The following is a 143,073-nucleotide window of genomic DNA, read 5'->3' as shown; positions in this document are numbered from 1 at the left end:
TCAAGGTGCTTTTCGGGACTGGACCAGTCACTGGGATGTTCAGGGAATCGCCCCTCACAAGTTGTTGCTATGGCTCCACGACAGATTTTCCTGTATCCTAGCAATGATTGTCTTTGATGGAAACCTCGGCTGCCAGTTGGGCTCCTGATGGTGGAAATATTCAGTCCGTCAGCACTTCTGCTCAAATGGAGCCTGCTCTTCCAAATGATCCCTCGCTTCTCCCCACCCTGCGTAACCGATAGCTCGCCTCCGGGAATGCCATCTCACGCAACCCAGCAATTCACACCTTGCTGAAATGATTGGGAGATTAGAATAACATCATTTCTTCCTGGGGCCTGATTTGATTTTTAATAAACTGCAGCACTGGTACAGGATGTATTTCTGAGTCACGGGCTGTCACAGAGCTGAGTAGCTCCACGCTCACAAAGGAAAGGAAGAAAAAAGCTTTTTCAATGAAGGACGAACATTGGGAATTGCTCAGGTGGTATATTTACACATCGACACGTTGCTTCTCTTGCAGGAGTAAGATAGCAACTCTCAGGCCTGCCTTGAGCTGGCTGGTTTCATTAATGAAGTGGGGTTTCATTAAGCCTCATGCTGCTAGAGCAGGGGAGGAAGAATTACTCTTGCAACGAGGGGAAAAAACATGGTCATATTTTTTGTGGAAATCTGAACTGCTCGACCATCTGTAGTAAACAACATCTCTCTCACACCCCCTCCCAAAATGCAGCTGATCTCTTGGATTTCCAAACATTTTTACAGGCTCCTGATTGACAAGTACACCCTCATGAATAACAGCAGAGCAAACACAGGCTGTTTATTCATGAAGCTGTATTTATTTGCTCCGGACGACTGAAGGGCCGCATACGGCTTGTGAGTGAAAGCGATAAGCCCGGTGTTGCCAGCTCTCCCGATTTGTAATGCAGCTTTGCAATATGTGATGCTATTCTCAATGTCCCAGCTGCTGACGTCATACGAGTAGGTGAAAACCAAAGTTTTCTTGTCTTTTAAGTATGTAACCCTCGTGGATCCAGAAAAAAGCTGGGGGAAGGGAAGCAAGTGCACGCCCCTGACGGTTCAGAAACCAGAAGATGAATGAAAAGGGCCTATGAAAATATGAAACCTAAAATATGAAATTTTTGAAAATATGAAATGTGAAAATATGAAACCAAAAATATGAAATTTTTGAAAAACCTCAAGATTTCTCCGTTTCAGGGTCCATTGCATGATTTTTCCTGGCCCACACAGAGCAACGCTACACATGACACATCAGTGGTTGGGTTCGACCGACGTGAAGAAAGGCACGAATAAACCACAGAGCGTGACACGGGGATCTTCTCTGCAAGAAGCGGTAGAAACACCGAGAACAAAAAAGGCAGCTACCTCGGTGCAAACCGAATTCCTCAGTATTTAAAGCTGCGATTCACAGCGAAAGGCATCGCTGCTTCGTATCTAAATGATGCGCTGGGGATAGAAATGATAAAAAAGAAAAACGATTAGTGCCACATTTTGAGAAGGGGTAGGCTTGGCTCGTCTTCGCCTGGTAAAACAATGCAAATGTCAGACATCAGTTGGAAGAGCAGAAAATAAGTAATGTGCACTCGTAGCCCCTGGAGCTTCCAGCCCCATTTCAGGGCAGGGTGGACCCTGCATAAAAACCGCGATGCCTGCTCTTTGCTACGGTGACGCAGGCTGGGTTCCCTCCGTCTCCTGGTGGGCGAGCTTGCAGAAAGCGCTGCTCTGCAGAAGCTAGAGCACGGTCAACAGGGAAACTCCTATGAATTCCTGCAAGCACTGGCTGATGGGCTGCCTTAACCCTTTGCTCACTGCCACCCCCAGCAGCCCCGCACATGGCAATCGTTCAACAGACCAGGCCTGTTATTTCCGCCCCCCTGTTATGCAGACCCCTCCAAGACGAGCCGCCGTGGCTCCTTTCCTTTGCCACCGCTCCACGCTGCCTCAGGCCACTCATTTTCTGCGCCGCGCTAAATTAGCATTGCATTCATTTCTAAATATTGAATCATCTGAAAGGAAATGATCTGAGAGTGACAAAAAACCATCATCGAGGCCCTCAGGCCCCCAGCGTGGAATGTCTGAGGCAACATGTGGGGGCCAAAAAGTGCCAAACCAGCTTAGTTTTCCTCTCTCCCACATGCATGCACCAGGGCTCACTTTGCTACGGCGGAGGCTGAAGCTCTGCAGCGTGATCAGGTAGCTCTTTCTGTGCCTTCAGACTAGGGTGGCATAGCAGACTGCAGAGAGCAGCAGGCGGGCTGCGGGCTCGTGCAGTAGAGGTAGGATGGGGGGCTTAGATGCAGTGCCCTTTTGGGGCACCAGACCTAGAAGAGACCGATGCCGTGTTGTTTTACCCCGATGAAGAACCCCATTATTGTTGCTACTCTCTGCTCGTGTTTGCCAGCCACCATCATGCATGAGGCCGGTGGTCCTCAGCCAAGGGTTCCTGGTCTTCACGTTGCTTGTGTGACTCGCCGGCATGGCTCAGGGCTACGGACCATTTTGCTTTCTGCAAGTCAATAACACCAGAGATAGGTGTTGCCTGAGGTTACTTGTTCAGTGTTGTTACTCTTGGGCCAGGAAAGACTTGGGGCCACTCTGCTAGATATTATCCCTACAGGCTAGAACAGGGGTTCTTAACCTGGGGTCCAGATACCCCCAAGGGGTCTGTGGACAGATTTCAGGGGGTCCATGAACTTGGATGGGAAAAAAATTACATCTTTATTTTCACTAACCTCTATGCATTTTATTTAATGCATTTAAGAACATTATTCTGAGAAGGGGTCCATAGGCTTCACCAGACTGCCAAAGGGGTCCATGGCACAAAAAGGGTTAAGAACCCCTGGGCTAGAAGGACACGTTCTTGCTATAACCTCACACTCAAATTGGTCTGGGACAGACATTGCATATACTGATTTGACCCGAATCAGTTAAGTCTGACGCTACATTCAACCAGGTTTATCTCAAACTGGTTTCAGCCATTTTCAAACAGAATGTCTCTTCTGTTACAGGTCTAGACCAGTTTCTGATCACTTAAACTGGTTTATGTCCTGTGGATAGATGTGTAGCAGGTGGAAGTCAGAGGAATGAGGTCTGTTCCTTTGCATCTTTCCTCCTATCACTTTACTACCCCCATTTTGGCAGAAAACTATCCTACTGATCCACTCGGATGCTGAGCAGCATTGGAGCATCGATAGACGCCAGCCCCCGTCCACGTGATCTGTCCATTCCTGCAACCAGTGTGCTGACTTGGAGGGAGGAAGGCAGTCTCCTAAGGTCACTGCAGTTATACTGGGTCGGTTTTAGTCAGACTGACTGTCCTCCACCAGGATTAGCTCTGCTCCACTGGCTGAGACGGCACAAGCAAATCCAGGCCAGGGTTGTGATAATGGCTTTTTCCGTTCCTCTACCACATGTATAAGGGCTCTACCTTGATCAGTCTTCCCGTCCCCGTGGACTCCCTCGTACAAACAGGGACCTAATCTTGGCACACCGTGAGCTTCACTTTCCTGCTCCTTGCCTGGGTTTTTTCTCTCCTTCCTTCCTGTCGATCTGAGTGGAGGGAAGAGAATATGAAATATGCAGCCGAGCTGGCTGCGCAACTCTGAAGCACTGGCCAGCAAAGCACAGATGCTAGCGATTTGCTATTGTCACCAGGACTGAAAGCAGGAAATTCACTTTTCTTCCCCACCCCTTCTCCATGCAGGTAAAAAACACCCCCTTGGCATTTGTAAGGCTGTTGCCCATTTGAAACAAGAGGGTAGAGATGTATGAAGCAAGCGTCCCACCTGCATCTTGCCGAACCTCCATTGATGCAACTTCATAAACTGCTTGAATCGGTTTGCACATATACCCACCCTCAGCTGGAGAACTGGACATTGATACTGGACCACTGGATGGCCAATTCTCCAGTAGCAAGGGGTGTACATTCATTTGTATGTACAGAAACGTGGGTCTGTATGCATTTTAGTAATGCATTAAAGGTTTGCTTGAGAGCCTTAGGTATGTGCTTAAGTCTATCCCTAGACTCAGATCTTTCAAATGCCTGTGGGTCACATCCTGATCCATTGGATCAATGGAAGTTTGAATAGATCAAAAGTTCAATTGGAGTCAGCGATTTTGAGAGCCATTTCCAACAGACAGCAGGGGTTATTGATCCTGGCCTGTCTTGTCTTTTATTCTATAACCCGTACGTCTTCCTGCATCCCATAAATGAGCCGGTGAGTGTCCTTATGACTGTATTGAACTGCTTCCACTGGGCTTACATGAGTAATAATTAAAGTTAGCGTAAGCCCTGCTGCTTACAACAGGGGTTTTGTACAGTTTACTTGTCTGCATGGAAGAAGGCACCACGGGAGTCACATTTCCTCTCTCCTAACACACGACACCTGTACTTCCCAGGGGTTTTTGTGGAAACGCTACAGCTGAATCTCCCACTGAGGGGAGGGATTTCAGAAGCAGAGATAAAGCCGGGCTCGGGGTAAGTTATGTGGGGATTTTGGGGTTCCAGGATCTAAGGACGACACCAGCCCTGGAGGCTCAGACACAGGCTGGGGTGGCCACTGGGAGGGCTCTGGCATGCATCTCTGGTGCAATACCCCTTGCAAACCATGCTGGCAGTGTAGTATTACTGGAGGCCAGAACCGATCTAGCCATTCCCTTTTCTTCTGCAACACATGCATGCAGACCTGTACCTAACACACAAGAATGGGTATTCATACCCAACACACATGCAGACCTATACCCACACACATGAATCACCCCCTTCAGAGGGATGTCCTGTGCTATTGGTATTTCCAAGGGCCTTTATGACCCCTTTACAAAAGGGTTGGATCCTCCACCTAGAAGAACCTGGTTTTTCATGCTGTCCAGGCTTGCCTTTGCAAAGGGAGTTAGACATCCAATATCTGTGGTCATTACTATCTTGAGTGAAGACAGTACACATGCATGTGCAGCTAAGGAGCCCTTATGGTATCACACATGCCCTTTTGTTCCAGGCTTGCACAGACTCCTTCTATCACGTGTATTGCATCTGCAGCTGGGAATCTCACTCCTGGACCAAGGGTCTGCCACACGAATGCAGAGCTCCTGCCCCAAAGAGCTTACCTCTATGTGCAAGACCAGAGACAACACCTAGATACGGGCAGACAGAGGATGAGGAACTGAGAGGACAAAAGCAGTCAGCAGAATGGCTGGGGGGCTCTCCTCTGGAGTTGTGGCATCATCATCATCACTGATGGTGCCCATTGATGGAGTCATTGTCACTGATGGAGTCAACATGAGCCGTAGTGACAACCGTATGGTACACATTAAAGTCCAGGGCCCAAAGATATTTAAGAGTCTGAAATCAGTGGGCGTTAAGTGCCTAAATACCTTTGAGTATTGTCCTTATGTCCTGACAGGCCCAGCAAATAGTACCTTATTGAAAGCCACCTCACAAAACACAATACAAGTGCTTGCACCACAGTCCGACCCCAGGTGTAGGCCTATGGGTTACGAAGGGGAGATCGTGTCCTCTGAGCAGCCGAGGGAGATTGTGACGGCAGAGGGGAGTTTTGAGTTGCTGACCAGCAGCTCATGGGAAATGGGCACTTGCCTTGGAAAAGACCCAGAGATACAGAGGAGTGTGGGAGGAACAGATGGTAAATGGTTCCTGTCCTACAGGCCAGTCATACAAACGTGCATTTGAAATAACAGGAAGATGATTTGAGCCCCAAAATATCAATAACTATGGAGATGGATTCAGACAAACACACAGAGGGAAACCATCTGCCACCTTATCCTCGATCGATAGACTTTTCCCCCTCGCTTTTCTGAAATCCAGGGTGATCAGTCGACTCATTAGACTCAAAGAAGAACTTCCCCTGCAGATTTCCACCCTGGGATACACGAAGAAGAGATCTTAGCATCTCCTAACTCCAAGACAATGGCATTTGGCTACTGGTAGCAAAGGCAATACCAACCCAATTCCACAGGTGTCCTGAAAAGAAATTTCCCCCTCATAAATGGGCAGTATTTCTGCAGGTGCAAATGGCAGGGATGGCCACCTTTCATATGCAGACCTGTTAAATGCATGAGAAAATGAAGTGCTTTTTAATTATGATTCCTATTATCAGCATAGTACAAATCCATTGAGGCACGATGAGAGCTGAGCAGAGCCATCACTCCAAAATTTAGATTAAGCCAACATTTCTTTTCTGGCTTAGGAAAGTTCAAGTGCGTGGATGATATATTTGTTCCCCGTGTTCCTGCACGTCAGCCCTTCTAAAATGCAGACAGGAGCGGGGACCAAAATGCTACAATCCCATGAGAAAGGCAGGGAGGGTTTCAATATTTTTTTGCTCACTGGAAGGAGGAAGAATCAGTCATCGCAGCAAATAACTGTTCCTCTGTAACATTTCCAGTTCACCTTTGTGTCTTGAGAGCGGCAGAAAAGCTTGGAGAAAGTTAAGATGTCTGGGTGTCTGTTGAAACCGAAGCACCGAACCGCCTGAAGTTCAGCTGTCGCTAGATCTCAGCATTAGGGAATTACCTGCAACAGGCAAAAAGGCTGTGAGCACGTATCGCTGTTTCACTGGCAATAGAGGGACTCGGGACCGGTGCCTGCAACCCAGTTGTTCCCCTACAGTAATAAAGATTTAACATCAAACATATACTGCAGTTTAACCAGACAGAATATTCCTGGCCACATTCCAATAGTTTTAACGCTGATTTTAGGCCACAAGGCACCAATCACGCCTTGTACAGTGTGGTCCCCAAGGGCAAACCAAGGTCACTCGATGGGAGGAAAGCAGAAAACTCCTCTCTTTGGTTTCTTAGCCCTGTGTTGAATGCACCATCTTCTCTCTTCCTGTGAAATCGGCCTTTTCCAATGGGATGCAAAGGAGATAAGGCAGGGAAATGTAGGGTTGAGTCACCCCTGCAATACAGCTACAATCAGCTCACCTTTGCATGGGGGAGCTAACAGGCTTGTGCAGGGTATTTTAACATTGTGACCGGGCCCCATACCTCACGGGGTCATTCCTGCTCTCGGCCCTTTCTGACTGGGTTGGACAAGGCAATAAGCCCACTAAGGGGAAGGCGACTGTAGTGTCATTATCCCCATCATGGTTACAAGCACAAATTGACAGAACAAGGAGTAATGGTCCCAAATTGCAGCAAGGGAAGTGGAGGTTAGATATTAGGAAGAATCGTTTCATGAGGATGGTAGTGAAACTCTGGAGGTGGTGGACTCTCCATCCTTGGAGGTTTTCGAGACTGGGATAATCTAGTAGGGGCTGGTCTTTGAGCAGGGGGTTGGACTAGATGACCTCCAGCAGTCCTTTCCAAGCCTCATTTTCTATGATTCGGTGTGCAAGGCAGCATGGTTTAGTGGTTAGGGCCAACAGCCTGGAAGTCAGCATGCTTGGCTTCATAGATTCATAGATGTTAGGGGCTGGAAGGGACCTCATGGGGCCCAGCGCCCCTGCACTTGGGCAGGGAAGATTGCAAAGTGTGCATCAAGTCCTCTGCTCCTGCCCCGCTGCCCATCTGTCAGCAAGCTGCGATTGCCCTCTGTGTCTCCGTCCTGCTCACCAAGGGAGGGACTGTCCACCTCTGTCTGCGTATACCAGACCCTGCGATCCAGTTTTGCTCCGGGTTGTGACATCTGGGCAGTTGGCCTTGTTCCACATGGTCCACGAGCTCTCCACAGCGCAGAAGAGGAGTCCTGACTCTGTGGTTGTGAGCGTGGCCCCGGGCCCCTCATCAGATACCTGCCTGGTACGTGTCCCTGGAGTTGCACATCAGGGCTCCCACAATCTGGGTGCACTTTAGCCTGGTGGCTGCATTGCCAAAGAGTCAGGAGCCTAAAGGCCTGGACTCCAGCAGCCTGCTAAATTATGACAGCGACTGGAAGGGTGGGAACCTGACTGGTACGCGTCTTGCAGTTTACTTTGAGTTCAACATTTTTCTGAACAGCAGCGACAGGGCACCAGGGACGTCAAAAACAACATTGCTTTTCTGCAACAGCCCCAAAGCCTTGGGCAGACGTAAGGCTGTAACTTGCTCAGACAATCCTGTGGAAGTCCTATCTACCCAATAGTTTGCAACCAGGATCTCTGACAAGGTTATGCTCGGCTGAGCAGATGGGGCCAGTATGCAGCACTGACTGCCACGCAGCAGAGAAGACTGTTGTCCATCATTCAATCAATCACTCGACTCCAGATTTCTTCGGTGAATAAATTGGGCAGCACTTGCCCTTTGGCTGGGAAGGACGGAAGCCGAATTAAATCTTCGAAGCTGAGCCATGAAACCCAAGATCTCCTTGGAGAACCAACTTGCCTGGAGAGGCGAGCTTCTGTTCTCTCATTTAAATCCATCTGCTTGGCTTTTGAGGGAAGCCAAGCTGCCTCCTTGCTCTCTCCCCGCCCTTCATAATCATAGCTGGCATTTCCCAATAACACTGGGAGCTCTCTCATTTGAATGTAAAGCCTTTCGGAGGCTGGGAGATGGCTGCTGCAGCCACGCTGTGATTTGCCATTTTAGTCAATGGCCCATTTTTGGTTTTGATATGGTTAGGAGCACAGTTTCATATCATCATAAAGCACCTTGTGATGAGGAGAGCTTAAAAAGGAAAAGCCTTGCACAGAGCAGAGGGATGGATGGGGCCCAGAGCTGTAGGTAGAGACTGCAGCTAGAGGGAAGAAAAGGGCAGTCAAGTGATAGCAGATTGTGTGTCAGAGGGAAAGTTCGTCTCCACAGGCATCTGGTAGGGGCTACTTTGCCCCTAAAACAGCCTGAAAGCTTCTTATCCAGTTCCCCACGTGGACCACTGCAACTGCCTCTTGTCCTGGACTATCTAATGTGCCAGGACCTTCTGCAGAGGTGGCCCAGAGCAGACCCCTTCCCCACCCTCCAACCTTTCTTCTGGGCAAGGAGCCCTCTTGTGAATACGAGGCAATGCTGAAGTGGCACAAAAAGCCTCTAATAAATTCACCACCCCCATCCAGTGCAACTTCACTGCCTGCATAATGCACTTCCAAAGCTTTATAACATGCCTGCTCCTACAAGGCCCCTTATTCCCCAGCTCAGTAAATGGATAGAATTGCATAGCAGCCGCTGGGGCGAATGCACCGAGCTCCCACGCTTGGATTCGCACCCTGGTCCTGATCCTGATCCCACCGTGGTAAGAACCGTGGATTGACCCACACTTCACATCTAGCAAGTATTTCGCGGGGCTGAACAGTGAAGGTGACTGCAAGTCCCAAGTCAGAGGGGTTGGCAGACTCGGGAGAAGAAGTCTGCAACCTCGCCTGAATGCCTTAGGTCTGGCAGAGACCTTTGCGAGAGATCGTCAGTTAAAAGAGCACTTACATCACAATGCTAATTACAGGGGCCTGCAATGTGCGTGGTACTGGGAGGAAACGGTAGACAAAACGATGAGTTTGGGGAAGCACTCACACAGACAGCCCAGCCGCTCCTCTCCCTATAATGACTGCTCCAATTCTTCCTGAAACAGCCGCCCATTTGGCTTGTTGTCCAGCTACCTCAGTCTCCTCCTTCCTGCGTTGGTCCCTGAAGGAGACCACGATATAAAATTAGTTTATAAAACTTCAACGAGCAGAAACGGGCAGCAAAACCCTGGCCTTCCCCAGAAAGGTAAACGACAGGTATATCCTCTCTCTGCAGCCGGTGCTGCATCCACTGAAAACTTTCTCCGCACCTTGTTTTATTTGTCATGATGCCGGGATGCAGCTTTGGAAGAAATTCGGTTCACACAATTTGTAGGTTTGAAGGGCACTGGCTGCTGCTTTTGGAAGCTGAGAGCGAGATTGTCATGATTGCAGCAATTATTAAAGGAAAATAACATGATGGAGATATATGGGCGTGAGGGGAATAGGATGGGGCTGTATCAAAAATAGACTCTGTGTATGTACAGCAGTCCCCTATAAATTATGTCCCCGGGAATTGGTGTCAGGCAGTCAGATTGCTGGATAACTGACCATTATTCACCAGTGAAAAATTGGTTTCTAGGGGCAGATGCTGGCATCTATTGTTTTACCGCCCTGATACTGTCTTTGTCCTTAGAGTCTGGTCATTGTCATGAAAATGTTTTGACAAATAATAGGCTATGAAATAACAGAATGGATGAATGCTCAGGCCCGGAGAAACCAGGCTGCTCAAAGAAGTCCAGCCGCTTCCAAAACAGGGGGAGAAAAAATTACTGTTCGTTAGAAAGACAAAACCCCTGGAGTCTAGGGGGGGCATCTAGCTTACCTAGGTGTCGAAGGCTTTTTTACAGCAATCTAAATTCAACAGGTTTTTTCCAGGGCCATATCTTTAGGTCCTTACTCACACCCAGATCATCTCCTTGTTCTTATTACTCCGTGTTTAGGGTGAGGCCATACTCCCCATGCAGAGGGCGACTAGGGGACAGGTCTGCTAACAGCTCTCCTGCTTGTTGGGATCGGATATACCCGCTTCAGGACTGTAATCTCAATGGGAAGCAACAGGGCTTGTGTCCCCTTGAGTCAAGGGAGGCTGGGAAAGGAGGACCCCGGAGCACCTGTCCTCAGGGATCCTCCAGGTTTGGGGATGGCCCGCAGCCCGTTGTGGCTGGAGTGGGTGGTGTTTCATCCCAAGCTAGCTGGAGTGGCTGAAATCCTCATTCCTAAATGTCGCTTCCAGAGGCGGGTCCTTGCAGATGCCCTCCCGGGAGCTTTTCCCCACCACCGGTCCCTTCGCTTTGCAATGTGTCGCTCAGGACCTTCAGAAGTCAAAGGGACTTTCTTGGGTCAGGACCAAGGAGAAATTCATTAAGACAATTAGGTCTGGTTTTCCTTGGGAACTTCTCCCCCGTGTATCGCAGCTTCCCCTGGGAGGAAAAAAAAAAAAGCCCTGGATATTAAATCACTTGGAATAATAGGAATAAAGCCATTTTGCTGCCCCGGTTCCTCGTGACCGTGTTTGAAAGGAAATGTCACTCATTTCCAGTTTCACCTCAAGTGTTTTTGTTTGCACACACACAAAAGCAGGGGGCTGGGACCCTGGGACCACGCTCGATTCAGTCGAGACTGTCCTTCAAGTGCCACCGAAGCCTCAGGGGTAAACCCAGAGACACATCAGGCCTGATTCCCAGTTGCTGTAGACTGGGGAAGTCGGGGATCCATTCTGATCTCCACCAGGCCTGGATCTGGCCCCTCCTGGCTGGAAGCAGCTCTGCACACATGTTCCTCCATAGTCACTGCCTCTCCTCGGTTTGTCCCAAGCACATTTTGCAGGGGAAGACAAGCTCTGCCCCTCCAGCTCTGGTTTCCGAGTCCCCACCTGAAATCAGGATCCCAGCCATGGACAAAGCAGGGGTTGCTGTGGGAGAGCAATCAACTTTGCCATCCAAAAAAGCAGGCAGGGAAAAGAAAGCAAATGGGGTCTTTATAGGGAAAAGGGCTTTGAACTCCAGGAGAATGCTTCGCTGACTCCCTCCGGAGGGGTCGAGCACTCTTGTCCCCTTGCGAACAGATACACTTTGCCTGGGCATCCAAGGAGGGAAGAGCGCTGCGATTATTTTCCCCTTACATAAGGCCAGAGACGTGCGAGACATTTTGCATTGCAAATGCAGAAGAGAGGGCTGCCTTGGAGAACAGGCAATTCAGTCCAAGAGGAGATCGGGGAAAAGACAGCAAGGCATAGATTAGGCGAGGAAGGACAGAATAAGACAGTGTCGCTGTTTGAATAGGCAGTGCGGGTGTCTCAAGGATTGCACGGACCTTGTGTATGCGTGTGTATATTTTATTATTATGTAAAAAGTTGCAGGGGAGGGTGTTCAAAGATGCAAAGAAGAGCTATTCACTGTTATTATTCACATCAGCCCTGCCTCCTCCAAAGAAACACACACAAGCACCGCGACTTGTTTGGTTAAAAGTTTAGATTGTTGGTAAACGTCTTTCTTTTTTTTCGTTTTCCTTTTCACTCATTATAAAGAAACAAAACTACGGTTTTAGGTTATTAAAACCCATTTGTTTAACCAAAAGCTGTTTAAGGAAACCTTTTTTTTAATCTCTCTTTTTCCTGCTACTGTTGTATATGGAATTTGTGGGGAAATGCAATTCTCCCTTCCTTCCCCCCACCAAATTCCTCTTAAAAGTAATTGGTATTTTTCACCTAACTCTGCTTGGATGCATAAAAGAGTTTAAGATTATAAAGGACAGCACATCTTCAAGAAAGGTGGGGGGGATCAGGATCATAATGAAGGAAAGTTATTATTATTCACCTTCCAGAGGACAGACAGCTGAAGACTCTCCAGCTTCCTAGTCCCAATTATTTTATTTAGCTGCATTTGTTGGCTCCTTAACACAAATGCAATCAAGTGTGGATGGGATGGAGTGAAGAGCGGTGGATGAACAGGAGGCCAAGGAAAATGAGTTTGCTGTAGAGGTCACCGGAGCGATGGACTGGTATTGTGACAGTTGGATGCTGTAGGTAAGACACAGGGAAAACCTGGATGAGACTTGCAATGAGAAGGCAAGAGGAAGAGGGAGAAGTGGAAGATAAATGACCTGTTGGTTCCAGGAAGCAGTGCAGTTACTCTAAGCAACCATCCATAAGCTTTGGCTCCAGCATCAATATTACAAAGCCAAAAGTCAACGCTCCTCAGTCTCCCGAAGAAAGGTGGGTTGCCAGAATGCAGTCTCCTGTCATTTTTGGAGACAAAATAATATGAGAGTAAATCGGATCTTATGCTTACGGCCTGCGAGGCCCAGGAATTACACTGTTCTCCTTGCTCAGCATTGCACAATTAGCAAAACGCTAATACTGGACTGCTACAAAGGGAGGGCAGGGGAGGCGAGTAATTAGATCACAGCAACAGTCTAATCAAGTCGAGCAAATCCCGTGCTCTTGTAACTGCATTGGCTTCACCCCAAAACAGTGGATCCAGCGGACCCTGTTCACTGGAAACAGGTGCAGTTTTTTAAACACTTCAAGCACTTACTTTGAACGCCTTCAAGAGAAATTTGGATGTTTATCTTGCTGGGATCCTGTGACCCCAGCTGATTTCCTGCCCCTGGTGCGGGGGGCTGGACACGATGATCCTCCGGGGTCCCTTCCAGCCCTGATGTCTATGAAACGTCTATGAAATCCTAAGGTGTAAATGCGTACCTGAGAACTGCCCCGGTCCAACAAAAGCCCTTTTGATTGACAACATTTCCCACTTCTTTCATAGTTCCTGCTAGCAAACTCATAGCATGGGAGACTATTCAAAATCTAGGGAGGAGCTGCCCTAATGACATTTGCTGCTCGGCTCAGGTCCGACTTTAAGTGTTCAGGTCCAAACTGGCACTACTCAGATGCTTGGCATAGTGTTTGAAGACCTGTATTTCAAACAAATGCAATGGGAATACCTACAGAGCCTTGGGTAAGAATCCCATCCTAGCCCAGTTTCCTCAGCAAACATTAATTTTAACCCATTTATTTTAGATAAGTATAATCGATACTTATGCACGCTTTCCTCGCCATGCTGAATCCTTTGTGGATGTTCCAGCGGAAAACTCTGTCTCCCAAATACACATAGGAGCTGATGGCAATGTTGTTATGGCCCAGTGATGCAGAAAGAAAGGGGCAGTGAGATTTAACAAGGTCACTCCAAGGCACAGAAATCTTTGTAAAATATGCTCGCTCCTCCACGTCCTCCGAAAACAGGCCGAGGGGGAGGGGAGGTGGGGAGAAAACCCTGTAGGTCTGGGGAATGATGCTCTGTGATGAATTTCTGCACGAAGGAAACTCACTTTTAATCAACATTATTTATAGGGTTAATCTAAAGGCAGTGTTTGCCGGAGAGAGAGCTGGCACGGGATGTGACATGTGCGGGAGATGGATGGAGTATTGCCACACTACTTTGAATCAGTTTTGAGCAGGGAGGGTGGTAACCAAGGATACGGTATAATTGATGGCCAAGATCTTCGAAAGCAATCAGTGATTTGGGCACCCTTGGGTTGGATGTCCCCCATGAGATATCTGAAAGAGGCCTCCTGTTACCTTGAACATGCTGGGAATCCCAGTCTGAAAATCTGGTCCTTCTCGAAAATTGCAGTTGGCACATCTAGGATCCCATTTTAAACCAGGGGGGGAAATTGCACTGATCCTTAGCATTTGGTGTATGTCAGCTGAAATGAGAAATGTATGGAAACCCAAGACTTTCCTGTCTTTTGGCTGCCTGTATGAACTGTACACCCCAGATGCAAAAACAGAGGCAATCTGAAGCCACAAGTGGAAGGAAAACACCCTGTACCTTGATTCCCTGCCTGTCAAATGGGGGTAACATTTCCCTCTTTCACATGGCTGTTGTGAGGATACACTCTTAATCCCCCAAAAACACAGAACAGGAACCATACTGGTATTTCAGTGATAGCTAGAGAGAAAAAAGAAAACTTGCAAAACCTGGGTGGGGGCTGAGATCCACCAACACCTTTTCTAGCTGCTAGGAAAATTTCCCAGCGACGGATTTGGTAGCTGTGTTGGTCTGAGACAAAAAGAAATGCAAAAATCTAGACCTCTTGGTTCAGAGATGATACCTTTTATTAGACCACCAGAGAAACTGCAAATAAGATACATCTTTTTCTGGAAGCTTTTGGGCTCACGCACCCTTCATCAGGCTCAGGGAAAGTTACAAGACAGTAAAACATCCCCATAGGTAGGAAATACACTTCATTTTTGCCCAGAGGAAGCGGAAGCAGCATATCTGTCCCTCTGAGTCCATTCATTGACAGGAGCTTTGCTTCCCCAGAGGGACGCATTTCTGCGCACCATTATCCGCAGCGACTGCCAGACCCTGGTGGAGTAATCATAACCCTGAGACCCTACAGCTCTCGAGATTATAGGCCCGTTCTGATTTTTGTTTCTGAGGGCAGTGCAGCAAGAGTGGTGCCTTCAGACTACTGCTGACCTGAAACAGCCATTTCCTGACATAGGGATTCCTCTCGCAAGAAGGGCGTCGTGCAAGAAGGACTGCGTGGGGGTGACATTTAGTGGGCGCATGACAGGCAAACACTGTCCCTTCACTAGGATGCACGATCGGGAAGAGTGGACGAACACCCCTGGATTCCCCTGAGCTCTCGCAGCACCTCTGCGTTCACACGGGCTGCGTGTGCCCTTGCACTAGAGGCAGGCAGAGAGGTGGCTGCTGGTTCAGTGCATTTCCACAAGGAAGGCTGCTCCAGCGGTGCAGGCACAGGGGCTAAATACCTTGTCACAAGGACGCAAGAGAGGCTACCAGTTTGCCAAGAGAGCATTTGTTTCTACCATCCAAAACCACAGGGCCCTAGTCCATGAAACTAGAGCTGGGGACTCTGATCAGTACCACACCTCGATTCCTGGAGGCCCTGGGCAAATTGTAGCGTCAGCCGCCCTTTGCCAGAGATAATGATAATAATAATTGCACAACGGGGGAAAAAATTACCATTTTCAGGCCTCCTTTTCCGCCCAGTTTGCCTGTGCCTGTGTCCGGCTCTGTCTGTGATCTCCAGACAGGAATTTGCACAGAAGTGGCTGATCTCTTCTTTTGTTTAGAAGGGATTTCCACCCCCACCATTTCACTCCTCTCTCCAGCATGGCAGTGTGGCGCGCTAGGGGTGGCTTACTTAAGGAAAGCCATCTGCACAGGCAAAAAAAGCAGAGCCCACATAACCCAAATAGCCCACCCAGTTCCAGCATTTAGCAGGACCAGCGGTAACCCACGCACTGGCACCGAGACCAACCGGATGAGTTGGATGGGATAGAAAGAAAATCCTGCAGCTCTTTCAATCCTCTTTCCACGCGTCCTTTAGCATTTTACACGTAAACCGAGATCTCCTGCCTGTGCCCATGTTGTGTTGGGCAATGCGCTGCCTCTAAAACGAGCCCCTGCGCTGCTGTTTTTAGCCCAGCGCATACATGGAAGGATGCCTTTGTCTTTTATGAATTACAGCCTTTCTGCTGATTTAGGGCCTCGTCCTGTGTAAGGCTCCCACGCCTCACCCCCGTTGCTTGCACGGTGCTTTGTGCCTGGGGACCCGGCACACTGCACCGTTGTAACCTGCTAACTCGGTCTCCTGTCTTCCCAAGGAGTCGGTACCTAGAAAGAAGTACAGCGATGCTCAGAGCCAGGATGAATAGCACAGAAGAGAGCGTGGCGCTCCGCTTTGATTTCACCTCTGCTTTTATCACAGATGTGTGTGTGCGGCCGCTTTAATCCCATCTGTTTGCAGATCCCTCCGGCGTCTATTTTACTAGACAGCACCGGAGGTGTTTGGGGAGAGGGGAAATGCTCCACCTCAAACTACCCAGAAGTAACCCCTCCAGCCTCAAGCTTGCCCACACCATAGGGCTTCTCTGTGCGGAAGCAGCCCCGCTCACCGGGGCAGGGCCGGGAGGGGAAATGGAAAGAGTACGACCCTGTCACCTCCAAGGATGTCTCACAAAATCATGGGGCCTCTTTGCAACCCACCGATGTGTCCGTCCGGAGAAGCAAACCAGGGGTCATCTCCGTCGCACCGCTGTGCGCCCCGTGAGAGCGGGCAGCCGCAGGGGGACCGGCCTGTGTAGAAAGGCTGGACTGGAGACACGGTGAAAAAGGATCTGAGCGGTGCTGGGGTTAGGGTGGCTTTGCTTGCCCCCCCCCCCCCCGGGCTGCTGTTCCCGCCCTGCGAACTCGAGACAGAGACCAGGCGGGATCTGAACCGGGTTCACACGTGTACCGCAGCAGACTTGAACCGTTTTCAAAATGGCCCCAAACCAGTTTAAGATAGACCTGGATGGGTGCAGTACCAGGCTGGCTAGCCCCTGCGCGCCCGGCGCCGGGTGAACGTCTGTCTGCGCCGGGGGGGCCGCGAGGCTGGGCAGAAGGAAACCCGCCGCGACGGGCCCGGGCCCCCCCGCCCCGCTGTCCCGGCTCGCTCTCCGCCCCCGCCCCCGCCCGCGGCAGGAGGCGGGCGCAGCGCGGCGGAGCCGGAGCCGGAGCCGGAGCCGAGCCGGGAGAGCGGCGGGACCTGCCCGGGGGATGCGCCCCGCGCCCCGCACACCGCCATGGGCTGCCCGCGGGCGGGGGGGGGGGCGCCTGCCGCCGCCGCCGCCTGCTGCTGCTGCTGCTGCTGGGCGCCGCCGTGCTGCGCGGTGAGTGCGGGCTGTCCCGGCGGAGCCCCTGCCCGGGGCTTGCTCCCCGTGTCCCCTCCGAGCCCCCCCGCCCCGGGCCGAGCCCCTCCGTGCATGGGGGAGACCCCCCTGTCCCGGGCCGAGCCCTCCGTGCATGGGGGAGACCCCCCGGCCCCGGGGTTTGGTCCCTCTTTCCCCTCCGAGCCTCCCCCGCCCCGGGCCGAGCCCCTCCGTGCATGGGGGAGACCCCCCTGTCCCGGGCCGAGCCCCTCCGTGCATGGGGGAGACCCCCCTGCCCGGGGTTTGGTCCCTATGTCCCCTCTGAGCCTCCCTGCCCCGGGCCGAGCCCTCCGTGCATGGGGGAGACCCCCCGGCCCCGGGGTTTGGTCCCTCTTTCCCCTCCGAGCCTCCCCCGCCCCGGGCCGAGCCCTTCCGTGCATGGGGGAGACCCCCCTGTCCCGGGCCGAGCCCTTCCGTGCATGGGGGAGACCCCCCTGTGGGGGAGACCCCCCTGTCCCAGGCCGAGCCCCTCCGTGCATGGGGGAGACCCCCCTGTCCCGGGCCGAGCCCCTCCATGCATGGGGGAGACCCCCCTGCCCGGGGTTTGGTCCCTGTGTCCCCTCCGAGCCTCCCCTGCCCCGGGCTGAGCCCCTCCGTGCATGGGGGAGACCCCCTGCCCCAGGGTTTGGTCCCTGTGTCCCTCCATGCATAGGGGAGACCCCTCTGCTCCGGGTTGTGCCCCTTCTGAGCATGGGGGAGACCCCCCTGCCCCGGGATTTGCTCCCTGTGTCCCCTCCGAGCCTCCCCCGCCCTGGGCCGAGCCCCTCCATGCATGGGGGAGACCCCCCCTGCCCCGGGATTTGGTACCTGTGTCCCTCCATGCATAGGGGAGACCCCTCTGCTCCGGGTTGTGTCCCTTCTGAGCACGGGGGAGATCCCTCTGCTCCAGGATTTAGTCCCTATGTCCCTGCAAGCCTCCCTCTGCTCCAGGCTAAGCCCATCCATGCATGGGAGAGACCCGTCTGCTCTGGACTTCAGTCCTTGTGCCCCCCCCCCCCAGCATGGGAGAGCCCCCCTTTGCTCTGGGATTTAGTACCTATGCCCCTCCGAGCCTGGGAGAGCCTCCCTGGGACTCCAGGCTTCAGCGCCCATGCCCCTCTGAGCATGGCAGGACCCTCCTCAAACTCTGGGCTTCAGTCGCTGTGCCCCTGTGAGCACGGGAGAGCCCCCCTCTGCTATGGGCTGCAGTGCCTGTGCCCCTCCGAGCCTCCCTGCTCCAGGCTGCAGAGCCTGTGCCCCTCCTCTGCTCCGGGCTTCGGTGCTTGTGCCCTTCTGAGCATGGCAGAGCCTCCCTCAGACTCCAGACTTCGGTGCCTGTGCCCCTCCGAGCGTGGTAGGACCCCACTTAAACTCCACGCCAGGCTTCAGTGCTTGACGCTTGCCACAGACACAGCCCGGAAGATTGAAGGAGGAAACAGGCTCACCCTGAACCTTTCAAATGCTTGTTAACCAGCAGCTGCACCCATCCCAGACAGCCCTCCCCTGTTCTTCAGCACGAGCATCCGGAGTTAACCACAGCGCCTTGGCATTGGTGTGTCACTCTCCTGCAGTGCTCAGCTGAATTTGTTCCTCCTGTCCATGCCCATCACCCTGGCACGACGGGGCTGTGCATGTAAAGACAGGCTCAAAGGCCAGAAGGGACAGGGCGACATGCGGGACGATGACTCCCTTGGGTTTTTCTGGCTGAACTGAAGTGTCTCTGTCTCGCGCTTTCCCTGCAGTGTGCGGTCACGTGGAAACCCGAGCCCACGCTGAGGAAAGGCTCCTGAAGAAACTCTTCTCCGGCTATAACAAGTGGTCCCGCCCCGTAGCCAACATTTCGGACGTGGTGCTGGTCCGCTTTGGCTTGTCCATCGCACAGCTCATCGATGTTGTAAGTGAAAAGGACTGGAGCAAGGAGCACTGGAGGCTTTTCAGGCCAGGCCTAATTCCCTACCCAAATCCCTGCATGCGGAGATGCTCTTGAATGATCCCGGGTCAGATTGTGAGCGCCTTATTCACCTGGGAGAAGAGTTATCACAGGAATAGTCCTGTAGAAATGAATGGGACGACTTCCGTGAGTAGTTGCTCAAAGTGTTCGCAGCCTGCTCTTTTATTAGTTAGCTGTGTTAGTCCAAACTCTAAAGTTCATAGTGAAATGAGAAAAAGAAACCCAAGCGTGACTGTAGTAGTTGTGGTTAGTTTGTACGGTGCAAATCTAGCCAGGCTCCTGCCTGAGACAGACAGACCAATTCATCATCCCTCTGTCAAGTTCAAGAAGAATTTGGGCTGAGCAAGAAACAAGGCAGGAGCTTAGCATAGAAACTGTAATTATGAATTATGCATTATTATCCTAACTGGTTGTTACGCATGTAACTTATCTTGTCCGTTTGTCACTTTGGGTGATTGGAGGCACGGTGTCTGAGAGCAAATGTTCCCACATGTTTGCTCCAAGAGAAGCTCCCTGTAGGCAGAATTAGATATGGCCTCCGCAAAGTGGGTGACGGGATGTTAGGATGCACTGAACGGGTATCAAAAGCACCTCGTTTTGTAGCATTTTGAGCTCAGTTTGCAAAGAAAACGTGCGTGCCTGCTTGCTCACACACTGCAAGGGACAAATGCACATGAGCTTTTAAATGTGCAAAACGGGTTGGCATGATTGTGTGTACAAGTGCCCATTCACGCACACAAGTGCGGTTTCTGTGGGTGCAGGGTTCGTGTGCTTATTTTGAATAAGTGGCGTGCTGTATTATTGGAAGCTGCCTGAATTATTTCCTTCGTGTATGCACTGCCCCTCTATAAACTGCTTGTGCGTGAGACAGAGAAAAGAAAGGTAATCTTTGCAGCTGGAGTGTAGTACAAAGATTTATTGGCACACATTTGTGCTTACACACAAATGGTACAGCCAGAAGTGAGTTAAGCAGGTCATTCCAGATGGGTGCTTATTAACCTTGCAAACCACGCCGCGCTATCATGCATTTTGCATATACCCTCTACGTAACAGAAAACCCATTTAAAAAAATGGATTAAAGGAAAAGAATATGGAGGCTAATTTTCATACCCCTCCCTCTGAGAAGCCAAGATTTTCCAGGGCCATGTGGGACCCAGAAATATTAGAGCTAAGCCAGTTTACAAACCTCTGAAAGATCCGTAGTAGCTTTTCCATACAACATATTACTGAGGCTGAGCCAGAAGGGTTCGTGTGAACTCTCTTGGGAAGGTGACACGTGCTCTTTCCTAGTGGTGTGAAGCTCTGATTTCTAGCCGGGATGAGCCATGAGATTTAACTCAGACCTTCAACTCATCACCATTGCTCGAATATTGTCCACCTTGGGGTTTATAGTGTGATGTTGTGGGATGCTTTCTGAGTTTGGAGGGAAAGAAGAAAACAGGATGGTTGGTTCTAAAATGGTGGGGATTTGGAGCTGGGGTCACTCGAGAGCTACTCAAGAAGATTGTTGGTCAGGGTACAGGGGATGACGGTGGCAGATTACTGATGCATGCATTTTGCCATACGGTACTCCTGTGTCTTACCCATCCATAATCACGTTGCGTGTGGCATAAATACATCGGCACAGCGAACCGGTGTTTGCAAAAGGCAGGGCCTAGGCATCCGGGGGTTGTGCCCATCTCTGCCCAAAACCTTTAGCTCAACTTTGCAAGCTTGAATTTGTCTTCCGTTCTGTGCCCTTCCCTTGCATCAGACCGAGAAACACAAATCTGCCTGCAAGCTGCTCGTGTTTAGGCTGTATGCATTTCATGTGAATAATTGATAAGACTGAAGATGGTACATTACTGATTGCGATGGCACAAGATAGACTTTCCATTATGCACCAGCCAAATCATAGAAAGGCAAGATCAATACGTGTGCTTTGAAGTGCTTTTCCTCTCCTACCTAAGGAGACTCTGCCTTGTGCCAAATGTTTTGGTGCTTAAAAGTCTAACCAGCAGGCAGTTCTGCCAGGCACCTGATGAATACATTTAGGAATTTATGTGTCTCATTTCCTTGCAGAAGATTTTCTCAGTTACTGAGTGACCCTTTCCCTAATACTATTCCTGAATCACGGCCCCAGCCAAGCCTCGGTATAATGTTCCCTTGCATACAGTGGCACTGATTCTTTATGATACCTAGCCTGGCTGCTGGGCATGCTGATAGAAGTACTTTGTGCCATTTGCAGTAGAGTTTGTGTTTCCTACAGATACATCCCAATGTCAAGTGATTTTAAAAAAAAAAAAGAGAGAAAAAAAAAAAAAACAGATACAGGACTCAATTTCTGACTCAGGCTGGCAAAAGCCAGAGAAATCAATGTTAAATCCACTGTCCCTCTGTATTCCTATTTCACGCTGTTGTGCTTAGGTCAATTTGCTCCAAGATTATAATGATAAAGTATCAAAGGCATAGATGTGTTCAGGAGGAGACTGGGATGAAACACATCAGCCTCTTTGCTACAGTGCACCTTGAGAAAAATCAACTGTGCAGTTAAATCCCACCCTCCACTGTATAGATTGCATTTTCTCACATATAATACACTTCAGATTCGAACATGTGCCCTGTTTTTTGAAAGGCTAGGTGAAGAAAAAAAACCCCCAAGAGATGTCCTTGTGGCAAATAACAGAGTAGCATCAGCTAGGAAGTCAAGTTTGCTCCTGGCTCTGCTCTTTTGGAGCACTGCAGCTTTCTACTTTTGGTTTTAACAGAGCCCACTCTTACCATATTTCTCACATATAATGCACACTTACATTTCTAGCATCTGCTTTTCTGGGGGGGTGGGAAAGGTGTATGTTGCACGTGCTAAAATGTTGGACTGACATGACCCTTCTGAGCCAAACTGTAGGCATGCTATGAGGGTGTGGTTTAGCAGAGGAGAATGAGCCAGGGACTAGTTCGACACAGCTTGCTACTCTTTTGAATAGCAGCGAAACCCATGAGACCAGAATCACTTCTTGTATATCAGCTTAATTGGAGGAAGTGCATTACAGGGATGGATGGGATCCAGAGCAGCAAAGCAGCAGCTGTCAAGAGGGCCAGGGTATAACAGTAACGAGAGCACATCTTTTAGCCTTGCATCTCCAGGCTTGTGTTTGATATTCCACCACCCAGCCTCTTTCCATAGGAAGGATCATCAGTGGACCTGCTCCTATGCTGGGGGAAACAGCGGAGCTTGCAAGCAGGAAAAGCCCTGATGGTTTTCACTCTTCTTCTCCATCTCAGTTTGCTTTTGCAGTATAGGGAAACAGGCAGGCGCCTGTAAACTGGAAAAGACCCTAACTCACCCAGAGTTCCTGTATGCAATAGTGGCAGCTCATCCTTGACTCTAAATCCCTGCCTTTATGATTCAGGCATTTCAGAGCAGCTCTCCGATCAGCGTTAGGAGGTTTAACATTGCAGCTGCAATGACTAGGCACAGCAAGGGTGAGTTAAAGATGAGGCATGGTCTAAGCTGCAATTTTCTGGCTTTTAAGGATCAGCATAAAGTGTGAACTGGAAGGGGTATGCAGTTAATCATGGTGAACCCTCGGCTTTTAAAGGGCACTGACACCTGAGGATGGTTTGAAGCCAGGCCAAGGAGGAGGAGAGGAGAAAAAGCTCGTGGTTCTGCCATGGAAATTCAAACTGGCAAGAGCTGAACGGTATTCAAAGTGTTTTTCCTTGGTTATTTACCAGCAGTTGTAATTACTGTACAAGGATTAAACGATTCAGTGTAGTTTAGTGAATAATTCCTCAGATATTTGCAGGGCTTAGATGTCTGCCTTTATTTACATGCTTCTGGATTTTGCACCTCAGCAGTCCCTTCACGTTCAGAGCTGGAAAAAGAGCATGATCACTCGAGCTCCTGAGGAGGTTGTGGGTTTGCAGAGTCACTCCCAGCTCTTTGGCCAATTGAAGTGAATTGCTGCTCTTTCAGGTTATCATATTGCACAGCACGAGGCACACTGCTGGCACTCGCCTTTCCCCAGGCTGCACCTACACAAACAGGGACACAGATTTTCATCAAGATGGGACAAAATCTCCAGGCAAGTGCTTGTGCAGAGTGTGTGCCCCTTGGAGGGGTGGTACCCTGCCCTGGAGGGACATGCAGTGACCCCAAGCAGTTGCCCCATCTGACCCCCCTATATCCTGACCTCTTAGCTGCCGTTGAGCACTAGCCATTGTGGCCCCCCTGTTTTACCCGTGGCAGGCTACGAGGTCTTGTGGTTGACTGTGAGATTTTGCTAAGAGGTTAGACAGTGGGTTTGGAGAGCTTGGTTTGGATAAGGATATCCTGCCTGAGGCAGGGGGTTGGACTAGACGACCTCCGACAGTCCCTTCTATCCCAACTTCTTTATGACTCTATGAATGCACCCTAAGTCCTGCAGACAAAAGACTAAATAGCTCTGAATATACCCATATTCCCTTCCTTCTGCAAGCACGTGCACAGATGTGGTAAATGCACGCAGCAGCAGCCAAGAATGCCTCTAAGTAGCTGTTTGCCTAGATGCTTACTGCCACCGAACACGCTTGCTCGCTGAAGGGGAAGCATTTTGAAACTTGTCTCTGGTAAAGACTTTACGTGCAGTTTTGCTAAGAGGTGAGACAATGCATTTGTATAGGACGGTTTGGATCGGGATGATCCTGCCTTGGGCAGGGGGTTGGGCTAGATGGCCTCCGAAGGTCCCTTCCAGCCCTACTTTTCTATGATTCAAGGGCACAAATAACTTCCAGTGGGACTAAGTGCCTAAATCTCCTAGGCACTTTTAAATATCTTGCTGTACCTCCAGAGACTAGGCTCTTTACAATGGCATTCAGTTCTCATTTACCCCTTTGGGATGGTTTTTCCCCACAGTATCTTTTATCCCGGTATCAAGTACCAATCAGCCAAGGTGCCGGCGTGCCCAAGTAGATGCACAAACACGTGCCTTCTTGTTCATGTCGTTCCGAACTTTAATTTGCTCTGGGGGGGAAAAAGAGAATGCAAGACAGGTGCTGGAGAAAATATTTAAATGGCGTTGTGCTCTGGGATTAGTCTTGGAGGGAGCAAACATGTCAGAAAATAGATGGCTGACAAGTCTTCATTTGTAGATGACCAGTTCAAACACAGTTTGAGTGGGTTATGGTCAAGAAGTTGGTCTCTGCACAACGGCTTTTCAGTGACCTCTGTCAGAGTGATTGGATCTCCACTTGCTAACGCTGTTTCAGTAATGGGCCCAAACTATTAGTGCCTTTGTTAGCAGCTCCCTTAGAGGTGTGAACAGGTCCAGAGACTGGGCCACCCTCTTGTCTATAGAGGTGATCCTTAGGAAGAGCTGGCTGGTGGAGAAAGGGAAGATTTCACTGGGTTTGCCTGTCTTATGGATAGACCCTGACTCATCCGGAGCTGCAGGTTTGTCCTTTACCGATGCAATGCTTATTTTGAAAATCAAGAGCAAAAGAAAAATGGGTCTTGGGAAAATGAATATTGTTTTTCAAAGAAGATCATCGTAAATTAAATTACAATGAGTGTGTGAGCAATCGCCGCAGCAGACAGGCATTCCTTTCCCAAAGGAAGGCAAGCTTGCAGGCTTGGGAGTGTAAAAATAACTCTTAGAAATGCTTCACGCTTTCAAGTCAGAGTGTCAGGATGTGAATACTGATAAAACCAACGGCCAGCTTTCACTACCAGCCTAGCCGCGTGCTGTCGTCTGGGACCGGCTGCAGGAATTCCCTTGTGAACTGTGCAGGTACGTGTGGAAACGCGGTGCAGTCAGGAGGAATGAGAAAGGGCTTGGAAATGTAGCAGGGTCGAGCTCTTTGCCTAGTATTACTGTTTCCCTTCCTGTCTCAGCATCTCCAGTCTTCGAAAGGGGAATAATAATGGTTATTCCCCTAAACTGAAGAGCAGCTCTGAAAATTCCCCATCAATGTCCGTGCCATGCTCTGGACACGCTGCGTATTGGTATTATTGGGAGGTGACGGTACCTCGTTTTCTCAGAGTTACATCGCCAAACTTCATTAAAGCAGGAATCCCAAACCTGTCCCTAAGGCCGACGAGGTTCTTTGGGTCAATCTGATATCTTTGATTAGACCAACTCAAAGAGTTGGAAAAAATTCTCCTTTGCAAGCTTTCAGGTATAAATACCCTTCGTCAGGCTGAGGAAGCATCTGTAGTTCAGCCTGACGAAGGGTATTTCCACCCAAATGCTTCCAGAGAAGAATTTTTCCAACTCTTTGAGTTGGTCTAATAAAAGTTATCGGGTTTACCCAAAGAGCCTTGTCTGCCTATGTCTTTAGCCCAACACGGCTGTAACCTGTACTCCTGAAACCAGTGCCTAATGCACTTGAGGGATCAAATCCCTCCCCAGCCCCACTTCTGCACCTAGGTTGCTACTGTGCTATGGAGGGAGGTCTTTAAAGGAGAGCTGGGAGGTGGCCAGGGAGACAACTTCTAAGGAGGTGTCAATGCCTCAGTGCTCAGGGAGTGATATATTATGGGGGGGAGATAATATATTAATCTAGCAGTCTTACCTCTACCATAGTATGGGTAAAGGGGAGCTGTGAGCCCTTTGCTGCACTTCCCCATAACGCCATGCTCAATGCATAAATATCTAGGAAAATCCATATAAATCCAAGTTGGTCTGATCCCAAGACTGATTAGTCCTTGCCTCAGCTGTTGGCTGATAATCAGCGAAATGCATTCGGTCCCGTGCTAAACCCCAGAAACATCTGCTTTTCTTTCTTTTATTTATTTTTTTTTTATTTTAGCTGGCACTTCCGCATACATTTAGGGCTGAGATTATTTACGGCTACAGAAATAAACTCCAGTAACAAAATGTGGGCATGGCACGAGCTGATCGGGCCACGCGTTCTCTTCCACGAACAAAGATGTTGCTTTTGCTTTTCAGGATGAGAAGAATCAAATGATGACCACGAACGTGTGGGTGAAACAGGTGCGTGTCCCTGAAGCACAGTCTCTCAGGTTTGTTCCCCGTATCAGTTGCCGGCCTAACTGTGGGAGTTGATTTGTCTTTGCTAGGAGTGGCATGACTACAAGCTGCGCTGGGATCCCCTGGAATATGAAAACGTGACATCAATCCGGATCCCCTCTGAGCTCATCTGGAGGCCGGACATTGTCCTGTACAACAAGTGAGTCTCTGCCTGGTTATCAGAAGGCCACATTAACCCTCAAAACCCTGCATGTTGCTTTGATGGGTCTAAATTGTTATTCCCCCCTCATAACTGTGTGCACCTTCCAGTTGTGCAATGAAGAATGTGGCCAACATCTGTCGCATACCGTTCTCATTCTTCCGGGGTGACAACTGTGCGTGCAATGCAGCGTTTGGTTGTGTTGGGGGTTTTGCTTCCGTTTTTAAATGTACATCCCAGTGACACAAAGCTGCCAGACTTGAGCTTCCAGCCCCATTGAGCACTTCATCGTCTTTCACCATCAGCTATAACACCTGACTTCTGGGAATGGTGCTATAACAAAACTTAATGGCAAGTACTCTGAAAAGGACTCCTTGCACTAGCTGGTTCCCGCTGCTGCTGAACTGTGGTCTGAATTCCCCTTGGCAGCCTTTTCCTCCTAGACATTATGGCCTCCAGCTTCAAACCAAAGTGGTTTTCTGGACTAGTGTTAGAAGGAAGGGAAGGCTCCTATTGAAAAGGGATTCACAACCTGCTGCATAGTGTTGAGGGGTCATTTTTCAAGTGATGGGATCAGTCCCATTAATTTAATTACATCTGTTTAACAAAAGGCCATTGCAGGATCCGAGTGTTTGAAATGTGGCTCTCAAAGGGGCACGTAACAGTGGAGGTGGTTGTTGCTTTTCTGCATTTTAGAGGCTGTTGATATCTTTTGTCCAGTTGGGGCCACAGTCTGTTCTCTGTTAACCCTTGGCAACTTCACGAGCTGGGGTGTCAGACTTTCCAATGCCACAACCCAAAGTCCGTGTCAGGATGTTTTAGTGAGGTGAGATAGGAGCAGGTTTAAACAGACAGTTATCTGGGTGTCGGGAATATCAGAGAATACATTTCCCGTACTGAAAGGCATCAAACAGCACTGGCCAAGTCTTAACAAATTCATCTGCAAATATTTTGGGGAAGAAAAGCAGCGAGCGTGCTTTGCTGTTCATCAGGGCATGCCGTTATTCATTGCTGCTGCATGTTCAGCTGGCTGCCTGCTGCTGATGACAACCCTTGTGCATCTGAAAAGTGTCAGTGTTTAACACAAATGATTCTTTTGTCTACAAATGCCAACCGGAAACTATCGCTGGGTATTTACTATTCAGCCTTCTCCTCTTTACAAGGGTTCAGTCACTCTTTTGGGAGGTGGGTAATAATACTGTGCTTTTTGTGGACAAGCAGTCAAAGAGGAGCAGAGACTACTCAGAGCTCTTAGAAATTCAAATGTGCCATAATTTATCCCTGGTGCTTCTGGGGAAAGAGGAAGCAGGAACGAAGGGGGTTCTCAGCAGCTTTTCTGCTCCTGCTATGATGGATTCAGCCAGGAACAAAACTAGCCCCAACGTAACATAGACTGGAGTAAAGGCTGCTCTAAGTTACACCAGCTGGCCCCCTGTCCTCAATTCTTCCCACCCACATCGTGCAACGGGTGTGCAGCTGGTAGAAAGAAGTAGGGGTGCGCAATGAAAGAAGTAGCACACAATGCTCCACCCAGCTCTTTGCTGATAGATCAGGCCACATAGGAGAATAGTGAAATTAGAGGCACAGATCTGTTCTTCTGGAGCTGCTTCTCCCTGGGTTCCTATCTTTCACCATATAAAAAAAACAACCCTCACCCTTGGGTGAGATCTTAAAGGTTCAGGGCAATGTCTGTACTCCTTCACCTATAGTGCTATCCACATGCTTAGCAAAGAAGCACAGGCAGAAGGGCCCTTGCCAGCCAACACTGTCCATTGAAAGCCTGTACCCTGTGGCAGTGCCAGCCTGAACCTCTCCTCAGAGGTGCTCAGGGGAGCACATAAAAAGTGGAAACAGGGAGAGATCACCAAAGAGGAATATACCTCTTCTGCTCGTGCTTGTAGGGAGGCAGTTAGACAGGCCAAAGCTACCATGGAGCTGAGGATGGCAACCCAAGTAAAAGACAATAAGAAATTGTTTTTTAGATATATAGGGAGTAAAAGGAAGGCCCAGGGAGGAATAGGACCCCTGCTAAATGGGCAGAAACAATTGGTGACGGACAGAGGGGACAAGGCTGAACTCCTCAACGAGTTCTTCGCCTCAGTGTCCCTAAGCGAGAGGCACGACAAGTCTCTCCCTGGGAGTGTAGGGAGGCAGCAGCAAGGCACCAGACTGCCATGCGTGGACCCTGAGGTGGGGCAGGGTCACTTGGAGGAACTGGATGCCTTTAAGTCGGCAGGCCCGGATGAGCTCCATCCGAGGGTACTGAAGGCACTGGCCGACATCATTGCAGAGCCACTGGCGGGAATATTTGAAAGCTCGTGGCGCACGGGTCAAGTCCCGGAGGACTGGAAGAGGGCCAATGTGGTTCCCATTTTCAAGAAGGGGAGGAAGGAGGACCCGGGTAACTATAGGCCAGTCAGTCTCACCTCCATCCTTGGAAAAATCTTTGAGAAAATCATCAAGGCTCACATTTGTGAGAGCCCGGCAGGACAAATTATGCTGAGGGGAAACCAGCACGGGTTCGTGGCAGGCAGATCGTGCCTGACCAATCTAGTCTCTTTTTATGACCAGGTCACAAAACGCCTCGACGCAGGAGGAGGGGTGGATGTCGTATACTTGGACTTCAGGAAGGCCTTTGATACGGTATCCCACCCCAGACTGGTGAACAAGTTAAGGGGCTGTGACTTGGATGACTGCACAGTCCGGTGGGTGGAGAATTGGCTGGAGGGTCGCACCCAGAGAGTCGTGGTGGAGGGGTCGGTTTCGACCTGGAAGAGTGTGGGCAGTGGGGTCCCGCAGGGCTCGGTGCTTGGACCGATACTCTTTAATGTCTTCATCAGCGTCTTGGACGAGGGGGTGAAATGTACTCTGTCCAAGTTTGCAGATGACACTAAGCTATGGGGCGAAGTGGACACGCCGGAGGGCAGGGAGCAGCTGCAAGCAGACCTGGACAGGTTAGACAAGTGGGCAGAAAACAACAGAATGCAGTTCAACAAGGAGAAATGCAAAGTGCTGCATCTAGGGAGGAAAAATGTCCAGCACACCTACAGCCTAGGAAATGACCTGCTGGGTGGCACGGAGGTGGAAAGGGATCTTGGAGTCCTAGTAGACTCCAAGATGAACATGAGTCGGCAGTGTGACGAAACCATCAGAAAAGCCAATGGCACTTTATCGTGCGTCAGCAGATGCATGACAAATAGGTCCAAGGAGGTGATACTTCCCCTCTATCGGGCGCTGGTCAGACCGCAGCTGGAGTACTGCGTGCAATTCTGGGCGCCGCACTTCACGAAGGATGCGGATAACCTGGAGAGGGTCCAGAGAAGGGCCACTCATATGGTTAAGGGCCTGCAGGCCAAGCCCTACGAGGAGAGACTAGAGAAACTGGACCTTTTCAGCCTCCGCAAGAGAAGGTTGAGAGGCGACCTGGTGGCTGCCTATAAGTTCGTCAGGGGGGCACAGAAGGGAATTGGTGAGTATTTATTCACCAAGGCGCCCCCGGGGGTTACAAGAAATAATGGCCACAAGCTAGAAGAGAGCAGATTTAGATTGGATATTAGGAGGAACTTCTTCACAGTTCGAGTGGCCAAGGTCTGGAATGGGCTCCCAAGGGAGGTGGTGCTCTCCCCTACCCTGGGGGTATTCAAGAGAAGGTTGGATGTGTATCTAGCTGGGGTAATGTAGGCCCAGCACTCTTTCCTGCTTATGCAGGGGGTCGGACTCGATGATCTATTGAGGTCCCTTCCGACCCTGGCATCTATGAATCTGCAAAGCCAGCTGCATGGGCCCACTTTGAGTTGTTTTTTTCAATTAATGTCTAAAGTAAAAATATAGTAAGGGGATTGGATCCCTTTAAATCAATGGCATTTGCATTTCCTCGTCTCTAGGGACCCGAGCCATAAATGGTGCTGAGCAATTGCAGCTCTTACAGAAACCCCTGGGACGATTGCGTGCTCCGCACCTCTGATGATTATGGTGGTCATTATTAATTCACGAGCACTCAGACCTCCTCCTCCTCAATGCAGACCCAAGCACAGAACTAATATCATGTGATTAGGGCCTTAAATTGAAACCAAGGAACACTGCTCCTAGTCCCCTGCACCCTTCACAAGGGGAATGAGTCCTTATTGCTACACAAAAAAATATGTCATTCCCTACTTCCAGTTATCTCAATTCAGGAGCCCCAGTCACCCACCTGAATAGCAGTGAACTCTGAGAAGGTTATTAATACAACAAGGATGAATGAGCTTGGATCTTATCTACCTTTTCCCATCTGAAAGCATTGCCATCACCATCATCTCTATTTAGGAATGCATTGGAGCCCCCATCATCTAAATACAGAACAAAGAGGTGGTCTTTGCCCCAAGGAGATTACAAACAACGTAGAAGGTCCCAGGAGCGTTGCTAACTGTTCTACATGGGCATAAAGGTCTGTCACATCCACGGCCCTGGGTCTGTGGATTCAGGGGTTCACTTGAAATGCAACCATCACTGGCTAGTTTTTGGTGGGATGTGTATGATAAAGGACACAGCAGAGAGATAGGAGAGTAGACGGTAAGAGTGGGACAGTACTGGACAGCACAAAAAGCAGTAATCCCAGCTGCAAAGATTTCCTCCTATGCTAGGGTTTGGGTTCTTTGGGTGGGCGGGGTGGGGGGGCATTGCTAATCCAAGAGGCCTTTAAAGCAGGTGTAAGTAATTAATGGCCACCCGCAAGCTGCTATATATTGCCAGAATAGGGGGGCTCTGGTGGCACTGAACATCTGGCCCACTGGGCGTAGTGCAGTGTTTATCCATTTTAAGGCCAAGTATTTCAGGAGGCTTTCCTGTGTGGACAAGGAGAGTCCTGGTGTTTTTGCTGAGGATGCAATGTTTTGGGAGAGAGTTTCTGGATAGAAGGCTACACAGAAGCCTTTCTTGTTTTCACCTGTGGGACTATACAGAAATTATGGACCTGAAATGGAAGCGAGAGATTTTCATCTTCAAGGAACTCATACCCCTTGTTGTTAGTTATTCTCTTATCTAAGCTCATTATTGCCAAATGCTTCCACTTATTTACTCTAGAGGCCCAAATTAAATCAGTAAATTTGGCCAGTTTGGCCTAGAGAGTATATGTGCTTGTCAACATTCATAAGGAATTTAAAACCAAATTAATATCCTTGGGGGAAATTAACATGCTGTTGGGTTTTGCAGCCTTGATGAGATAAACTCCAAGCCTGAAAATAGTTTCTAGTCAACGTGACAAAACACATGTAAAATAAAGGAAGGCGATTTAATAGGGAAATGGCAAAACCTCCCTCTCTTCCCTCCCTGTGCCAAGAAAACCAGATGCTCCATAATGGGATCTGTAACGTTCAGGCAGGTAGTTTTATCCTAGGCTCGCTCATGGTGGCTGACCCATTTGTAGTGAACAGTACTTTCAGCAGGTTTGCCCTCACTTTCCATTCATACGTTGTCATTGTGCACCGTGCAGTTTTCCAGAACTGATTTGCTTTCAAAATTATTCATATAATAGTTCAGAGGGGAAATCATGAGTTCTGGTTAACCCTTTCGACTTGGGCATGCACCATGCTATCGCCTGCATCAGTGCATGGAGATTTCTGCAACAGAAGCGTAGCTGCTAGCTAGCTATTTGACATGGATATGACGGTCTATCAGATCTATAGCCGGCCATGGCTCTGGGTCTGCGAATTCATCAGTTCACTTGAAAAAGTCATGCTTTGCTAGCTGGTTTTGGTTGGATGCCTCTGATGCCACCTGAGTGAGTGTAAGGCTTAAGGAGTGGAGTCTAGTGCGAGTATTTGCAGTTGGGAAATTTTGCTCAAACCAGGACTTCTGCAAAAAATCCCATTCTGAACACCTCACCTAATAGCTAAGATTACAGCTGTAAAAAAACACAAAAACCAACCCTGCAGGCACATATAAGTGACTGTGCTTATGGATCGGTACACATACACCTGTACTGCACCTTCTCAGAGGTTAGTGGAAACTGCATTCCTCACCTAACTCATTAATTTGTAGCATGTGTTTTCTTGGCACAAAATATTTGCTGAACAAACTCTGCTTTAATCTGCCATTGGAGAGTCATTTAATCGGAATATTACAGTTGTCTCTCTTTAATGCTTAGTAAGTGGAGGGGGGGAGGTAGACGGTTTGCAGGAGAGAGCACTTCAATAACCCAGATCTGTCTAGGTTTCTGCTTGTGGATGAAAAATGCTCTAAAGGAAGGACTATCTGGCTATATCTATATAAGTATATAGCTCATTTGCAGGCTTCTCGAGCACTGTTTAAATTAAAATTGTGTAGTCAGAAATTAAAATAAATTTGCACCTCATTTATATGCATTCTGAAAACATTTAATTTTATGAGCTGATGTATCTCCCAACTGCAGGGAAAATAGAAATTGGCAAAAGAGTCTTCATCAAGGCTTTTTAATGAGGCGCACTCGATATTCGTCAGTGGAACAATACCGCTCTTGAATCCCAATTCAGCTCTTTTTGTGATAGCTCTGAAGTGAGGAGTTCAAGGAAGTGTTGAAGTGAGGAAGGGACCGTTGGTCTGCGAACAGAGGGAAGAACAAGGCTGAGATGTTTTCAGAGGTGGTTAATGAGCGTCCCTCTTCTTTGCGTTGGTAGAAGTGATTGTGTCTGGCATTAAAAAAAAAAAAATTAGCAGTTCTGGAAATAATTACAGACAGATATTCAGAGCTTTCGGGGCCTGAATAGTCAAGAGAAGTTGGCTACCTTAACTGCCTTCAAGGCACTCCTCTTCTGATGTACACCTCTTACTAGCCAGACTTTGTGAATGCTTTTTCCCTTGTACCAGTTTGCAGCTGCCTTGTCTTGTTGGAGCAAGATAAGAATATAGTTCTGCTCTGGACAATAACTGCATTCAAATGGATTGGATTTGCCCATAAGGGACTATGCTAGTCAGATTTGGCCAGTGATTGCTGGGGTGATGTTTGTCCTAGGCAGTGCAAGTGTCTCGGTTAGCGTGGTCTGAAGGTGAGCTTTCCTTCTGATGTGGAGCCAGCAGGAGGTAATGGGGCCCTGGGGCTTTGCCCCATCCTCAAGGTGATATGGCTTATGGTGAATTGCACCAAATGGGGTGAGTGGCAGAGGTAGCTGGAGTTCTCCGTCCCTCCCACCAATTTCCACCGAAGACAGAATGGCATGCTTTGCTCTCCAGCATCTCGTGTCCCCCACACCTCTCCAGCTCTTCACAAGGCAGGCAGAGCAATGAAGAATGGTCCATCCCTGACCAGCAAGCATCGGTCCAGGTCAAGCATAAGGTGATCAATGCTGGTTGGCCTTCATATCCCACCACCATCAACCAGTTCCCAGTCCTTTAAAAGGAAAGTAGTAGCCCCCTATACTATATGCTAACCAGTTGCACAGATCTGTACCTGGAAATGCTGATGGGGACACTCATTATCACTCATCTGCAATGCAAGTCCAATGATAAACATACTGTTCCATTAATGAATGATTTAATCATGCCTCAGAGATCTCATTAAATGCAGAACGAGGTTCCAAATTCCTGTTGTGGTTTAAAGGGAGAACAACAACAATGCTCACTGGAGTGTCAAATGTGCCAACAGTTTCATGGCTTGGTCTTGCTTTGCAGGTAGGCAAAGCCTGGGGGCAAAAAAAGATGTGTTTTAGCCAAGAAATGAGTAGTAGGGAAGTGAATAGCAAAGGAGTGGAGTTCTTTGGATGGAATAGCAGTAATGCCTTTCTTCAATCAAAAGAGAGTGGAAAGCCAGGAGAGTGTTTCCAAATCCATAAACCCTGCTGGGGGTGCCTCGCTGGGTGAAAAAAGCTTATAGGAAAAGTTCAGAATTTGTCAGAGGGCCAGAAAGCCAAAAGTTTTTGATGTTTGTTCTTTTTTAACGAACACACACACACAAAAAAACCCCAACACCGTAGACAGCAGATGCTTTTAATTAAAAAAAAAGCTGCTTAGTCAATAATCTGAACTTCCCTACAAAAGTAGCTGAGATAACAGGTTTTTGTTTTAGTGATCCTGCTGGGATCATTGCATGGCTAACGCAGAGCCAACATTTAAGGGTTGGACTTCTGCACCGTCCCTGCCAAAGACGACCTCTATGCCCAAGGCAAAGGACCGAGGGCCACATCCCACCACCAGTACTGGAGCGTTATTTCCTGAGTGGCCTCTCAATACGGTGATGGAGTAGGACTGAGATGGGAATAGTCTAAGCCAGGGTATTGGAAGCCTTTCTGTGCCACTGTTTCTCAATGTGCAAAGGCAGGGACCTCGATGCCCCTGCAGCTGGCAACAGGGATTTGAAGTTGAATCACTCGAATATGGTGCTTGGAGACTCGAAAACCCACCTGTGTTAGTCTCAAGACGTAGGATGCCACCTTGTCCCTTGGCTGCTGTTGCACTTCGGTGCTGCTGAATGTAAGGCAAAGGCATCTTCGCTGCAGCAGCCGGGCTTGTTTTGCGCGGATTGCAATATGAGTTGGAGGTAAAAGAGATGCCAGGAAACGAGTGAACTCAAAGCTGTTAAGGACTCTGAAGAGCGATAAGAGGTGGCTCCATTTTGAGCACATGGTGAAAAGGAAAATAGGGCACGAGAGCGCGTGATGCAAAGAGCTTGAATCTGGTTTTCGGTGCCCCCCCTATCTGCCATCCCTCCCCTCTGATGCTGCGTGTAGACGGCAATGTCAGAAACACTAACAAATGATTCAGTCCCTTTACTGAATCCCAGGCTCCACAGATTCAAGTGAAGCATTTAGCCTGCCACTTGTCCCAGCTCAGGGAGGCAGAAACGAATGTGCTTGTTCAACGTCCCAATTAGCCCGGCAGGCCTTTACCACTCCGCGTTTCTCTGATATCAGAAAGCTTGCATTGCTCATTCAGTTTGATGGTGGCCTGGGGAAGAAGCCATATCAAGCGCCTTTGAGCTGGGTTCGGTAATGGTGTTGAATGAAATGGAGACAGCACGCTCTAAAAATGACCTGGTTATTTGGCTGGTGCTATTTTTTCGGGCTCAACCCCCCCATCCCCCCACACACACACCCCCCTGAGTTCACAAAGATAGTGACCCAGAGTATCACATGTGCAAATCAGGCAGGCAGCTTGTATAGAGGGTCACTCTGAATGTGCCAGCTACTCAGGTAGTTGTGCCTCAAATCACAGGTTTATCATTTGCACTTGAAAATTAGGCACTTAACACCATGTGCGTTAGGGAACCATCATCCTTGGAGGCTTTTAAGACCTGGCTAGACAGAGCCCAGGCCAGGGTGAGCTTGCTGGGGCTGGTCTTCCTTTGAGCAGGGGGTTGGACTCGATGCGATGCCCCTTCCAACTCCTGTTTTCTGCGATTCTAGGAATCTCAACCATACAAAGCTCTCGGTCCTTGCATGCATGTGCGCACAGATATGGCTTTGCGTCTTTCAAAAATTATTTTGGACCAGGATCTGTGCATCAGATGCAAAAACTCAGAAGCAACCTGGATCCAGATGCAATTTTTGCTCTCACTGTTTTTTTTAAAATTAAACTAAAAATGGCAAGCGGGAATTCAGATGCCCAGCAGTGTGAAAAACGTCCATGCCTTTGAAAGAGTAGCATATGGCTAGTGAAAAAGAGATCAATAAAACCAGTGCGGAAAACAGTGGCATCTTCATGGATAAGTTTATGGCATTAGTTTATATCGTCTTTTTCTCCAAAAAAGGAGAAACGTCTCAGCGTGCAGATTTCTGACCAGCAACAATGCTAATAAATAAACAACAATCCTAAGTGGGGGCAGAAAGAGTCTGCTAAAAACTGGAGATAAATTATTAACTGGGTTATAGATAGAAACCGCTTTTTTCCAGCCAAAAATCTCTGCAGATGGAGCCGATCCAGGCTGCAGCCACTCTTCTTGGGAAGCTGACAGCATCCTTCCCCTGCTTCAGCACTCGGATGTGCTGCGACAGCAGCAGTACAATAGCAGAGCGTGCTGGGATTAGACGTCTTTTGTTCGTCTTTGGTTGCAAGATAAATGGCACAGGCAGGATCCGTTGGGGCACGCGGCTGACTGCCGAAAGTGCAGCTGGAATAATTAGCGAGGCTGAGATAGATGGGGAACTTGAAGTGCTCTGACCATTGAAGAAATGGTTTGAGCCACATCTTCCCCAACGCCCCTTCCTAACAGGCAGGGACGCGGGCTGTCAGATTGAACTCAACGGTAGACAGCATTGAGGTGAGAAGCAAGACTCTTGGCCATGGTGTCAGTTTGCAGCATGCAACATTTTGCCATGACAGGAAAGCAAATACCTACAAAATGAGAACATCTTGCTTAGAAAAAGAAGGAAGCGTGACAGGAACAGCTAAATTAGAGAAATCCACAATTTTTTTTGTATATTCAGGTCAAGATCTGTTGACTAGCTTTACAAAAATGTAGTAAACTGCATACATCAAAGGAAGATCTTGGTTTCATGAAAGTGGTGAATTGTAAGGATTGCTGATTTGTTGAGTTGCCCAGGATGTAAGAATATTTTTTTACTCTATTCAGCACTGGGGAGGCCTCATCTGGAGTCCTGTGTCCAGTTTTGGGTCCCGCAGTACAGAAAGGAGGTGGACAAATTGGAGAGTCCAGTGGAGGGCAGTGAAAATGGTTTGTGGGCTGGGGCACATGACTTGCGAGGAGGGAACTGGGCTTATTTAGTGTGGAGAAGAGAAGACCAAGGAGGGATTTGATAGCAGCCTTCAACTCCCTGCAGGGGGTTGCAAAGAGGACGGAGCTGGACTGGTCTTACTGGGGGCAGATGACAGGGCAAGGAGCAATGGGCTCAAGTTGCAGCAAGATGATTTTCGGTTAGACATTAGGAGAAACTCTCTCACTAGCAAGGTAGAAAAACACTGGAACAGGTTCCCCAGAGAGGTGCTGGGATCTCCATCCTTGGAGGTGTTTAAGACCTGGGTAGACAAAGCCTTGGCTGGGATGATGTAGTTGGGGCGGGTCCTGCTTGGAGCAGGGGGTTGCACTAGATGTGACCTCCTGCGGTCCCTTCAACCCTCATTTTCTATAATTTTTGGTAAACCAGCTGCAAATCTTAACGGAATTCCCTGGGCCCTGGTACTAATAGAGCAATCATTACATGGATATAATTGATCAGGCCTACAATATATTAATGATCAATACCCTAAACTAAATCATTGCAAACTCTTTGCATTATTAGTAGAGATGTTCCCAGACCAAATTCACAGATGCAAACCACCCGGGAGGCAAATTTTGGGCGTGAGGCCAGATCTGAACTTTGCAGTGGTTCACATCCCGCGCCGCAGGGAATCCACGGTTGACAGAAATGCACTAAAGGAGTAACATCACAATTCCACAAATTATGCAGGGATGCAATGCAGCCCCAGTGTTACTTTGATATGAGAAGCGTCTATTTTGCCAATTAACTTCATTTTGTAATGAAGGTGGATTTCCCTTTGTTACTTAGAAACTAATTGCTGGCTTTTAAGTCTATATATAAAATAAAGTGACAAAAGCCAAGTTTGTTTCAGGTCATTGGTGAAAAGCCTGCCGATCCAAGTCCAGGAACACAGGTGCCTATGTTAAGAGAGCAGGGGAGGTTTTACAAACCTTGCAGAGCTCAGTGGCTGGAGGCTCCAGAGTTGAGTTTCTCTCATTATTAGTAGGAAGTTTTCACTATTTTCCCGGCAACCGACTAGAAGATTACTCTGAAGTGCTTTATTTATAGCAAACCTCACAATTAATCTGGCGTAGCCTACAGCCAGGAGGTCTGACAGCATGATACTACCACTGCTCTATAGCAAAGCGAGCTCCAAACTGGCCAAGTAATTTGATGGAAGACCTTCAGGGAGCACCTACGTACAGGAAGACATGTTGGTACTAATGAAAAAGGTTGTGCCCTTCCCTGCGTCTGTACTGAACCCATGCTTCACCTGTATTAGGGGACACTGGGCTGCTGGAAGTCTGGTCTTTTGGAGGAGAAGTAAAACCAAACCTCTGGCACCAGTTCTGAACCTAAGGGCCTAATTTGTGCAAGGTGAGGCCTGCTGTTTTTGCCTGCTTAGGTTGGCACTTGCAAATTGAACATTTGTGCATGCAAAGAGGTTTCTTAATCCACTCTGAGTACATTTGCCCAATTTTCATGCACAGTGTAGCTTGTTTGTGTGCTGGTGCCCATGGAAAAAAAAGAAAAGTGCCTTTGACATCATTCATTGGAAGTTGTCTGGCAATTATATCTGCACTTTTAGCAAGAGCTCAGGTCGCAGCAGCTTCCCCCAAAAGGAGGAACCTGCCAGTAGTTACAACTCACCTGCCTATCACCACAATGCATATTCAGTGTAAAAGTTCTCTTTACTGCCTGTCCTAAAAGGGCTTGTGGTGAGGATGTGTGTGGTTAAAAGGGCTGCCTCGGAAGTTGGCCCCCTGCTCGGAGGTAAAGTGATCTCGGTATCCTGTCAACAACCAATATTTTCAAAATGACCTGCACAGTCTGGCTCACTTGTCTGCACAGCTGCACAGTCACTCGGTGTGTGTACACACACAGGAATGCACATACAAATGGGGGGTTCAGAATGCATGCACTTTTGTGCGCACAAGTGTGCAAATTGCGAATGGCATTTTGCAAGCGTGAGCCACATTTTGCAAGGTTTGTGAATGGATTCAGAACGGATGAATGGATTCTGATTCTTTGTTTTTTCCCCCTCCTTCATTTCATTTTCCCCTCAGTGCGGATGGGGACTTTGCTGTCACTCACCTGACCAAAGCCCACCTGTTTTACGATGGCAGAATCAAATGGACACCTCCTGCCATCTACAAAAGCTCCTGCAGCATTGATGTCACCTTCTTTCCCTTTGACCAGCAAAACTGCACCATGAAGTTCGGCTCCTGGACCTATGACAAAGCCAAGATAGACTTAGTGAGCATGCACAGTCACGTGGACCAGCTGGACTACTGGGAGAGTGGGGAATGGGTCATCATTAATGCCGTGGGCAACTACAACATCAAGAAATACGAGTGCTGCACAGAGATCTATCCCGATATAACCTACTCCTTTATTATCAGGAGGCTGCCTTTGTTCTACACCATCAATCTGATCATCCCTTGCCTCCTCATCTCCTGCTTGACTGTCTTGGTCTTCTACTTGCCTTCGGAGTGCGGTGAGAAGATCACGCTTTGCATTTCCGTGCTGCTGTCGTTGACTGTCTTTCTGCTGCTCATCACTGAGATCATCCCCTCCACCTCCCTGGTCATTCCCCTGATTGGAGAGTATCTGCTCTTCACCATGATATTTGTCACCTTGTCCATCATCATCACTGTCTTCGTACTGAACGTGCACCACCGTTCACCACGCACCCACACCATGCCAGATTGGGTGAGAAGGATCTTCCTCGACGTGGTCCCACGCCTCCTCTTCATGAAGCGGCCCTCGGCAGTGAAGGACAATTGCAAGAAGCTCATCGAGTCCATGCACAAAATAGCCAACGCTCCGAGAATTTGGTCCGAGACCGAAGCAGAGCCCAACTTTGTGACCTCCTCTTCAACCAGCCCTCAGAGCAATGAGCAATCCCCCACATCCTCCCTCCGTGCTCATCTCGAGGAGCCAACGAAGCCCCCATCGGTCTGCAAGTCACCTTCAGGCCAGTACTCTGTGCTGCCCCAGGACCCGGTGCAGGTGAGCTGCTCTTCCCCGCAGCCCCCCAGCCACCTCCTGAGCGACACACAAGCTCCCTCCATCGCCAAAAGCAGGTCATTAAGCGTTCAGCAGATGTACAGCCCCAATAAAGATGAGGAAGGGAGCATCCGGTGTAGATCCAGGAGCATCCAGTATTGCTACCTGCAGGAGGAGTCATCCCAGACCAACGGCCAGTCCAGCGGCTCTCCAGCCTCTCAACGTTGCCGCCTGAATGAAGACCGGTCCCCGCGCAAGCCCTCTCCCTGCAAGTGCAAGTGCAAGAAGAAGGAAGCTGCCGGCACTTCAGGGCAAGGCACCAAAGCTCACAGCACCAAAGAGCAGCCCCTTCTGCTGATGTCCCCTGCCCTGAAGCTGGCGGTGGAGGGGGTCCACTATATCGCAGACCACTTGAGAGCAGAGGATGCAGATTTCTCAGTAAGTATAATGACCCAGCCCATGCCCATCATGCTTCTTAAAGAGGGGTTACAAAACCTCATGTAAAAGCAACCAGGAAAAGGAGGGGGAAACCTTCTCCGCTCTCTTTTTCTGAATTTTAATGGGAGTCTCCACTCAAAATGTGAGATAAACAATTTCAGGGTTTGAACTATTTCAACCAGGTCTAGTGAAAACCGGGCACGGGAACTCAGCAGCTTGCTGAATTGGGTTTCAGCTTGGTCCCAGGGCTGTGCTGCCGCTGGAGTTATCCATGTCGGAGAAGACCGCGGCGTATTGTCACGCCGTTGTTGAGAACCGAGTCTCCCGTTGCTCTTTTTAACCTTGGCTGCCACAATGTAGTTTTAACAGGCCCAGCTTTGCTAGCGTTGTAATTCACGGTGCCCGTCTCCTGGCTCTGCGTCTTGTTGAACACCGTTGTTTCTAAGTTTAGCACACTGCAGTTGCCTACAAATAAAAGACCAGGACATGGTCTTATAACAAGAGAGCAAACTGCACTCGCTGAAAGCAAATCATAACTGAGCAGGCTTCCCTGAGCTCTTCCGCCCTGACCTGTGGTCACGCCAAGTGCTAGACAACTCCTGTGAGAAGCTGGATGCTGTAAATCCCATTAGCAGTAGGGGAAGCTAAGAGTACTCAGTACTGCCCAGGATTGGGCCCTGAGCGCTGCCAAACACAATAACCCATCCTTAAAGCTATTATCTGGGAGTGGAAAGCCTGTACACTGCAAACATCAGATAAAATGCAGAAAGAGAACTAAAAGCAATCATTTATTGGGAACTTAACTGAATTTTGCTTTACAGATAAGCCTCTGACAGGCTGGGAATGATCACTTCCTGCTTTCTATTAAGTATTGACTTGGGTTATTGAGTCTGGCAAAGCAAAGCTCCTGATGCAGCCTTTCATGCTGTGGGGTTAGGGTAGGTTTACTGCTCCGAGGCCTGATTTGGTTTTATGCCGATGGGTAGGTATTCACACAGTAGAGTAGGCATCTACTGTGTGGTGCATCAACAGTAGAGTAGCCATCTGCACCTGCTTTACAAAGGGGCAAATAGTCAAGACTCTGGGGGACCAAACTGGACGTTTTTGCTGCTGCAGACAGAAGTTCACATCCTGGCTCACACCAACAGAGAAGAGGGCTGTGGTAGGTTGCATACTCTTGATGCAAGAGGTTGGTAGAGAAGATGAACAAATACCACCCCAGGTAAGCCCAGGACTGGAACAGCACACGTGGTAGGAATCTCTCCCTGATCTTGTCCAAATGTGGGCCATTAATAGCCCCCTTTCACAGGCCTGAGTGCAGCGTTCACTCCCACCTATTGCTGTTCTTCCAGCAATGGGATGTCATCAGTAATTATGGCAACACCTGATGGAAAGTTTGGAGATGTCTTGATAACACCTGCTGGACCAGAAATTCACCCACAGGCAGAAAAAGCTCCTGGAGTTGGGCTGCTGTAGCAAAGTTAGTCTTGAGGCATGCCTTTGTGGATATCTGCAGTGCACGGTACTTTTGTAGCATCACTGCTGTTCCCCCTTATAGGCTGTCCATCCCTTGGACATGAGCACTGTTTTTGCACATGTGTCTTGTACTGTGCTGAGCAGCACATGAACACGTGAGTAGCGAACCTAAGCATCGCCATCATAAATCCAGGCTGCCATCTATTTTCATACGCTCATTCACCAGAGTATCCCAGCTCCCCAAAAACTTTCATATATTTATATGAACACCCCTGTGAAGGCAGGGGAAGGCTAGTATTGCCATTTTTTAGATGGAAAATTGAGACGTAGAGGGACTAAGTGAAACGCATTAAGCCACGCTGCTCTGTAACAGAGCAGAGACTGGGACCAAGTGCCCTGACCAAGAGACCATCCTTCCCTGCAGGGTGAAAGCCATCACACATTGACCCGAGACCCTAAGACCTGGTCTCATTTTAACAGTGTAAATCAGAAGAAATGCCTGGAAGTCAATAGATATTTTTTTCTTCAAAAAGAAATCATATTTTCCTTCTTCATCAGAGCAATGATACCTTCCATTTGCTACAAATCTCCTTATAATAAGCGTGTTGATATCTACAAAGCAAACGCTTGTAATATTTATATTCTCTCATTTGCAATGTTGATAGCGCTTGTAACAAACTGTTGAGTGTTATCCAATATCATCAAATACTTTTTCCTTGTGAAACGTTTTATGTATCTTCAGGGGACAATTACCTACATCACAGATTTCTCTGTATGGGAAAGAGCGGGGTTTGGCATCCTGTAAATGAAGGGCTTACCACATCAGTCTGTGGGTTTAGTTGCAAGAAAAATCCAGTGAGAGAACTGAAAAGCAAATTGCAAAAAAATATTACCCTGGGGATCTCTGCTGCTTCGTCTTTCATTGGGGAAGGAAGGAAACATCTATAATATTAAATTGTTTCATTTGATTTCTAAATAAACAAGATGGTTTCATCGGCATCTAACACCATAGAGAGCACTGCAATTTCCTTAGAAAATAGAAAAAAAAAAAAGCAGTGAAGAAGCCCCGGGGCTCATTGTCTTTGTTGGGTGGAATAGCTAAGCTCTCTGCACTGATTTTCTGCCCTCCCCAGCAGGTTTTGTGGGGTTGCATTTCTTCTGAATCCAGGAACGGAAGCAGGCATGATCCATTCTGTGAAACAAAGGCAACAGTATAATGTGAACCGAAGCTAACAAGGGAGAAACCTATGGAAAATTCCTGATATTTCAAAAAGCTGGCTGTCATCTGAAGTCAGAATGAAGAGTCACGCATTGACATCTTTAATGGAGCACAAATCCCCTTTCCCTTCCCACCACAAATATATAAATAAATAAATAAATAAAGTCACCAGTTACCCTGAACCTGTCTACAACTTGAGAGAGGAAGCACTGTTGCCGCCACTTAGTGCGTGTGTGTGTAGTAATGGAACCAGAGTTTCTCGGGAAGTTCCTGACTTGTATTACTGTTAAGTATGGTTGCCACGGGGGTCAGGGTTGCTAAATGAAAAGAAAATACCTCATTTAATTAAGTGCTTAATTAGAAAGAAGAAAGGGAAACCCAGGAGCAGTCGCGTGTTACAAAAGTAGTGCATTACAAAAAGAATATCTGTGTACAAGTGCAGGCGCAGGAGTTCACATTGAGAAATTAGAGAAAATTGGATACTTCCACTGTATACTAGAAATGCCATCAGAGATTGCTTGCGGACTTTGATAAGCAAGACAAATTGCATAGCTCAGGTGAGCCAGACAGGAGCCTTGCTGCCTTTTCCAGTCCCACATAAGGGTCTGGCAGTGCAGTTACTGGTGACTCGTGTTGTTTCTTCTGTGCAAAGGAAGGCTTTGCTGGTAATTAATTTGCACCCCAGCTCGGTGCTGGTAGCTTTGCACTATTTGCATTTTGCTTCTTTTTCCAGAACCGGTGTTTGAAGTGTGCTAGAGGCCAGCATTATGGTGTGATACAAATTGTCCTGTGAATAGTACAATAAGAAGTGGTAGGACACAGAGCATCTGCGCTCAGATCTTCTAGCTGGCTGAGAATACCAGTGCGGCTCATATTCTTAGGAAAAGATAAGGCAGATTGCGCAGTATGGACTTTGAAATGCTCCATCCTATTTTCCCTCACTTCAGATCTTTGCCGTTTCTTTTCTCTCCAACTCAATGGATAGTCGTTTGTTAAAGCTGCATCGTTTCATAGTTGTTAGGGCTGGAAGGGACCTTACAGATCACTGGGTCCAGCCCCCCTGCACTTGGGCAGGAACAGAAGGGGAAGAAATGGGGAAATAAACTGTAACCAGAAACAGTCAAACACATCCGACACCTTTTTCTATTCCCATTAGCTGTGATTCCAGCAGGGTAATTGAATCAGGACTAAACAGAAGTGCCAGAAGGATCCCCCCTGAAGTCAGTAGCAATGTACACACGCTTCTGTAGTCAGCCCCCCTTGGCTGAATCAGGTTTCAGTTGTCTGCAGACCGATTTCCTTTCCTCAGATGCATTGCTTATGTAGAGTTGTTTGCTAAATCATTGCTTGAAGTAGTTCTTTGCCCTGCAGCTTTTCTTCTCATTCCCTCCTTGTAGCCACCCCACATCCTAAATCTGAGCTGTTCCAGTGCGACTCAGAGGTCCCATGCTTCTTGTTTCTGTTCCTGGATGGCATAACTTCGCCTCTTAGATTTTCTGCCCAGTTGTAGAGCAGGTAGGAGCTGGGTATTTGCTTTCTGCCTTATATTATGCAATGGCTGCTTAAAATGCACGGCTTGGGCCAGCCTTCCTGCCAGGGAACACATTTGCTGGATTAATCAGGGAAAGCGAATTCAAAGATGTGTGCAATATTTGATGCTATTTTGAAGTAAGATCATTTTAGGGATGTAGAATCCCCTCCCCCTCCGCCAGCCCTCCCTACCACCAGCTTTATTTATAACAAAGGTATAATATATACCTTTGGGACCGCTCTAAACTTTGCCACAGATTATGGTCCCTAAAGAACTGGTCTGCCAGCTTTCAATCCCTGGAGTACGTCGGCACCTCACACCAGTCCTTATACTAGGGTCTGCAAGGAGAGAGCATAGGGCTGTTTTAAGGGCCCGTGTATTTGGAGACTCCAGATGGGGAGACCTGGCTTGTTCGCAGCCCCTCAATCCTTTCCTTTGGACAACCTTGGAAGTTGCCTCTTAACAACTTATCGGAACATGGATCAAAACTTCAAATGTCCAATGCTGACATCTGTAGCCCAGTTGCTGGCGACAATCTCTGCAAATTGTACTCCGCACAAATTACTACAAAGAGGGTGATACGAAGAGGAGGTGAAGCCGGCGGGAAAGACAAAAATACCTCCCTTTCCTGTTCTTTTTTCCAGCTCCTCTCCTGGATTCAACCATCTTCCTTCTGTGCTCCGTCTCTGGCGCTGAATAATAGCCACTTAGCGATACTTCTCGCAAACTGAGATGGTCATTGTCAAGAAGAACGGAGTATTCTGCAAATATAGTCAAACTTGAAGGGAAATTTCAGTAGAGCTGCTCAAAACCCTCTTCATGTTTCCTTCCCTGGAACAAGCAAGCGCCTAAGCCTGCCGAGCATAAAGAGTTGCAAAAAGCCCTTTTGCCACAAAAGCTGAAATTTTTGCTGAATGTGGATTTCCAGTTGTGCACCCGACTGCAAAATTCACAGTCGGTAATATTTGGCTGCAAACATCCTGGAACAGAAATGACATTTCCAAACTTATTTAGCTATGGCAGCCAGCATGAACGCTGAATGTCAAACTGTGACACTCGCAAGCCAGCAAACAGCTCAGAATTGCTCTCAGCAGTGGTGAAGAAGGCAGAGGACAGCGTGACCTGCTCTTTTCCAGTTGATAAAGGGGGTGGGGAAAGGTGGAAATCACCAAATAAATTGCTTGGTTTAAATTAGAGGGCTCATCCCGACCAATTGCAGATTTCTCAGGGATTACAAGAGTTGTTTCAACTTTGTTGTATTTCCACAGAGCCTAGGAACAAACCCCAGTCCCACATTACAACCCTGTGTACTTGGTGGTGTACAAATACAAAACAAAAAGACTGTCCCTTCCCCAGATTGCTCATGAGATTCAGTTGCTTGTCTTTGATTCGGAATAGGAAATCTGAGCAAGAAATAAGCATTATATCCTCTCCCCCACCAGCTATATCTGAGCACAAAGGGCTCAATTCTGCCAGGTCTTGAGGACACTGGCCTCAATGCAACAAATTGTTGATACACACATTTGACTTAAAATCATCCAGGCAGTGCCAGAGTGGTGACTAGAATGGCTCCGCTGCATAAGTATTCGCTGGATCAAGTGCGAATACTTTGGACTTTGCAAGGTTGCTTTATTCCTTGTGGTATATCACTTGTACCATATTTTGACCCACCCATCTCAAGTGACAAGTAGAAGGGGGTATATTTAGCTGCAAGCATCAACAGTCTCACCCAATTCAATTGTAGCCCTTAACCTATTACTGCTGCATTCGCTTTCCTTACGTGTCACCGGTATGTCATTTCTGCAGTCGCCCTTCCTTACGTATTGCCAGTGCATCTTTTCAGCAAGTCTTTCCCCTGAAGTGAGTAGACGAGTGCAGTCCATCGTGTATGTTTGGGAATGCAATGTCTGAGTTGCCATCTGTTAGATGCAGTGGAGACAGCTCGTTGCAGGGGGTACCCCGTCTGTGTCCAGGTCCCACCTCCTCTTGACAGCGTGCCCTTCTCAATGTCAATGCAGATGCTTGCAGTTCTGCTCTGATGTTATAGCAGGCCTGTATAATGTGTGGACTGAGTTAAAAATATTTACTCTCATGGTACTAAAATATTTGTTTTTCCTCTTTGAATTAAATTCAGTCACAGGACTATTACCCTAGGATTTTAATTGCACCACTGAGCTAATTCATAGAATAGTTGATATTAATTCAAGGTGACTCCTGGAGAATGAAGTTAAAGAAAATTAGGCACCCATTGGTTTAAATAAATTAAGATGAAGAAAGCAGGGATATGATTTCTGCATTTGGCCCTTTAGATTCAGCACAGTTAAATGTCTTTGAAAAGGAAAAGAAGTCCAAGATGACTGTAGAATCAGATTACCAGCTTCCCTTCACATAATTTATTATCACTTTCCAGGGATCAAGGATATATGAAAGTACAAGCAGGCTGGCTACAAGGTAATAGTGCGCGTTACACTATTAGTGCAGAGTTGCTGAAGTTTCATGAACCGCAGTATTAGGAACAATGCATGGGGAAAGCGTGTTACTCCTTCATCAGAGCTTGGTATTTCCTATTTAAAACATTCATCTTTCCATTTAGGGAGCAGGCACAAAACCAGGTGACTTACATAATTAGAATAAGCTATAGAACTAGTAAATAATCAAAGTAACAGAGCAAATGCAGTACACCAAAGGCTGATTTGTATGAACTATTCAGTGATCTTGGTCAATGGCACATAGAGTTGAAGATTTACCATTAATTCATAAAAAAAGATTGCAAGCCAATACAAGAGCTAAATGCAGAAAACTTCTAGGTGATGTATAAACCCACTAGCCCTACAAAATACCACAACATGTTGCGCAGAAGCTAGAATTGCCATCTGCCAGCAGCAAGTCATAATTTCTCTGCAAACTTGTGTGACTTATCAGAAGATAAACCTCTGCTACGCATCCATTAATAATAAAGAAAGGAAAGAGGCAGGTTTGTAAGGTGACTGGATTTTATTCATGGCAGCTGATTTGTTTGACTGTATGACAGATCATAATATTGTATTAGCTGATGCCTGGAACATTGTTTATGATGCCACTAAAACCTGCAAAAACCCACTCCATTATTTGAGACGGAAATAGCTATTTCATTGACACTTGGAGAACTTCCTTTTACTTTGACAGGCTTAAGAGCATTTTCAGTAAATCCAGGAAGCCCATAAAAGCAAGCAACTGTATTTAAGGGCCTTTGCAAAACTACTCGTTGCCTACCTTGTACTAAGAAATGACCTCAGCTACTCTCCAAAGTGTAAATGTTTTAAAATGGCACGATGTACAATGGATGCTTATTGATTATTCCCTGTGGCTAAAGTGACAGGTATTTTGCAACACAGATTATGAGGTTGTAAAGACTTTGAAGTTAAACCAAAGAGGCATCTCCTGTGGGACATCACCAAAATGCCTATGATACAGCTTCCAGGACACAGGGCCCTGGCTAGCACCACCAACACACCCAGCATGGTCTCAACTCTGCTCCCATTAAAAAAAACAAAAATAAGAAATATTATAGTGTCATTTTAACTCTTCAGAGTTTAAGCACAGTGGGCAGGGGAGGGTAATGGGAGTTTGAGTCTCTACCTAATGCTGCCAGCAACTTGCTGCTTTTCCTTCAACAGATAACCGACCTCTCTCTACTTCAGTTTCTCCATCTATAAAGGGCAGATAATAGTACTTAATGTGCTTTATAAGGGGTTGGGGGATTTATGCATGAAAGCCCCTGCAGGAATATTACATATTACTGTTATTAATTGCTGAACCCTTCAGCTATGTTATGGCCTAATAAATCCCCAGCAAACAACAAGACAAATTGCTACATTTCAACCCAGAGCCCTGGGCAGTGGTTAGTGTATTAACCACCATGCAGTACATTATAGGTAATTGTAATGGGAACATCCATATAAATTAAGACTTCACTGTCTTCTCCTACTGCTTCCTGGGAAAGAAATTAATGACTGCAGTGCAGGGTTTTTTTGCCCTTGTTTTTTAAAGGTTTTCCTGTGCGTGCAGTTTGTTATTCAAAAAAAAAAAAAAAGATCATCTGTAATGACTAATTCCAGCTCAGTGGGACAGAAAACCTTTTGGTCTTCCAAGGAGAAAGGTCCTGGGAAAAATCCTCCCAGCACAAAATGCGAGGGGTATGAAGGGGAGGCAGTGAAATCATTGCTCTTCTTTTCTAGCTCATTTGCACTTCTGACTCAGCAATAGCAGAAAAATCCCTTCCCCAGGTGGACTTGGTGTTAAGTCCATTTCAGCTATTTAAGCAGGGCAGAGAGGAACGCCTTTTCCTCCAGCTTGAACCTCTGCCCAACTCACACATACCCACGCTCATGGAAAATTGGCTATTGCATATACCCGATTAGTTATTTGCACAGTGAGTTATTTGATGGGCTTGCTTGGTTGCAAATTCAGCATATCTGCACTTTAATAGGAGAAACCCCTGACTCTGCATGATGAGTGCACCGGCCTTTCACTGTAGCTGCCCTAATTGCTCCTCTCATCTCTGCATTTCCAGGTGAAGGAGGACTGGAAGTACGTCGCCATGGTCATCGACAGAATCTTCCTCTGGATGTTCATCATCGTTTGCTTGCTGGGAACTGTCGGTCTCTTCCTTCCACCTTGGCTAGCAGGCATGATCTAATAGCTTTGGCAAGAACAAAGTTTGCCCCATTCGGAGGGTTTTCGGCCACCTGGAAGGAGACGGAGCAGGAGACAGGTCTCCCCAAATAATTTACCGTGTGTCTGCGCATGAATCGTTCCCGAGAGCTCTGGGAACACCTTCTACGGTTCCATCATTTGCCAAGCCATTCTCATCTTCTGCATCTTCTTTCTGGGGGAAACTGTTATTAATGTGTATACATAGCATGGTGGCATTCATTGATGTGTATCTAACAAAGGAAGGACACGTGCGCGGGTCCTGAAAGCAGTGCACATGGTGGCGTTGTAGACAGACCAGCCAAATTAGTTTCATTCGACTCGAGAGAGTCGCCCATGTGTCCTCAAAGAGCAAGGTCACCTCTAAACCTGAAGTCATTCAGGATGGTATGTCCTTGTGATGGTCCTTTTATAAAAAAAAGGGTCAGATTTGGGATTCCTGTCCAGGAGATGCTCTGACAGTCGAGGTGTAGACACAACTGGCCAGGTTGCGAGGCATGCAGGGACTGCACTGCACCCACCCAACTTTCTCAGAGCCCATGCTGGCACTCGCCCTGTGCAGCTCCCAACAGCTGTTGCAGAAACAGCTGCATTAAATGATAAGGCCGTAGTCTTGACATCTTTACTCATACAAAACTTTGGAAGTGGGAGTTTTACCCAAGTAAGGACCGCATACAAATTGAACACAGTCTTCAGGGTTGGTTCCCAGTGCATGGCTATCCATCCAAATCAGCTTTTGGTTGCGTTCATTTTCTTCGAGAGGCCAAGGGCTTTGGCCATATAGCAAAGAATGACGAGACGCAGCCTGTCTGTGCAATGCATGGCATGAAAGGAAAGACAGAGATGCAGGTTTAAAAATCTGGCAGTTATACATAAGGGCCCAAACTGTTAAAAAAGTAGACTCCAGAATTAGATGCCCCAGCTTCCTTTTTGGGACATGTAGCTCGTCATCCAAAGTAGGACCAGCAGGCATCTAGCCAAACTTCTCAGAAGACATTAGTAGCTCTGGATGTCTCCATTTCAGGTGCCCCAGCTGAGACCAATTGTCCGAAAGCGCCCACCTTCCAAAAAATCGCTTTCCTTTGGGCAGGGGGCTGGACTCGATGATCTTCCAAGGTCCCTTCCAGCCCGAATGTCTATGAAATCTATGAAAATCAGCCCCCAAAGCAGCTGCCTTTAGAGAGCATTAGTCCCTTCTGGAAACCTTGCCTGTGTATAGCTGCAAGCGTCCACCCAGTTATACTTAGGCGGCAACTGCATTTGCAAATAGACAGGTGATTATACAGTCTGCGTATTAAGATTCCTCTCTATGTGCAGTTTGTTTTTATAACCCCCAAGACTTGAGGAAACCTTGCTGGATGTTTAGGGCTTGCACCCAACGGGCTTGCAAAAATTCAAATGGGAAGTTCAAGTTGAAATTCCAGAAAATACTTCTCCAGAACATGCTGGCAAGCTCCACAACTCCAAGCCTCAGTGGATTATTTACCTTTAACCACAGTGCTTATGGGTGCATAGCAATGAGAGAGGGGTGAGAAGAAGTTATAGTCTATGGCATCTAGCACGTCTGTCAATATTTGAGGAAGCTTGGTTTTTATTTTATTTTTTTGTCAAGTCTGTTCCAGCTACAGACGCTTCTGAATCCAGTCGGTTTTGCAGATGGTCAGGGAGAGAGGTTGGCCAGTGCTGTTATCACCCTGTCAGAAGGATCATGCCCGTCTCCCAAAAGCAGCATTAATGAGGCATGATGCTAACTTTCACTGGCCCAGGGTTTTGCCTAATTAGCTTTGTGTTTTGGACGGAAGGAAGGAGCAGCGAAGGGAGGACAATTTGGGACAGCAGAGATGCTTCGTAAGGTGGGCTCGTTACAGATGCATTACATGTGTTAATGCATTATGTTTCCACTGTGAAGATCTGGGTCCTACGCTTGACTCGCATCCTACTGGAAAAGGCATCGGTGGCCTAATTATCATCCTCATGTATCCACATGATCAGTGCACCAGCATTGGCAGCCCTGCCTCATGAAGGGTTAGATTACTAGCCAGGGATGTTCAGTCTTGCTACCCAATGGCAGGGTTTCATGTCTCACCGCCCCTGCCTGAACTACACCAGCCCAAGCCCATTGCATCCCTCCCTCGCTTGCGTGAGCACGCAGCCCATGCCAATGCTTTCTGTTCAGAAGTGGGGAGGTGGACAGGAGGCGGGGAAGTGGTTGGTGCCGGTGATCTCTTGTGCAGCGTTCCCGAGGACTCTGGATAAAAAAAAATAAAATAAAATACAGTGATGAAACTTCCTAAAACGGCGTGAAATAAAGTCTTTCCAATCCCTTGCTTTTGCTTCTCTCTCTTGACTTCTGTTGGATGGGAGTGAAATAAGAAAATGTCAATGCATCCGCATGGCAGATTGCAGCTGGCATCCAGTTCTTTGCTAGGGACTCGTCAGACTAGTCGTGCTGAAAAGGTGGAGAGAACATGTTTTGCTTTGAAAAATGTCTCCCTTTCTCCAGGCTCCTGAGCACTTAATGGATTGTGCTATACCCCAAGATCTAAAGTGACCTAAAAAGACACAAAAATATATGTCATCCGGCATCTAGTTCCCCTTGGGATTTCTGCTTCACTGAAAGGCTAGGACCTCCTTTCAAGTTAGGGTTGCAGTACCAACATTTTCTCCCTGCTCCTACTTTTCTAATTGACTCTGTATAGTGTGGTGGGGAGAAGGCTTTTCCTTGGATAGCTGCATTCAGAGGCTGCACACCTCATGCCCTTCTTACAACTTTCAGGTGAGAAAAAAGATGAATTTTTTTTTTTTGCAGTTCTCAAAGAACGAGACGAAGACAGGATCTAGGAAGAGCCCTGCTTCATATCTTCCACCAGTAAATCGCCCTGTTAATAACTCACATGCAAACTGTTCCATGTGCTGTAAGCTGAAATATTATCCAGGACCTTGCAATGCCAGTTAACCCACCGGGAATCACACTTTGCTTCAAGATTGCCCCCAATGTAAAACTCACTAGAACATGTCTGAGGTGCCACTTAAACCCCACTCAAAACAGAGCACAAGTGGGACTTGCAAGCTACATAGGACTCATACAGTCCCTCAGCAAAGGGGGATTTTCACCTGGAAGTGATAGTATTAAAATGCAGGGGAAATGTCCAAAATCTGGTTGCAGAGATGGATTTCTGCCTATGGTTAAGCTTCAGGAACAATGAAAAACAGCAATGCATCGAGACAAAGGGTGTTAACACCAAGACCGTCTTTCCCTTAGCTGCAGCTTGACTGAAACAGTAGGGCAGTCTTTGATGTTACAGCTGCAGCACCGACCTTCAGCTTTGGTTGAAGGTTGGATGTTTCCTCTAGAAGTTCATATGAAAGTCAGCTTGCAGGTGTGCTCCTCAGCATTAGGGGTCCTGCTTGCCTCCCAATGTCGAGTGGACTGATACAGGAGAACCCTGGTAGCCTCCCATTAATCCTAATGTGACCATAAGAGGATAGAAAATCCACATAGAGGCATCACAGATGAGAGCATTAGGGGCTAAGCATCGTCTCATCTTTATCTGAACCTCCAACTTTGCCTCTACGACACCAAGCTGCCAAGTCAATGGCAGGTACCATTTGAAGTCAATTGAATGTCTACCTTTCTCATTGCAGCTGCAAATCAGGGCCCGGGTATTCTTGGGTCCAGGTCAAAACCTTAAACTACATTGCTTTAAAGTTGCCTTTGCCTCTCACCAGCTGCACTCTGTGCTGGGACTCTGGAGATCTGTGGCTCCAAGCCTGACCATACCATGCTTATTTTTTCAGCTCCACGTACAGGCTGAAAAACCATTGCCAAAATTATTAAAAGGCTGAATCCCAAAGTCCTCTCTTCAGTTCCACTCCATTTATTGCCTCGCTGAAGTCAGCCATCCGGTTTGCATAGCAAACTTGCAGCAGTTCATTCTCCCATGCATGGCCTGGTAAGATTTGATGGTCACAACATATTTAAAATAGACCTCCAACCCAGCCAGCACATCAGGAAGACGATTAATTTTCCACGTGCTAGGAAGGAGCTTCAACTGTACAGGTAAAAATGGTGACAGGATGCCAGGCAGGGGGTGAGAGGTGCCAGGCGTTGCATTTTGGAGGCGCTGCTTCTTCCTGCAATGCTCTTGCCGGTTGGGTGTTTGCGGCAGGCAGGCAGTCCTCGGGAAGGGAGTCACAGAGGCTCGACTCTATTAGAGAGGTGTTTTTTCATTCAACTTGCTTAAAAAGAATTAGGGGGAAAAAATTTCATTCAGCTAATCTCATCAGAAAACCCAGTGCTATGCAATCTGGCTTGGCAGAGCAGCTGCTGTTTTTCATAACTCTGGGACTGGAGCTTTAAACTCTCTTTAGGCTTCCCAGATAAATAATAAATATACCAGCTTCAAAGGGGCCAGATTGGTGCAGACAGCACACTCTCCCCCAATGACTTACAGCTGTTCTCTTGTAGGCCCCTGGCAGCTTTCTCCTCCTCTCCGCGTATTTGCCGTTTGGAAATGGAAAGAAAGGGGATGTGTGAATTAAACCGGGTTGGGGTACAGGAACCCTGTGGGACAGGGATCGACCCTTTCTAGTGCTGCTATAACACTGACACCATTCGGGAAAGTGCTTAGGTTTCTCCAGCCCATCTTCCCCGACTCAGTGGGGAAGCTCATCCAGCCTGACCGCTCCTCCTCCCTAAGCAAGATGCTTCAAAGATAAATTCGAGTTATGCAAACTGTTTCAGCAGTGCCATTACCAATAAACCTCTGCTCAGTTTGTGGGACCACAGTTCTCTCGTTTCGCCTGGACCAACACCAGCCCATCTTTTTGACCCGTGCTGCCCACATTTTCAGTGATGCAGAAAGCAGGAACCTGTGGGGAGCTGATGCCAACCTCTCTGGGGGGCATTTTGGGTCCTTTTTTCTCTTAAAGTTGAGAAAATATTATTAGCAGTTTGTTTCATCTGTATCATTATTGCTCCCTTAAAGGTGCATTTAGCAAAATCCCTCATTGTCCAGCCAGCAAGTCCTTCCGCTGAGGCCAAAAGATATTAGCTCAGCATAGGGACTTGCACAGGCTGATCGTCCAAGGCAGCAAGGGCTGTGCCAGAAGAGAAGTAGTCCTGGGACCAGAGGGTAAATATGTTCCACATTTAGGATAGACACATCCCCATACCTCTCCTCTGTTTCATTCTCCATTATTTGGCAACAGCAAAGCACAAACCAGGATAGCTTTTGCCCTCTGCCTTTGCCGGAGAACTCCTGTGCGTACGGGAATATAAAACAGTTACTGTAGCATGCAAAAGAAGGAGATCGTCTAAAAATACAGGCCTCTCCAGGGACCTGGCAAGATTGCCTGAGTGAAACATCAACGTGGCAGCCGCAGAGCTCCCGGCTCTACCCAGCAGGCAGCCCCCGTAGCCTCCCAGCTGCAGTCAAGCTTGCACGCTCTCCATCTGCAGCCTTCGACCACGAGGTGTATTAACAAGTAGCACCGCTGAGAAGAAGTGCATGAAACTGGGAACAGGATGGGTGCCGTTGTGGAAGTATTTTATGAAATCCTACTGAAGGAACAGAGTGGCCTGTTCTCATTTAGGATAGCCCATGACCGCGATGCTATGCCCGATTAGGACTTTTCCCATAAAAGGTTCGATGGGCCAAGAAGTCATGTCCTTAACCCCTCACCTTTCATCAGTTGGACACATGCACACATTGTGCACAAGTAACTGCCTGCAAGTTCAGTATTGAGCATGTAAGGCCCCTGGCGCACAGCTCCCTGATTGCTAAACTGTGGGGTCCCATGCACGCTTTTCAGCAGAGGTTTTCGTTGCCTATTCAAAAGGGAAATCTATAAAAATCACAAGTCAGGGTGCAATTCTTGGGTGTTTCCCAGCTGGATTCAGTAAATCTTTAACCCTATGTTCAGTGGTGATTTTAAAGTTAAGCATTAATGAAACACCTAAGAAGCTATTCCACCCACCCACATAAACCCTTGTAAGCAATGCAGTGCTCTCTCTCCTAATAATTTCCCACTCTAACCGGACTTCAGCATCTTTGCTGCTGGCAGCCTCTGAGAAAACACACACACATACAACCTTTCATGTGGGTGCAATCCCATTCACGGCAATGAAATACAACAGAAACACTTAAGGAATGCATGAGATTTTAATGCATCTGTGGCTCGATATAGAAATCTCTAGTTAATTATGGATAGATTCCTGTCTATTATGTATTATAATGAATACGCATGCTATTATTTCTTAATATTCATTTGTATTGCACGGCTCACGGACCAGGACTTGTTTGTGCAAAGCGTTGTGTGTTATATCCCAATTTGCTAATCAAAAATGCTAACAAGGTTTGGTAAAATAAACCCCAGCTATTTGGATATTCTCGCAGCAATGATACAGATGAAACAAACTGCTAATAATATTTTCTCAACTGGAATGCTTTAATCAAACACAAGTTATCGGATTCAAAACAGGAATTACTGAGTGAAAACCTATGCCCTGAGTTATACATACAATTACTTTAAATGATCTTCTCATCCTCTTCTGGCCTTAACATCTCTAATTCTATAAATGACCTCCTTGTTCATGGATTCAGCCACATGCTTCTGACAGGATCATGAATGTGGACTATTCATGGAGTGGATTTTTTTATAACAACACATGAGTCCTTATAGGTACAATGGGGAGAGGGGTTGAATCACTCTTGTCCATACCGTCCCCGTTTCATGAGGAAGTAAAGGACCCTTAAGTCTTCACTTTAGGGATGTTAATTCATTCCTGTCCACTGTCAGTGAGTTTCCTTTAAAACAGCAAAGGAAAACAAGCACCCGAGCAGCCTCAAGGGCTGGTGCACCGGTGTATACACATGGCTGCAGCTTTGTATGAGCTGTGCTATGCTGAGAGCGGCACAGGGAGGCTGCACGCTTGCAACAGAGATGCTCTGTTTGTATCCCAGTCTGGTGGGGCTCACGCAAACCCCCCAATGCAAATTCTAGCAAGTGGCTGTTCATCTTCCAAGTGTATTGAAAAAATATCCAGGAATGCACCAGAATAGACAATGTCCAAGAGCAAGTGGCTTGAACTGAGCATGCACTTTCACCTGCAGCCCTGGAGCACAGGGATGTGCAAGGAGTGCAGCAGATCAGGGCTTCCTGGGAAGGAAGAAACAAGCAAACCCCGTGATCATGCTGGAGCCATGCTGGCAGGGCTGGGGGGGCTGGAAGACTAAGTGGGCATTTCATTAGATCTAAGATGTCCCTATGTATTGGAGGAGAGGACCCCAGGTATCAGAGAGAAACCAAATCGTACCCAGGGGCTGCAGGGGGGAGAAAAGGGGGATCATTACATTGTTAACTATTCCCTTCTTTCATCATTCACCCTTTGATTTAGTCAGAACAGGGCTCATCCTAATTATAGCAGTCATTAAGGTCATTGCTTTGCTACCGTGCACCAGCTTCGGTCCTGTCTGTTCAGCCTGCAAGACGGGGGCGTAGTCCCTGATCATGGAGCCTTTTCTGCACAAAACAATGTAGAAGGGGATTGCTACACAAAGATGCCCTTACTCACCAGGCCTAACCCCTCTCAGCTTTCCTAGCCTAGTCCCATGCTCATCCAACAGGGTGGGTTGCCGGGCTTATCCCAGACCACCTGCCTGAAATCCCGGTGCCTCCAGAGCCCCTGCTACAAAAACTGGAATATGGAGTGAGCGGCTGCAACATAAAACTGCAATTAAGCTCACTCACAGAAGTGCCCTGGAGCACGGGAACGCTCTCCCCCATACCCCTCTGCCCACACACATTTGCACACACCAGTACATCCAGCACCACGTCGGTAAGCGTGCTTGGGACATTATAGCATCCCCAAAGACTCAGCAACACTTTGGGATTGAAGGGCTGGCAAAGAAAAATGTAGAAAGAGATGGCTGGAAGCTGTGGCAAACACGCTGGCTTGTATTTTGGCAGTCACTCTGAAGGCGCCCCAGAGAGTGGGTAATGTAGATCCCTGACCTCTAGTTTGCTGTTAGCGTAAGGCTTTTCTAATAACAGCAACATCATTTCTCTTTACAGGGCATCATTATTTTAGGATTAGCCACCTCTCTGCTGGGACTCAAGACCCCAGCAAGCTCTGCAGGACATGCCTGGGGAATGGGTTTCACTCACTGCCATCTCTCAGCTTAGCTATAGGCGTTGCCCGCTTCACGGCATGCTTTGAAGAGGACAGACTCAACCCTAGGCATCCTTGCCCCCAAACCTTCCAATTCAGATCTATTGCTGTCTCATGCTGACATGTGTCCTGATTATTACACCCATGAGAAGGAGCTCAGGGGGCTTAATGCCAGCTCCTGGATTTCTTGGGAAGCACTGTCTCATTACCCCATGCAACTGGCTAAGGTTTGCTGGCTTCATCGACAGTTGTAAAACATTAAAGAACCTTCCCTGAGAGTTTTCCTGGATTCAAATGAGGACATCAACTAGAATATAACTATTGAAAAATGAATTCTTCTGTTATTCTACCTCCCCTCCACCGCCTAGCGATAGATGAGATGAAATTTGAGGAGAGCAGTTTAGCATATGAAAGACTCAAGAGAGATGAATATAGCCAGTATATTAATATTTTTAATACTCCCCGCTCAGAACTGATCCAGATGACTCACCTGGCCAAATTAGCTTTAAAAAAAGCAAGGAATCTTTGATGATAACCAGGGGGTAATACCAAATACTAGCTTCAGCCTCAACCAAGGGGGAATAACCAATGTGTTGTGTGCATCCAAGCCTATTCTGCTCGGAAGAAGCAGTGACCCATCCCACAGTAACTCCTCTCTATTGAGCCAAAGTGCCAATGTTTTCTACTTGCACCGTGTAAGGGCAATCATGCTATTCTGACTGAAAAGGAGCTGAGATTCAGTCACATGTGCCTGGTGCTCATCCATTTTTTGCATTGGTGCATCTCCACTGACTTTTCTGGAAGCTCTCTTAGTTTACACTAACATGAACTAAAGGGAAATCAGGGCCTGGAGAGGTAGCATAGCTCTGACCTTCTTAAATTGCATGCCCTAATTGGTATGCTATCTCCCCCCAGGCACTGCACTGCACCTTGGTGCTTCAGTCTTGCCCAATTTGTCTCATATCCTCTCCCCAGCCGTGGGGCTTCTCCCTGACAGTTAACAGCATCATCTGCAGCTGCATGACAATATAAAACAATGTAAGAAGGCAGAGTCTTCCTAGCATTACCCCAGTGTTGCCAGTGGAATAACAGCAGACCTAGATCCTGCTTAATGTTGGAATTCCAGGAAAAAAAAGGATTTAGGAGATCAACTAATCTGTCCTTCCAGCTGTAGGAATCAGTCCCTCCAAGAGCATCTCATTTTCTAATACTCTAATCCATGGAGCTTCTATCACTTTCCCTGCCACAATCTTGCTCCACAAGGGTATAAAATAAGTCCCCTTGGCTCCAAGCTCTATCTATCCACTAAGAAGCATATATTCAGTAAGGTAACAGCAGAACACTTGGCAAAAAAAAAAATCCTAGGAACCAGGTCCACCTCCTTTTTACAATTACCCACCCCTTATAGACTCTCCTGCACTGCAATACTGCCCTTTTATAGGACCTTGTTTTGCCTCCCAGCATGCCTTCCTGAGCCTGACCCTTTAAATGGGAGTGCATCAACTAGCAGGAGCCCTAAAGCAACCAGTTTCAAGTTGAGTGTTTTTAACTGCTGTTTGCATGTCTAGCTGGTGAGTATTTTAGCCCTTGTACTTCTTATTCCAGGTCTTTGATCCTGAAGGGGGTGGGAAATGCTCACCTTCCTTGGGACTTCAGCAACCATCACTCCTTCCCAGTCATGGTGTATGCAGGAGAAGGCACCCAGACCTTTGACACCCATATCTAGGCACGATGTGGAGGCTGCCTAGCTCTTCCATCCCCCTTTAGGCCACTGAGACAGAATCCAAAGGCTGGACTAAGTCCAGATATCTGGTGCCTCTATGGCTGTAGTTGTATGAGTGTCCAGGAGCTGAACCCAAGTGGGGCAAAGTCTACCACTGAACCACAGGAGACTCCACTTCTTTTATAACCTTTGCTCTGATGAGCTTGTGAAGCAGTTGTATGTTATTTTGTGGGTTGTAGCAATTACCAGATTGTTTTTACCTGTAGCTTAATGGGGGCCCTCTTTACACAGCCTCATGTATCTTCATTGAGATGTCTGGGGAGGCGACTATAAAAAAAATAGCACTAATCAGTGTTTATAGCAGGTCGGGGGAGGTGTGAACAAAACACCTAAACAATCTCATGCAGGAAAAAAAAAAGCCTTAAAGCATTCTCAAATAGACTTTCAGTCCTACAGCCCTATGCATCCCTGAAAAACAGACCCTTCCCTAATTTGTCCTACAGCAAATCCCACATGAACTTTCAGCAGCTGGAGAAAGCTCGGAGAACAAATACAAACCCCTTCTAGCCCCTAACATCTATGAAACTCCTGACCTTGGGGGAACAAAGCTTCCCCCATCTCTTGTGTAGATGGAAAGATAAGGGCCAGTAAAACAGGCTGAATGCATGGGATCCCAGTGTTTGGTTGTAGCTGTGTTGGTGTAAGGACACAGGCAGGTGTGGTTGGGTAGATGTGATCTCTTATTAGACCAACTAAATAGCTGGAAAAATTGTTCTTTGCAAACTTTTCGGCACAAATGCCTTTCTCCAGGCATAGGGAGAGTCTGCTGGTGTTTGTGCTCTCCTGGAACTACAGGTTCTCCCGACGCCTGAAGAAAGGCGTTTGTAGCCCAAAGCTTGCAAAGAACAATTTTTCCAACTATTTAGTTGGTCTGATAAAGGAGATCACACTTACCCAACAAACCTTGTCTGCCTAGGAGACCAGTGGAGACTCTGAGAGGCGGGGGGAAAAAACCCAAAAAAACTACCAGCTATTTTTGGTGGTAATGAAGGAATGATGAAAACTTTCCCTGTCAAAAGACCCCTTTCTACATTCTCCAATCTATTCTCTACAGACTAAGGTAAAATAAGCAGCCTATCAGTCCTGTCTAGTCTTCTACTTGCCTGAGCAATGCTTATTTACATGATTTAAGCCTCTCAGGCTGCAATTCCCATTGGAAAATAGGCAAGTGATTTTTTTTTTTCTTTTCTTTTTTTTTCCTTTTTAACATTGCACTTGTAATGCACGGCACTATTTTTAACTGCAGTTTACATTTAAAAGTGATAAATGAAGCCAGAAAAGTACGAGTCATATTAAAGACAGGTACAACAGAGAAAATGATTAGTTGGGCTCATCATCAGGGGAATGAGAGATTGAATATTCATGAGTAAATGGTATCATTATTCATTAACATCTTTATATAAAAAAAATAAATAAATAAAAAAACTACCAGTGAAATACATTTTGGCCCTGATTCTTTTTTTGAAAGCTTTCCCCTGTTTCAGCCTCTGGCTTTTCTCTGCTCTGCTTAAATTCCCTCCACATTATATTGACAGTGCTGGTTTGAAAGCCTTGGCCTTAGTCCCCACCCCCCAAACCTGGAACAGCATTAGCCATATATCACTGATTTTCTAATCTCCTTGGAAAACTTGTCTCTCTTGCCCATCACTTAATGCTGTGCTCTGTCCTACAGTTACTAGCTGGGTACCTGTATGAATTGCCACTGGAAAAGGAAAAAAATGGTCTATGACATGAAGCAGCACTTTTTCCCATATATAGAGTTGGTGTGTAATAATACAATGCAGTCATTGTGAAATGCTGCATTTCTATAGCTACAGAAATGCAGTAATTTGTCACTTAATCATGTGTAATTTAGGACCTGATCATGACATTCACAGTGTGCAGTAATTGGCTCACCGCTGATTTCATTGACTGGTAGTCTGAAGTCCTTCTCTCTGGCAAGCGTATTGCAGATGGCTCTTAACAAATGGAGGTTCTGCCCATTAACACAAAAATAAAAATAAACTCCCTTTCACTTCTTGAATGAGTCTGATCTTGTACTACAAACACAGGATGTAGACAAGCATTTCCTTCGAAGTGTGATGCAACCAGCGTATGCTGGCTAACTGCAGGAGATGCATGATTTTTTTTTTTTGGTTTGTGGTTTCCATGAATACAACCACATCATTTTAGAGAGAGAGCTGTTAGCTTATCCCCTTCTCACACCCAAATACACGTGGAAGGACCTGTTAGTATTTGTATTCAGCTGCCACTTCTAATGAATGGCTGAATTTCTGTGGCTGGTGGACAGGGCATCCCTGGCACGGTAATCCCATCTGTGCGTGAGTCATCTGTTTGGAGCTGGACGCTCCTACTCCCAGCTGCAGTTGTTTGAATAGTACCCAGTTCTTTTCCAGTCTTATCACTTGCAGGTTTTCAATCTGCCACTTTCCCCAATTCTTATTCTGAGCACGTCATGCCCATCAGAAAACTAGCCAGCCTGGGGGCAGAGCTGGGGGACTTCCTTCCTTCCTCCAGGAATGAATGCATCTTCCCTCCTCGTGCTTGGGACTTTTCACTGTGTCTTTATGTAGGATGACTTTCCACTGTTTGCTGCCCTGAGTCCTGTCATCTTGATTTGTTCAGGGTAACTATAATTCCCAAAAGTTACCTTTTTACCAAAGCTGTTCACATCTCGCCTGTAACACCTGAGCGGCTGTACAGATAATATTCCCCAAGAGCCGTATGTTGGAGCTCAAATGCATCCGTTCCCTGTTTGGATCCCCCTGCAATATTCCACGTGGGACCAGATGTTTAAAACATGATCCCTGGTGTGTCTCCAATGACCAGACAAAACTAATGCTACTCGGGTCTAGCCACTAGCCAGGTCCATAAGTGATATTAATGATGCCCTCGAGAGATGGCTTTAAACAGAAATGCATCAAATAATTTGCTCTTGCAAAACTGCAAGTATGAAGAGGGAATCGGGTCTGTTTCTTCCACAGACACCCATGCCCTTATCTGCCCAGCGGCGTGCTGGGCTCATGAAGTGACTTGCTTTCCACAGCCCACAAGGTTTTTATGGACACAATTTCGATTTCTTTCTAAAAGTGCACAGAAAGCCCTTTTCCAACCCTTTTCCTTTCCCAGAGCGCAGCCCTCCTCTGAAGTGTTTTGTTTCTCAAGAAGTTTAATATACAACAGAAACAAAGAAGCGTTCAGCACACAAGTTCATGTAGGGCCTGGAGACTTATTCTGAGACTCTTTCCCCTTTCCTTGAAAAGCAGAAGCAGAAAAAACAAAAGCTCCTTGACCTTTACAAATCAAAGCATTCTCAGATGTAACAACTTGTATGCAACTATGTCTAGCCCATTAAGTGCATCTTGTTTTAAGCATGGCCTCCATGATTTGTATTTCTGTTCCTCTTCTCTCTCCTTTTTCTTCTGCCTGGGGATCTTGCCCTGATGACACTTGGTCTAAATTGTAAAGATTACCTTTTGCAGAAGTGCCACTTAAAGCAGAATTGGCAAGCTTTTAAGGAACTAGGAAAGGCCACCTCTACAGAAGTATTATTTCTCTCCGCTTTTCTATATTTACAGTAGAGAAGGCAGATCGTACTTCAAATAGTCACCCTAGGGAGTGGGTTCTAGAGAGCCCTAGAGAACTAGTAGTGTTGAAGTTAATGGAGTCCAATTAAAATTATTCTAAATATTTATAGGATGTACTGATCGCTTTTCTGTGTTTTGTGAATTGTCCTGTACCTGGCTCATGACTGTCTATACAAATCTGGGCTGATTAAAGCTGTGCTTCATCTTTCAAGTGAGGATTACTTTCAGCGAGCCGATGCCTCGCTTAGTGTAATTCTACTGTCTCGTGAGATGGACGGATGCCTACAGGAAGCAGCAGCAGACTTCATTAAGGCTACCGAATAATATTTAGCTAAAGGTCTAAGCCATTTAATTTTTAAAAACTTCTATCTTGGGTATTGTGGGGTGCCCAGCAACCAGACTCCAAACTCTTGGATCGGTCTGGGTTAAGATTTCAGAAGTTAGCCATGCACGCTTGCCAACAGCGCAGGTGCAAATAGCACAGTGGCAAGTACAAACTCTACCACGATTAGCCATGTGTATGCACAGCTAAACAACTCGTGGATAGTCAGAAGAACATGCACATGTAAATGCATGGTAATGTATACCCTCTGCTTTGTGAGTCTAAGTTTTGTTGAAAATCTGCACTGATCCTTCTTGCCTCTTGCTACTTGTACAAAGGCTGGTGCCGCTTTGCTCATGGGATGTCCTCCTCTTTGTGTCAGTCCAGTTTCCGAAGCAATAGCCTGACAGCAGTCAACACTGGGGGCAGAAGAAGCTGGCACAGGATAAAACCATAGCAAACAAATTGCAATTAAGTCTTCATATTACTAGTATCAACACAATTTGGTGTTATTACGTGTTGATGGATTATCGGCCATGCAATGTCATCTAGTAACAGTTCCCTCTGTATCACATTGGTAAAAGCAAGGCCTAGCACTACACGGTGTTTTATATGATAGTGTATAAGTGTTAATATGGCAACGTAAGCAGGAGTGGATAAGGCCCAGGATGCCTGCTCAAACGCAGTCCATTGCACTCTATATTTTCTAGTGCTTTTTTCTAATCTAGTCTAGTTGAATACATCTCAAGTCATGGGGCTTTCAGCATTCCTGGGAAGAGGCGACCCCATTGTTCAGTAATTGGATATACAGTGACACTGGGAGGGTGACCCCAGTATTGCTCCAAAGACAGTAGAAATGATGTTAAACTCTGTGCCATTGTACCCGACTAGGTAACATGGCATTGCTCCCACTGTAAGAAATTGCATTTTTAGCACTTTATACCACTGCTCTCAGCAACAGCCGTGGCTGATAAATCAATCACAAGTGGACAAATATGAGAGATTCATCCCAGCTGTTTCTGAACATTTCAATACCATTAATGCTTCTGTTGGCTCAACCCCTCTGGCAAATCTAACAGCTTGAACCTCTTGACTGTGCTTCTTAATCCTGTTGTAGGACATCAGTTCAGTCGCAGCAGTTGCCCAATTCAAATGTTTGTAGATAATAAAGGAAACGGGCATGAAAGAGAGGATAATCGATTTACAATTTGGTTTGGGGACTCTAGTTTTGAAACTCTGCACCCATACAAAAATTCAATGCAAGTGGGGAGGGGGGAATACACATTTGGTGTTCAAATTGCAGTTTATATATAGAAGATTCAGGCCGAGGTCTCCAAAGGAAAGAACTGTGCAAGCAGCCCATCAACCAACCATCATGGGATGAAATCTGTGTTTGGAGACAAAAACAGGAGTATCAATGCAAAGTACTCAGAATATATCCCTCCTCCCTCCTTCCAAATCTCCCATCATGCACCAAAGCTTTTCTGTGTTTCTTCCTGTGTGACTCATGGAGGTATATTTAGGAATTGTGACATCTGTCCTGTGCAGTGTACCATGAAAATACCCCAAGGAACATGGACTGGAAAGGGGCATTCTGGGTCACCAAGTGCAGTCCCCAGCTCTAGCAGGCACAACCTCCTAATCCCTTTACTAGACTGCTCATGCTTTCAGCCAATAAGATGCACTAATCTGATGAAGGACTGAGCTTGGTGGCTAAGTATGGAGGGGGAAAAAAATCTTTCTTGAGAGAGACAGCCATCATGAGGATGAAGCAGAAGCATCTTTTTAAGGTAGCAAAGTGGATTTTTAAAGTGGTCGGGATAGATGGAGAACCAAGCCCTGGGTCAGCTGAAAAGCTGAGTGCAAATACTGTCCTGAAGCAGAAGTCTTGTAGCACTTTCCTTTGCTTTACAGATACAAAGGGGCTGGGGAAAGAGGAAGAGACCGAGACGATCCTGGAGACTCCCCATGGCCAGTCATGTGTGACTTGGCTCATTTAAACACTATACCTAGGCTGATGGAAAAATGTGTCTAGCTTAAGGGGAGCATTTCAAGTGCTCTTTTGAAATGCAGTTATTGCTAGGCCTACTGGCCACCGCACCTTAGATAATAGCTTTGCAGAATGCACATATACTGCAGGACAGCTCTTCACCCTTGATGGGCCATTATAAAAGAAAACGGTAGAGAGGCCAGCAGCTTGCAGAAGCCAGGTGCAGGCAGTTCCCAGGAAGAATTTCCCCCATGCCCTTCATGAGAGATGAAACGGGGAGCGTGTCAAAGCTGATCTACTTCTCCTTTCCATGCAATCCAAGTCCTGCGAGTTCCTCTAGTCTGTGGCATAAGGTCTTGTGTTAAAAGTGGGGCAAAATATCTGAATGAGATGAGGCTATCTAAGTAAAGAGCAGAGCTAGGCAGTTGGACACGGTGAAATGACCAAGTGTTGAACATTCGGCGTCCAGTCGGAGCCCCTCTTATCCTCCTTGCTTGAACAAGCATGTTAGGGGCTTAGGAAAAGGATGTTCTTCAGGACTAACTGTCCTTGAAGAGGAGCCCAGAGGGGATACAGCTGTCAAAGACTGCTAAGCTAGGAAGCTGAAGACACCTGTATAGAGCAGAATCTAAATTATGACCTTTTATATTAAAAATAATTGGGACTTACCTCTGGTACGTGCCCCATAGCATCCAGAGAGATTGCAGCCCCCTGGATAGCCAGGCTCCCCTGGCTGGCCTCTGTCACCAGGAAAGCCACGTGGGCCAGCACTTCCAGGGGCCCCGTTCGGACCTGGTTTCCCTACAACGGCTTCTCCTGGTGGTCCTAAAACAGAAGCAGCACAGGATCTAACTTTGGCTGTAGCTGGGCAATACCTATCTTCTGTCAGCTTGTGACTCTACTGGTAATTATCTGCGAGATGCTTCCTTCCTGTTGTGAAAGGATTAAGCTGAAAAATCTCTGCATACTAATGAAGCTATGAGGACCGCTTCCTCACTTCACAGCCTCTCCTTGCCAGCACCAAAAGAGCTGCATGAAGTGGCCACTGTCATTCTGGGTGGGGAAGGCTAGAAAGGATGTACCCATCTTGCCCCTAGGAAAGCTTCCAGTACCTGCTGAGCAGGAGATTAAGATTTGGGAGTCCCACTGGATCAGCACTGAAAACTACAGATCAAGACATGCTGGTCCAGCTTTTTATGCAGTTCCAGCTCAAGCACAGACATAAAAACCCACTGCAATGCTATTTTCTATTGGGTTCTCTTCTTGGACCCTGCTCTTACCCAAATCACACAACTAAAGCAGATGGGAACAGAGCCAGATTGTCAAAAAGCCTTCCACTTCATGGGCCACATCCTCAGCTCATTTTATGTCATCTCAGCATCAGAGTCTGTGCGCCCAAAACCTGCCTTTGCATTGGCAAAATGATCACTCTGCACAGACCATGCAGCTAACGCACAATGGCCTAATATATGTACATTCAGACACTGGGAACTAGTACCTACAATCCAACAACTGTTTAGGCAAGGGGGAGGTCCTTGGAAAGCATTGCCCAGTGGGTCCTAGGAAGAGGGGGACTGCAAAATTGAATAGGACCCATGAATGGTCTAGTGCAGTATTCTCTCTCTGACGGTGGTGAGATGTTTCTCATGAAGAGGAAGCAAGCCTCAAAGTAGATGAATTCGAGTTAATCTGCCTCACTTGGAAGTCTTAAAGTGCTGAAGGCTGCTTGGCTCTTGTATTGCAACAAGCATGCCAGGTGCAGTTTGCTCAACATCCTTCTGCACCCTAGATGAAAACCCAAATTGCCCCTGAAGTAAATGGACTAAATTCCCTTACCTGCTCGTCCCCTGGGTCCTTGGACTCCTTCCCGACTTGCTCCAGACATCCCCTTTGCACCCCTTGGTCCTGGTCCTCCTGTTTGAGGATAAGAAGTAGGAGCTGCATATACCCTGAATTAATGCTATCCCTTATAGCCTTTCCATCGGGCTGACCTTATGTTCCATGATAATTAAGGGACTTGCAAGCTATTAGTACTACTCACAGTCAGTGTATCATTGTCTTTGTATCTGTTAAAGAGGATCACAGTGAACTTAAAATGTTATAACTATTTGTCATACTTTTATATTAAACAACTGAATAACTTCCCACTATTATTTACAGGGCCACTGGGCTCAAATCTTTCAGATGGGGCTGGCTGGAAAGGAATTATTTCATCTTGAAAAACAATGGGAGACTTCAATATGTGTTCTCCTTCTGGGGAAGAGCAAAAGTGAGATTTTGATTTATTTATTTATTGCAGAAAGTCTCACTAGCCTGGAGCTTAGGACACTGGCCTGGAATGAAGGTGGCCCCAGTTCAAGCTCTTGGACCAGCTCAGGAAAGAAAGGGCATGGGTCTGAACTTGGGTTTCCCAATGCAACAGTCATGCAAAGCAATATATTTCTGTGAGTGCTTGGTTCTAATGGAGGCATTTTTTATGAGACTCTCTAGACCTGCTCTATAGTCTGGACTGCTTTTGCCTCCTGTGTCCTCATTTGACATGCTGGAAATATCTGCAGGCTGCTACATCACTGTTGCTCTTAGCTGTCATTTTGATAAGCTATATATATATATGTATCCAGGCCCAAACCGAATGACCAAGGGGTTGGAGACCTAAATAAGCAGTGCACTTTTCAGAGGGGTTAAAAGGCCACTAAAGTCAATGGGGTTTGGCTTAATTTTGTTGAGATGATCCCAAGAGACATTGGTTGCTGTCATAACACCCAAGCAACATTTCTATTGCCCACTCTATCAAGAACTAGCATTGTTATCACACTCTTGCACAAGAGACATGTATCTGAGTCTGGGTCTTTTCATGGGAACATGAGCTTGTGAGAGGCATCGCCCAAATATTTTGGAGCTTAAACCACAGAAGTTTTAAATTCCAGGTTAAGTCTACCGAGTCCAAGGGTGCTGCTGTATGACCTAAATTTCCTTCTTCCTCTATCCTATCAGAGAGTCATATCCTCAGCTGTTGAGATAATGAATCTGGGCTGACAGGAAAGGGAAGATGCAGAGTTTTAACTGTGGAGAGGAAAGGATGCTTTGTATCCCCCAAAACATCTGTGGAGGAGATGCTCACACATGTGCTCCAAGCAGGGGGGGATGATAGGGAGCCAGAAATAATGACGCAGTGTCTTCCCCGAGATACCTTGACAGATTCAGGTTGCTGCGTGATCCGCAGGCTGAAGCATGCCAATTAAACCATAAACCTTGATTTCTGACTATAAATGGAAGGAAATGCCACATTATAAAGCATTGCCAGAAAGGAGGGGGAGACTTAAAATCTGTCTTTGTGCATGCACACCTCTTCCTCCACCTTTAACAAGGCTGTTTGTGCCTCTCTGGAATTGAATCCGAAGGGGTCTGCTAACAGCACATCCCTATTGTGGCCACTGCGCAGTGGTGGTTGCTAGGGTGGCTCTGTGGTTGTGACGTGTCCTACAGTAAAGTAAATGTTCTTATGCTGCTTCCTTACAAATGCAGCAGCTCTTGCTTTGGGGGCAAAGATGAGAGTATGGTCTCTCTGAAGCAAGCGCCTCTCCGAGGTGCTTTGCCTGCTGAGCGCTGCGATAAGATTTGCCTTTTGTTCTCAATCCTTTGCTCGAAAATGCCCTGGCCAAGTGCCAGGGATCTTTGCTTCATCCCTACATGGATTTCAATGAGTCTTGTGTTGGAAAGGATTTCAGGATTTGTCCCTGTCCACTTGTCTGAGCTGGCTTGAGAAGGCTTTTCATGGGGTCCTGCACCACACGGAAGTAGAACAAGAGCCCGCCTTGGACAGAAAGTACTTTTGCAGGGACAGAGAGGGTCCCTTTGGTTTTGCTTAGTATTTATGATCTGTTAGTGCCCAGATGCCTCAGTCAGGACAGCAGCTCAGTTGGGCTGGGCAAACTACTGACACACACACAGATACAGGCCTGTCTCAAAGAGTTGGCAACTAAGACAAGTGTGAAAGCATTGGATGGGACGAAAAGGCATAATCGGATATCCCCAAGGAGTCAGCAACTAAGACAGGTGATAAACCAACAGATGAAAGGAAAAGGCACACATAATCAGGTCTCTGAGTCTATCCTACACCATCAAATATTGCTTGGGCCACAAACAAGGCTCCACTATAAATGTCCATCCTAGTTATTCGTTACCATGTCATCAAGGCCTGAGTCTTTCTTTTGGAAGTCCAGTGTGAGAGATGGGACTGATGGAAATAATCCCCTCCAAAGGCATGCCATGGCAGACATGCTGCCTCCAGTCTTAACATGAGGCCCAGCTAATTTTGAGGCAGGGAGTTTGGCGGGGGGGGGCCTTGTTTTGGTGGATAAGCAGTTGTTGAACCTGCTGATAACTCTCTGCATGTATTAAAAATTACTCCTTGTAATTCAGACCTCTAACCATGCTTTTTGGATTTCCAGCTTTCAGCTTCATTCAAGGTGATAAATGCAGTTGCCATCCTGCTGGTTCACAACATCATGAACAAGCCCCACTAGCTTTTGAACGGCCCCCACTAGCTTACGTGTTGAAATCAGTTCACATGCGAGACTCACTTTTTATTTGCTTTCCTCTTTCCTACAGATGAATTGGGAGCTGCTTGGATTCTCATTAGATTTGTTCCCTCATAACTAATTATTAACGATGCCTCTCTGCTGTGCTGCTTAGTCGACTGCATGTTACTTTGGGCTATGTTCTCAGCAAAATCCAGATCTAGAGCACTGCGGTAATGTCTTGCTCATTAGCCTTTAGCTGTCAATTTTCTTGGTCTTCAGGGGTTTTGCTTTTCTTTAAATTTTAATCTGCAGTCCTGCCATACACAGTTTGTGGCCAGTTTTGAGGCTGGCTCTTCTGTTTGCTCTGACATCCTGAAGAGTTGATCTAAAGTGACCATCTACATACTGGAAGGCAATCTAATGCCTCAGGGCCTGTCTCTGGAGACATTCAGGTTAGTTTGTGGGACATCTTTTTGTGAATAATTAATACTTTTTGTGTGCGACTAGTGTTTTGCCAACGAGAAGACCTGATGCCAGGCCAGGTTGTAGTAGTCTTTCCCCATTATGACCCACCCTTGTTTCTTCTGTTCCACTGTTGTCATCCACAATGCTGGCATTGAAATTCCTCATTACTAAACAGGTGTCATGCTTGGAAACGCTGTCAGAGTTTGCAGGCAGTTGCTGTTGTTGGCTAGCACCAAACATTTGATACCTGCCACTTTCATTTATCAAGTTTGAAATCTAGCTTGGAGCAATGGACTGTTAATTGGCTCCCAGTCTACAAGAGATTTCTGTTTTGGAGGGCCTAATTAATGCTCTTCTCTCTGGGTGGAAACCAACTTGCGTAACGCAAATATATTGCAACTCTATTTTCCTTTTTAATTGATTTTTTTAACAGGTTTTAATCATTAATCTTTGCTTACTTGACGGCTCTTGAGTTTCTATCACTTCATTTAGTTGCTCGCCTGAACATCTTTTGTTGTGGGAGCTGCTATAATAATGTTCTGCAAACCTATTTTCATAACCTGTTTTACTATTGATGGCCTGTGCTCATCCATTACATGGGTAAGTTATTTCCCAAAATAGCTGCCTGATACTTAAGTGGGATGAAAGTTTGTGTTTGTGCAAAGGGCAACTGTATTCTGCCCCGCATTCGTCAGTGTTTCCAAAAGCACAAAGGCACTGGTTAAAGAAAACCTCTCTCCATACCTCTTTCTCCTGGATACCCATCTTTGCCTGGCAGTCCCGGGAAGCCATCTTCTCCTCCTTCTCCTCTGCTTCCAGGGGGACCTGAAAGACCTGGCAGTCCGGGCTCTCCTGGCATCAACTTCTCATCCCACATGGGGACTGGCTTCCTGGTATGTTCATGGATGAATGAGTCAAACTTCAACACGTGAGCTAGGAAAGTAAGTCAGAGCGTGAAGCATCAGATGAAAAGCTCAGCTGACAAAAGACTTCGTGGCACGGCAAGAGACGGTGAGCGAGATTCTCGCGTGTATAAATTGGAGTAGCATCAATAATGTTGACAGAGCTACAGCTGATCCACAGCAGTTAAGGATCGAGCTTTGCACAGTGAAACTTTGAACCTCTTTGGATAAGACATTTGACCAAATTCTTTCAACAGATTCAGAAAAGGTTCAAACCACCCCAGCAAAGTTTGGGGCATTCGGATGGAAAGTAATGTGGGAACAAGTTATCTTAAAAAGCTTTAAATACAAATCATCAGGTACTACTAAATTGTTGGTCCAAACTGTAATGATCATGAACTGAAGGGGAAGATTGCGGAGGAATGGCCTTGCTATCTGACTTTGAGAAAAATACTTGATCTCTCTGTGAATCAGGCTCTCACTGAAAATCTCCAGCAAAAACTCATATTTCCTTTTACATTCAAAGATGAGTTTACTTTATCCTAAGTGCATCATCTGAATTGAGCTGTCCAGGTTAGATAAATCCCCTCAAAGGAGAGAAAAAAAAAAAAAACTAGTACCCTATTACATTTCTCCTCTGCTGTGTGATGGATTAAGAGAAATCGCTGCAATTTTCTTTGAAACTTGATTCTTTAAATCTAAGCCGTCTTCTATGGGAAAGAAAAATGCTGTACAAGGCTGGAAACATCAATGCCAAACAATATTTCATAAGCTTTTCTGCTAATGCAAGCTAGTAAAAAACCGCATAGCTTTGAGACTCTTATGTGAGCTTCCTGCCTGACAATAATGCTCATCATTTCACAGGATCAAGATCTCTGGGTCTTGTCCAAAGCCTGTTGAAGTCAATGGATCATGGATTAGATTCTTAATTCGGTGGCAAAGCAGCAGGTACAGGACAGCACTGACTGCCCCCAGAGACGCATCAGGGTGTACTTACTCTGAATCATCCGCTCACAAGCCTGGCTAACTAGCTGGTAAATTGTGGCCAGAGACTGTGGTTCACCCTAAAGGGAAAAATGAAAAACAATTGCTTTTGAAATCAGGTGGCTGCAATAATGCAAGTTCCCCGAGAGCACAGGGCAAGGCCTCAGGGACAGGCTCTTACCACCAACCGGAGCGACTGAGATGATTAAACTTCTGCAGAGGGCTCCTTAACTTATTTACCAATAATCTCTGAAGCAGCAAAATTGTAACACTGGCAATTGTTTTTCCTGGCACTGAAACATTGACTAAATAAATTTCTATTGTTAATACATGAGATTAGACGCACAATTTACTCCCTCTCCTTGGTAAATTTTTATATAGCTTGCAGTCTGGGAGAAGAGCATCTACCCCATAACTCAATATTCTGCAATACTTTAAGAAAACTAATATGCTCACATATTACAGTTTTATGGCTTTGTCTGAATCTTTAATGAATGAATATTGACTCTTACTGTTATTACATTCAGAATAAGCAACTGATATCAGAGTTTACTTTAAAAAAAAAAAAAGTTTCTGTAGAGCAGGAGCAAAAGTGATTTAAAAAAGAAAAAAAAAGAAAAACTTGGAAATAAACATGGGCACTGTCCATAAAAATTCATAACTAGATCAAAATTGAATCCTTCCAATCCCATTTATAAAACATCCATCTCTGGCTGGATCAATGTGCAGTCTTACACAAAATTAAACAAAACCCGGGCACGGTGCCCAGGGGGGAAAAAAAGAGCAACCTCATCAAAAAGGAAAAAGCTGTAAAAGAAGACTACCCCACCTCATCTCTTCCCTGCATGCCCCACACCTGATCAGGTACTAACCTGAGACAGAAAATCTCTACCTCTGGTCTTAAAGACGTCTTCAAAGACGGAAGAGTATTGAGGGGGTTTCTAAGAGCCTAAATCACAGTGTTTTGACCTCAATGGACTCGTGGTCACATCCTGAAGGAGAAGACATGTCCATGCCAAGCTCTACATTTACATCAGTTACAGACATGGTTTGCATTTTGCTGGTTTTTGTACGTGTTTCATCAGCTGACTATTTATGGGCCCGGGCAAGACATACATGGTTACACTGGTGCCCTGTACAACCTGGAAGCACCCAGGTCAAGCAGCAAAGGGTAAATGTTTCAAAAGCAGCTAAGTGACTTGGAAGATGAATCCCCCCCCGCTTTCCCTTTCACAGTGATACAGGTTCCCAGATCACTTCAGTTGATCATGAATCTGGGACTAGATTCAAATCACTCTAGCCGTGTCTACACATGCATTTACTGCGCAGTAATTTACTGCAGTTTTTAGACTGGCATCCACATGTGTAGGCATTACTGTGCAGTAACACTGTGCCTGCTCCAACTTGAGAGCAAAGTTACTCCCAAGTCGGAGCGCGCACACAGTGTTACTGCACAGTAGGGCATCTACACATGCCTTACTGTGCAGTAACTAAGTGGGCATAAATTTGCTATCTGCATCATGCGGGTAGCAAATTTACACCCAACTCAGCATAAGTCATCATAGTTACTGCACTGTATGGGTGTGCACATGTAGACATGTGCTCGCACTGCTCAGTAACTGTACACGTGTAGAGATGCCCACTGGGTATCTAAAGCTCCCTAAGGCGCAAGGGAAAAGTCCCCTCTTGATGTACAAGATCAGCTTCTCAACTGATGGAAATTCACTGATTTCAATGGAGATGTCTACCCAGCCCCCAAGGTGGAGTTATGAATTAGCTGATTATTATAATCAACTCCCCTCCCCGGTAAAAAAGCTTAATTTTTTTTTTTAATTTATTTCACTCCTATGGAGACTAGCCCTTGTCTGACTGTTGCACAATTATAGCAGTTTCACCCAGAGCAAATGTCTCAGGGAAATGGAAAGCCAAGAGGCCATAGGCAAACGAGGTGGTTCAGCTTCACAGCAGCTGAATCGCAAGTGTCACGGGTGTCCTCTCCAGTACTGTGCGCAGCACCAGAAGTGCATGTTGCAGAGAGCTCCAGAAGGTGCACTCACCTTCTCGCCCCTTTCTCCTTTGGGACCGGGCAGCCCCTGCAGAGAACAGGAAGCAAAAATCAACACTTCTTAAGAAAATGTGGGAGACGGTGAAAAATAAAAATATAAAGTCAATTGAATGATAGAAAGTCTATTTAGTACTTTGCTTTGTCAGACTCCAGAGAACAGCTACAGAACATTTTGCACACAGGTTTTACAAGCCAGCTCCCAGGTGAGAGCCTGTTTTATTTATTTATTTATTTTTTTTACTGGGTCTGATTTTTCTGAATGCTTTCATACTCCAAAGATGATCAGTTATGGCAATGCACTTTGCTACCATTCATTTCTGCTTATGCTACAAGTCTCATTAAGCACTTGAGAGAGCTATGAACGTGGAAGAAACTTACAGTTGGTCCAACGTCCCCTGGAGGTCCTTTCTCTCCACCGCCGCCACGAGAGCCTGCCATGCCTTGGAAACCCTGCAGACGTTAGTTTTGAGATGCAGCTACAGAGATGGCCAGTTCCTTCCAAACTTTCTTCCTCTGCTGTTTGTGCCTCTGCCCAGCCCACCTCCTCCCCACTGGGACTCTGAGGACACCAGTACATTTAGTTTCGAGGGCTCGGGCAAGGGCACTGCACCCTTAGGGTTCATGTCAGTGCAGCATCCAGCTATGAGTGCCGTTGTAAGAGTAAATCATGTGCGAGTCATGTTCATATCATTTCCCATTACCATCTCAATTATGGTCAAGCAAAAAGATCTGAGTTGTGCCCAACTGCAGTGTGGGTTGATTTTATTTTTTTTACCCTTCAGGTTTTAGCTTTTTCATTACATATTCAGATTATTTTAGTCTTAGCCCAGAGCATTTTTATTTTTTTTGGACTGCTCGTGCCTCCCCTTTCTCTCTTATTAGTACTGCACTTCCCTCTTCAGAGCAACGTCATTAGTAATGATGATTTTTTTTGGTTTTTTTGGTTTTTTTAACAGAAAAAAAGCCTGCCTGCCTTACACAATGTGTCTCTCTGCAATGGATAGGATTATATTTTAAAACAGCCACCAGGAATTCGCTATTCCTCTTCATAATTTTGGTTGGATTCCAGCGGCTGGTGCCTAACAACTATGAGGCCTCTGGGACATAAGAGTTTTCAATGTAATTACATAAGAGATGCCAGACTAGGTCAGCCCACAGGCCCACCCAGCCCTGCCCAAGCCTCTCAGGGTGGCAGAAAGGGGGTGATAAAGGAAAGGAGTGTGTACGCAGGGCCTATCCCAACTGATCCATCTATTCCAGCTTTCAGTATTCAGAGGCCCAGGGAGCCCTAATCTGAAAGCTGCCATGCTATCATGCTTGGATGCACGGATCCTGATTGCATGTGTCCAGTTCCACTTGAACTTGGCTATCTTGTTGGCTAAAAGGAGATTCTCTGTGCGAAGCACTCCAGCAAGCCTTGGGAACCCATTTTTGCCACCTGCCCCCAACATGAGACGGGGCACATCTTGGGACCGCGTGAGCGAGGGCAGCAGTGAAGGTGAAGCAGAAGCAGTGTCGCTCCGCTGGATGGGAACCAACAAGGCATCCGTCCTAGGCTGGCTGGCATGGACCCAATGCCACGCCAAGGGCAACTAATGTGCTGTGGTTTCCTGCAGAGCTCCCTGGCACAGTTTGGAGGTGGTGCAGACCAACACTTCCTCTGCTTCCTACATGTGCCTTCAGGATGCAATTCCTCACTCCCAGGGGGTTGTGAAGTGGAAGGGATCTGTGCAGAGCCCCAGCTCCAACCCCGTGAGGACTCGGGTCAGAGGGAACCAGCAGAAGCTCCTGTTGTTCGGACAAGCTTCGCTTCTATGTGTTGGACTCAGCGTGCGCTCTTACCCTTGGTCCGGGTGGTCCCGGAGGCCCAGCTGTGCCCTCCAGTCCTCTCACCCCCTGCAAAGGCAATAGTGTGTTTAACAAATGGGGGTGAACAGCTGTGCTGGGAGCAGAGGACACGGACTTGCACCAACTAACTCCAGAGGCCACTGAACAAGAGCTTGCAGGAGAGGAGACCCAAAGGAACAAGGATGCTGTAGCCACCCCATGGAAGAAAGCTCGCCCCATACCGGGGAAGCAATCCACCCACCCGAGAGCCTGCCAGGTACAAACACGATCAGGAAGGAGAAAAAACATCCAGGGACTGGGTGACAGCGGAGGGACCAGGCTTCCCCCAAGAACCTAGGAAAAGACCAGGCCTCCAGGGCTCTTTCCAAGGTGTGGGGTCATTGGCAGGTGTCTCCCCAGCATCACACCTAGGAGCAATTTCCAGGAACTGTTGCATATGCCCCAAATCCAAAAGCTTGGCCTCAGTTTGGACTCCTAAGTCCATATTTTGGCACCAAGAAGTAGATCAGGTTTCAGGGGTGCAAAGCCATTCCTGTTCACTGACTTTTTGGTACCTGCACCTGAAGCTCAGGGCTGTGTGTTTTACCTTTGCTCCCTGAAGGCCGTCTCTGCCCGGAGCTCCCTGGACACCAGGAATACCCTGTAAGAGAGCAGCTAGTCAGGTCTGGTGTCCAGCTCCTACTTCCACCATTACGGATCTGCACTGGGATATAAGGACAAGGAGGGCAATGGGGTATGGGCATACAGGATATGTTGCTGAAACACTCCTTCTGTTTTTAGGTGCCTGGGGTCTTTCACTGCCATTAAGGACAAAGCTTCCCTTTCTCCCTTCATCACATCAGACACTTAAGTAGCCAAGCATTGTATGGGTCCAGTTGCATGTCCTTTGACCCGTTTGAGCATGGGGCTAGACTGCTCAGAGCCATTCTGAACTCAGTCTCACCTAAGCCGAGTATCTGTATTGAGTTTGTCCCTCTGTGAAATGGGCATAATACTTGCCAAGCACAGGGCACATTTGCACTGGCACAGCCCTGGCATGGGTTTGACTGAGTGGGGTCAATACCAGTAGAAGGTATTTTTATTCTCGTGGGGTTTCAAAGCAGAGAGGGCAGTAAGGAAAGCAAACCCCCTTGCTGATAACATCCAGCAGGAGAGCCAGTGGATCCATCCTTGAGATGATTCAAAGGAGCATCTTCCAGTATTACCTGCATGCCTGGGATTCCTGTGTCTCCTTTCTCCCCTTTGATCCCTGGTGGTCCCTTTAATCAAAATACAGCAAAATAATTACATAGACTCTGCCACTTTCTTCCCTGCTCTGGGCGACTCATTGCAACAGCCCAAGAAACCTCCCTGCACCCTTCAAAGTGACTTCTGCCCACTGGGGTACCACCACAATCTCCATACCTCTGAATTTCGTCTGGGCCTCGTAGCAAGGCAGGCAGGAGCGTATGCAATGTGTATGCCCAAAGGTGGGAGGTATGCCACAGATCTCCAGCTGCTGCCTTGTCTAAGTTGCATGGTCACTGCACAATCACCCTTGTTGGGGTCTTCTGCTTGAAGGGAACCTCCAGGTCAGAATAGACTTCACCCCAAATAATTCAATCGAGTGCTTTGCCAATACGAGAAAAACTAGAGCCCCTATGGCAGCTGCTAGCAACGAGGTTGTGGGCCCTGATGTAGACAGGCTTCAGGTGTTCTTGTCACCCTGTCTCTTTAGAAAACCCACTAAGGTACTGCATAGCACAAAGAGACGGAGAAAGCCATGAGCGCTCACGTACCACTGGACCTTGCACAGTGATTCCTTGAGATCCCGGAGAGCCTTGCTGTCCACCAGGACCCTGGGGGCCGACCTGTCCGGGAGGGCCTGGCTCACCCTAAAAGCAAAGATATGACACAGGAAAGGAAGGCATATTTGTGCCTTCCAGCTGCACAGAGCAGCTATGGCAAAAGGGAAGAGCCCATGACTGCCAACTCATCACGTGCTCAGCTCTACCACCTTTGAATTTGAAGTCCAAGGTGTTTATTCGGCTGCCTCAGAAGTCAAAGGCAAAACTCCCCCTGATTTGCAGAGGTGCAGGCACAGCCCAGCCATACAGCAAGTTAATCTAATGATTCGAGTTTGTCATAAAGGAGGAGGGGGAGAACCTTAGCTGAAAATTGCATCCGTTTTTCATTGACTTGCTCTATAACTATACGGTCAGCTTGCAAAGGGGAAAGCAGCACGGATAGCAGTGATCCTGTCTCAGGCAAGAGGCTGGACTAGAGGACCTCTGGAGGTCCCTTCCAGCCCTACTTCTCTGAGCATCTATGGATCTATAACACGCTGACACTTATTCCGTGCTCATCTCGGCTATTCTGCAGCAGAGATTTAACCTGTTACTGGGATTTTTGCTGTAGTGCAGCAATGCCGACTCAGATACCTGACACCACAGCAGATACCAAATCAAAGACAGCAGGAAGAACAGGAGAAGGATGAACACTTTCTGATGCAGCAAGGCTGCTTTCCTAAACGGTCACTGATCAGGTTAATTTACTTCCCCGATGCAACCAAACGCCTGCAAGAGTCTTCGAGCAGGCATCCTGTCTTAATCCATATTCCATGGCAAAGAGAAGCCTGTTGGCCCTCAGCATGGGATAACAAATTGTTCATCCTCCATCTAATTACAGAGATTCTCCATGTCTGGTTTTTAAAAGGCGCCGATCCTGTTCTACGCGGCCGGCTGCAGCGAGGCGGCTACCTCCTGAGTCAGCAGTGTCAGCTTAACCCTGGACCTGGGGCATGCAGACACAGCTGTAGTGGAGAGCAGGTTTCAGGATGGGCCTCTCAACTTCAAGTCACATGAAAGAAAATCCAAAGCCCAGGTCGTGTTGAAGGGCATCGCTCACCTTGGGGCCTGGTTGCCCCTGCTCCCCTTGAGGTCCTCTCCGCCCCGGACTGCCCTGCCCACATGAGAGAAAGCACAAGACTGTGGTTACTGCCAAATACTCTCTGTCCTGCAGTGCACCTTGAAGCCCAGGAATGGGTTTGCAGAGCAAACTGGTCATGAAGGCTGTTAGGGTTCACATGCAACTGGGGAAAGCTTCTTGCATACAGCCCCTGCCTGCAACCTTCCTGCCCCATACGACCCCCAGGACTATAGGCTCCCCAGTGACCCACTGCAAGTGGCTCAAACTATAACAAGCAGGTAGTGATTACAAACCGCATCACTCAATGCCATGAGACCAGCATCAGGCCGCTGGCCTTGGAACATATTCAGTAACCTTGAACAAGAAAATAAAGACCCAGGAATACCAGGAAACATTTCCTGACGATAATGAAACTCTACTCTTTGTTTTGAAAGTGCCTCTCATGAGGCGGAGTGGATTCATCTCCATTTCAGACCGTTGCAGCAAGACGAGGATGAAGCACAGGCTCCTACTTGCAAACACTCAAGAGCAGGCACTTCTACTGAACGTCCTCTTCGGTCGAACACAGGGCGGGAGGGAACTGAATCCACGGATGCTTAGCTACGCATCTCCAACAGCCCCTGGCCTGGGGGGAAAATAATCCTCTCCAATGCATAGAACGACTGACATCTTAATCTGAAAGTTTCTATTCTTGATTGTAAACTGCAATGGATTTGGATGCTGTCAGTCTGACCAGAAGGCTTTGCTGAGGGCTGTTCCCTAAAGCTCATTCACAGAGTTACCTGGGCCTATCTCTGGTCAAAAGCAGCTCATTAAGGAGGAGTGAATATGTCTGAGGTGGGAGGCATCCACACACCCTTTACTCATTTGGGATCACTTGGACCATGGGAGGCAGGGCTCTTGCAACGATTATGTCAGTCAGGGTTTCACGCTGCTGGGAGCAAACATCTCATAACCATGTTCCCTATGAGAACCATATTCATAAAACCTGCCTCTCTCCACAAGTGCATGGTATAGATATCACCTAAAATGACCAGGCAATGTGAGCTTGTAACTAGGCGGCAGTACACTGATAATGCAACGTGCTGTGCACTCCCATTTGGCTGTTTCTTCTCAACTATGAGACTGCCCTCACCATTGGATCACATCGTTTTTTGGTATTTTTTTTTTTAAGCTGAGCAAGCTAAACCAAACCTACTAGCTGGGATAGCAGCAATTACTGTTAACGTATTTTAATAGCATGGGATCTCTGGGGTGTTGTTGTATTGGGAAGGAAGCTTTGAGATAGAGTCTGTTGCTGTTTGCTCAGACAAAAAAAAATTCAACCGTGTTTTGCAAATGCAAGTGGTTCCCACAGCTGCCAGTCACGGGGCACAAAGTTAGTGCAAGTTACAGCAAGGAAAGTTGAGGCTGGATATTAGGAAAACCTCTCACTAGGGGGGTGGTGAAGCACTGGGACAGGTTCCCCAGAGAGGTGGTGGAGTCTCCATCCTTGGAGGTTTCTAAGGCCCGCTCAACAAAGCCATGGCTGGGATGATGTAGCTGGGGCTGGTCCTGTTTTGAGCAGGGGGTTGGACTAGATGTGACCTCCTGAGGATCCTTCCAACCCTCATTATCTATGAGTCTATGAATTTGCACCCCAAAGGATTTTATAAGCACTTGGTGTACCTAAAGGGTGAGAGGAAAAGCCAGAGTTGTAATATTTCCCCTCTCTACCTGTGGGTCCTGAAATCCAGAGTGTGTGGTTTATTAGTTTTTTTTGGCAATGGCTGCGAGACAGAAAGGGACAACTTTCCTCTCCCTTCAGTGCCTCAGTTACAAGCTCCTTGCATCCAAGTCCCTGTCCTTTGCACATGGCTGTGACACGCTTTGCAGGCCACCAGCAAAGCCTTAGGTGACGCAACTAGATCTAATTGTTCCTGTGAGGGCTTGTGCAGAACCAGGTTTTGTACTGGGGTCTCCTGGTGGGTTTGTGCACTTCAGAGAGAAGAGGTTTCACTAAAGCCATAAGAGGTTCCCTGTTCTGTGCATTTAAGCACAAATAAAAGGGAATAAGGTTTTTTTTGCATTTCAGGTCTTCACAAAGCTCCCTGTCTAGCTGATCTCTGTAGACAGACCAAGAGGGCAGCTGGCCTTCCTCCCCTAAGAGGATTAGCATGGTATCGGGAAACACTCTTGCTGGTCCCAGCTGCCATTACTGCCCTGCCGGATTACTGTTTGCACTTTGGCAGTGAGAGAGGAAATCAAAGCTAGGCCATGGTATGCTGCTGTATACAAGCTCCTCTGTAAGAGAGGGGGTTGGACCCCATGCCAGGAAGCCCTGAGCCACTGGGGACATACAAAATCTAAGCAACATCTTTTTGTTTCAGCTACCATCTCTCCTCCCTCCAAAGGTGGGATGCTCAGACTTCAGACTGGCATTCTGGTCTGGTCCTGTATTTGCTGGGTGTGGGAATCGCAATCACAGCAAAACATCCCTGCCCACCAAAGCTGCAGGGTCTAAAATGACTGCGTGTCCCTTCAATCAGGTCACGCAAGAAAAGGGAGAGGGGGAAAAAAAGACAAAGCCCTGCAGTGGCACATGCCATCTTTCACTGCTTATGTTCATGCTTCTTTGTGGCACTGGATTTCTTTTCCTATGCCCACCCTGTGCCTGGGCTGCTGGAAGCACCTGCCCTTTGCCCCTGGCTATGCTGTGCCCCAGAAGCATTGCACCACAGAGCTGTGCATAGTTGTTTCTGGGGACAAACATAGAAATCTGAACTTACAGGAGGCCCAGGGGGACCTGGCAGGCCTGGGACACTGGACATGCAGGTACAGGCAGGAGCCAAGGCAGGACACGTCTCTTCATCTCTCTGAAGAAAGAGAACAAGCTTGTCTTAGGGGCTGTGTGCCCAAGTGCACCTTTCCCCTGCATTCAAAGCATGTGCACACACGAGTCTCAAGCTGGTAACTACATGGCCTCAGTTTCTCAAGGGGGACATCATCACCTCCTGAGCCCCTCAAAACTCAGCATTTCCTTCTTGGTCCTACGTGATAAATTCCCCAGTTGGATGTCAGTGAGCAGAGAGGTCCTCTGTGTCTTACCAGTGCAGGGAGCTCACAACATGGGTCATCCTCTGCCCACAAAGCATTGCACACAATCTGCAAAGACTGCAGCTGGAACTGTGGAGCAAAGAGAGGGAGATGACACTCATGAGAAAAGCTGCAAAACCTACTTCTATGTAGGCACGCCTAGCTATTCCACCACCCCGCATTGCTGAAGCCGGGGGTCCCGATGAGAATACAGGTATAGAAAAAGCATGAGGCCGCACGGACATCTCGATGGTCCCTAGTACAGCAGTTGCAAACTGAATGCAGAAACTATTTTACGCTCTTAGCAAGAGCTCACACCAAATCTCGTTAAGACAACAAAGGGAAGAATAGCTCGTTCTACCTGCCACCCCGCAGAGAGAGCTAGGGGGAAAAGGCATGTCGGCTCTTGGTTGCATGCTGCGGCAGCTGACTGCAAGAGAAACCCCTATGAATTCATTCATGTATTTTGTCCCCCCCTCCACTTTACACCAATACACTCATTCAGTTGCACCTGGACCAGATGTAGCTGCACAGCGATGTAGCACTTAGCAGGAGCACCCGGGACGTCTTCGGGCCTCCGAGTCAAGAGCTGTGCAAAGCGACACGACGGGCAAGGCCCACGCCAATAGCACTGCATTCCTGATTTATTCACACTTCAATAGCAGCTCCCCAAATCCCAAAGCTCCGAGTAATTGGCTTCAGCGCCAGCCAAAATGTAAAAAAAAAAAAAAAAAAAACCCCAAAAAAACAACCTTTTCCTTTGCTGCCACTCAAGGAAATTGGTAGGAGAGCAAAAGCAGCAGGTATTCTTGGGAGATGTTCCAACTTCCCACCCCCCAATCTCCTCTTCTTCCTCTCCTTCAGCTGCCAGATCCCTCTATTTTGATTAGCACGGGGGACAAATGCCACATGAAAACTAAATAAAAAAAAAAGGAGCTGGTGCATTTTAAGACGGACTGCTTTTTTTTAATGCCATTTTCCCTGAATCAAGGCTTTTTTCTCTCATGCACTTAACGATGAGAAAGGGGACTAATGGAGGGAGTGTGACATGTAGCATATAGATATAAAATTAGCCCGGTAGATCAACTGGCATTTAAAGACGTCTCAAATGAAATAAGGCTGGATGATAACCAATAATGAGGCACTCTGTCTTCCCAAGGGCAGCTGAGCGGCCGTAGATGCGAAGCCTCACTAGGCTTGAAGGATGATGGAAGTGGAGACGGTGTGAGCTGTTCATTAGTGGCTCCTCAAATGCTCGACTTCGTTAGCTAAGCTGCTAAAGGGGAAACGAAGACGAGTGCCAGGAATTTTAACTCCCAAGAAGAGATCTGACGGGGTTGTTGCCAGTCTAAACTGCAGCATTATTTTTTTTCTGGCGTGCAAACTGAGGTCTGCTTGACTCGGTGTCCCCCCGTTTTGTTACCCGTCTGTTCCTGCACATCACAGGGAATGCTGCTGACTTGAGTCAGGTACGTTTTTCATGGTACGCTGAATGACTGCTTCTCCCTTGAGTTAGCTGAGCCTGCGTGTAGTGCCTGTGGCCAGATTGCTTATGCAGAGCTGTCTTCAGGTGTGGGAAGTTGCAACCAGCTGACCTTGTCTGGTCTGCAAATCCTTAGCTCTACAGCTGCAAGCCAAGTGGAGAAGGCGCATCGTTCAACTGCTGACCAGCCCTTTAAACAAGGGTTTAGATCAGCACAAAGCAAAGTGGTCCTATGATCTCGCAGTGGTTTTCTACTCACTTTACACTGCTGTCAGGGGCAACACAAAGTGCAAGGAAAGGGTGAATCAGATCCAGGGCACGTTTTTGTCTCTAAATGTTGCTTTTCCCCATGGGACTGAAGCTTGCCCATTCACTCCTTCCTGGGGCCCGCTGCAGGGTCCATGTGCTTACTTCCTCTCTCCCTAGCAAGCCAGGGTTTGGGGGGTTTTTGGCATTGAGCTGGTTTCTCTTTGGTTAAACTGGCAGCGAACCTCGAAAGCTGCGCACCGCTTTTCAGCCGTCCACGCACGCACCCAGCGACAAGGCTTTCTTGGGAGCAAGACCGAAGGAAACACATCCACATGTACTGCTCTCCAATCCCCATTACTGGCTGATGCTACTCCGTGGGAGTTGGCCCTCCAGTCCTGCCTCTTCTGCGTATTACGGCAGAATCAGAGTTTCCTCTGCCTCCGAAAGAGGCAATTTTCAAGCAAAAGGCCTGCTGTTTCCTTGCAGTTCAAGCACTCCACGCCATGGCTAGTCCCAAACCTCAAAGGCTGCACTTCCAGAAGGAGAAAGGAGAGAAAGCCACTGCATTAAGAAAAACTCATTAAATCTCTAAAAAAAGGAAGGGGGAGAGAACACACTGCCTGGCTTCACGGATGTGCTCTAAGGCACTCTGCACCAGAGGGATGGGAGGCCATCATCCTATCCCCATCCGGCTGAATTTGGACCCACAGATCCTCCTGAAAACGAATAAGCCTTGGACTTACGGTGGCCGACCCGCTCCTCGGTCCTCTGGTCCTTGCGAGTTTCCCCAGCATGACAAAGCCCGCAGTGGAGATGCTGCCCACTGCATTGACTGCTCTCTCCGCTATTTTCCTGCAGTCCAGGTAGAGTTTGATCTTGAAATGGCTCACAGCTATGTGCACCTGGCGAACAGGCAAGGAGAGACGTGTTGAACCTCAACTGGGGGTGGTAGGTTTTGTTAGAATAAAACAAAGGTTTCTTCAAGACTCATGTACCTGGCAGACTTCACGTACACGTCTACCGGCAGAGGCAGGTGTTTATAGTGATCCCAAAGGATCTGGGCTGGAAAGCACTAGAGCAGTGATTCTCAACTGGGGTGCCTTGATATACTCTCAGGGATGCTGCAGGGAGCTACGCAGTATTAGCACTGTTGTGTGTGCAAACATGGGTCACCAGATCAACTCAAGAGTCTTCCTACAGGAAGCTATAGTGTGAACAACTATTCTGACCTGCTGTGGTCGTTTTGGGGGGGGGGGATTGCAACAAAGGACAGCTCTCTTATTTTTCTGTTGTCAAAAAAGGAGTGACTCGAGTCTAAAAACGTAGAGAAGCACTGCAACGTAGAATTACTTCTAATAGCTGACGTATCTAAGATGCACAACCAGCGCTTCACAACTCAAGGCAGCCATTCTCTGGAGAAACCATCCCCAGGGCTGTGATGTTAAATTACTCATCATCTTCCAGAATAAATCCCATCCTGGGTCTGCCTAATGAGATTGGTACATGGTGCTGGTTTTGCGGGGTGAGGGCACTAATCCACTGAGATCCTATAGACTGAAGAGCCACTGGGGACACAGAGATGGCTTTTAGTCAATTAGAGGTGAACACCATTTTTTAAATATTGAAATGTCACCAAAAATTGGGGGACGAGATCTCAGGAACAATTTTTTTAAATAACTTTTTTTTTTTTTGAAAACCAGCTTGAAATTTTTCAATTTTGAATTAAAAAAGAAAAGTGAGAGGGGAAATTCTTCCCCTTCTTTTGACTTCATCTAGTTCTGCTCTCCCTGTCAGCCTGGTCCAGATTTTAACTGGAAACCTTACGGTGTAAGGACAGGACACCCTATTAGCAGTCCATGAGTCACGTTCTGCAGGGCCTTGGAAAACAACTTTATTGTAACACAAATTCCTCATTTCCTGCCAGACATGAGAATGCAGCGCCTCTCTTTTATATTCCCCTGGAGCTATTCTACAAGTCCAAGTTATTGTTCTGCTTGCAAAGTGATTATTAATGGCATTGATAGAGAAGTGGGATGCAAAAGAACGGTTTTCCCCTCTGCATATTTGACACAAAACAAAGCAAAACACTTAAGGAGGTGAAAAAGCATTCAGCACATTTAGGTAATAAGCAAAACAGCACGTCCAACCAGATGGAATATGACTTTAAATCCACGCTACTTGTCTCTGCTTTCAAAACACACTTAAGCCACCGACGACACTCCAGCTTGGAGTGAGACTGAAATCCATGCCTTCATTGTGATAATTATACTACAGTACAAACGTTGCATTTCTCTGTTGGCACAGCACAGCTTTGGGAGGTTTGGGCAGGCTACAAGGTCGAAAATGCCTTGCCGACCAGACTTGCAATCAGGAGTGAATCCAAGTTTAATCCAGATGCAACTTATGGGTCTGGCTGGATTTGCAGCTCTGGTTCAGTCCACAGTCGGGAAAGGATCCCAGCTATGAGGCTAGATTAGATACCCCACAGCACTGGGGTCTTTGAATCTCGGTTTAGGGTTCGGGTGTCTCACTCTTCTTGTTTTTATAAATCAATTTACTAGAGAAACCGATCTGCCCACTCTCAGCACCAAGCGCGTTAGATCTAGCAATGATATTCCACCAAAAAAAAACTTTCTAATTGTGTCAAGTCCAGTTAGCTGGAAAACTCACAGGAAGTTTAAGCACAGGAGCTTGAAACAGACTGCCTTTGACAATAATTCAGTATAGAGAGAGATGAAGTTAAGACAGGATCAAAGGCCAAAATGAACCCTGTCCTTTAGTAGACCACACTAGATTTCAGATGCTGCCACCAGCAAAGACAGGTAATATTAAAACACCACGTGGTCATAGATGCTGGAACACAGGGCAGAAGGGGATGCTTATATGCATATCAAAGTGGACTGAGAAACTATAGTGCAGACACACATTCAAATGAGCTTTTTAAGCTCTGGAAGATGTATAGTGAAACAGGACCCTGAACAGCTTATCCAGTGCCATAGGGAAAGACGTGAGACAGAACATGACTGTCCTCTTTAGAAGGCACTAGCATACGAGGGACTTCCAGACTGACACGGGAAAGCAGTCATTGAATGCATCACCATGGGACAACGGCCGTTACCTGCAGGGCATCAGCAGTCAGCCCAGGTCGAGGGGCAGAGGCCAGGAGCCCCGACAGCGTATTCTTGGCCAAAGTAACACTGCTTCATTGCTGTAATCCCGCGAACTACATCTGCTTAGTTTGGGCCTAAACTGCAGGTATTGTGCAGACCCTTCCCTTAATCAGGTTTGCTCTCTCCTGAAGGCACGGGGCTTTTCATTAGAACATGCAGGACTTGGACCGCAGCTGGGGGGAAGCCACTGTAGTGATCCTGGAGAGGAAAAAGCAATCAGGACCCATGGTAGAGATGATCTCTTTTATTAGACCAACTTGATTTTTGCAACAAAAAAAATTCTTTAATTGCAAGCTTTTGGGCACAACCACCCTTCATCAGGTGTTGGAGAAAGGATTGTAAAAGTGCTCCTGAGTAGAAATGAAAGTTCATCTTTCCTAGGAGAGTTAAAGGTGCAATAAAATCTCCTGTTTGAAACGGTTCATGTTATGCAGGTTAGGCTCAAGGAAAAGTTGGAATAGGCTGTTTGCCTGGAAGTTGTTTGTTGGTAAGCAGGATGGATTCATATTTCTCTGAGGCTAATATGCATATAAAATGAACTTTTCCAAACCGATTTTACCACCTTCAACTCTCCTATGAAACCTGAATTTTCATTTCTACCCAGGAGAACTTTTACAGTCTTTTCTCTGATGCCTGATGAAGGGCGTTTGTGCCTGAAAGCTTGCAATTAAAGAATATTTTTTGCAAAAAAAAATGAGTTGGTCTAATAAAAGATATCACCTCTACCACGAGTCCTGGTTGCTTTTTCCTCTAGACCACCCTGGCTACAACCCAGATACCTCTGGAGAGGAACGTGCTTTTCTGACCTCTTGCAGGAGACATTCAGAAACCAAACACCTGAATGAGGCAGTCGCCCGCAGAAAGCCCGAGGCTGGCGGTGCAAGGAGTTAAAGATAAGTTACTGCACTGCCCCCAGCTCTCTCCTGCACTTCTCCCTCTTTATTGCCAAATCCAATTTGTTACTGCCCTGAAAGCTTTTAAACCTCCCAACGTCACGCTCCAAGCTAACTCACTGAGCTGCTCACCATTTCTTCCACGCGCCCCTCCATGGCTCTCCACCAACAAGCCTCATTTTTTCATTTCAACCTAAGACTTCAAGGCAGTTAAGTATCTGGACCTTCAGGAGATGGCTAAATTCCCCTTGAAATCAATGTTACATTAGGAGTCAGGCACCTAGGTGCCTTTGTGGATTTGGGTTTATGTATCCAGAAAAGAAAGGACTGTTTGGTTAACACAGCTTCTCCTGTGATGCTTTTTCTCTGCACCCCTGGAGCTACCAGGCTGCAGCCAGAAGGGAAGCGTGCATTGCAATGAATAAGTCAGTTCAGAGAAACAAGTCAGGGGCAACATTAAATCAAAGTGGATGAATTGAAGGAGCACGGTAGCATTTATCACACATCCCTCAGGGAGAAAAATACATATTTTTCAGAGAGAGGTTATAACTTTACCAACACGTATATATGAAAATATATAAAATATATATATTGTACAAAACTGGCAAAATTTCATATTTAAAAAAGGGTGTGGGGGGGAAGAACACAGTTCACCATACCAAACTTATTCCACTGCTCTAGTGTTTCATGCATCTACCAGATACTATCTTTTAAATGCGAAAATTAGCCAAGTTTGTAATGTAGCAATATATTTTATATACTCGCACACGTATATTAAAACATGTAAGTAGATCAAGCTTTTTTCTTTTTTTTTTAAACTATGTGGAAAATACATATTTTTCATATGGGATGACCCAAAATGTCTTAACAGCGCAACTCCAGTAATTGTTACTGATTGATTTAGCACATGCTAATAACCACTTTTCAAAATGAATAATATATACTGGTTGCATTTTTTTTCTCAGCCTGCACTTGTGAGTTAATGAGCTAAGTCTCTCCCTCTCTTGATAAGGACCTTATGAAAGCTCCCATAGAATATCTTCTTCACTTCCTGTTGGTCAAAGATGACTTCCTGTAAATCAGTCTTGTAGTCATGATTGAAATAGGTCAAGGATTTCTTACTGGCTACAGGGGAAAATAGGACAAATAACAGCTTAGAATCAAAAGAGAATTTGATTTCACCTACAGTACGTTGCAAAAATTAATAAAGCAATACGCTTAAGCATGCTGAAATATTTCATACTTCACAATAAGAAGTTGTAAGACCAATAAAAGGAAAATAATAGTACAAGAATGCATTACAAAAGAGTGTAAAAGAAATCAGGGTTTTAGGGAGGATTTTTTTTTTTTAATTACACAGGGAGCATTTTCAAGCATTACACAGGGAGTTTTTAATTACATGGGGAAGCATTTTCAAATGTTACTCAAATGCTTCTCATCTAGGCTTGGTGCACACCACCTTTTTGCAACAAAAACTTCCAAATGACTAATGAAGGCAGGGGTGCTGCTCTTGTAAAATGCATACATATACCTGAACCTAATCTACGCCACGTGAAACCTTACAGTCAAGTATAACACCGAGGAGAGGCTGGAAGTCTTCGTCTGTTATCTGCCACACAGCAAAGGGCTCTTTAGGAGTCTCTGGCAGGAGCCGGAGGACGAAGCTGATGGTGTGCTCAGGTGGGATCCCAGGAAGGCGCGTTTCACTGGAAGGAAATAAGGAGAAGACGCTTCGGTGGTTTATGATCGTGATGCCATTGACACATGTTCACTTAAAGGAGTGATGGGATCGACCCTGTGATCCCAATCACACCTCCTGCCATGCTACATGTGTATGACAAAACATGGCATTTTAGGATCAGGAATTGGGCCCTAATCATGCCCGACTTGCCAGTACAGAGGGAGCCTGGGATTATGATCCAAGGCTCTGTTTGCACCAGCAAAGCTGCTGACAATCAGCTAATTGTCATCTGGCTCTGAGGACCCAATGGGCCGGTTCGACCCCCCAGAGCTGGCCAGCGATCGGCTGATCACTGGCTGGATCGGGATCACACCAGAGCTGGGATGGGTATGGTCCACCCAGACACACATTCATTTTAAGGAGAGAGAGAAACCAGCCACAAATGGGAGACTCCTCCCTAGCTTGCTCCCACGGCCGTATGGCTGAGGGCAAGCAAAACTCGGGGGCATCTGAACCACAAGCCGCCGGGCTTGGGCCTGCACATAGGATGTCCGCCAAATGATTTGGAAACATCTGAAACCCCAGGTGGGGTGGAGGATATTTGTTGGTAGTAGGGCCACATATGTTCTTGAATGACTCATGGGTTTGGAATTGATTTGGCTGATTTCGCTTGGAACATGAAACAATTTACTAAATAAAATAAAATAATATCATGACTGGTTTTGCTTTTTGCCATGCCATTAATTGCCTGAATGCATGGCCAGGTTACGCTTTAAGACACAGTTACCTTGTCCATTGTATCTTAAGTGTAACGTCTACCAGAGACCGGAGAGTCAGGGGGTAACCTTCCACCGGCCTGGGAGCAAAACTGAGAGGTGTGGGCTTCAGAGGCACAATGGCTTGATGTGAATCAAAGCAAGGGCCAAAGCCTCTCTTAGCACAACTCTGTTAAGACTGAAGGAATTACTCCACTAGAGTATTTCGTCCACATTTTGCATACTCCTCTTGGGTCTTGATGCTTGATTTTGAACACAGCGCTCAAGACATCACAATGGCTTTTTTCATAACGCCACAAGGAAGATCCAGGCACAGTTGTTCCCGTCAAGCTGTTACTCCTTGAGTTGGCTCAGGGTTTGCTGAAGAGGCAGCAGAGGCAGCCCTTCCTCCTTCCATATAGACCACTCTAGCAGCTTATGAAGCAACTTGGATGAGTCCTGAAAGAGTCCCACCCACCCACATCTCATCTTGCTGGGACCCTTTGACCCCAGCTGACTTTCTGCCCCAGCACAGGGGGCTGGACTTGATCTTCGAGGTCCCTTCCAGCCCTAATATCTATAAAATCTATGAATCTCCTTGTCAAGAAGAACAACTGAAGGATGCATGACATAGGAAGCTGTGAAAGACCTGGGAGCCTTAACAGAGATGCTTAAAAGTCCTCTACAAAGAAAAAAACATGACCCATATGAACATCATGCCAGCCACCTACACCCAAGGTATAAAACTTGGAGCTCAAACACAAAAACCTTGAAAATGCAAATCCAGATGTGGATTCCTGGCAGGGTCCAGCTTTCTTTCCAAGATTGCTGTTTCAAACTTATGAGAAAGCACTTCATTTATGCAAATGTCACTTAAGAGCTACAGATTAAAACTTAACGAGGTAGGTAGAATTAGCAGTCTGAAACGCATTCTTAATCTGCATGGGACACATCTGCGTGGACAGATGCACAACTCATCGTGCATCTTTTCAGCACTGACTCAGAACTAGCATCAAGTTCTTGTTTCTCTTTTCTCCGAGACATAACGTCCTTGGAAGGCTATACTCGTGTGCCTGACATCCCCCCTGCTTAAACAAAAGGATTTGCCCATGATTTTCTGACTACTTAGACCAAAGAGCCTTCTGAATCTCCTCCATTCTGTTTACTGTAAGAAGCTTTGCTTCTTTAAATAAGATTAAAATGATCCCAGTGCCACAGTAATTAGGCTTAGAAATAAAATAAGACTGAATATTAAGAGTCAAAATCTACCCTGATTTCTGTGCTATAAAATACAATTAAGGTCACAGAGGGGGCATGGAATGACAGCTTGTCTGTTACGACGTTCGGGATTTGGAAAGGAGCTCATCGAAAAGCAAGCGCAGTGAAACCGTTAGTTAATACTTCTCGTCAATAAAAATCAGCCCACTCACAGCAACCACAAAATTGCCACTTTACAATATTAATTGTCTGGCTCCAATCCAGGAACACTAGGAGAAGGGTCTAAAATATGGTCTTGTGCCAATCTTGTTTCCGGTTGGGACAGTTGCCTCCAAGTTTGATCTTTTCAGTCATGGGGTTGAGGGTTAAAGAAGCAAGTCTCCAGCCCAACAGATGAGAACTGAACAGAAGTCTCTGTTTATCATAGGCTGTCTCCAGGCAGTTAATAATACTGGACAGAAGGGCGATGGAAAGCCGGCTGCTAAGTCCCCACAGATGTACAAAATCTGAGCATGGCCTTGCATAAACTCAGTGCTCTGATCAACCCATTGCATGCAATTAAATCCTGCATGAGAGACCGCATCTTCTAACCCATTTAGAGGCCCATTTAAGGGGTTAATTTATGTGTTACCACATACACACAGCCCCCATGGAAAGAAAAACTCTCCAATACCACTTTCAATCTCCACACAATGGGCTCCTGCACTAGGCAATTGCCAATCGGGGGTTTGCAATGAATACCCGCCCTCACCCATCAATCGTCCGTCATTGCTGCTGGCCAGCGCTAACGTTTGTGCATCGCATAGCTAATGAGCAGTTGCTGCGACAGATATGGTCTGAAGTGCGTTTGCATGGGCAGCTGTACAATTCATGGAGCAACTTCCCCTGTTCACATCCACCTCTCCAAGCTACCTGGTTCTCCGGGTCAGCTGAGTATCTCTGAACAAAGTGTAAGTCCGGGAACCACTGAACACATATGGTTCCATAGCCACTCCTTTAATGGAGGCATATTCCTTCTCCACCAGTCCAAAAGCCTCCATTATATCAAATCCTGGAACAGAGAGAGGTAAATTAAGAAACATTTAGAAAGAAAAAACTTTTCTAAGTGGTCTACCTGAAAACTGACTGCTCTTTGTTACTTCCGAGGGCAAGTGCATTCGAGGAAGGGAGAGGGCTCTACGCATGAGTCAACAGCCCGACTGCATTTGGATTTGGATCCTTTACCAACATCTGCCACCAAATTGTCTCTTTGTCTTAGCAGAAAATGTGCACAGGTCTATTTTCCAGAGGCGAGTGACTGAAGAGCAGACAGTTTCCAAGATGGATTTGCAAAAGAGACCAAAACCCACGGATCCCACGCAGACAATTGCAAATTTTCTCTCTTGGGAGCAGAGGGAGAAGAGCACATGCACTTCTGGCCCTCAATATCTCTTGCTAAAAGTCTGGAGCTGGGAACAAAACATTTATCGGCAAGGTGAGTTAGATGTAATGCAGCCCCTTCGCAGCATCGGATAAAATAAGCCCTCTGCTTACAAAACTTAAGCTATACATTTGTGATTTAGTTGGTCTATAAAGGTGCAAATCTGCCTTGCTCTATACCCTTGGAATTATGTTTTTTTCAAAGCTCCAAAATGAAAAAGTGTGTGTGTGTGTGTGTGCGCGTGTACACATACACACACACACACAAGTCTCTTTGAAAAAAGAGGGTTTTAATACATTCAAGTTTTTCAACTTGATGCAATATATAATCATCAAAGAAGTGGAATCAGTCCAGTAATTGCTTGGGGGGGGGGAGGTGGGAAGATCATTATCTTTTGCTCTGAAATTTGTCCTTGCATAGGCGAGAACCATAAAAGTTGGAAAATAATTTTAAAAATTAAGTATTTCTATTTCTCTCCCTATTCTTCAAGCACTACACAGAGGTGACCGGTTTCAGGCAGTCTACAAAGATTCTCCCCTGACATCTTTGACATCTCATCTGCGGTTTCACATAGCTTCATCTCTCTTCCCGATCCGTCATTACAGCTCTCTGAGTCACTTTCTCATTTCAGATTTTAATATGCTCAGGCCTTGCAATTGCAATTCTTTTTTTAGTTTATCTGAACTTACAGCAGGCTGGGCTGAAGGGGGCATGTAGTGGGGGGAGAAGGAGAGAACTAATTCATTATAAATAGGAAAAGGAGCAAGTTCCTGCCTCGTTCCTCACTTATGATTTACTGCACCTCAGTTCTGGCTGCTGTTCTGGCTTAGGGCTGCTGGGGGATGCACTTTTATGATGCAGGATTAAAGAGTTCATCTGGTGAGCCTGATCCGCCTCAGAGTCACCTACCTCTGAATCCTGGAATTACCAACCCCATTAAAATGTGCATCAGAGACAATAATATAATGTTTATATGTGAAATGTAAGTTGCAGTGATGACCACATTATCCATTGGATCTGCCAGCCCAGAGATGATGCTAAGACAAAGGGCCTCAATGGTGCCGGGTGTTTGCTAATGTTTGCCCCGAAGTTTATGGCTTGGTTATTTTGGTTTCTCCATGGAGAGACTGAGCTGCTTTACAGATTAAAGGGGGACAGAGGTACTGATGTGGCTTTCTTTACTGTTGCATCTGAAAACCTGACAGTGGTTAACATGCATATTCTTACCGCACCCCTGTACTCCCCACAGTGCTACTCAACAGCAAGGCTTGTTAGTGAATAGACAGGATCAGTCTGTTTTCACATTCATGGCCGAACACAACTGAGGCTTAAAACTCCTAAGATACCTTGTAGAGATCCTTTGACAGAGTTGAGAGTGGGGCAAGCTGCAAAAAGAAAAAAAAACACACACACAAGGGAAGGGGGGAGGAAGCTGATGAGAACCCAAGCAAGACAAACACGGTATATGAAGGAAGCAGAGGAATGAAAAGCCCAGGAAAACACTATATCATGAAATATATATTGTTAGATTTATCAGTACATTTTGGTCAATTCCTCCAAGCCAAGCCCAGTCTGAGGGTACACTGAGGATTACATTTATCAGTGAGCCAATAGTCATGGATTCTTCAAAGGCTTGAGGACATATCCCTTAGGCTAAGTACAGACAGTCAAAAAGCCTGAGATTGAATCAATTCAGTCTTTGCAGGTTAGTCTAAGCTATGTAGACTGAACCGATAAGCAAGTGAACAGACATTCACGTTTGATTCTGGAAATGCAGCCACATGCCTGCAGTGGCCCGGGCCAAAAGCTGGGGGGTGCTAGAGCACACCTCCTTGCTGGGCTGGAGCAGACAGCTTGGACCAATGCTAGCCCACCCCCCCTGCAAGGAGGGTGGTTGCAGGGGAGGTGCAAAGCATCCTGGGATGCTGGGGGACTGTGAGTTAACTTGAATCTGGAGGGGATCTGGGACAGAAGTCCAATAAACCAATTTAAATCAGTGAAGTCTGATATTAAATCCATCCAGATTTATCTGAAACCAGTTTGGGCCATTCTGAAAGTGGTTTATGGGCACTGAACTTCTGTTGTGTTACAAATTTGAACCAGTTTCCAATCACTTATACCAGTTTATGCATAATTTCTGTCCTGAGCCCTACAGATTTCTCACTCGTCCATGAAAAATCAGGTCAGCAAAAAGAAACGGTATATTCTCATAGCCAATCTGCACATGCAGAAGATAGTGATATGCAAGGTTTTACATGGGTCAACCATGAAATTATTTCCCCCTCTCATCATCAGGCTTCATTATACCTTTTTATTTTGAACTAATCAATCTAGTACCGCTGGTCCATTACAATCTTAAATGCGGTCATAATTTGCTCATCCTGGAGGTAATTCTGGTCAGCCACAATCTAGATGTCAAACCTGTTTGAAGGAATGCAACTGTCTGCCCATTTTTGTACCCCGAACTCTGATTCCACCTTCGCAAACATATCTCCCCTCATCTTTATAAGATGGTAATTCATGCTGAGATTCTCCAAGCTATGGAGACAAGCAGCTGTGCATGCATTTACAGGCAAAAGTGCATGTGTATTCCCAAAGGGAAAAACTCTGCACACATATCGTGCACCTCTGTACATCTAGGCTGATGCATATTCTTTCATTGTTATAGACACTCGGTAATTAAACTTGGAAACTTGCACATCTTTGGCAAACCTCTGCAGTTCACCTTTATAGGGAATCCCCTGCTAAATTCTAGAACATCCCTGAAGCTGCATGTGTGAAATGCAGCTCATACAAATTGAGGACAAAAGACTGGGATCAAAGGCTCTTTGGTGAAGAGCTTGAGTTATAAATGGTTTGGGTAAAGGAGTGTTTTAAGAATCAGTGCGCGAGTGCTCCTTTCAATTATTTGTTGCTGTTTAAATCCCTGGCCATAGCTGCCAGATGGAGCTGGGACAAGGAGAATGTTTGATGCAAAAAAAAAAAAAAAAAATCAGTGCTGTCCCTGAAAATCAAGGACACTTGAGAAGATGGACTATTTAATAAATGGCTTTTTAGGTCAGTATTTTAACGCAGTTTAGCTGCTCATTATATTAAGGCTTCATTAAAAACATTCTGTTGCTGTTATTACATCCTAGGGCATTTGACAGCTCTACCAGACCGGCAGGGCTTCCAGTCTTCAGTACCTGACTTCTGTTAACAATGTAAGAAATGGTGGGGGAGAAAAGGTCCTTCCCTTCTCCTCCACTTCACAAGCATAGGGGCATTTTAAAAGCCCAGTTACACTGCATTTATTTCCACCCTTTCCCATCCACCGCTTTGTGTCACAGGCGGATAGTGCCATGGTGTTCCTGGGTAGGACACGAACTCGGTAGCTCTGGTACTGGCAGCTGCAGGGAATGCAGAATCTAAGCCTGGGACCGTTTTCCATGCTTATTTTCACCTACATTGGTGTAGGCTCATGGAAATGCCAGCTTTGCCTTCTTGGGAGATTCCCATTGAATCAAGACTAAAAGCAATAGGGGAGCCACAGAAAGCTGCTAGGATCCCAACCAAATCGGCCCCATCCCTGGATGATCTACACGGCTCACCCCTCGGCAGGTCTTCGGCCACCACCTCTCTATCAGGACGGCATCATTCAGCTCTTCCACTCAGACTTGGAGCTGGGTGGTAGGTCCTATGTACCAACTGTGGTTTTCTCAATAAATCTATTACTACACCCTGCAGTTCTGTTTGCTTTGAGGCCACTGCAGCAGTAAGTAGCAAATACACAGCTTTCTTCGTCTATCACTTATTGAGAACCAAAGCATGTCAGAGGACGCCTAAAACAATTTCGACAGGTTATATGCCTGCTGTCTTAGCAGGTGTTTAACCATTTTCCATCTGAACTCCATAGGAGGACTAACTCCTTCGATCCACTCCATGCTTATGGACCCTCCCTGGCCAAACCTTCACCACTCACCTCTGCTTTGCAAGAACCTGCGTGCTGTTTTATAGCCCTCTAATCTGCCAGCTCCCAGATGGAGCAAGACACAGCTTGGATACAACATCTCCCAAGCCAACACGTAGTATTTAACCCAGTGCATAATTGTGGACTTCATTGCCACAGGATGTGGCGAAGGCAGATAGCACAGCTAGGTTCAGAAAGGGACCCGATACATTCACAGATGATACATCTATCTATTGATGGGTATTGAAAAGAAAGGTTGGAGATGCTTCCTACAGCATCTCTAAACCAATAATGGTGGATGCCAAGGATAGTGAATAGGGTTAGATCACTCTAAAGATACCCAGTTCAATGACCTCTCATAACATCCATTCCTGCTACAGTTGGAGACAGCATACTGGGCTGGATGGACCGCTGGTCTGTCCCAGTATGGAACTTACTATATTCTTATGTTTCTAACCATTTGGCCCCTGGTCTTTTAGGTAGTTACCACAACTACAAGAGCCTCAGCAAGGACATCAACCCAGGCCAATGCTCCAGGATGAGAGGCAAGAACTCAAAGTTGCAGTATTTTGGGTCTGGGATGTAGAGCAGACCATGAGTGTTTCCAAACACGATTGCCAGCTGCCATATAGGAGTGATGCAGGGTACCCAACAGTGACAAACATTTTAAGCCAAGTGGGGGAAAAATCACCATTTTCTAAACTGGCTACAGTGGGGCATCTGGTCGCTATCCTTTCATGTGTGAGAGCTTGGGTGAGCTCACGAGTCCTTGCGATCCTTTTCTCCTTGTTCTTCCTACAGCTTCTCTTGAATTCAAGCCTGCCGGTGTACAACAAGCATCCTCCAACCTCAAATTGTGTCTCCCAATAGCTAGGTTAGCTACCAATATTCTCAGATTCTTATAGAGCAACTCTTACAGCACTTGCAAAGTTATTACATGTCAGCTGGACTTCTGTCACAGGCACAACTTGAAGACCCTATAGGATTTATTATCTTTTCTTTGGCTTTTTGAACCCCATCGGAAAGATGGTTCGCTATTAAATTCCACAGAGTGACTCATAAACCTTATGGGCTGTTATTTTCCATTTTAACTTCCACAGGACATTTGCATTACGGTCTAAGTATGCAAATCAATATGCAATTTAACAATAAGCCACTTGACAATTTAGGCTGATGTGTTCTTTTGTTTGCTACAAACGATGATTTTCTCAGTTAATCTGCTTCCCCCCTAGATTTTCCCTAATAAGTATTAAAGCTGAAGTTCTATTAGCAGCATTTCAAATGGAGAGTTACATACGCTGTTTCCACAGTATCTGTATTCTATAATTTGCTTTATAACAGCTTTTTTTATAGCCCTGCCTGTACAACATTTGTTCTTAATTCACTGGATAACATGCTTTACATCATGTAGCTTGCAAATGTAGCTGCATACACTCGTTAAATTTAATAACACGTTTTATTTGGGGCTTTAATTTAAAGTATTTCTGACATACATTTGTTGCTCTATTTTAGCAGAGTACATATGAACATGAACCTTTAAAGTATTGCCAGGAGCTCACTTTAAGGGACTCTAAGCCTGATGGTTTTACATGTGTTTTGCTTCTTGCTGGACAGATTCATGTCCCCTGTACCGCTTGCGACCAGGGGAGAAATAACATATATCCCCCATCCTGCTTAAAATAATATGACCCAGACGCTGCACTTTTACTACTACAAGAGGATGTTTGGGAACTTCACTTTGAGCAAGGCTGACTTACCCTCCATTCTGAAGGGAAGAAATCCTCGTGTTGAAGGGAATTTAGTCAATGCAGAAGCTGGGGGGAAAAAACCATGTATTCATGAGTCCTGCTTCTGGAACTGGGATATTTGGCTCTCTATTCTTCAAGGTCAATGAGCCTTCCCTGTGCCCTTTCCAAAGGCAGTCATGTCTCAAAAACACCATGTTAGTTGGGCATATTGTTTGAGCGGCACCTTGTTCCAGGCCAAACACCTTTAGGCTTCCCCTTGCTCACCTTTTCAAAGAGGTTAATATTTGCAAAAAGGCAGAGGGGACATAAGTCCCTTTGGGTACATAATTTTTAACCCTCAATATTCTTTGGCCTAGCTTCAGTGTCTGAAGGACTGAGTGTGGTCACACATACAAAATCCTGGCACTTCTCACGGCCTGGCCCTGCCATATAACAGTTAACATTGCTTTCCCCAGGCTTTTAGCCTTCTCGTCTAATGGGGACAATGATTGTACCACGCAGTGGGGATCTATGGATAAAAGGAAAGATGCATATGGCATAATGAGTGACTGCCCAGTTGCTTACCAGTTTGGCCAGTAGTGGATACGGTGTCGCTCTCTCCTGTGTTGTGGATGGCAGAAACCATCACCTTGTATGCCGTGCTGGGGAGCAGAGACTGAAGGGTCACACCGCTACTTCTACCAGAAGCTATTATCTACAGTGGGGAGGAGACGAATGGATTATGCTCAAGCAAAATTCTCGTTTAGGCTTTTATTCCAACGCAGATACAACACAAAGCATGCGAGCTATCCAGGACTATAGAAAAACCCTACGTCTCCCATCCTTAGTATCCTGCTGAATCCACTTTGGATTCACTTCAGGTCATCGGAGCAGATTCTCAACAGTGCAAAGGGCTGTTATGTGTCCGATTTCCACCGAAAGGGAGAAGAAAGAGAACTGGCTTCATTTTCCTATGGAAGCTAGAGACCGGAGGAAGGGCAGTCATCAAGGCTGATCAAGATGCGGAGTGGTTCTTCATAGGGCAGGTTCTGTCCAGAGGACTTTAAAACTTCCTTATGACCCTGCAGTCTCTCTGCATCCAAGCGGAGAACCTAAGCATTAAAGAAAAATGCTCAACCCCTCTAGGTCACAGGGGTAGGACTTTTGTCCTTAATTCTCCATCGCTCCAGTCTAGGGAGGAAAGGGGATGCTCGGAAGAGAGATTTTGAGATGAATTCTACTGATGTCTTGTATAGAAAACCCCAAAAGGAGCCTAAAAGGCTTTGGATCAGACACAACTGGAGAACCTCTTCCTAGTCAGTCAGACAGAGGAAGTGGGATCACTTCTGAGCATCAAATTCCTTGCAGTAACGGAGTTTCTGAGCAGCAGAGACTCCCTACGCCTAAGGACGGGCGACTCCACTGAAAGTTTGCCAAGAACTTTTTTCCAACTACTCAGCCGGTCTAATTAAAGAGATCGCATCTGCTCATAAAACCTCTCCTGCCTATGTCCTTAGACCAACACGGCTACAACCCAAAAACTCTGGCCTTAATGGAGTTACATCTGGCACGAAGCCGACTTCCAAAGCACTTACTGTTTCCCGAGCGCTGTCGTCAGATTTGGGGGCATAGGTCACTCTGTAGTGCTGGATGCGGCCGTCTGGGGGTGTCCAATGGATCTGCAGGCTGCTGGTGGTCTCCGAATCGATGAACAGGTTGGTGGGTGGATTCCTGGAACCTGCAGCAGGAACAAAGACGAGGGATCCTCACTGTCCGGATCATTGGTACTTGCTTCCCTGCTCTTTTGCTATAATAAGCAGAGGTGTATCTGGAGATGGAGATATTGTAGAGACTGGGGGGAGGAGAGAGCAGATATTAGAGAAGAGGACATTGCCTGGGAGTTTAGACAAGCCTCAGCAGAGAAGGAAGAGAAACCTGGGGGCTGAAAGAAACACTTTGGAAAGGAGAAGGGAATTCTTGGAGCATAAAAAAATATATTCGTGTATCCCCTCCTTTCCCAACATGTGTTTTGGATCAGGAATATCATGGAGGATAGACCAAGCAGTGCATGATCTGATGAAGCTAGTCCTCCCTCATGCCACCCCCATCCTGTGCATCTCACAAAGTCACTTCATACTGCTGAGCTTGTTCTCAGTGAGAGTCTTCCAGTGGCAAAGGCAGGGAGTTAATGACTTATGGCATCAGCACCAGTCCTGGTGGGCAGGGTAACTGTGAAGCCCCTAGTTTCTGGACAAGCCCCTAGTTTCTGGACTGGGAGAGATAATGACGATAATAATTAAGACTTGCATCGTAGTGGACATGCTGCAAGTGTGGGGTTAACATAGATGGTAGGGCTGCATGGTACAAGGCAACACAGTGCACAAGGCTTGAGGAAGAAACAGGGGGTCACCCACATTTTACCAAAGGGTTACTTGCCCTACACACAGAGACAGGGCCTCGTCTTCAAACCCAGGAAGGGAAGAGAGTTGTACTAAGAAGGGAAAGGGAATCTAAGAGAGACTAAAAATTGGCAGCTCAGCCCAGAGGAGAACCAAGGACAGGGCTGCTTCCAGGGCACGAGATCTCTCCTCTCCAGCTTCATCTGCAGCATAAAAATCCCACTTTCTGGCCATGCGACCTTAATACATGCTTTGCATGAACTGGAAGCTCATTTGCATTCTCATTGATTCCCTTTCCACTTTCTGGGTCAGATAAGCTTGGTGGTGCTGAAACCAAATGAAAAATTATTGACTGAGCATCAAAGCTGTTGCTCCACGCCATCCCCAGGTGAGGCAGGCAAAGAGAAACTGAAGCCTGTTTGCTCCATGACGGGGGGTGGGGACAGCCTGCCTGAGCCCAGATCAGGTGCCCATTTCACAAGCAAATAGAAAACAAAACAAAGGGGCGGGGGACCCCCAAATAAACCAAACATAAAAAAACCCAAAAGCAAGCAACCAACCCTGCTCATCTTTGTTCATAAGATTAAAAATTTCCAGCAGAATCCCAACAATATGTGCCCCATGCTTTCCTTATTGCAAGTTCATCCAGCAGGAGTAGAGATCTCATATGGGGAAAAAGAGCCTTGTCCACACACCAGTGCTCCCTGCAAGAGCTGCCCTGGGGTAAGATCAAGGGTGAAAACAATCCATGCATGCAAACCAGCGTGTGGCAGCATGCTCTTCCAGTTGCACTATCCCCTAGGGCAGCCACATATTAGCCCTACGCCCCAGATGCCGTTCCAATCCCCTTCCCCATCCGATCGCTGCTCTGCTTTCTGCTCCCTGCCTTGCACTCCCTGCCCCGTTTGCTGCTCGGCTTTCTGCACCTGCATCATGCACAGAGGCTACCCGTGCTGGAGGTTGGCCACCTCTGCCCTACAATGCGCATCTACCATGCAGTGCTGGGCAGAGATACCCAAAGTACCTCTGAAAGGTTTGCTCAGGCTCTGGAAGCTGTTTGCTTGCATCAGTGCAGGAGTCTGCACAAGCTACTACTGAGCTCTGCTGAGATGCAGGGTCGATTAGCCCAGGTGGCCTGTCACCCAAGGGTCCGGCTGTCTCTTCACAGCACTGCATTGCAGCATGCAGGATACCTCCAACTACACCCTGGCCCGTCCTGAATCTCTCCCAGGTTTATGGGCTGTGTTGACCACGACGTTCAACTAAGATGAACCCCAGATTCCCCTTAGTCTTGCAACCTTAAGAGACTGGCTGAGTTTTTCCAAGAAGAGGCTGTTTGAAAGCTCCCAGGGGCCGGCAGAGGTTGACAGCATGGATCTCATAAAGAAGGGAAAGGTCACATTCCCAGGTTGCCCAGGAGGAAACCAATACTTCCAGCACAGCGGTGCCATCTGCACCAGCATCCTGTGCTGCCCCAAAACTTCCCCCAAGCTTTCCTCCTCCACAGCAGGGCCGCCGGCTGCCTGACTCCTCAGGCTAATCGTAAAACCCACACGTCCTCAGATAACAGCGAAGCCCCAGAGACCTCTCCGTGCTAAGTAGCACCGCTGCCCATTTCAAACGTCCTCTCCTAGGTTCATCCAATCCATCACTATTATGTGCACAGTGTATACCCTGGCTGAGAAATAGCCTGGCTTCTTCCCAACATCTCTGCTCCTCACCATAAGTCATCTTCACCTTCTTTACCAACCATCAGCTTGCTATTTCTATCCAGGCTCTGCTCCTGGGAATCTCAGCTGCTTTGATCTGTATTCAGTTCCCAACCCATATAATTTACCCTGGCAGTGATGGAAACCTGGACAGTTGAAGTAGAGCCCTATGTTTGGAAAAATTAGCCCTGTGGTCTTGGGGCTTCACTGGGAGGCTGGAAAGATGTATGGAAACCCCATCAAGAGCAGCAGGGAATAATGTGGGGGTGCTGCATCCTTGGTGAGGGTCCTAAGCATTGGGCTATGGGGCAAGACGGGGTCTCCAGCTGTGTTTTGTGGCTCTATCCTCAAAGATAATCCCCCTCTTTCCCCAGAGGGGATATTCAGTGAAATCAAGTGCGATGTCCACATCATTCCCAGCAGCTGAAATCACACTTTCCAACAATTTACTGAAAAAAATCCCAGCCCAACTCAACAGCAGAGGGCAATGCTGAGTAGTGGGTGATTTAGGATCCTGCTTCTCATAACCAGCTTTCCCTGAACACAATCCATGTCCCCCTGGACTGAGCGTTGAGCTGGGATGTGGTCCTAATTAAGATGAACTTAGTGCTCTTACCTTATCCCTTAGGAAGGAATATAGGTTCACTTCACAAAACCAGCACACCGAGGCAGGTATTTCACTGATTCGATTTTTTCCAAGGGGAGGATATTCAAGGGAGAAGCAGAGCTTGAGGGGAGCTTGTGTTACTGATGTTCCCCATTGTGTTTTCCTTCAATGACTTCCCTTAAACCCTTAAAGTACTTAAGTACTTAAAGTGGTTTTTTGCAAGGTTCTCCATACAACACCATTTTAAAAAGTAAAAAAAAAAAGCCTTCGTGGCTGAAACTCTTCCATGTTAAAGGGGTGCTGACAAGAAAGGGAAAACTAAAACCAGCAATGGAGTCCCCTTCCATCCCCCACATCCACTGCATTTTGCACTTTGCTCTGGCACCAGGCACTAGTTTGCAGAGATGAAATGCAGCAGAGGGCTTGCAAACTGTCTGAATTGCTGGTGCTTTCTCAGGTCTGGGACAGACATTGCGTAAACTGGTTCGACCCAAATCAGTTAAGTCTGATACTACATTCAACCAGGTGCATCTCAAACTGGTTTCAGCCATGTTCATATTGGCTTATGTGCATTGAACATCTGTTCTGTTACAGGTTTAAACCAGCTTCTGATCACTTAAACCATGTTGTGTGTCATGTCTGTCCCTAGCTTCAGCCTCCAGACTTGGGTTATAAAAGTGGAGCAGAACCAAAGAAGCTTTTCCTGGTTCAGTCTGAAACCCAAAACCTGTGTCTGCCTTGCCTAGCACTTTCTTCACCAGGACACCCACGGCCTGAGCCATTTTCCAGCCAGTGGGACCACAGGCCTCTTCAGCAAGGAATAGGGAATACAGGCTCAGCAACGTCCTCAGCCTGTCATTGAAGCCCGATACCAGTAGTTGCAACACAGACCATTCGCAGTGATCTGTATGATGTGGATCTGCTCTGTTATTTTATTCCTCAGACTTCAAAACATACCCAGCTGTTTGATGAAGCCTCTAACTAGCTGCAATTGTCCCTTTGTCTTATAGACCACTATGGTGCACTGCATCTGTTGCATTGATTCCCATTTTTGCTGTGCAGCACTGTAAGGCCCAGCTAGGGCAGGTTTCTGCCAGAACATGTTGCTATTATTTTTATTATTCATTATTAATAAAACCAGGGCTTTCGATTCCAAGACAGCCATTTACTCTGATCTTCATCAACTCAGAAAACACACTACGGCAGCTAAACAAGTTTACTCTGCAAATAAAGTTGAGAACTAAGGCGGCAGTGGAACAGGAGATGGAGGAGACTGCGGATATTAAATGAATCGTGTTCCTTTCACTGCCAGCAAAGCCATTAGGTGGGGAGTATTAATTAGGAGAACCTTTGGGAATGCCGGTTTTTTTAACCTCCATGCAAAGCGAGATTTAGCTTCTTCCTCCAAGCAGCATTTGACTGCAGGGTTCGTTCTCATTTACGTAAGTGCCCCCAGTGCAGAGTGACTCAGCAATTAGGCACCCACCGGATTTTGCACCTTCCTTAATAGACAGCAATTTATAAGCAAGCAACGTGCATTAAGCAACTTTGACACGGCAAATTAAACACCCCGTGGTAAGTCGGGACAATCTGCTCCAATACGTGGTGTATTCTCTTATAGGGGTGGGGAGAAGGGAACAGAAAAAAGGACTGTGCTCTGCTTCAAGGGTACCAAATGCAATCGGCTTTCTTGCACAAGCTGCAAATGTGCAATGTCCCATCATCTGCAGCGGCAGGAGCCCACTTCAGTGGAAGGTAGGAAGCAGGCGGGGACTTGATGTGCAGTGGCACTTCCGTGGGAAACACAACGTCACTGGCTTCTCGCTCCGGTGGTACATCCAGCTAAAGAGCGCTGTTGTAGATCTACAGTGAAGTCTGTTAAGCCCCTGGGTGCCTGACCCCTGGATGGGCTATAATGTTTCCTTCCTGATTGTTTCATCAGCTTTCGAAAAGCCAGAGCCCTCATTACTGAGGAATAGTCCAATCACTCTGGGGGTTCATCTGTTGCTGGGTCTGATAAGAAAGGCATAATAATAATGTCGCCATTTCTCTTACCAGATACTGGAACGCATGCAATGTACCCAGCTTGCACCATCTTCAGAAGGGACTGGCTTTCAGAGAGGAGATGCTCGGGACCCAAAAGGCGGACATTCAAAATCAGCGATCCCTTTGAGAATCACAAACCCAAGGCTGCACATGCAGCAACGGTCACACCCGAGTGACCGACTCGCAACTAGTTTCAAGACATCTCATGGCCAGTTCCCTCCCCTATAACCACAGGACCCGTGCACTCATCACTCACTGGTCCTGTGCTGAACAGAGACTGTGTCGCTTCGTGCGCCATCCTTGTAATACGCCCACATCGATATCTGGTATTCTGTGTTCTTCTTCAGCCCTGGCAAAACAGCATTGGCCACGTTGCCAGCAACAGAGAGCTGTAATATGAAAGAGAAAGGTCTGTAAGTGGAGGTCCCAGGCAAGGGCAACAAGCAAAAAATGAAACAGCAAAGGCTGAAGTCCCTTCATGGCAAGGGAAGCTCTTCTCTGGAGAGTCTCACTTTCTACAAAGAAGGTGACCTCCCGCAATAGCTTGCCCCACGGCCTCTCTGGGTAAGGAACCGAGCGTCTGCAGACATATGAAGACATGAGACGTTTCACCTGCAATCAAGGCTCTTCATTGTGATGTTCCTGCAGGTGCTGAGCCACAGTAGATTGGGGCTACCGCTTCCCGACTGGACTCTGACCCCAGCAACCCATTGTGCAGACTGTGGGATGCTGGTGTGTGGTGCAAGGGCTGCAACCCCAAAACTCAAGAAGCCTCAATTACTTTGCACAAGGGAAACACTTTTGACATATTCCCCCTGTCATTTCTCCCCACATGGACTGCATTTTACATAATGCACATTAACTAGAGCAGCTTCAAAAGCACTAGTCCATGTGTATATTGAGCACCCTTCATAGCCCAATGCCAGCATATAACATATTGTTCCAATTATAACTTGACCCTGAATAAGTGAAGCTCATATTTTTAGGTTCAATAAGAAGAAGAAAAAAAACCCACCCTTGAATAGAAGTTGCTAAAACTCCAGGTAAAGGTTTCAAACTACTCCTTCCCTTATACAGCCCCCCAGGAGACTCAACTAACCATGGGAGGGACCCCAAGAATTAAATGCATGAACTGAACTGTAAAAAAATTGCGACTGGGTATTGTGATTGCATGCCCAAAAATGCTCCAAGTCAAGGCTATCAAGAGGCCAGTTGTAGGCTGACTACATGGAACAATAGTCTGATGCTGTTTTCATGTTTCTTTTAGAGGAATAAAGAGGTAAGCTTGTCATCGAAACATCACAGCCCCAGCCTGCTCATCATGAAGCATGCCCCATGCCACCTCAGGTGTTCACTAGACCATACCTCCTGAGATCTCTCCTCGCCAAGCACGTTCCACTTAATCTGATAGACAACCACATCGGAGGCCGCGGCCGCTTCCCATTGCACACGGACGTAGTTTCCGGAGAGCTCGGTAACCTTCACAGCGCTCGGTGGAGGAACTTTTGCTGAGACACAGAAGGAAACAAGCTGAGGATCAGGAGCTGACACCGTCTTGTCAGAGCCCCAGTGGGGAGCAGATGGTCAGGGTGAAAAGCATTCAAGGAGCAGCTGGCTCCAACCAGCCTGTCTTTCACTTCGTCAGACCCCCCAATTACAACAGCCCATCAAGACAGACAGGGATAAAATATTTTTTTAAAATGCTAATTAAGGATAATTATTTCATTTTGCGGAAGGAATGCTACAGTGCTGGCACTTGGGTGGGGGAAGGTGCTGGGAAGGGTTTTCAAGGACAAAGAGGTGAGTGCTACACCCCAGGCTAGAAGGCAAGGACATCAAGAGGGGCTGTTTCCTTCTCATCTTCACGTTTATAATGTAGGATGGGTTGGTTTCAACTTCATTGCTCCTGGGCGTTCACAGAAGTCCTGGCACTGGTATAAGTAACGTGTTCTTCAGGCAGACTTCAAGCAACACAGCTAGGAATTTCACGCCCCCCCCAGTCCCCAGTCCCACAAATATTTGCTCGGGTTTTACACCGAGTACTTTTGGTATCATTTTCCAGGACTATATGCCTATTTTAAGCAAAGAAAGTAATGTAAACACCAGTTTGAAAAGGTGTCACTTTTAACAAAGATTTGTTCACAGTGCAAGCTAGGCCCCAGCCTGTACAAAGAGCTTCATGTGAGCAGACCCTGGCTGCACAGCTCATGGCCAGACAGGGGCTTTTGAATGTTTTGCACTCAATTTTTGCCCTGCCATTGTTATAAGATGTTGGCAGTCAGGAGCCAGAAGAGATACTGCATGGCTTTCAGCCACAGTGCAAACGGCAAACCTTTGCATCTACAGAGCAGCAAGGGTCGGCTGTGAAATCGGTGAATAATTTCAAATCATGAATGCATCCAAGAATCTCCCAGGCTGCTTCTGTGTGAGTCACACATGGGAAGGCAGGGGGGGATTTGCTGAATAATATTAATGGTTATGACGTATTTATCCAGCTCTAGCACTGACCTCCTTGGCTAGGGCATACAAAGAGTTAAAGCAGCCCCATGTTTCACTTGAAAGCAGAAGAGGATTCTTCTGCATTTTAATATCGCTCAGAAAATATTATCTGTCATCTTTATCGGTTTACTCTACTGCTGTGCTGCTTGGGAAATGCAAGGGAGACATCCACAGAACAGCCCAGATAGAAGAGGCCAAACTCTCCTATGTGCAGCAAAGGCAAGATGCAGGCCAGGCTGAATAGCAGAGGCATGAGCACAGGGAACTGGAAACCAGGAGAAAATCCTGAGTGAGGAAGGTGAAGGTTTAGGAGGGACAAAAACACATTTCAATGGACTGACAGGGGAAGCATCCGTGGGGGAGGGAGGAGGAGAAGTGGGCAGGCATAGGGAAGGTATCAGCGAGACCAAGTACCCACCCAAAAGTGGGGAAGAAAACCAAGAAAGAGAAGGGAAATGAAGTAAAGTGATTGGAAGCAGTTACAATGGCAGGGATGGGGAGTGGAAGAGACAGAAACAAGTGGAAAAGCAATGAAGCCCCCTTGAAGGGTTGGACTATTCATTATAAACGCCCTGTGTTATTTTATTTCCCCAGCACAAAAGGAGAGCAGACAAGAGGGTTGTATTTACCTACCTACTGGGCACCATTTGCCCATACAAGTCACCAAGCAATCAGGCGTGGACCCCTGCCTCGTGGAAATGTCAGTGAGAGTCTCAAGAGTGCAAAGTGCAGGTGCTGCAGCCCCTGACCCCACCAGGGGAGGAGAAGAGGGAGAATTGCTGCTGGGAGCTATTACTAATCTCCGAGAGGTAGAAGGCTTCATACCCCACTCCCAGTCTCCTGATGGCACTACATTAAGCCTCCCAGAGCATTGCCTGCACTCTGCCCAGAGATGCAAGTGCAGCTGCGGCCTGGCTGGGAGATGAGCGGTGAGGGCTGGGGGAGCAAGGGAACGGATGGCATCTCTCCTCCAAACAGCCTTGAGTGTTGGGGGGGGTGCTCTTCCTACACCATCCTGCCTGCATGCACGGTTTTGCATCAACCAAGCTAGCAAGTCCTACACCATCCAGCTACTGCAAACAAGAGACTTCCAAAGACCTTGCCTGTGGGAGCAGCCAACGCTGCGTTTCCTTTGCTGCTGGAAAATTAATAATTTCTGCCTGTTACATAATCCCCCGGAGAGAGGCAGAGAGCGAGAGAAAGCAAAGGGAAGAAGGAAAGAGAAACATTTCTCTCTCGTTTAAAAATCTCCATGCTCCGTATGAGCCATCTCGGAGCGGCTCCGCTCAGAAGAGCAGCCACCTTCCCTTCGCTTCCTTCCCACTGCCTCCCTCGGGATGGCACGCCGCCGGGGCAGGGGGACAAATTTCCACTCCTGGCAACACCAGCATAAAGCTGAGCATCCCTCCACTCAGAGCAGGGTATGTCACAACTACTTCGCTAATGGACATACTCCTGTTAAATCCCATGCTACTGGGCTCAGTGCAGGAATCGGAGGGTGTCAGGGCCGGAGCGGAGCAATACGGTCCTTTAGTTGGTTACAACATGATGCTAATAATGCGAAGGTCACAGGTTCATCTAGGACACAAGACATTTCCTGCATCGTGCAGGGGGTTGGACAAAATGAAATACTGAAGTCCCTCCTAGTCCGACTTTTCTGTTCTTTTTGGCCTATACATCCTTGGATTTATAACTAAGAGCTGAATTCGATCATGAGTCACTATAGACCAAATGTCCCCAAAAAGGATTGGGTTATAAGCGGCATTCCCCATTCAGATGGTCACTGCACAATGATCAATGGCTGCAAAAGTCTGCCTTGATCTGACTTACTCGTGGTAACATTGCCGGTGAGCGGGAAAGAGTCACCTTCATCATAAACAGACCTGACGCTGATGAAATACTGGGTGAGAGAGGACAGAGGTTTCAGAGTGGTGGAGGATGCTCCACCAGGAACTCGGACCTGCAATGAAACACAAACACCCGTGTTAAAATTGCTGCAGGGAGCTAGGCTGGCGAGGCGAGAGGGGTGGTTGTTCAGGAAATGTCACTGAGAAAATGCTACTGGCAGGTGATTGCTATTGGCCCTCTCTGCATGGAGGAAGCTGGCTTTCCCGGGAGCACATTCGCTCATGGAGAGAGGGAGATAGTGCAAAGTTCAATGAGAAGCAGGAAGCACGACTCCAAATGGAGGGCCTGAAACACACGGTGGGCACCCAAAAGTGCCTGCGAGCGTGCTCCAGCTGGGATGAAAGGATAGATGTCTGCAAAAACAGTAGTGCTAGCCTGCTTTCCCATCACCCTGGCAATCCAGGCCTGAAGCCCTTGCACAAGGGAAAACACAACAATGAACTAAAACAGACCACGCCACCTTCTGCTCTCAGGTCCCTGGAGGCAAGGAGTAACTCCACCATTGGGGTAACCTCCAGGACTGCTGCCCTGCTTTTAGAGTAACACCACGATGCCTACTCACCTCCCCAGTGTTGCTCCCTTGGCTGGAGACATAGGTGACACGGTGTGCTTTCACATCAGGCGACGCAGCTTCCCAGCTGACCCGGACAGACCCGTGGCTGATCTCCGAGAAGCTGAGGTGCCTGGGGGGGCTTAAGGCCCCTGCAATGACAGTCATCAGAAGGGTATGAAAATGAAGGTAAAGATACCAGCTGCTTCCTACACCACCCCCTTAACAACTGGACTTCCCCACTGGATGGGATGTGTAGCCTCTGGGTATGCTGCTCCACCTATCTGCGGGGTGATATCCTCCGAGGATGTCTAGCATATGGGGTCAGACCACCCCACTGCCCACCCCACAATACAAAGACCTCAAACTTGCAAGCAGCTCAGATCTTGATCCTAATTTTCACGCTAGATGTAGAGTGGGTCAAAGCCCCTGGAATAGGTGTTCAGATGCCACAGTGGGTGTGATATGAGTAGCCATATAATTAGCACACACAGACACAAAACTTTGGTTGTGAATATTCCCCTATGTGAGAGAAGCATTTGGCTCTTGAGCTAGTCTTTACACATAGATGTCATAGACGTTCGGGCTGGAAGGGACCTCGCGAGATCATCGGGTCCAGCCCATGCCCAAAGGGCAGGGGTGAGCTGGGGTCCAATCACCCCAGCAAGGTGAGCATCCAGGCGTTTCTTGAAGGTATCCAGAGTAGGAGCTTGCACCACTTCTGGGGGGTGTCTGCTCCAGACTGGAGACTTGGAAGGTAAAGAAGTTTTTACACCTTGAATTTTGTTCAGAATTTGCCTGGATAGAAGCATATTCACAGTCCCATTGAAAATGCATCTCTTGCTGCTGCAGGGACCCTCGGGAAACCGCATATGTTTAATATCAGCCGGGGAAAAGCCAGCCAGTCTACAGGCTATGTGAACAATATGGGCAGCATCCCAGTGGATAAGCCTCGCCCGCCCCGGGTGCAGTGTTCAGCGAAGCCGCTTCTGCCCCTTGCCGAAAGGACAGCTGAGTCAGGGAGCAAGCACTCACAAGTGGTTTCCTGGATGCTGGCTGGATCGCTTGCATCTTCTCCATACATCGCATACACCGCGATGGAGTACTCGGTGCTGGGCGCCAGTCCATCCAGCAGGACCTCAGGCCGGTCCACCTTCACCTGCCACAGGATAAAGAGCAAAGCTGGCTCCCCACACCACTAGCAAACCAAAGCAGGAGTGGAGAGCCCAAAAGGCTATGGCCAAGGTCCCTTTCCAGCTCTCAGAGCATCCTAGTAACAGCCCTTACCAGCCAGGCAGGCATCTCATTGTAAATGGAGGCATTTCAACCTCTCTGGAGGAATGAAACACAATGAATACATTTCCCCATATCCCACCAATTCCCTCCACCTGTGCAGCACTGCTAAGCAGACCTGGATACCAGTCAAGCTTGCTGAGGATGAACATGGGTAGAAATAGGGTGAGTCAACAGTGTCTGTTTCTCCTGAGAAAAAGATCTAACACCAGATCTAATAAAAGGTCTCGTCTCTACTACAAGTCCTGATTGCCTTGTCCTCTAGACCAAAACGGCTACAGCCTGTTTCTCCTGAGAAAGTTATGCAACATTTAAAAACATATATTGATGTTACTGAATCATTTCCAAATGTGGTTGCAAAAGGAAAAATGAATAGTTTCTCCCCTCTGCTGAAATGAGATTTGGGGTTTGGGAGAACAACTGTAAAGATATTAGGCCCAAAATAACACCTCCTTTTCAGTGACAAGTCTTTTTGTGTAGAAATGATAAAGCTATTTGCCTTTGGGGTTGTGTGACTAGCTCTAGAGAGAAACCAGTAACAGCATAACAGGCTAGGCAAGGTTCGGCACACAGGTGGCTTGCATCTGGGGGGGCACGCTCCCCAAACTTTGATTCTGTCCGCATGTAAAAAACAAGGCATCATCATCCAGCGATCAGTCTCTCTTTCATTCACAGATATTCAGCACAGAAATATCTTGTAACACAGTGATTACAGGGATGAGATGGGTTCTCTCAAATCAAGTTGTTTAGCTGAGCAGTTCCTAAGACTCTCCAAGAGCAGACAAATCCCACAGCCCGCCAGCTCCCAAAATAGGGCATACATTGCAGAACAAAGACTGGGAAGGAGACACAATAAGCAGCTGCAGAGAACAAAGCAGGAGCGGCTTCAGCCGTCAGCATTCGTTACGGAAAATGCTTTACAGTACAAGGGATGGGAAGCTGGCAGGGCTGTGCAGCATGGTAATGAACTTGGGTCTGCAGCAAAGGATGCGAGGTCCCATTGACAGACGCCCAGCGCGGGGAGCCAGCAGGACAGCTTTTCCTCGGCCTTCCCATGTTATAACTCCATCGGAGAGAAACCCAGCTCATTACAGCCAGATTGCCACCATCTACTGTCTACAGAGCTGAACTGCACCGGGTTCCCAGACATGTCTCACAACGCTGCTTCCTGCAGGGCATCTTAGAAACACGCTGGGAGCTTTTCAAGACAGTACAGTAGATGCTGCTACAACGGGAAGCCTTAACAAAGGGCAGGATGAGCATCAGCTACATCAGCTTCCTAACGTGGGCTGCAAGGATTATTAACCCTGTGCTATCAGATGGGGAAGGTGGAGCAGAGAGATTGCACCACCCGCCCAAAGCTGGACAGAGAGTGCAAGTGGCAGTCTCCCCACCTTACATTTGGTCACTAGCCCAAGCATCTTCTCAACAGCAGGCAAGGAAGCAGCCAGGCTCTTTGATTATATGTCAGATGCTCAGAGCTCTGTTGCACAGAGGCTTGGAATAATTCATTAAAAATTTACACTGGGTTAGATAACCTGAGAGCCCTTTTCTCCCCCTCTTTATTCAACTGCATGGGATTAGTTCATGTTTATGCAGTGCCAGAGAGGCGGGCAGTGTTTGTACAGACAGACCAAAATATTGGCAAGTTTGCAATTTATTTTCTAAGAGCAAAATAAAAATGATGTTATTTTTGTATTGTCTAGTGGCTGGAGCATGGGCTCGCTTCCTGGTGCTGCAAATAGCCTCCGGCAAATCACTTGTCCCCCTGTGCCTCAGTTTCCCCACCAGTAAAATAGGGATAGTGATGTTTGGCCCCCTTTATAAAGTGCTTTCAACTGTATCTGATAAGTACTAGAAGAGGCAGATATTATTACGAACTATAGGCTCAATGCACAGGATGCTGCTGTAGACCAAATCTTTCCTGGATGCCAGAGGCGTTGAGCAGTGGGGTTTACCGTCAGCTTTCTGTAGCTACGCAGGCCAGCGGGGAGGCTTGTACATCCAGACTCTCCCAGAGTCCTTCATCTTTCATTTTATTTCTCATCTAAGCCTTTCCAGAGCAGCCTAGGGCTGCAATCTGGGTCCTCTGTTTCTGTGCGTACCCCCAGGGATAGCAAAAGGACTCGCTGGCACTCTATTGAACTATACCTCTTTTGTATCGTCCTCTGCTCCTTTGAGTCCTGCTGAACAGAGCACCAGGTACTGAGTAGCTCCATCTGCCGGCTGCCAGCTTAGTTTTATACTGTTGTGGTTCACCTCGGATGCTCTCAAGGAAACAGGGGGAGGCAATGGTACTGAAGGGAAAAAACAGGACAGAAAGTTTTACAAGAAGCGGTTAACTCTCTCCCCGAAGAGTCAGGGACACCAATCAAAGCAACACTACAGCAAAACAGAAAGAAAATATTTTAGGAGAGGATATAGGTATAATAGAATAGCTAATAGAGACCTGCTTCTTTGGAAATGGGAAGTTTTTAACACCTGGAGTAAAGAGACATGCTGAGACCAGACATGACGTGTCCTTGCCCTGAGACCCATTAAGTGCCAAATCTTTGGCCAGGACAAAAATTCTTTAGTGCTACCTTGTGCAGGAGCAGGAGTTCGAAGTGTGCAAAAAGGGATCAAGACTTGGGATCCTTGGGCAGGCGTCAGGGTTAGATAGTTAGTGGTCTGAGACCATTGTCTATGAGGCTGGCCACAGGGCTTTAATACCTCCTAGTGCTCCCTACTGTGTCTCTGGTCTTGCATGTTGGTGCTCCGTGTTGGGGCGGTGCTTGCCTCTTGGCTGATGCAGGGGGAATCAATCCTGCAAGCTCCAGAGCTAAAAGCATGAGCTGCTGTTACCTGAGCTCCGAAGTCAAGGCGCCGTTATGGGTGTGGACTGCAACAGCTCCTATCTTTTACCAATCTGGCATTGAGCAGGTCTCATAACACACACTTCCCAGCTAATTACCTTCGCACTGCCTTTTCTGTGGCTTGTTTCAATTATCACATAGCAAGGGAACACCACAAAGTCTGAACCTTTTAAAATCAGAGTAGCAACAAGTGCACAAGCCTAAAGAAACCTTAAAAGAAGACTTGGAGGGGATATGAGCTCCTCATTTCCAGGCACTCGATGACACAAAATTCCCTTGAGAGGGGACGTCTTTCTCTTATATCTTAGCACGCTGTAGCCCAGAAACAGACAAGCATTCAGAGCATGGGATAAAGATAACAAAAGATTAATTCATAGATTTAATTAAGATAGACATAATTACAAAAAAAAAAAAGCAAGCTTAAAGTTAAATCCAGTGCATTTAGGTAACGTTGCTTCTTCTTGCCAGAAAACTAAACAGCTAATTTACTCCCCAAAAGGAAGCTCATTCTTTTTTACAGTCAAGCATCATCTCTACTTAAATTTACTGAAATGAAATTCCTGAAGTCTTTATTCCTCTCTTAGTTAGATGACACCCCCTTTGACTTCAGGGAGCATTTTCCCTGAGACATCGAAATTAAATAGAAAACTGTCCTAATGAAGTTTTCCTGACCAATTTTAGCTGAGGCACTGTGCCTGAAGAGATCAACCCAGGAAGTTGTTGTTTGCAAGGAGGAGAGCGAAGATGTTTGGTGTATCAGAAGAGAAAGGATGCTCAACACAGGGGAAGGCAAAATGGAAGTCAAAATAAGGGCTACAGACAGGGATGTAGGATGCAATGGGAATGGGGGCATGAGAGGAAAAAATGGAGATGCAAAAGGGCTAAAAGTTGGAGAGAGATTTGCTTGGAATCGATGAAGATCCAGTGATCAAATCCAAAGAAGATACTGGCATTTCTGGGGAAAAAAGGACCTGGCTAACATACATTAGCACATCCACCTAGCTTTCCACCCACAACCTACATGTCAAGGCGATGCCTCTCAACCCATCTCTAACCATATTCTCTTAGAGAGGAAACATGGAGACCAGATATTCTGCGTGCAAAGTCAAGTTGACAAGCCGCGAAGAGGAAGCTGCCCCATCTAGACCAAGCTGAAGACATAAAGAGTAAGGACATCATTTGTTCTAGAGCTGAGAAAGCAAATCAAACACACCAGCACCCACAACACCGTTTGCCACTCAGCTGAGGTTGTTCAAAACCCCCTACTAGCCATCGTCGCTGCAGAGGCAATTCTACCACCCTCCAAGGAAAAAAAAAGCAATAAAAAGACTTCAAAATATTGTTTAAAAGAGAGGCTTCAGCCAATTCTGTCCCCACTGAAGCCAACAGAAACCGAATCATACAGCTTTTTGGTCTGCTTTTCTAATTTGCGGTCTCTCTCTACCACGGGTCACTGGCTCTTGCTTTAGGGGGCATTGGTGACATCAGCCGCTGCCGAGAGGTGTCTGGGTTACTCAGATTAGTCATATCAGCTCGCTTGCGGCTGGAATGGAAATAAAAGAAGAATAAAATCAAATATAACCCTGACCTTAAAAACATTGCCGTGGCAGTACACCAGAAGACAAAGCTCTAAGCAAACACCGAGCAAGGAGTGAGGCTACGGGCCAAGAGGCTGGGAACCTCTCTCCTCCCAGCGCCTAGAGAATGAGCAGTCGCAGAAAATCCTATTAACAGAAGGAACATGCCAAAAAAGCCTGGCAGTTATTCAGGGACTCACAAGCCAGGGCTGTCAGCCCAAATTAATATCTAAGGGCAAAACTGGGGAAGGAATATGCTTCCTGGGCAAACGTCTATGCAGCTCCATTGAAGCCAGTTGTGTTATTCAAAAGAAACAGAGGCAGCATCTCTCTGTGCTACCGTAAGCGAGGATCCAGACATTTCAGGCTTGTAACAAATTATCACCAGTTCATTACCTGCAGGATGCTGAGCAGACAGCAACGAAGGGAAGGGACCTGTCACGATAAACTTCTAATTGAAAAGAGAGTTTGCAAGCGAGTGAACAGAGCAAAACAGAGGAGCTGGGAAGTGGCAAAACTAGTATGAACGTGACCAAGGGCAAAGCAAGGCTTGCAGCTAGTCGGTTCTGTGGTTTCTAGTCAGGAGGTTTTATTAATGAATACATTCATCGATTTCTTGTTGTATTAATGAATAATGAGACAAAGCAATGAGAAATCAATGGATCGATGTATTAATGAATAATGAGACAAAGCATTGATTCATTGATTTCTTATTGCTTTGTCTCATTAACTTGTTGCATCCAGCGACATGAAGAGATTGCTGCAGTGAAGCAAGATTGATGAAGAGAGTGACTTTCAGCCAGCCTACATTAAGTATCTTCCCCCCTATTGATTTCCAGCGATAATTGGATGCATAACTACCTTTCACGTCTTTGAGAGATCTCCCCAAGAGTCTACTGAAATGTCAAGCCATTGTGTGGTAGATCCAGCCAGCTCGTATATCAAGTCACAAGCTGATTTACCTCCTTGGGGCTTCCACCCCTGGAAGGATAATAGACAATCGTGTATTTCTTTGGTTGCCTTAGGGGAGGACTCCAGATAGGATGCATGCTTCAGGAGGTCACTTCTGATATATGAAGGTCAGGGGGTTCAAATGGGGTCCAGTATGAGCAGGGGCAAATTTCACAGGACTGCCTAAGAAGCCAGAATATGGTTACCTTCTCATAATGCCTTTTCTGCCCATGTATATTTTCTAGCTCATAAATTAGTGATATGTTCTAACCAAGTTACAGACTTCTTCCCTCAAAAGTATGGAAAATGATCCAGCCAGCCACCCATGAGATCAACTCTGCAAAGTTGGGCACGGGGAAGAATATAAATATTCTGCTGAGAACAAACTGTGTACCTTGTAGGATGCTGGCAACATATTTTAAATCCGAGCATGAATCATTGCCATTGATTCAACAGATGGCCCAGGCCTTTGCCAGTTCCAAAGAGTTAGAGAAATTGAACAAGCAAACGTAATTTTAAAAAGCAGCCCATTTTCTCGGGGCTAACTTGCGTCTGCCTTAATTATAGCAAACAAGTATGGATTAATAGAGATGAGTCAATTTATTTTGCTGGAATTTCAAATCCACTTGAATAAAGCTGTTTTCGAAAGTTAGATGCTCCCATTCTGCATATGAAAAATGATGAGAAAAAATGAGCAGGGAGAAAATATTATAACTTTGTGCAGGGAAGAAGGAGAGCTGTGTGTATATTCCTGGGCATCCAGCTTACCATTTGGTCTTTGATCCCTAGTTCATGGCACCAACCACAACCCCCACAAGTGTTTTTTACTTGCATATCCCCTGCAGTTTAAATTATAGCTGGAGATAGGTTCAACTGCAGGAGATAGGTACTCCTGCAGTCGCTCTCTCCAAGAACCCTTTAAAAGCCCGTTGTGTTCATCAGCAGATCCCTTGTTTCTTCTGACATCTCAGCAATGCACTCAGGAGGCAGTAGTACATCCCAAAGGAGGTCCAGGAAGGAGGATGCATTTATCCTTCCTTCACAAAGAGAAGTATACAATTGAAGGGAGAAATCTTCTTTTTCCCCTCCCTGATGGTTTATTGCGACTATTATTTCCTTACCTCTGGAGTGCTAGGTGCTTTCCAAATGCAGAGAGTTTCAACGAGGGGAACCAACTCATGGCCAAGGAAGAAGAGTTGAGCCATGGCAGGGAACACAAACAGCGAGTGGGGCTGAAGGGTGAAGGAGGCTTCACCTCACCTGCATTTTCACTCTTGCTCCTCTCTTTGATCCTGCTGCACAGGACCTGGGTGAGCCTGCTGACCAGCGAGCCGAGCAGAGGGAAATCCAGCACGTTGTACACTGTGAGCTCCAAGGGCTCCGAGGCCACCTGCCTCAACTCTGCCTCATCTGCATTTTTCACCCCTGCAAACACAAAGTGCAGACAGCAAGTCAGCGGAGACCTCCTGGGTAATGCTAGAGATAGACAGGTCTTCCTCCTACCATTGCACCCTCAGCAGGGACCGGACACAATTGCAATGACTGTGCTCACCTGGTGGCCATGTGGCCTGGCTGTCCCCATGGAGGGGACTGCTCTGCAGTGTCCCCAAGGCTTGTCTGCAATCCAGACCAGAAGCAGCACATCTGGATTGTTTTTTAACTCTGCAGAGTCAGTGGGGTCTTCAGTGGCCTGGAGTGATCCTGGTGAACCCTCACTGTATTCTCCCTCCATCACATTGCACCTGGCGGCACTAGGCAGGAGGATGATATTGTTACGCTAACGGACAAACACCGCTTAGATGGACATCCAAGAACACAGAAATAATTGTCTGTTATTTACAGGGCACCAGCTTTCCCCACCGGGGATCTGTTGTCCATCACCATATTGCATTCCTCTTCAGCAGCATGGGTCGTGTCTTCCTCCTTCGTTACGTTCACTGCTCACAGATGTCAACGATCCCACACGGTTCAGGACAGTGGGGAATCAGCTCCACTTCTTATGGCCCTTCAAATGCCTCCTGGCACATTAAAGAGACAGAGATCCTCAGGTGATGTCAAGTGGTGCGTGCCCGAAGAGATCAGTGCAGCTGCTCCAAGGGACGTCCGGAAGGGATGTGGCCACTGGGCTGCAGTTCTCTGGGAGTAATTCTTACTTGAGATGTCCTTTGGGTAACAGGCATAAAGGAGCAAGCACCAAAAGGGATCTTGCATGATTTTAAACATTGTACATGTATTTCCCAACTCTGGCAGGCCTAGAAATAAATGTATTTCCCAACTCTGGCAGGCCTAGAAATAAATGTATTTCCCAACTCTGGCAGGCCTAGAAATAAGATCAAACCAAAACCTCGCACTTAAGCCTTCCTGCATGTTGGGAAAGAGCCAGGCTTGAGCTGCCTGGCTGGGCCCCGGTTGACCTGGGATCCATCTCCGTAACTCCTTGCCATGTCATTCAGGGAGACGAAGGGCAGGTTTACACAGTGACACTCAGCAAAATTAAATCCGAATGAACTTTTAAAGTGGATTAATAACCCACACTGCACTCTTCTGTAGGTGCCCTCTGTGGACACGTGTATATGGGATTTTAAATGGCCTTAATTTGGTTTATTTTAATTCATTTTGAGGTAAATTAAGCTAAACCAAATTGAAGCAGGTCTCATACTTAACAAGATTGTCCGAGGGGGACTGTAGTTTAAGTAAGCTACTTTGATTCCTAATTTTAGTTAATTCAGATTAGTGTTCCCAGATGCCCTGTGTAGACAAATCCCTAAAAGAACGTTCTTCTTACTTGTTCAGCAACCTTATTACTTAGCCTCAGGAGGCAGCTTCTCATCATTATTCAGCCAGCTGTGCCTTACATGTCCTTCTCGTGGCAAATTAAACCCAGGGGGCCTGTAGGGAAATACAAATAGTGCCAGATAGGAAACAAAGGCAAAGAAGAAAGAGTGAAGCACACTTCTATGCAGCTCATTAGAAGTGTTCATGTCATAATATTGATACTTTGCATCCTTGGCTGCACCTTGCTTCACATCCTCGTGGAGCTCTGGACAAGCATTCATTCCTATTGCTTCACCATGAATGAGTACAGATAGATCCTCATCTGGCAGATGGATTAGACATGATAAGACAAGAGGCTATGACTGAGTCTATCAGTCCTGGGATATGCCATTGCTTCCATAAACCCGTCCGGGGTCCGATTTGGGTGCTGGGACTGTGTCTCCATCACTGGTATCAACGCACAACACTCCCTCTGCACAATGCAGGTCGCTACTCAATGCCTCCCGGGAAGCCCAGGAGATGGGGAAAGACAAGGACAGACATATCTTGGGAGAGCAACTCAATTCCACAAAAATCTTCCTTCTGGCCTTTGCTCCTTTCAACTGATCGCTGCCATTTCCTGCATTATTTGCCTCCTGTCAAAAAGTGAAGAATTTAGCTCATCAGGGTGCAATGGTAGGAGGAAGATGGTGCAGTACCTGATGGGTGCAGTCCCACTGCTAGCTGGTGTGAAGAATTTTGCTAGGATAATAAGACCGGTTTAGTGCTGAAAGCCTTTGTGGTCAGATCAGCCTGGAGTTTGGTCCTCAGGACAAAGCAGCGGCACCTTTTGGTGGCTTTCAGCGTTTTAAGGTTTGCATTGATGTACCCAGGTTACTGAATCAGCACTAGTGCTGTAGCACACTCAACAGCTAGTTGACTCGGGGAAGCTCCCAGGGGAAAAGAGACCTTGCTTTCCATTCCCTCAGCACTCGTAGCTGAAGCCACGTTCCTGAATGTCCCCAAGGCAATGACGTTTATTCAGACCAGAAAGTCTGGCCTCAGTTCTGAGCAGATGGCTTAAATCCTATTCATCTTTGGAGGCTGTAACTCAGCCTCTGAAGGGCAGAAGCCAAATGACACAGTACTGCAAAACTGTCCAAGGGGAAAGAACCAGCTAGAGCAAAGGGGCAGCACATGGTCAGACTGGCTTCACATGCCCAGATTGGTTTCTCTCTTATTCCTCATATTCGGCGCACTAAGAAAAAGGCATTGCAAGATATATCGCTGTTATAACACCATGCAAAGATTCCCCTTTGATGTACTCATGCCATAAATGAGCATTGATCATTTTGGAGGTGATGTTTTAAATATCTGCCTGTTTAACTTTCTCTCTTCTGCATTAACCCTTCAATGATTCATTTTGTTATGCATGAGAGTTGCTCGCTCAGTCATTTCATGTTTCCCTTTCGGTGTCAGACAGCAAGGGGGAGATAAGGCTAACAGAGGCACCGGCTGTTAAGCAAGTGACTGTAATTCCAGGCAAAGTGCTCCACTGCTGAATGAAATGCAAACTCACTTAATCCCAGATACGTGAATACAGGTGTCTACCTCTTAGGCTGGTAGGGATCTTCCAGGTAACAGGTGAGAAACCTTTAATTAACACTAGCCTTTAAAGAAATCTTGCCATCATTAACCACCCCTCTTTCAGGCATGGCTGAATGAAGAATGAATTCCCCCCTCTGTTCCTTGTCCTTCCTCGCCATGGGTAAGTGATGTCCTCTGGATAAGATCAACTATACGGGTACAAATTTCAAAAGCACGGATGCGTTGAGTTGACCCTGATCCTATTCAACTCAAAGGGGAGGTTTATCATTACTGCCAGTCAGAGCAGAATTAGGCTCATCCCACCTTGTGCCTTGTACATGGCTGCAACCTCACACGCTGTTCCCTTACCAATGGCAAATATTTCTACGCCCAAGTTTTTCAAGGTCTGGGCAGGCTGGTTGGCATCATCCTGGGACTTTCCGTCAGTCAGGAGGATCACCAGCTTCACTGCCTCCGACCTGGCGCCAGCTTCTGGCTTCAGATTCTGCTCGAGGACGTGAGTCAAAGCGAGACCTGGGGAAGGGCAGGAAGGACAGGGTTAGATCCTGGGAGACGACGTTACAGAGGTGCCTGCAATTACGGAGGCCAGGCTGGTGTTACCTGTGAACGTGTTGCCGCCTTTATACCGCAGGCTCCTCACTGCCTCCAGCACCTCGTCTTTGGTAGCAAACGTGTTCAGGTTCCACTCTGTCCGCGGGTCACCGCTGTACTGCGACAAGCCTGGGAAAAAAATCATATATACACATAGAAGGCACTCCTCCCCGGCCTGTCAGCAGGGCAATGAGCTTAGTAGACAGAGCACCAGATGGCACGTAAGCACACCAGGTTTTTGTCTATCTACGTACATCTATTTGCCTTTATTTCCCTGATGGTCAAATGCAGGCATTGATACCGACCTTTCTGCAATGCTCCTTGATCTTAACAGCATTTTCTCAAGATCGGGGAAGGGGGTTAATTGCTTAGTTCTGGTTTGAAAATTCAAGGCCAATCCTGCACCTGCCAGGAGGGGAAAGATTTTGCACTATCCTGCAACATCCCCCCCCTACATCTCTCTTCCTGCATTTTCCCCACTTCCTGGATTTCACCTCCCCCCTTAAAGTTGCAATGGCTCAAACTTCTTTATGTTGGCCTTTGTGATGCAGCATCTCAGTTTGGGGTGTGCAGTCGGGAGCAAAACCTATCCAAAAGTTGCACCCTTGTGCTGTACGCGTTATCGCTTGCAGCCGCTAGAGGTCAGTCCTTTCCATCAGACCTAAGAGCTGTCAACACCAGAGTGCAAGCACCTAAAATGGATAGAGATAAAGAGCAGAAATGCAAGCCCTGAAGCCCCCCAGAGCAGTACAGGAATAAGAGCACCAAGATTTAAATGGGATGCGATGCTTTCTTTGCCGTGGAGTTTTGCCTCGCACCGATGCTTAGGCATGTGTTTGCTCAGCCCTGCGAACCCGCAGCAAAAGATCAGCCAAAGATAATTTAGGAGCAGAGAGTTTAGGGCAAGCCAAACTCCTCCCAGGGAACATTCCCGAGGGAGAGGCTGTGGTGGGTTTTGTACCAAGGCTGCATTCGAGGTAGGGGCCAGGCAGGACTCTTACCTATTTGTATCTTGTCCTGGGCAACATCAAAAGGGGAAATCAAGGTGCTCAGAAACTCTCTGATGAGCCTGAAGTTGTTGCGCCCGATGCTCCAAGATCCATCCACAAGCAGGACAACGTCAGTCATGGCAGATGAGTCGCACTGGAAGTGAGGGCCTAGGAGAGACCATGCTTGATGTTAAGTACATCTCTGAAGGGAAAATAGCCTCCGTTCAGCTACGGACAAGAATAATGTCTGGGGTTCCACAAAACTGATGCTCCCAGCACAGCTGGAAGGAAGCCGTCAGACAGAGGATGGGATGGACCCAAAATGCACTCTCCTGACCTTGGCTCTAAGTCAATTAGTGGCACTAAATACCTGTGCTGCTAACTCAGGCTGCGGTCTGGACACCCACAGCTTCTCAGTACGGCACATGGGGTCCTAGCCCTCCTTTACCTGGATTTGGTCAGCAAAGAAACCAGTGCGATTGAACTCTACGACATGATGAATCACTTGATCCTAGGGGACCCTTTGATCTCAATGCCTTTTACACATTGCAAGTCTAATTCCCATTTCATGGATAGGGAAACTGAGGCACAATTAAAAAAAACAACAACAAAACTTTCCCAGGGCACAAGAACCATTTTTTCCTTGAGAAATTGTCAACAGGAGGAAAGCCTACAGGCTTGTCTGAGCATAAACTCATTTAAGATATCGGCACACAGGAGCACAAGGGTTATGGTCCTGTGGCTAAAGGGTTCCGCCTTTTAGGAAGTGTGCCCCTGACTTAGGCACTGCTGGGTGCAAGCTGTCAGCTCAATTACAGCGCGGCTCTAAACCAGCGCTTCCTTTTTATCTTGCACTAAATCCTGTGGAATTTCAGGTGAGTAGCTCCATCCCGCCAGAGATCCCCTATGGGCTATAATTATTTAGATGCTTTCTCTATATTAAATCCAGGCTCCTTCTGCACTGCTGGCATTATACATATGCACCCTCCCTCCCTGCCAAGCCTAGGCCTGTAGCTAAGGGGGGATAAGATAAGGCATGCTGTTAATAAACTGCATATTTCCCCCATTTTTTTTTTTCCAGGTAAGGGCTTTACTTCTTGGGTGAAGTCCAGGCTGCACATGGGCTGGATGCATTCCTGCTGCATCCCCTGGAGCTGCCATGCGATTGCCAGAGGTTGGACTCGTCCCAGTGAACCGAACCCAGGCTTATAGCGATCCGTTGGGTTGGTTCCTCCCCAAAAATGTCCCCACCATCATCATTCCCTATTAAAGAGACTGAGGGAACAACAGAATTCAGCATCGCTGCTCTGTGTCCTCACTTTTATCAAGTGAGCGAACCTGAAGTCTAAGCCCAGCGAGGACAGGGCAGTTAATCGCTTTCCCATGAGTTAGATTAAATATGGAGGAGCCTGGGCTTTCTTTTCACCTCCTCACTTAGGTAAAAGCAAGGTGTCTTGCTAGGACGCTGCATTGTTGCAAGCTTGGCTGAAGAATACACTTTCTTTCTCTAGCAAAAAGACAACCTCAGAAGACCGGACAGAAACAGCAAAGGGAACAGGAGTTTGCTTCCAGTGGGATTTTGCATCCTTGGTGCCGTTTGTTGCATGCCCAGCCATTTCCCACTGTTTAAAGAGAACTGGAGACTGATCCCAATGTCCTTAAATGCACTGTTTTGTTCCCAGGCAGGCAAGGTCTTCTGGGTAGATGTGATCTCTTTTATTAAAACAACTGAGTAGTTGGAAAAAAGTTCTTAGCAAGCTTTCGAGCACAATCACCCTTCTTCAGGCATAAGAAGTCCCTGAGAAGGGGGCTCTCTGAGACTTCCTATGCCTGAAGAAGGGTGGCCGTGCACAAAAACTTGCCAAGTACTTTTTTTCCAGTGACTGTGTTGGTTTAATAAAAGAGATCACATCTACCCAAAGGATCTTGCCTGCCTATGTCCTTAGACCAAAACGGCTACAACCAGAAACCCCGCAACCTGGTTGTTCCTAGATAGTTGCTAAGATGCTGCTATCATGGGAGCTCTGATCTAGCCATCTAGGATGCGCTTATGGCCTCAGCACTGGAGGAGCTGAGTGTTTCCTGATCTTTTAATAACTGTATAGTCAGAATTACCCAGGGAAGTAGGAATGTATCTTCTAGATGGGAAAATAAGAGGACACAGAGAAGGCTTTACCCGAGCAGACTCCAAGTCCCAAGTTGGTGCCCTTACCACTGAATCATCCTTCCACCCCAGTATAAGTATGCTGATAGATCTGAGAACCAAGGTGCAAAACTCCCTTCCTTAGTGCCATTCAGTTCAACTCCATTGCTCAGCACACATGATCCTTTGCCTCAGGTGCCTGGTATATTTTTTTTTTCTACTTCAACTGTTTACTGAAGCTTTTTGATTAGAGAAAAATGAATGGAGAATAGTGAGTAATGAGAAAATGCCCTTTTTGGAAGAAATTTCTGGCCAAGTATCCACATTCGGACTATAGTTTCTGCCAGTCTGCAGTGTTGCAAACATTTTCAGCAATACATGGCAATCTTCCAAATAATGTCCCTATAGATAAAGATAAGGCAAATGATGCCTTCATTCTGGAGAGTATTGGTGGATGGGTGCAGGCTGGATGATTTGTCTCTGAGCTGGGTCTAGTGGGCAGACAACAATGAGATGCCTTAGAGACAGATAATAAACCAGAGATAAGGAATGACCCCTTTCTCGGGACTGTCAGGAAGAAATCACTCCTCTTTTGGCAGGAGGATCTGTATTTTAAAAGTCAGAGAGGTGTGTAAGAAACTCGCCTCTTCTTAATGTTTCCTTTGTGGGTTTTTCTTTGCTGAGATCTTCTCGCTCAGATTTTGTCTGGCCGTGCTGCGGTGTTTTCACGGTCGTCGGGGTTGCTTCTGTCATGCCTAACCCAGTGCTTGGCTTGCTCCGGGGTTTCTCACTTGAGCTCTTAGATACAGTGGCCTTCTGTCTCTTCTTTTCCGGCCTGTCCTTTGCTGCATTACAAATGATCACAGAGAGAAGGCCATTATCCCCAGCTATGTCATGTGTGCGAATGACACCCAACCCCTCCCCTCAACTGTTGCATATTGGCTGAGTGCATCACCTTGCACCCACCTGTCTGCGTGAAGGATTCACTCTGGGCCGGGGAAGATGTCTCTGGCTCCGGCTCAGTTGCTGTGTTTCCAAGCGAGGCGAGGCTCTTTTCTGGGCCAGTTGCTGTGTTCCTCCGGTTATTTCGAGCCTGAGAGAGGTTTTTCAGCTCTTCAACTGCAAAACCACAGTGGAAGGAGATGGTGACATTGCAAATGGGACCATAAACCTTGTAGCAGCCCGACTGGCTCCATGGACTGCAGACACTAGCTGATTTCCAGGCTCTCTCCCTTCTCCCCTCCATCTCCCTGCCCCCGACCAACACCGTCTTGCCCCCCACCCCTTAAGACACAATTGCACAAAAATCACACCCACTGAGGCCCATCTGCAGCCTGCATCCAAAAGCACCCAAGGGATTGACCGAGAGGACACCCACTCATGGGAGGCCAGCGGAGAAGGCAAGTGTCGCATGTGCCACTTACTCACAAATTTCCTCTTGGCAAACAGGGCTTCCTGCGAGCTGTTGAGCACATAGATGTGCAGAGTATATTCTTTTGTGGGGCTCAACCCCCCGACCGTGGCTTTCGGCGTTTTGGTTTTCAGCATGACTTCCTGCTCGGAGTCACCTGGGATGGAGAGATGGAGCAGAGAGACACGGTGGCTTGGACCGACTTCCTAGCTTTTAAATTTAAGGGGGGAGGGGGGGGCGGGAAATGACTGAAACGAAAAAGAAGCTGACATTTTGATCAACTGAGTTTGGGTTTTGGATCTGGTGGGTCAGGAAAATTGTCAGGCGTGTTAGATCTTTTCATCTGGGGACAAGCAAAGTGTTTCCGGTCCAGCCCCTGGACTTCTCATCAGCTTCACAAGGCGCTCCTGGGGGCCAGTCCGTCTGGAAATCAGGTCCTCGGCAGCTAAATGTTGGGTCCTCAGTACAGGAAGCTCTTCAGTATAGGCAACTGGTAATGAAATCCACCCCCAATGTGGCTTGCCCAAGGTCACAGAGGGAGCCTGTGGCAGAGCAGCTAGGACGTAGGTCTCCCAAGACCACAGTGGGTATGCCGCCCAGCACATCTTCCTCCTCTTCCTCTCAAAAAACCCCGGAGCAGACCCCATCACTCTGCAGTGCTAATGTGCATTTCAAGAAAGCCCATTAAAAGCATGGCCATGCATCCATCTCCGACACAGGGGAGTCTACGATCCCTCTACATGCCTCCCTGTTGTTGCAGTAAGGATGCCATTGGTGGGGCTGGAGGAAATGGCTTTGCCTAATTTCAAATGCACATGGACACGCTGGAGGGAAAATCCTGCTGGCCCACTCCTTCACTAGTGCAGGGTGCTGCTGTCATGGGAGCAGGCTGGAAGCAGACTAGAAAGGGGAGATCAGGCCGCAGTGGCGGCTGTGCTCCGGGCACTGTCAGCAGCTCCCAGTGCTGGTATTGCTAATGGAGCCGTCAGCAGCTTGGTGGTGGCACGTGGCTGCTCTGAGCAACTGCATAAGAGGCAAAAGCCCAAGGTGGCCACTGCCTGCCAGTCAGGGGCTGACAGGCTGGCATGGCATCTCCCTGCAGGGAGACTTCCCAGGCCCAATCCTTCTTCTTCTGGCTGCAGGGACTAGTGACCTCAAGCAAAGCAGTTTGTGACGCCATAGGACTCCATCCCAGCAGCATTATATCCCCAGGAAGTGCTCACTCGAGAAACACTGCCTCTGCTAGCTGCTACTTATGCATGGCCTTTCAGCTGGCGATGCAGAGCGATGGCACGTAGGCATCTGGCCCCGCTGTCATGCCGCTGGCCTCCTGCCTTTCCTGTACCAACATGCCAAGAAGCCGTGGAGCAGAGACAGCCCGACCAAGGAACAACCACAGAAATGGTATACATTTGCAAACGAGGCAGAGGGATGGGATTCAGTAACAAGAAACGCAGGTGCCTGCAGAGCTGTACGGACATGACCTGAAGTGCTTTAGGGGTAGAGTGGTCAAGTGTTTTCTGATGGGAGCATGACAGGGAGATGCCAGCTATTTTTTGGCGGGAGGACGGTGCCCGCAGCTCTCCTCATTCTCCCTCCCCAGCCACGGAGCAGGGTTTCATCAATGGTTTGTGATTGCTGCCTAATGGCACATGCATAGTCTGCAGGGTCCCAGAAGGGTCTCCCATCATGCAGGCCTCGGAGGAGCCGGGGAAGAGGGGTGAGAGGGGCTCAGCTCTGGCTCAGCCAACAGGGCGCACAGAGCTAAAAGCAGGATTGCACCTGCTTATCCATCAACGGGCAGGCACATGTGCCATCCTGGCTTCCCTGGACCTCCATGCCAGAGCCTGGGACAGGGACAGCCCTATTTGAAAGCCAGGTAGGAGTAAACTAAACTTCCTGCTAAACTAAACTATCTGCTTTGCTTTCCAGCCTGCTGTAGGTCAGGAGCAGAAGGCACCAGGCCAAAACAAAGCACTTTCCAGACTGCTCAGCCCCTACCTACATGGGGAAATGTGCCACTAATGGCAGGAACAGCCTGAGCTGCAACTTTGGGGGTGTCTGAGGAAGAAAAGGGAAATGTCCCACTCTCATTCAGGGACCTCACTGCTCATTCTCACTCTCATTCCTGCCTCACTGCTTGTCCTGTTGCACTGTTTTGCAAAAATGTTCAGGCAGAGAGATCCTGGGAGATGAGGGCATGCAGCGCCATGCAGGGTGAGGCCCAGGGAACTGGCCTGGTAATTAGTAGTTACCTTCTTACTCGGTTTGATTGCTCCACCATTTCCTATTACCTGTCACTTTTCCTGCTCTCCCTTACTGACGGACTCTCCCACTCTGCTCCTCACAAGATGCTCACTATCTCAGACTGCCCTGCACTTTCTGACATTGCTCCTCAAAGTAGACTCAGCTGCAATTCCTTTAGTATCTTGCCCCCTCACCCACACCCTTCCAGCATGTATAATCCCCTTTTCAGCACCTCATTAGGGGTCTGTAACAGGAATACCTGTGATTGCTACATCTAAAGCAAACAGCAGTAAAAGAATCTCAAAACATTTGACTGATTTGTATGAGCATTTAATCACGAGGAATTATTCTCCCCCACTAAAAGTGGCGCATCGCCTCTCGAAATCTTGGATCTCATCCATCTATATTTCACAAGCATGTTACTGGCTTAACTTTCTGGAATGACATGTCTGCATTTTTCTACATTTGATTAACCAAAGTAAAACCCTAGCAGCAGCTGAACCGTTTACAGTGTATATGTATTACCAGAGAGGCAATCTTGGTAAAGATGAAGAATTTTGTATCTACTTCTGTAGCCTGGTTCTGAGATGCTCATTCCTGGGATAGGTGCAGCCAAGGGGTATGTAGTTCCTGCAGAATTCGACCTAGCTGCTATGCTGCTTTTTAATCCCACTTCCCATCCCTGGCACTGCCAACCACACAGAGAAGCCTCCTACCCAGGTTTGGAGGTGCTTTAAAATGGGGCTAACTTTGTATTGTGCCACTTAGGTTTGACTAGATCGTGGCTTTGTGTGGACACTCATACCAGCTGAGGCTAACCCAAGTTCAAATTCAAGGAGGTGTGCTTCACAGCATTTCAATTCTGATGAATCAACTACCTTATTTTGTTTTACCCAAAAACACAGACAATTCCCGACCAGCATCAATTCTGTTCTCCAGGGAGGGTGAAGAAAATTATTGAGATTATCCCTAAAATAAATTGTGGCAGCCTCCCACTCGGTACCGCAGGGTGGCAATTCTAACAAAGAGCAAAGTGAAGGGGAAACTCATGATGCCCCATGATGTGTTCAGCCAAAAACTTCCTGCTAGCATTAATCTGCCAAATCCAACCCAGGTACCATAAGCACATACCTGCCATGGGCTTCACTCGAACCTTGTACCCATTGATGTTCCCTTCAGTCTCTTTCCATTTCATCTGTAACCTATCTTCAGACAGGACTGTCAGCTTTAACCGGCTTGACCCTGGAGGAGAAAGAGGAACATATGTTATCTCATGTCCAGAGTTGCCTCTGACAGCTAGACAGTCAGACAGACTTTGCCACTTAGTTTAGTGTGCGTGGTTTCCTTTGATTCTGGGAACTGAGGTCCTTTCAGCCAATTTTTTCTTCCCCTCGTCTCCTGGGGAATCTACTTGTCTCTTGTGGCTCCAGCTGGGCAGCACTTTCAGGAGTTAGACTTAAGCAGCGGAGGGTTTTTCACTCTCTTGCAACTCCATGCATCTTCGCAAACAGCAGGAATAGCCCAACTGGGAAGGGTAGAGCAAAGTTGCCTGTGTGGCCATCTTTGCAAGCCCTAGATTCAGAAGGCAACAATTCCCCATCCCCAGGCTTTTGTGCTAATGTGTGCTGCAGCCCCAGGGTATCCCCACATCCGCCGCTCTGGCGTCAGGAATGAATCAAAGCAACGGACTTCCGCTCATTGAAAAGTACCAACTATAACTCATTTGGGAGCTGCCAAGGCGCACTGAGATCATGGGCTCCATAACTCTGCAGAGGGAGAATTTCATAGGCAGCTCTGAGGCCAGCTGGAGTTAGAAATGCAAAGCCTGATAAAGTGTAAGTAATAGCCCCTGACAGGACCATAACTCACAAGCACCAGCATGCACCAGCCTCAAAACCTCCTGCTGCTGCAGAGAGTCAGCAAACTGAAAACCAAGAGAAAGAACAGCAGATTGGTAGAAAAGAAATGGATCTGTGGTGTGCTGGGCATGGGCACACTCCCACTCCCCTACTCTCCATTTCACAAAGGTTTCCTGGCTTGCGATTAGATCTGTAAAGACATGTGGCTCTTAAATGACTCTTAGCTCAAATGTACACAACAATGTACACATGGCCCACTTAAACATTTCCTTGTGATAGGAGGTAGAATGGAAACCAGAGGAATTTAGAGCCCTCAACTTTAACACATCACATAAAATGCAACTTGTTCAGCAGGTTTCCACCACAGCATCTCCAAAATGCAACGCGTGCAAACATATGCACACCACCTCCCACCTATTTTGCATTTGCTATTGGCATTGGTGCAAATGCCAACTAGTTACTGCTGGTATGCACGCAGACAACTGATGATAATGATTCATGCACATGATAACGAGAGCTGTGCAGACCATGAGCAAATTAGAAATGTGTTTAATTACATGCAGGATTTGCACACAGAAATGCTGTAACTGAAGACCAAAAGGCACTGAATTGTGTGTGAATCGTAGTTGTACGGACAATGGCCCATTTTGCAAATACAAGCATAGGCCTTTGCTCATTTTGCACGTTCAGATTAGAGAAGCTCACTGAAATGTGGGCAACAATTAATAATATTCCTGAGCTGTGACCACAGCACAGGTTTGACTCTCCCTTAGAAAGCTGTCTTGGAGCGTCTTTCCCCCTCCCTTCCTTTACATTGACCCACAGGCTCCTCCATTTTCAGCACGCATGTCTCATGCCCCGAGAACACAGCCCCGACCAAAGGTCTTTTTGCCATGTTGCCGAAACCCAACATCTGTGCCTTACCCTTTCATTTCAGAGACTTCCTGCAAACTTCTCCGCCTACAGACAACTATTTTGGGGGAACAAGGCTCAGATTCACATGTCGCCCAAGGCACAAAGAAAGGGGAAGAGATAAAAAGTGCAGGAGGGGAGTGCTGGGTGGGACTGGTCCCGGAGTCAAGTGTGAGAAGAAATGGTTAAAGGCGGTGGAACAATGGTGGGATTCAGACCCTGATGAAACACAGCGCTGTCTCTTGCTGGACACGTGCTGCCCAGCTTTTCAGCAGTTACTCTAGGACCCCAGAAGTTAAAAGGCAAAAATGTCTGCAGACAAATATGACAGCAACAAGGGTCTCTTCAGCAATATTCTATTCCAGTTGCAAATGAGGTCCTACGCCATGAAAGCCCCACTGTTCATCTACCCTATGTTGCATGTGCACTATTTGCTAGCGTAACCTCGGCTCTAAATGACTTGTAGTTACACCCAGACTCTCACTGGGTGCCCTTGGCTGGCTCCAGTCCGGAGCTTTCCCAGGATGAATATAGCTCCCTTTCAAATCCGGAAGCGTCTAAGAAACCCAAGCACTAGGCATTTATAAGGAAGATTATGGACCTGACAACCAGCACAAGTCTCCTTCATACAAGGGGAAGGTGCAAATGGCTGCAAAGGGGACGGTTACGAGCTGGCATGTCACAGAGGCTTTCTCTGTATCAGGCGTGTGGATAGGGGATCTGAGGACAGGTTCAAGGATGGCAGGTGCATACGAAACTACTCAAAACTACTGGTCTAATCCCATTGCTACTTGTCTTCCCAGAAGGTGACTTTCTAACAGACCTTGGTGTCATTTCCCTACATGCCGCACATTCTGGAGTTGCAGAGACCTGGGTTTTGATACTAGACACTGAATGCCACATGTAATCAATCCACTAATTACCAAAGCTCCTTTCTAAAGGAGCATTCAGGATATCTGACCAAAGCAGTCCTACAAATGATATGACACTGAGACAAACAGGATATGCTTTGATCTCGTCCAGGAGCAAGATCCCAGAGGCTTGGCAGCTCTTTCCATCCGTTGGATTTATTTCTCGCACTCTGCGAGAACAGCTGCAATATAACCCGCTCGCTACCTTGCATTTCAGCCTCCTTATGTCCCTACTGCTTCATGCATCCAGCAAAATAAGTATGAATGGAGACTGCCGTAAAAGATGTTCCTCCACATGCCAAGTGATACCATAGTCATGAGCTGTTTCAGGGATTCCCTCCAACAATTTTGGAGGGGCTCCGGTCCACCCCAAAGCACACAGAGAATTTTCTTTTTAAGTATCAAAAGTGTTTGAAGAAGATTGAGCATTCATCAAATTACTGCCATCGTTGCCTCTGATCATGCAACAAAGCATACAACCAATCAACGGGACTATTTGGGCAGCCGCCAGTTTTGCAAACCCAGCCTCGGGTATGAAGCTCACCTTGATTTTCTCCCTACTCCTTCATCAATTATCAGTGAGAAAATTTGTGAAACTCCTTGAACAGGCAAAAAAAGAATCGAATTTTCTCCTGGGGATGGGTTCCCTCTGCCATGTTAGTAGCAGCAATGCTATCATTGTAAGTAAAGGAAGGGAGTAAGGTTTTTTGTCACTTCTGTGCCCAAAAAGGCCCCTGAAAACTCCCACAAAACCCATGGATCACTTCTCATTTGCCTTCATCTTCCTTCTCCCACCACCTACGAAGGTCATCACAAAAAAGGGGGTCTTTAATAGGAGGTTTGACATCTACTTAGATGGGGTCATTTGAGCCTGGTTTTTCTCTCCTGCCCAGGGCAGGAGGTCGGACCTGATGATCTACAAGGTCCCTTCCGCCCCGCTTCTGTGAATCTATGAAAAAAAGCAGGCTCTTAAGGAAGTAGCTCTACTGTCCATCATTAACCCCACCACGTTCAGAGCAGTTCCCCTAAGCTTTGTATGTAGCCTGGCTGTGATTGCTCACACCATTAAAAGAAAAATCAATAGAAGTGAAAATAAGAGAGACCGCTGATGACTCTTGTCAACAGGAAGCAGAGGAATACATCATTGTGTAGCCTGGATCTATCTGGCACCTCTGGGTAACGAAGACCATTGGCCTCTGAGCCCCCTACCTTAGAAGGCCAGGGCTGTTGCTTTTGCATAGCAAAGATGGTGCAACTCGAGGGTGCAAACCATCACAAGTCCATGCGTGGACACCTGTATTGAGTGTATCTGTAAGCAACCTGCTGGACGCACTTTAGGAACCAAAGAGACCCCAGTGCTCCTCCTTCCTCTGCACTGAGACATGAAATGCCACCAGGCAAGCTGGCTCGACATTTTTAATGCTGCCATTTGTTTCAGGAAACCGGTTAGAGCAGCAGCAATCAGACACCTGTTAGGGGTAGTTGTCTAAAGAGTGAATTACCTGGCACCGAAATAATAACAGGGCTTTGTAACAACCAGGAAAAACTTTGCCTTCTGCCAAGGTAACTCAGACCTCGTCACCAGTCTGGCTGCTGATTGTTTTAAGAAAGCTGGTATAACCACCGTCATTCAGGGGCTTGGGATATGTGAACAGCAATCAGACTGCCCTTTCAGCCGTGCCTGTGCCTTGTTTCAAACCAAGGAGCTCCCAGCTGAACTGAGAAAGGCCTTCAGGGCTTACACTTGCCTCAGGTCTTCCAGGCATCCGAAACACAGGTTGGCTTCAATTATAGTTTACAGTGCACTGCTTGCTGAAAGATGCCTGGGTGCCAAACACAAAGCCATTTTAACAAATTATCACCTTTGTATTGGGCACAGAGACGTAGCCATCAGCCTCGCTGTCTGTGCAAATACCAGCATGGGAAATGTCAGATGTTTATGATTAAAACAGGCCTAATCATGATGGCATTTAAAAGAAATAAATAGGCATGACGGGAAGCCCATTGGCCCTGTTTCTTGCACCGAGATAAAAGTCAGGCCCTCAGTTACTTCTTGTGGTAACGAATTCCACAGACTAATCTTTTTTTGTGTGGAAAACATATTTCCTCCATTTCCGGATGCTCTCTCTGGGACTTTTTTTTTTTTTTTGGCGAAAATCTAACTAGTCTCAAAAAAGATACCACCTCTACAATGAGTCCTGAATGCTTTTTCCTCTAGACCAACATGTCTACAACCTGGATACCTCTCTGGAATGGGCAGTCAGATTCATCATGTATTGTTCAGAGCCGGGCTAATGACCCATCTTGAACTAAATCTGCCCACTAAATCTGCCCAACGTAAATACACTACGTTGTTGCAGTCTCTCCAGAAAGAGTCATCTCAGTGCACACCCAGGTGCATAACCCTTATCCCAGGTTAATCAAAAACCTAGCAAAGACATGCTCCAGACTAAAACACAGGCTTTGATTCAGGAAACAGGGACACCTCCTCCATCAGCAGCACCTGGCAATTTGCAAATGATATGAAAGACTCGTAACCACTTGTCACGATGGAGCACTGCGGAGCACATGGGAGGTTGCTAGAGATGTTTTCTGCTCAGGGTGAAATCTGGCCTGCAACACGAAGGGTGCATTGCCCAAAAAACCCCCTGGGAGAGCTTTTGTCCATATGCTGCAGTGCATCCCGCAGGGTATTCAGTAATAGTTATGGCACTCTCGCATCCCCCCTTTCACGCTTCAGTGCAGATCTACCTAGGTGCTAGAAGGCTGCTGCTCATGTGGGCTCTGCTCTCATAAGGACTGGGATATGCACAGGGCCGGTCCAGAAGAATTGCTGCCCTAGGCGAACTGTGTACCTCGGCGCCTCCGCTACCTCCGATACAGAGGAAAATAAGAAGTCTAGAATGACCTTTTACATGTACGTATTTGATACTCGAAATGAACAATACAACAATAAAAACAAAAAATTGGAATGGATTGTTTCACACTTGTCATTAACCTGGAGAGGTGACAAGCTAGGAGCTGCAATTCTAGCGACCGCTGCTCGGAGATCTTTGCAGAGGTCTTTCTCCCCTCACTGAAGCAAAGGTCTAGGATGGAGCCATAGCCGGCCGGGGCTCTTATTGAGAATGATGCTCCTGTTATTTTGTTCTGCATACAAATTTGGTGCCTCCCAAATTTTGGCACCCTGGGCGACCACCTAGTTCACTTAATGTTTGGACAGGCCCTGGATTTGCAATGGAAGAGGGAGGGGATAATCCTCTAACCTGCATCACAAAATGGGCACTCTTAAGGGCCTGATTTTGATTCCACTAACACCTGTGGAAACCAGGCTTTTCCCGTGCTCCCAGCTGTCACCCACATCAAAAAGTTTCCACTACCAGCGCCTATATTCCCTGGCTTGGTCTGGAGGCCAATTTCCAAAGTTACTGCCTGCCCGACAAACACAGAAGTGCTGCCAAGCCGAGTACAACCACATACATGGGCTCAGCCCAGGTAATACCCATTCCCTAAAACACTGCCCCTTTTAAAAGAGGTCAGAAGACAGCTTCTTACCTTGCCCATGCACTTGTCCCGCAACATGACTGGCCACGGTGATCCAGGCAAGAAAGACAGAACTGCAAATCAGCATGATGTCTTGGGCCTGGAAAAAGAGAAACATTTGGAAGAAAAAGGCATAGTAGGTCTCAACACCCCCCCCAAACCACATTCACCCTAAGGCCTCTGCTGACACCTTGCTGATGATACACAGGCACAAGCATGACCAGTCAGGAAGAGTTTACCATTTTGTTATAACCCAGAGTGCTTGCTCTGGGCCTGGTTTGATAGGCACTATTGTAGCGATCACCAGATTCAATAAATACAGGTATATGATGAATGAGAAGAATTAACAACAATGAATCCTATTGTAGAACAGCAGGCAACCTCTGCAGTCCCTCAGTTTCTCTAAGTAAAAGGTGCAACTCAACTGAGTGACTATATCCTAGTTCCCATCTCTTCTAAGTCAGGGAGCGTCTCTAAATTACTAATGTTATCACTACAACTATCATAAAGTTTCCATTGCTGCCTTCCAAAATAAATCTATTCTATCCTCTGGCCCATCACTAAATGCAATTCGATCAGGCTAGCTGAAAGCAGATTTTGGTCCTCCATATCTTTATGTCTTCTTGATTTAATTACAATTATTTTGCTCTTCCAGCACTGCAAAGCTCATACAGGTATGGAGAAAGGGTGGGTGCTATTGTGCTTCTCTTTAAGTCTTATCAGCAAAAAAAGAACCAGATTCCAGAACGGTTTGGGTATTTCTGAAAAATGAAGTGAGAAATAAGCATTTGCTGTCATCATGGCAAAACAGTGAAGCGCATTCCTCTCCTTTCCACTGCCGTTGCCGTTGCTGTGGATGAGGGCTTGCTGGGGAAACAGCTCCAGGCCTCCACCTACCTTCTTGCAAGGCTTCAGCTCATTTTCCCTTACAGAGTAGCCAACACAACCACCCTGCAAAAGCCTGCATGTCTGAATATTGAGCTTTCCCCCCTGGTATCAGTAAGGACCATCTTCTCATGGGTTTCTTGCACAGGCATTTTGTGGGTTTGCAGTCAGTTTAATTTTCCTTCTCCCTCCACAAAGCCCTCACGAGACAGGAGCAAAACACAAGGACGCACTGCTGCGTGGAAGGTTATGATGACTTCCCTGCCTTCAGAGCAATATAAAAGAAGAAACAAGCACAGCAAAAGGAAAGGGATAAATTAAATACACTACATTAGGCCAAAAAGCTGCATTATCTGAGGCCCTGCTCTTTCACTCGAATGGTTATTTTGGAGTTTGAACTCTTGGCACTTTCCAAACTCAACAGGCCAGTGGAGAGTTAAAACCCCCAGACTCTTTTTCGGGTTTTTAAACCTTTCTGGTTTAAAAGAAATAAAGTCAAAGCCCTTGCCATTTCTGTAGGTCCTATAAGAAAAACAAGCATCTTGATTCTGGGCTCCCCAGTGACACTGCTACGGGATAAATTGGCAGACCTGCTTCAGGCCAGCAAGGCCACTGCACAGGAGCTGAGATCCGCTGAACACAACCCCCCTCTTCTCCTGCACCCTGGCCTAAATTAGAGCTAAGGGTATGTCAATCCTGCTGCGGCGGCGGTGACCAACTCGCATGGTGACACGCCTGAGCTAGCTGCAAACACGCTGGCGTAGGTCCTGCTAGCCATACAGCTACAACAGAAGACCGAGGGGGATTGAATAGCAGCTTTCACCTCCCTGCAGGGGGTTGCAGAGAGGCTGGAGCTGGGCTGGTCTCCGTGGGGGCAGATGACAGAACAAGGAGCAATGGGCTCAAGCTGCAGCAAGGGAAGTTGAGGTTGGATACTAGGAAAAACTCTCTCACTTGAAAGACAGTAAAGCACAAGTTACCCAGAGAGGTTGTGGCCTCTCCATCTCTCCAGGTTTTGAAGCCCAGGCTGGACAAAACCTTGCCTGGGATGATGTAGTTGGGGCTGGTCCTGCTTTGGGCAGAGGGTTGGACTAGATGTGACCTCCTGAGGTCCCTCCCAACCTGCATTGTCTGTGATTCTAACATCACGGAGCTCAGCGTGGGCTGCAAACCCTGTGTTGAGCAGCGAGCTTTACACTCAGGCAGCCAGCCCCTGGGGAGCTTTGCACCAACACCTATTGGTGCCCAAACGAGCTCAAATGAGTCAGAAGGAGTGACTGCAGGGCAGACGTGCCATAAGCAGCCCATCCGCAGCTTGCTGTCCTAGTAACATCAATGGGCTGTGAAACAGGCCTCCTTCTATTCAGGACAATAGCGTTACACTACAGGGAAAACCTATTTAAGTGATGGAAACCTCAGACCCATTAGGATTTTGAGCTTGAAATATTTCTGCAGGCCTCGTGCGATGCACCACCAGCTTCTGTCATTTGCAAAGCGGTGCCATTCGTTCCCGCTGCTGTCGGCACAGACAGACTGAGCGCAGCGGTTCGGCCCTTCCGCCTACAGCCACATTTCAGCTCCATGCAAGATGATGAACAGGTATGAAATGGCTTCTGGCAACTTTCTATTACACTCCAATGTTATCAGCTGCTTCTTCATCAAAAAGCAAAACAAGAGGTCAGCCAAGAGTCTCATACATTTTTAACGGCCCCAAAGCCAGTGAGAATTAGTGGAGAGATGTGCAAGCCATAACCTAAAGCAGTCTCCCCCCCCACATCCACACCACCCGGTGTTATGTGAAATAACTACAATGAAACCTGAGAGCTTCCCTCATCCGAGGCTCTGGCTTTTCCTTTCATTTTGACACAGTTATATCATTTCCTTGGGAAAACAGATAAATTGAGCTTCTGAAATCATGGTCAGATGAAGACCAACCTTCGCATCAAAAAACCCAACGCAAAGTCTACGCTGCTTGTAAAGGCCTGGTACAAAGCAAGCACATTCTAGCTGTGCAAAAAGGCCTTGAAATAAGAATATTGCAGCAACCACCACCATTGCTCTGCGTTCACTTATACTCTCCCTGTAACTCTGCTAAAAAGTTCAGAGGCAAACCGGATGCCATCTGGAGGTACGATACTGAATTGTATCGGGTTGGAGTTTTTTTCCACTTTAGTGAAAATTAGGCCGAGTCTAAAGCCTATTGAAGTGAAGAGACGTATTCTCCCATTTAAATTCATGGACGCTAGCTCAAGCCCATTGTAAGGTTTGGATTCAGCCAGACAAGGTTCTTGGGATGGCCTGCCTACATCCTTAGACCAACACGGCTACAGCCAACAGCCCTGATTCAGCCAGAAGCTTTTACCTTGAAGCAAAGGGAAGAGGAATTTGAGTTACCAAGTATCGACTCAGGAAAACACCCAAGAAAAGTTCACGTGCGGCCTTGTGAGCTGGCTAGCACGGGCACCAGTGCTGAAGACACCTGGATCCTTCGTGTGTCTCTAGCACCCGCCTGCAAGTAACCTCGCTCCTCTGTGCCTCCTCCTCTGTAAAGCAGGGAAACCAGTGCCGATGTCCTCTTTCGACGTACCGCTGGGAAGCACGAGGTGTTATTGTGCTTGCGGCCCCAGCAAAGATGCCTATCCTAAGGGAGCGATGCTAAACGCCAAACCTCCCATGCAGTTCTACTGCAGTCGTGTCTTAATCGTTGCCATTGTCCGTCACGTAGCCAGTCAGCCGTGCGAGATGCAAGAGCACAGTGACTTCCCCCTGTCTGATGGCCCGCAGCCTCCAGCGGGCAGATTCCTTTCCCCTATTACTTACTCAGGGAAGGAATGCGCAGGCAGCATGTGGAGCACGCAGCGCCTATTTTCCAGTCACCGGGAATTCTTGCATGCAGCCATGTGTCACCTTTCAGAGCGGGTCTGAAGATCATGACTTATATGGTAACAACACCCATCAGGCTCACGGTGCAAGGTGCTGTACAAATGCATAGGGAGAAAAAGCACGGGACGAGTACAGCAAGATGCAACAAGTGCCCGCAGCAAATATAGGAGGAGGCTGAAACTAGCAGCAAAGATGTACCCACCAGCTGGGTAACCCACTCCCCTACCATTACATGCTTCTTTGAACAATACTTATTTACCCTTGCACCTTCTGCCCTAATTATTGCCCAGTCTTGGCTTTCTATCCTCCGCAAGGGTAGTGCTACATGAAGTTTCTGAGGCTGCAGTGGAAATTCTTCCGAAAAGGGAAAAATTCTTCTAAAAACAGGGTTGGGGGGCACGGAAATTTCTGCATCTCAGCTCAGATGACGGTAGACAACACAGAGGACCTTGGCTTAGTTGGGAAAAGATGATCCATTTATAGGGAGGGGACAGCAAGAAGAAAACCTGCCAAGGTGCTCCCAGCAGAAGCACACAGGTGAAGTTAGCAGTCCTGGCAGAGCAGGGATCCCCTTGGGATGGTGAAGCAATGGGGGACTATTAAGCTGTCTTTGTGGGTGCTTTCCCAAAACAGCCACCTGCCCTGGGGGCAGGTGACATCCCCGGGTGACAGGTGACTTAGAGCTGGAATATTAGTTAGGCTTTTAAAAAAGTACTTGGGAAAAGGGGTGGCAAAGCGATGCTCAGGAATGGTTTGAACTCTTTTTTGGTAGCTTGCGTGTGTCAAAATCAAAACCGATTCCTCAAAACCCAAACTTCTTAAGGAAAAAAGAGATCAGGTTTGATGAATTTCGCTACTCAAAGTTTTGGGGGGAAAAAAAATTAAATTCTCAAAAGGCTGATTTTTGGGCAGCTTCCCTGCCCCCAAAATGACATTTTGGAATTTCAACCAGGGTAAAACCCAAGTTACAGTGACAGCATCAAAAATTAGAACAAAACCGTTGCAAGCAAGCACTCCCAAATGTCGTTTCGGACGGGGTTGAACCCTGCCTACACAGGGAGTACTCACCCCAGCTCATGGGTTTTCAAAACTAGAACTATTTTCTTAGCCGAGATCAGCAGTTCCCAACCCTGGGGCCGTGACCCCATTTGGGGTCGCAACAATGAAAAATGGAGTCTCAAAGATGCTTGACAGTGTCAACCGATTATGATGAACATGCTTCCCATTTATAAATACGCAGCAATAAATGCATTTAATAGCTGTTTTAGACTTTGTAGTCAGTGCTGATTTTTACCTCTAAAAAGAAGGTCAAATGATTTTAAATGTTTTAAATGAAAAATATAGCAACCATAAACACTGCCATGCCTTATTTATGACTTGTTGATCTTGTCTGCATCATTTTGGGGTGGCAAAACTTTTCCAAGGTTTAAATGGGGTCTTGCTGAAGGAAAGGTTGGGAAGCCCTGGTCTAGATGATCCCTGAAGGCAAGGACCACAGGAAGCCATTGCGTCTAGTGGTTCAAAGTCACCATATAAATAGGCAAGTAAATCAGCCTGGGAATTTCCCCCAGCACAGCCAGGTTCAGTATCACCAACTTGGTGCAGGGACACGGCATATAAGGAGGTGAAAAAACAGCCCAACCGACCACAACCATCATCAGACTTTCATCTCCAAGCTTACAAAACTTTCTAATTACTTTGCTCCCTGGAAGAAATCCCCTCTCCACCCCGCCACCCCCAACTCCCTCCAGGGCTTCATACTGCAGAAGTCACCGCAAAACAAAACCACACTGTTTCCAGTGTCCTCCAGCCTCTGCAGAAATCAGTTCCTCTCCACAAAACACTCGATAAACGCAGGTCTGTAACAGAGTTACTTGGTCTTCAAGTGATCAACACTTTCAACTTTTGGACCTTCTTGCCACTGAGTTGGGACGGTACAAACCCACCGTGCTTAGCAGGGAGTTTCATGTAGTTTGCAGGTCTAGAAATGTTCCTTACTCCAGGGAGAGGTGGGGAAACAAGCCAAAAAACCCCCCAAAAAACCCAACAGCCCCATGCACCCCAAAGCAACAAAGCCCCAAGCAGCGCAGAGAAACCTGAGCACCCGGATTCCCAAACCTGCACGTGGATCTGTCACAAACCTTTGCCTTTCAAGCCTGTTTTCCCTGAAGTAGGCTGGGGAGGCAGGAAGAAGCCGACTACATTCTTGATCTCCGAGAAGGGGAGCAAGCGCCTTGCCTGGCTCTTGGAGGGTTTTGAAAGATTTCTAGCCCAGACGTCACAACTGCCGAGAGAGAGAGAGACCGAGAGAGAGTACAGCTGGTTCCCCCGCTCCCCTCTCACCACCAACGTGTAGAGCGCTGCTTCAAACACCAGCAGCTGCCTGGGGCTTAGGAAAAATAGTTGGTTAAATAAAGATGTAGTCTACACAAAAAACCCACACACGCTTCTGCAAATCTTATTGATTTTGTTCATCCTGCTGGGAAGCTCACCTATTAATTATCCTGCCGGGAATTAATTATCTCGCAAGATGGCTATTCATTTCTTGGGCTGCAGCAAAAAGCGGTCACGGCCCCCACGCCAGTTAGAAGCACAGCTGGCTGGAGCTGGCCATATTCACATCTGCTTACCTGTTTCCGAGAGCTTGGGCCCTCACCATGGACATGCTTGAGTGACGATAAACACGTGCATAGATTTTTGCAAGGGCTTGGATTCATGCAAGTGGGATTTGATGGAGCTGAAGGGAGACCTTTGGGGAAAATGTTGGCTCCCAAAATGCGGGTGTGAATTTGGCTTCAGTGAGCTAGACACATTTTGTTCCAACCAAAATTCAATACAAAACTTTATTGAAATGTATAAAAAAATATTTCTCACACTGACAGGTGGAAGGGGATTGGCCTGGCCTTCCTGAACCTGACTTCTGTGGATCCAAAGTCAAACTTTAATAGCTGTACTTGGGCTTCCACATTCAAACAGGTTGCCAAGGGAAGGCTGGCCTCCCTTCCTCCACCTTGCAGCGTTGTACAATGAACTGTTCTCGTTTAGTCTTAGTCCAAGCTGCACAAGGACTACCATGGAGAACCGTCATCCATCCCCACCAAAGCCAGAAAGCAAAAAGGAGGTTTTTGTTCAAAAAACAGAGAAAATGGTTAAAATACTCCAGCAACCATTCAGGGATAAAGATCTGTATCTATGTTGGTTTAAGAAATACAAGCAGTCAGTATGCTAGAGGTGATCTCTTTTATTAGACCAACTAGATAATTGCAACTTTTTTTCTTTATTTGCAAGCTTTCAGGCACATGCACCCTTCCTCGGGCATAGGAGGATGCAAGGATTGTACAATTTCTCCCAAGTAGAACTGAGAATTCATATTCAATCTGTAAATTCAATCCAGCAACCACTCAGCTTTCCTTGCACCCCATCTGGCTGAAAACAAGAACAGCAAACAGGTGGATGGATGCATTGAACGACTGCCTGGTTTTACCTTGGTGCCCATGGATCCCTGT

At 47.1% G+C, this 143,073-nt stretch overlaps 2 protein-coding genes and 1 long non-coding RNA gene across 6 annotated transcripts; 1 reads left to right on the top strand and 2 right to left on the bottom strand.

The window, feature by feature from the left end:
* Positions 1 to 14,619: 14,619 nt before the first annotated feature.
* LOC149856794 (uncharacterized) lies at positions 14,620 to 18,114 on the bottom strand. The gene is made up of 3 exons (XR_016444390.1): positions 17,986 to 18,114; positions 16,475 to 16,582; positions 14,620 to 16,102 (listed from the first exon to the last, which is right to left on the bottom strand). It is a non-coding gene; the product is annotated as an uncharacterized LOC149856794 (long non-coding RNA).
* CHRNA4 (cholinergic receptor nicotinic alpha 4 subunit) lies at positions 16,733 to 51,594 on the top strand. Of its 2 annotated transcripts, XM_090064236.1 has the most exons (6): positions 16,733 to 17,139; positions 18,900 to 19,051; positions 26,017 to 26,061; positions 26,148 to 26,257; positions 38,970 to 40,350; positions 49,129 to 51,594. In XM_090064236.1, exons 1-6 carry the CDS (start codon positions 16,782 to 16,784, stop codon positions 49,252 to 49,254), a joined length of 2,172 nt encoding a protein of 723 aa, XP_089920362.1. In that variant the 5' UTR covers positions 16,733 to 16,781; the 3' UTR covers positions 49,255 to 51,594. The 2 variants fall into 2 exon arrangements, with proteins under 2 accessions (XP_089920362.1, XP_089920363.1); XM_090064237.1 differs by lacking the exons at positions 16,733 to 17,139; positions 18,900 to 19,051 and adding an exon at positions 19,068 to 19,234.
* A 12,725-nt stretch (positions 51,595 to 64,319) lies between these two features.
* On the bottom strand, positions 64,320 to 141,854 carry COL20A1 (collagen type XX alpha 1 chain). Of its 3 annotated transcripts, XM_090065045.1 has the most exons (39): positions 141,709 to 141,847; positions 139,505 to 139,660; positions 135,812 to 135,899; positions 129,706 to 129,816; positions 126,341 to 126,484; positions 125,883 to 126,035; positions 125,561 to 125,761; positions 122,786 to 122,941; positions 121,794 to 121,913; positions 121,542 to 121,706; positions 118,092 to 118,256; positions 113,600 to 113,745; positions 111,191 to 111,314; positions 110,168 to 110,307; positions 109,528 to 109,657; positions 106,564 to 106,706; positions 105,455 to 105,587; positions 100,033 to 100,175; positions 99,023 to 99,152; positions 98,468 to 98,524; positions 94,108 to 94,146; positions 92,254 to 92,392; positions 89,251 to 89,393; positions 88,703 to 88,812; positions 84,368 to 84,526; positions 81,905 to 81,982; positions 81,586 to 81,672; positions 78,797 to 78,850; positions 77,689 to 77,784; positions 77,116 to 77,169; positions 76,497 to 76,550; positions 75,905 to 75,958; positions 74,441 to 74,512; positions 74,055 to 74,090; positions 72,011 to 72,077; positions 70,856 to 71,044; positions 66,960 to 67,037; positions 65,793 to 65,948; positions 64,320 to 64,520 (listed from the first exon to the last, which is right to left on the bottom strand). In XM_090065045.1, exons 3-39 carry the CDS (start codon positions 135,885 to 135,887, stop codon positions 64,507 to 64,509), a joined length of 4,116 nt encoding a protein of 1,371 aa, XP_089921171.1. In that variant the 5' UTR covers positions 135,888 to 135,899; positions 139,505 to 139,660; positions 141,709 to 141,847; the 3' UTR covers positions 64,320 to 64,506. The 3 variants fall into 3 exon arrangements, with proteins under 3 accessions (XP_089921171.1, XP_089921170.1, XP_089921172.1); XM_090065044.1 differs by lacking the exon at positions 139,505 to 139,660 and having other exon boundaries at positions 141,709 to 141,854; XM_090065046.1 differs by lacking the exons at positions 125,561 to 125,761; positions 125,883 to 126,035; positions 126,341 to 126,484; positions 139,505 to 139,660 and having other exon boundaries at positions 141,709 to 141,854.
* Positions 141,855 to 143,073: the final 1,219 nt, after the last annotated feature.

The sequence above is a fragment of the Crocodylus siamensis genome, chromosome 10, assembly GCF_052110815.1.
Source record: "Crocodylus siamensis isolate JL-2025a chromosome 10, ASM5211081v1, whole genome shotgun sequence".
Classification (NCBI taxonomy): domain Eukaryota; kingdom Metazoa; phylum Chordata; order Crocodylia; family Crocodylidae; genus Crocodylus; species Crocodylus siamensis.
This window is presented reverse-complemented; position numbering and strand designations above follow the sequence as displayed.

Bases quoted from the DNA above. Each gene is read 5' to 3' on its own strand.
- CHRNA4 (XM_090064236.1), top strand. From the start codon at position 16,782: ATGGGTGCAGTACCAGGCTGGCTAGCCCCTGCGCGCCCGGCGCCGGGT. The intron at 17,140-18,899 runs GTGAGTGCGGGC...CTTTCCCTGCAG, and splicing joins GGGCGCCGCCGTGCTGCGCG to TGTGCGGTCACGTGGAAACC. The intron at 26,258-38,969 runs GTGAGTCTCTGC...TTTTCCCCTCAG, and splicing joins GACATTGTCCTGTACAACAA to TGCGGATGGGGACTTTGCTG.
- COL20A1 (XM_090065044.1), bottom strand. From the start codon at position 135,887: ATGCTGATTTGCAGTTCTGTCTTTCTTGCCTGGATCACCGTGGCCAGT. The intron at 125,762-125,882 runs GTGGGTGCAAGG...TTTGTAATGCAG, and splicing joins TGAATCCTTCACGCAGACAG to CAAAGGACAGGCCGGAAAAG. The intron at 77,785-78,796 runs GTGAGCGATGCC...CTTTGCTTTTAG, and splicing joins AGGGGCAACCAGGCCCCAAG to GGTGAGCCAGGCCCTCCCGG.